We start from the raw sequence: 120,353 nt of genomic DNA on the forward strand, positions 1-120,353 counted from the left end.
TTAAATATTACGATTTTCCATTATAAAGACGAATAACAGTGCTGTTGGAACAATAAACCTTGATTGCGACGATGATCGACTGAGCGAGTATAGGTACGCGTGTGTACACAGGCGCGTGGCAGCCATGACTGATTTGCAACTTGAAGTTGTCGCGCGCTGTAGGTAATTATCTCGGCCGGCATAGGCGAGTGACGGAGGCCTGCTTGAAGTGAATAATAGCAAAAAGTCGCAAAAAAAACGAGACAGTTTAAAAATAATACGATTTCTCACACAGACTATACATTTAAATTATGGGTATGTATAAATTTTAGTTAATGAACATTATCGTTTTTACGACGAGATTATGGTTTACGAACTTCAACTACACGAAAATTCTTGTGTCGCTTAGTTTAAAAAAAAAAGCGAATATTAAGTCTCATTGAAATACCTTTCGTAAATTCAAATACTTTATTAAGTGTGCTGGCAGAGCTGGAAACTATAATAAAGCTATCCAACTTTGCAGACTGTAAGCCCCGTTTTCCACCAAAGCGGAGCGGAGCAGAGAAGTGTGTTGAATAACCAATCAGATTTCATTTTTTCCACTTCTCTTCTGCGCACTGCACCGCCGCTGTCACATTCTACAGAGTGTTGATTTCAATCCTCGCCATATTTAGGGAGTTGATTTTCAACTTATTCTGATCACGAATCAATAAAAAAATTGACAGTAGGCTACCCGACATGTTTTGCGAGCGATCCCCGTAGCTCGATGGTGCCGCAGTACAGTTGATGTCGCACGGAAAATATTCGCTAAAAATTCCACATTTTTTGGTGGATAATGCGTTTATTTAAGTCATAATAGATCACCTAAATAAATATGGCGAGGGTTGAAATCAACATCTTGTAGGTGTAGTAAAATTTGACGGTCCGACACATCGACGCTCCGCTCCGCTTTGGTGAAACTGGGCCTAAGGCTGCGGACACAAGAATGCGTTAACAGTCTGAAGGAGCTTTAAAATTCCAATTTAAATACTAATTAACTTAAACATTAATATTGCAAAGCGGTCAGGCGCGTTGTCATGAAGCCGTAGACGGTAGCTTTACTAAATACTAATAGACTCGCTTTGTAAAATGAATATTTATAGTCAAAACCTTCTGTTTATTGACGGAGTAATCGGTGAACATACATAGAAAAGAAATACACACAACCGAACATATAACCTCCTCCTTTTTTGAAGTCGGTTAAAAATGAAACTGCATTTCACATCATAATATGGACACGCCCTAAGTTTTATGTGATAACACCAGTAAAAATTTACCAGGAGCTTGGATTTATGTCAATGTTTAAATTGCGGGAAATCGCGAAACTGTCTGGATGCAATGCGAACTGCGGTGTGTGGTGTGGCCATGTTTTATTTATTTTATTTTTTTTTATTAGATTATTACCAATTTGTATTGCCCAAATTACTAATAGTCCCATTAGCCCCTCGTGTTAAGCTAAATAAGCTTGTGTTACGAGTGGGCTCACCACAATAGTCGAGCGGCGGTGGGATTCGAACCCGCGTTCCTCGTATCTCGAGTCGGCCACTCCGACCCCTTCACCGTTCGGCTATCGTGGCTATATTGCAAAAAGAATAGGTAGGTATTTTGATTTCGAATAGGTACTTAAATGAAGGTTCACTTTCTGTAACACTAATAATTAAATTTAAACTTAGTTAAGTTTAAAATGTAATTAGTTTCCTTCAAATTGAAACAGGTGCTTAAGTCGATAAATCTTAAAAGGACCTTTAGGCCAGTAGAATTAAACACAAAAATTTATTAAATCGGAAATAATTCCTACAAAAGATTTTTTTGCTTTAATGGCTTCATTGGTTGCCCATTAAGACTCTCCTAAGTTTTCGACTTCGACGGAGTTGTGCTTAAGTGGTGGGGGCCCCCAAAAGCGGCGTTTTTTCGGTTTTCCGGTTATACCGCGTAAAGGACTTACCCTATCGAAAAGTGGTCTTCATGACAGTTAAAGGGCACTTAATCCTGCATTGAATAAGACCAAATACATATGTTTTGGACAAACCGTTCTCGCGCTAAAGTTCGGCAAAGTAGAAAATATACGTATAATTAATGACCCTCTCCACGTCCAATGGCTTGTTACCCACATGCTTCCAAGCCTTGTAAAGGGTCGCCTTAATCAGTGTAACCCTAACAAGGCTCACGAGTTTGATTCGCTTATCCTTGTTCGTCCCAGCCGTTCCTTAACTGCGGTTGCTGCACCTCTTCCTGACACTCTCCTGAACGACTCTGTGTTACCTAATGTGGCTGCCTCTCTTCCTTGTACCCTCCTGTACGATTGCATTGCTTAGCTATATGCCTGGTCCAAGGTTCGACGCCACAAAATCAACTTTGTACGCGTGAAAATAGTTTAAATACTATTTTCCGTGCTTGCAACATTTTTCTTTACTGCTTCGCCTCTATTAGTCGTAGAGTGATTGTATATATCCTATAGCCTTCCTCAATGTATGAGCTATTCAACACAAAAATAATGATTTCAATCAAACTAGTAATTCTTAAGATTAGCGCGTTCAAACAAACAAACAAAAAACTCTTCAGCGTTTTAATATGAACTTGTTGTTGTTGATTTTTGGCGTCGAACCTTAGACCAGGCATACGGCTAGGCAACGTAGTCATGCAGGAGGATACAAGGAAGAGGGGCAGCCACAGTAGGTAACACAGAGTCGTTCAGGTGAGTGCCAGGAAGAGGTGCAGCAACCGCAGTTAAGGAACGGCTGGGACGAACAAGGATAGGCGCATCAAGCTCGTAAGCCTTGATAGGGTTACACTGGTTGAGGTGGCCCTTTTCAAGACTTGGAAGCCTGTTGGTAACAAACCATTGGACGTGGAGAGGGTCATTAATTTTATACGTATATTTTCTACTTTGCCGAACATTAGCGCGAGAACGGTTTGCCCAAAACATATGAATTTGGTCTTATTCAATGCAGGATTAAGTGCCCTTCAACCGTCATGAAGACCACTTTTTGATAGGGTAAGTCCTTTACGCGGTATAACCGGAAAACCGAAAAAATGCCTCTTTCGGGGGCCCCCACCACTTAAGCACAACTCCGTCGAAGTCGAAAACTTAGGAGAGTCTTAATGGGCAACCAATGAAGCCATTAAAACAATAAAATCTTTTGTAGGAATTATTTCCGATTTAAAAGCTAATTCTACTGGACTACTTGAACTAAGGCTACAAGTAGTTGATAATGTTTACCTTTTCGAAAAATTTTGACAAGGGTAACTACTTAATGAGTTTTAATTAAATGCAGACTGGCAATTAAAATCGCAGAAACATGACGATTTGCAATGAATCGTTTTTACATTTATTCAATAGTCGGTAAAATCTTCTGTAATTTTCTCACAAGTGCTGACTCGCGTCGAGGTACAATCGGCAAAAATCGTACTGAATTTTGATATGAAATTCAGATAGCGCTAGATGTGCAAATACTACATTGCGTAGTTTGTGTTATACAAAGGACTATACGCAAAATAACGAAACGTACAGACGCAGTACACGATAGTGGCACTTAGATATTAGCATACAAACGCGACCAATATCACGCGTCGCTGTCGCGTTAGGTAGTATACCGACTCGCTGGTATAGTCGCGGCCAAGAGTGTATTTTTATCATTACATTAAATAATTTTGGTCTTCTTCTTCTTCGACAAGAAATTAATGGGGTTTGGATACTTTTTATAGATTATTACGGCTACCTGTGACGTCATTAAGTCAATTGTAAGCATCCTTAGTTCTTGTTAGACTTCACACGATGAAAGAAATTAGATCCTGAAAGTTTATTATCAATTTTCTTTAAAAAAGCATCCATGACCTCAGATATAATATGATTCTGCTCAAAAAATCCGCAATCCCAACAAACTATCTTCCTGGAATAAAAACTAATCCAGAGGGACATGATTGCTTTTATCCCACGAACCGCAATAATTAAAGTCCTGCAGCAAAAAGTTCGCACGCGTGCGAATATTGAACTGTTAACAGCGATGGTACCGCGGTCAAAGGCTAAAAGCAAATATTTACGTAGCACTTTTGGTGGTGACTGTACAACCCAATAAGGCAATAATCGAAGTCATTCGTGTAAAGTGGGTCCAAGGAATGAATTTTATTAAGTGGGTAAAGGAAGTATTCGAGTGTTTTTGGGTATTTGCTAAAAATATTCATATATTGAGAATCACACTTGCAACTGTTAGGTAAAAATAAGTAAAACTATAGCTAAATAAGAAACTTACTTAGATAATGTTCTCATTTAGTGTACTTAACCCAGTTGTTACGGATATCCCTTTTTTCTTACGATTCCTGTGATATTGCATATATCGGCTATTTAATGCATCAAGGCGACAGGAAAAATACAAAAAAAAATATTAGTCTTACGGAAATGCTGGAAAATGGTGTTTGATATACGGAACGCTAGTAATATGTACGGCCACTTGTATGAACTTAGAGATAATACCTACTCTTTGCGACTTGCGTAAGTTATTAAAGTATTTGCATAAAATATGGAATATTCATTAATAAAAAAATATTCAGAGTTAAATTTATTATTTTTCAAATTTAATTCCAGTAGTGTGAACTGTATATTATGCCCAAAACATTTTTTGGGTAATATTATATTTCTTGCAAAAAACATTGCATTTGTATCAAAGCGTGAGTTTTATAAAAACTGTGTGTTGTGACTGAATTTGAGATATCCTACCTACTTCTCCTCTATTTATGTGGCGGAGAAAATCTCTTGGTTTTGACAGTTGGCGCAATTTTCAATGCATTTGAAGCAACTGTAACCACACTAAATCATCTCATTTACCAACAATAATTTCTTCATATCTTCAAACATGACTGACCCTGTCTAGGGCATAATTGGCTATCTAAGCTAACGGGATGCAGTCTTCTTCATCATCACTAGATGAAGAATTCTCTAGTGATTTCTGCGTAGGCTCTCATTTGTAATCCAAGCAAATCTATTGACACTTTATTTTCATCACCAGAGTTCTCTTTGGTTAAGTCACCATTAAAATTTTCCGGATTTTCCGGCGGGAAAATTGTGATTGAGTTAGGGATACACTCATCTTCATTTTTCTCCAATTCTTCAATGATTTCATTTAAAGGAAAGGGCCTCAAAGGCAGGCGCTAAAACAACAAAATACCGCAGTTCATATTACTAGCGTTCCTTATACGGATCACTAAGTTTAACGTTGAATTAGTAACAGTTACTATAAAAATGTTCATAATTATGTTATCGATTTACAAGAAGTGGGCTTCAAACTTTCATATTTCGGCAAGAAATACTTTAGAATAAATACTTATCATGTTTGTATTCACCTTGAAAAAGTCATCGTAAAATTTACGAAAACAACAAAACGCTTACGATTGAAATGTGACACCCAATGGAGAACAGTACCTCTAGTACGAAAAACTTTCGAGTTCGTTTCGTTGCGTATTCAAAGTGTCATCGAAAAATTTTGTATGAAAAATTAAACAGCGCCCCCTAGGGCGGCTATAATATAGGGGGCGCTGTTTAATTTTTCATACAAAATTTTTCGATGACACTTTGAATACGCAACGAAACGAACTCGAAAGTTTTTCGTACTAGAGGTACAGAACACTTCTGATGGACAAAGAGACCCCACAGGAATCGTTTAACATAAACAATGTTATCAGAAACCACCCTCATTGTTTATAATAATTTAATTTTTGTGTTGATCCGTATATCAAACGCTAGTAACAAGTGGGTTAAACTAACTTAGACTCAGTTGATACTTTAGTTAGTGTCCTAGTTCCTGTCTAAATATATTTAACTAAAAGGTGACTGACTGACTGACATAGTGATCAACGCACATCCCAAAGTATTTGACGGATCAGGCTGAAATTTGGCATGCAGGTAGATGTTATGACGTAGGCATTAGACTTACCTTATTTAGTTCATCCGAAAATATACAACTTTACGTAACACATAATAGAATTAATAAGTACTTCTGATCCTCTCAATTGATTGTGTTCAACGAGCTGTATCTCCATACAATATCGGGTTATTACAATCCAGATGGCAATATCGAAAGTAATTCTGTACGTATCGCGACTAGCCGACCAGTCATGATTTATTGAGGCCCACCGCGTTTCTTCATATTTTTCTTATCAGATATTTATTGTTGCGATTACTTCTTTGGGTTCCTTGAACCAATAAGATCGTTGCGTGGTGTAGACACGAGTATATTTGCCTGAATTCTGGTTATAGAATAAAGTTTGAACTATCATAGTCTTTATTAAGTCATTCCTGGGGGCTATTCCATTTGAAATAGTACATTAAGGTGTGTGAAATAAATAAGTCATTGATTGATCTAATTATTTTTTCATCAAGAAAGCTGATTGATACAATCAGATACAATTCTTAACCTTTACCTATCAGGCTACTGGCATGTCCAGATTCATACCTGCTGAGAGCCTAATTTATTGTTCAAGATTAAAACGCCGCCGCGCCCTAACAGTCCCATACTATTTAATTTCGGTGTAAATGTTCGACCTTGCCGGTCTTTGAGTTTTCTATAAGATTAGGGATTTAAAATGTTTGGTTGCTTTTTTTAAATAATAATAATAAATAATAATAAATACTCTTTATTGCACATCACATAAAAAGAAACAGAAAGAAAAGGAACACATAAGGTACAATTAGGTACAAATTTAAATCACTAAGTAAAATGGAAACTATTTTTATACACATAAAATAAAAATATTGTAAGAAACCACAGGCCTTAACTTTTGCTCGCCCTTACCTATCTTCGGTATTTATAACAACTCTTCGAGATAGCGGCTATCAATTAGTATGATCGGATATCGGTACAGAGGCTTGGGATATTTATTTATTGTAACCCATTAATTTGTACACAATCATTATCTGAGGGATATCAAATAAATAGTCTTAGCAGTTTTTCTTTACCTATTAGAAAAGGGTATTGATGATAATTCTGTTCTTTTCGTACATTTTTTCATTTTTTCTTTTCTAGTTATAAAATTAGGGTATTTTAAGGCAGTGCAATATTTACGAAAGATTTGAGATTTTAATTTGCATAAAATTACCTACAGCTCGTAATGTATGTAAATACGATAGGTTGTTATTAAATGCTTTCAACAATATCTGCAAACGTTTTCCCTTTTCTCTGGCTTTTCCGAATAAACCTCTTCAGATTACGATCTCTTTTGAATAGTGGGCCTTTGTTTACTGATTTTACGATCCCTTGATCTACCGACACTATGATATAGAGAGCCATGTGGACCAGAAGTGATCGTACGAGAAAGGGTGTTTGACCTTTAGCGTAGGCGCAGACCATCGATTTTTCGTCGGCCGATAGTTTAGTCGGGCAGTTGATCAGTATGGGCAATAATGGGCATGTATGGAAGTGCGCACGTACCTACATTTCACCGATTTGATTTGGCCGATTCTTCATACAATATAAAATCGGGCACAACTATCGGCCAACTAAAAATCGTTGGTCTGCGCCTAGTCTTATCCGATCGTTCACTGAGCTGCTCTTCTTTTTTATATTTTGCTACCAATATTCATCTGTGGTTTGATCATAATCACCGTATCATAATGCTCCATTTTCATTGTAGGGTTCACTAGCAACTATGGTTTTATTATAATGTTTCTAAGTTCCTTAAAGTGTTACCTTACTTCCTTATTGCTCAATCAGCGTTGAGAGATTTTTTGGTGTAAAGTTGTTTTATTTCAATAGGTACAGACGACGCTGACGGCACATCAAACTAAATACTGTAGCATCTAATATCTTTGTTATAGGTGCTATTTTCCAACAAAACGTAGAATCTGATGTGCTGGCTGTCGACAATCAACGCTTCAAAATCTTGCACTCGTATTTTCAGAACCCATTCAAAATACACAAATTCCTGCCGTAACATCATTGTTCCTGAAACCTTGAGCACTTTACGACCACGTCAAGTGCCGTCAGGAAATTAATTGCATCGTCGTCATTTCATTGCAGGAACAGAACAAACGAATAAGTGATGGGTTGCCATCCGTCAAATCGCTGGATAAAGGGAACGGAGTATTCTTAAGACACACCTAATTTTGAGACGGATTTCAGTTGGAAAGTTTTTATAAAGCGTTAGTTACTTAGCTGTTTTGATTTTAATTTTTACGCAGATATTTGGTATATTTTGTACCTACATACTCTAGATACAGGAGGGTGACCAAAACAGTGAGGTCTAAAAGAAAAATTTAGATTCCTTACATCAAGGTGTACCTAAATCACCCCCATATTATATGTAGGTACCTAATACGATTGTGCTTAGTTTAGGAGATAGAGTTAATTTTGTGATATTTTAAAATTTTATGACCTAGTAGGCTTTAAATTTTTTTATCTTTTTTTTTGGGTTGACTGTTTTCAGATTTCTTTTTTTGACAGATATTTTGTTATTAATTGCAGATCACAAAGTCTTGTATATTCATACCTACTTATAATAATCGTCTTATTTGTTATTGCATGGTTGCCAAGCGAAGATTTTCTGCAAGCAATTTTCCTACCAAACTTGAAATAAGTAAGCATTAAAAGCAAAAATGTCATACTTCGTTCGTTTCAGCCGAAAGACGTCCACTGCTGGACAAAGGCCTCCCCCAAGGATTTCCACAAAGACCGGTCCTGCGCCGCTTGCATCCAGGTACCTCCCGCGACCTTCACCAGATCGTCGGTCCACCTAGTGGGAGGCCAGCCCACGCTACGTCTTCCAGCTCGTGGTCGCCACTCAAGAACTTTCCTGCCCCAGCGGCCATCAGCTCTTCGAGCTATGTGCCCCGCCCACTGCCACTTGATTTTAGCGATTCTGCGGGCTATGTCAGTCACTCTGGTTCTCCTACGGATCTCCTCATTTCTGATTCGATCACGCAGGGAAACTCCGAGCATAGCACGCTCCATCGCTCTTTGGGTGACCTTGAGCCTTCTTATGAGGCCCATAGTAATACTTATACCTACTTAATTGGGGTTACCTACGCCATATCGAATGACAAATGATCGAAAATCAAAATATCGAATACGTTTCATCGAAAGATCAAAATATCGAATGCTCAAAATATCGAATGTTCAGAATATCGAACGTTCAGAATATCGAACGATCAAAATATCGAACGATCAAAATATCGAACGATCAAAATATCGAAAGTCGATATAGAAGTTTTTATTTTTCATCTACCTTCCTCGGCTCCTTGCTGAAGCGTTGTTATTGCCGTACTGCTACAATTAAATTTATATTTTTGTGTACAATACCAATATAATGTTTCATCAACATTTTTGTTCATTGCCATTACAAAGCCCTCCAAAATGAGGACTGTTTTTCCTTTTTGGGATAGGCTAGGCTTATAATAGGTCCCCACGGACATTATTCTCCAAATTTATAAACTTTTCAGGCACAAAAATATTTAAGGCACACATTAACTGGCAAAACAAAACTGTACGACCAAACACAACCTAGCACCGGAGCCGAGCAAGGTAGATGAATTAAATAAAAACGTCTATATCGACTTTCGATATTTTGATCGTTCGATATTTTGATCGTTCGATATTTTGAACGTTCGATATTCTGAACGTTCGATATTTTGAGCATTCGATATTTTGATCGTTCGATATTTTGATCTTTCGATGAAACGTATTCGATATTTTGATTTTAGATCATTTGTCATTCGATATGGCGTAGGTAACCCACTTAATTGCTGCTAGTTATACCTACTTGTACCTGTTTCAAATCAAGACTACCTATTTCTTTTCTCAAAAAGCATTATTATTTTTTATAAAAATGGGGCATAAACCTGAGATTGTTTTATAAATACACGGGCAGGAGTGACTTAGCATTTCACTCACAAACAATGCGGATGGCGCGAACGTTTCGCAAAGTTATTGTCAACAGTTCAGATTGAGGGCAAAGGACTGGTTTTAAATTGACATGAATTCTTTGGGGAATTTCAAAAAGTTTCTTTTGGTGTGGCTGCGATGAGCGTTTTAGGAAACATCTGAATTATTCATTGCCATATCTGAAAACCTTTGATGTGAACGAAAAATGTTAGAGGCTGGGTGTTATTATTTTCAATGCCTTTAGGAATAATATATTACGTACATTTAGATACGAGTATATGTCAAAGTAGCGTTCAATTTGTGAATTGAAATAAACAAGTGTGGAGGTAATATAGGCGGCCTGAGTTCATATAAATGTTTCTCTATTTATTATGTTGTCAGTAGAACATAATTATATGTTACTTATGATTACCTATTCATAGAGTGATTGCTTATTTATTTGTTTGGTAATGGGGTACATTTTTTGGACTTGTTAGTAACGCCGAAACGTAATCATCTCTTTAAGAAAAACATTATATTTCGTAATAGGTAAGTATGTAATATTTATTTATTTATGTAATCCATTGTTTGTGTAGTAAAATACTGTTTCTAAGCTTTCATTATTTACCGCTGACATCTAAATTTATGCAATAACCTGCCGATTTTATAAGAATTTACATTTTATTGTCTCTACTAAAGCACGCGAAGGCCGTTTAGGCCTGAAAAACTTTTTCTTTGCTTCATTTTCTATCATTGGAAGTGTCGAAGTGAGTAATAACTGTATACTGTCTCACAAAGACCTTTAGGTGAACTATTAGACAAGCTGTCCGGAATAAATATTGTGTCACACAGCGCGACAGTGCGATATTACGAAAGTTGTACTCGTAGTCGAAAAACACAAATATCGTGTTAGTTTGTAGACTACAACTTTTACGGGGCTCGCGGCAAACACTTCTCTCGCAATCTACTAAATGAGTTTGGATATTTATCAACAACATGATGAGCAATTTTAAATAAATAGACAACTTGAAAATATCGAACTGCCTAAGGCGGGAATCGAACCCACGACCTTGCCGGGCGACTGCTCTTCTAACTGAGCTACTTAGGCACTCGTGGGTTCGATTCCCGCCTTAGGCAGTTCGATTTTTTCAAGTTGTTTATTTAACATTTAGTTTGAGAAGCGACTATAATCGCTAAGAAATTTTAATAATGTTGAGCAGTATCTCAGTACTTTTCTAGTAGTATACGAGTACAAGTCTGCTTTCCGACAATATTTGTTCCTCTTTCTCTTATACAACTCAGTGTTGATTTACTGTTTGTTTGACTTATATTTCCTGGTTCTGGTCCAGTAATACCCATAGAACATTAATTGATTAATAATAATAATACAATGATATAATACGATGTCCACAACATCCAGGTCAGGGCCTTTGCACCTACCTTTTTGGTGAAAAGACAATGTTTCAAGCACATATTGTAATTATACCTTCCCACAATTGATTGTCTTGTCTTCTTACACGCTTCTGAATAAATAATGATGAAAGGTTATTTGCCTCATATCAAATTCAATTGAGTTGATTGATTAATGAGGGTAATTGAAGGCTGAATAGGTAGAAATCGATCGGATCATTAGGTAAACGACTTCATTAGAAAATGACAAGCACAAAGATGTAATTATATGAAAATTGGGAAGTATGTAAATAGGTTTTAATAATGTTTAAATAATATCTTCGTATGGTAACTGATATGAAGTAGGTAATGTGTCAAAATTCCCCTAAACCGTGCTAAAATTTGAATTAGAACATCATTACAATTTCATTTAGAAGTAGGAACCTATAACTAAATCCCAGAACTAAATTTAGTATGCTCACTTTATGCGTGTAACGTGATACGACGTGCACATTAACCACGTTTGTCATATACAGGTTGGAAGTGACAGGTGTGTTATGTACAGGTAGTAGGTAGAATGAGAATGAGTTTTTTCTTGGAAAAACGATCATCACAATTTTTTACTGTATTTCAGTGTCATATCTCACAACCTGAGTACTGTAAGACACCCTGCAGCCACAGATTATAACGATTTGCTTACCTGAATAGTCCATTAGTACTGAAGTAGAGTTGCAGAGAACATCATTAATATACCTACCACCCCACTGACGAAATAAGCCACCTTACTTACTCACCATTTAGCACATTGCCTACGACAGGTTTCACATTTAACATCATCATCATCATCATTCCAGCCACGGGACGTCCACTGCTGAACATAGGCCTCCCCCAATAACTTCCACATCTCACGGTTGGTAGCGGCCTGCATCCAGCGCCTCCCTGCTATATTAGTACATAATTACGAGTAAGGTTTGACAGACCATACTGCTTCCGTTTTGGTTGTGGTTACGTGTACATTAATTAAAATTATTACTCAAGATTTCCCTTTAACCCGCTGCTTGCTACGTGCCAAAGTAAATAGTCATTAAACCATGGGGATCAATACATAATAGAGCCTGCAAATTATAGCTAGGATGAATTTGACCTGGTTTCTATGGGACCTCCCTTATATCGATATTCCTTTCAACATGGTAAAAGATTTAAAGTTTAATTACTTTTTCAACAATACCAAAAAAGAAAGCCACTTTTCATCTTCCAAATTAATTAGCAAATTAAAGTTGAAATTATAATATGCATTGCCTTAAGTTAGTTTATTTTTCATAAACTGTATTGAAAGGCTTCACATAAGTATATTTTCAAAAGTATTATGGGACAAATTACTGAAAAAACAAAATGGAATGTCGGTCGGTTTAAACTATATATTTAACGCAAATTATATCGACACACTTCAGGTGATGATAATTTCCCCATCCCTACAATCCACTTAGAGGGCTATTCAGATATTTGGGACAAATTTGCCCCCGACCCCAGACACGCGTGATGGTAATATATGGAACATGCGCTCACGGGGTGAGATGAAAACTTTTTCACAGCCACTTTGCAAGATTTTGCAAATAAGTTCGTGAGATGAGTTGCGTGTTGATGCTGAAACTTAGGCGAGAACTCGATAGGGGTTAATTATTTTACTAAACCTTTTTTGTAACTAGCTTGACATAATGTGGGTAACACAATAATAGCGGTCTTTAAAACAAAGTAACTAGGCTCTGAGCTTGGAAACGAAATAAAAAAATAAAATACTCTAACGCCCGTAGTCACAAACGATGCTTGCTTAGGTGAAGCAGAAAATCGAACTCACAGCGTTGAATAGAGTTTTGTGATTGGTTCGTGTGTCACCCTGTATGTTCACGCGCACTGTGAGACCTAATAAATAATGTTTGTGAATACGAGCATAAGTATAACAAACATTTTGGCCTTGAATCCTTGGCGCTACACAAAATATTTTATAATTATCTGTCTGGCTAGCTGGGCGAACTGAAGACCGTGGCGGAGAGGCACGACTCTCCTATTATCCGACATTTCCTTCGGCTACTTCTTACCGAACGGGTTGGATAATTAGTGGTATGTTATAATAAATAAATTACTAACATAGTTGTATAAGGCACCCATTTACTAACCATGTGGATCATTGTTATCTTTAAATGAATAAATTGAATTGAATTTATGATTACTCTATATTTTTATTAAAAATACTTATTTTGATCTTCCAAATAAAAATGAAATTATTGCTCTCCTAATTTATTTTTCCTCTACAATTTGATTCGTTCACTCCAGGACCCTACTCTACCAACTTTAGTAAATTAGCGACAAAAACTGACAATAATTCATGTCTTCAGTGGTAACGATAGCTCGGTAATTTCATTAAAAGCTCCATAAATCAGCACACTTACCACAAACAACATAGATCTAGTGCAACCTATCTCTAGAGTCGTAAGTCATACGCGTATATCAAAAGCCTGCGAGCTCGCGCACTAGATCACGTTGTTTTGTATCGCGACCAGACACCTATTGCTGAGTGCGGGGACATAATTGGACGTAGTTATGCTACAACGTTCCAACCCACAAGGTGGTCAAAATTGAGTTTTCGAGCCCAAGCTAGGTATTTTGGGTCACCCTATCTAGTGCTGAAGACACTGACTCTCTAACGACAATAATTAATGAAATAATTAAGCGGTCCCAATGATAAAACGATCCAAAATATCTAAATAAAATCTTAAAATGTGACATTCCATTTGGAACGTTATGTTTTAGTTCGTTTTGGACTGAATACAATGAAAATAATGATCCAATCATTTTGGAACGTTTTACAAATAACTAATTTTAAATGTTAAAAAGTGTCATTCCATTTGGATCGTATGGTTTTAATTCGTTTTGGACTGAATAAAATAAAAATAATGTTCCAATGTACTTGGAACGTTTTTAAAAAGGCTTTTTGTTTGAAAGTGGCGTTTAACTTAATTTGCAAAAACGTTCCAATGTGTGAAAATTGTTATATTATTTTGGTAGTTAATATATATACATTTTTTTCTAAAATATAAGTATAACAATACATGTACATCGATGAAAATCTTTCTTTGTCTAATATCGAGTCGACTTAGGGCCAAAAGTCAGAATAACATTAATAAGTTAACTCTTTAAACACTGTAGAATAATACCAGTACACCAAAAAGTATACTATAGCTTGCTAACAGAACAATATCATCGAGAAGAACTACGCGTGCCAATATAGTCCAGTCAATGAATGCCTTAACGACGGTGTAGAGAGAAATCCGTGGAACACAATTTCTGACCTCGGGACTTTATTTAGCCTAGTTAGGTGGTGAACATAGCAAAAGTCCCCGCCCCTAGCCCTTGAGCCGGCGGGGAGAGGGGGGTTTAAAGGTACCACTTTTCGGTTTTTCGCTTAATCCTCGGAAACTATGCGTCCTAGTGACATGACTACTATGAACCAAAAAAAGCTTATTCAATTTGCTGCAGGTGAGACCGTCAAGTTTTTCTATATCTTGTATAGTTTTTGCGGCATCTGCTCTAGAAGGTCTGTAAAATTGGAAATTTTATTGTTGTCTTGCATGTTCCTTTCAGGAGAAAATCGACTAAATCAACATTGAGCAAACACTATAGACATGCGGGAGCATGTTAAGCCTAGTTCCAGGGAGGGGACTGCACCGTGCGTATATTTAGACGAACCAATTAGAGCCACTTTTGACTCCTCATCATTCAAAAACTGCTGTGCATTAACACTTCAAATTTGGCTCATGTATTGAGACTTGCAAGATATACATCAGCTTCAAATTTCATAAATATACCTCAAACGGTTATTTAGGTATTGACGTTCAAAAATCGATATTTAGAGCACTAAAATCTATCTATCACATGTGAAATGTTAAAATTTACTGGTTTTTTATTTGTTCCTATGTATTTACATAACTAACTTTCTGGATGCCAAATTTGAACCTTCGAGGTCATCTGGAAGTGGTTAGAATTTGGTCTATAGGTCAGACATGTAGATTTTTGGACGTCAATATCTAAAGAACCGTTTGAGGCATATTTATGAAATTTGAAACTGATGTATATCTTGCAAGTCTCAACACATGAGCCAAATTTGAAGTGTTAATGCACAGTAGTTTTTGAGTGATGAGGAGTCAAAAGTGGCTCAAAGTGGTTCGTCTAAATATACGCACGGTGCAGTCCCCTCCCTGGAACTAGGCTTAATATGCTCCCGCATGTCTAGAATGATTGCTCAATGTTGATTTAGTCGATTTTCTCCTGATGGAAACATGTAAGACAAAAATAAAATTTCCAATATTACAGACCTTCTAGAGCAGATGCCGCGAAAACTATACAATTTATAGAAAAACTTGTCTATCTCACCTGTAGCAAATTGAATATGCTTTTTTTGGTTCATAGTAGTCATGTCACTAGGACGCATAGTTTCCGAGGATTAAACGAAAAACCGAAAAGTGGCACCTTTAAACCCCCCTCTCCCCGCCGGCTCAAGGGCTAAGGGCGGGGACTTTTGCTATGTTCACCTCCTAACTAGTCTAAATAAAGTCCTGAAGTCAGAAATTGTGTTCTACAGTTTTCCATCTATAATGCTTTATTGACTGGACTAATAAAACATAATAAACTAACCAGAAAAGTAAAAGATAAAAAGGTCTCAACTATATCTGCTAAAAATACCTACGGTGCAAGAACCACTCAGTACATCGTTCCGAGACTGGTTAATCTCCTGCCAACTGAAATAAAAGAAAAAATAAACACTAAAAATGTAAAAATTATACTTAGGAAGTTCTTTTATAATAATAATTTATAATCAACATACCGTCGTGTTGCTAAATACCCATTAATCTACCTAATCTATAAATATTAATTGAACTACAAATAACATAACACAATGATAAAACTTACCCTTAACTACCTTAATATAAATTACTAAAACTATAACAAAACTTTCCTCTGACCAAACTATGCACTTATTACACATCTTACACAGAGTCATACTAGTTTACTAACTAAAATAAAATAAATAAAAAAAATATATTTCTTTGGAACAAGTATAACTTGTATTACATAAACATGAAGACACCCTATAGGTACGTTGCAAAAAAATAACTAGCGGAACGCTTGACCCGAGTCGACGTAGTATCGCGTCGTGCGACTCACCTCCAGCTGGCAAATTTATTGATACCTACCGCCTTCCTATAATATTAATTTTTATACTTATAAGCTATTGCGATGAATGTGCAATGTCACAACAAACATTTTTATGTTTAGTGATATAAGAAATGTTAGATTATAAGCCTAACCTTGTAATTAAATAAAATAAAATAAATAAATAAATAAAGGCTGGGTTTCACCATCTTACTTTAACTTTGACAAACGTCAAAAATCTGTCAAACTCCATACAAAAACCTTGGGTTATCGTTATAGTTTATTTATTTATTTGATCACCAACAAGGTTACATTGAGGCTTGACAAAAGTAACTATAAAAAATGACACGGTCAAAGTTAGGTGGTGCAACTCAGCCTTAGTTATCTGTAGTTAAACATTCACGTTAATTGATGTATCTGTCACGAAATGTCAACAGCATTGTTGTGTTCCGGCAGTTGAAGGTAAGATGACCATTTTCTCTGTGGTTGAGTCTGGGTGAAGCTCGCTTCCACCTGCCGACTTGATCATTACTCTTCATCAGGTGAGATGAAGGTCAGAACTCTCCGTTGTGGGTAAATAAATATGTGAATTACGGAGATTTGATATTTCCGGTAAAGATCGTTTCAAAAATCCACAAAATTAGCATCAAGTCTAAGAAGATTTTGAATCTTGCGTTGACTTTTTATCATGCTAACAAGTATGCTTTTTTATGCAAAACAAGGCAGGTATTTGATCACAATCGCACCTGATGTTAAGTGGGATGCAGTCTAGGATGGTACATATCTGCCCTCTAAGTGCCTATTCACTCTCGCTTTGAAAAGGCCCGTATTATAGTTTTCGGGAAAGACAGCAGCAGGCAACAAATTCCAGTCCCTAGCTGCTACATGTGGATGATTTGCATTCGATTTCCTCAAACCATCTTAAGTATCGATGTCGATAAACTAGCATCCCTGCTATTCATTACTTGAGACTGGATGGTGTGCGGCGTAAACAGTTATTAAGCTCATGTGGGGGTGTTGATTTAGAGTCTTAGGCTGAGTTGCACCACCTAACTTTAACGGTAACCATGACGATAACCGGTGCTTTTTGTATGGAGTTTGACAGATTTTTGAAGTTTGTCAAAGTTAAAGTAAGATGGTGCAAGTCACCCTTAGTCAAGTGCAAGTGTGTGGTTAGGGGAAGAAGTGTTGCGACATTTTATTTTCTTCCTAACTCCTTACATGCACATTCTTTTGTTTTATGACAGTCACGGAGACTTTTTAGAGAAGTAGGTATTAAGATTTCATGTAAAGCTTTTACTTATATTAAATTATGCGTCAGATAAAGGATACCTATGTATTTAAATTTTTACGATCTAAGATCAGTGATCATTAGATTGTAATAAATATAGCAGATCCGTCCAAATGTAGCAGTGTCCAATTTTTTCAGTGTATTTAAGATAAAAGCGTGGCACAGTAAATATATTTTGGTTAGTTCATTTCCCTTCAGTTCCAGTGCCAATGATTGAATACATTTGTGAGTGGATTCATCACTTTGATTTGACTTCGCAGTGAAAGTCATAAAATATTCGCTTTATAAACGGATTGAAATATCGCCAGTATGCACAATAATAGTTTTGGACGGTCAGCATAAATCTGACGAGTGCTGTGGATGGGATTTATTGCAGTCGTAAACCTTTTTTGTTGGCTGTACTTGAACGGTATAAATAACTTGTGTGGTTCAAGTGTCTGGGAAAGAAATATAAGCTAGATAAACACACTATCGAAATCCTATTCGGTAGGTATTCAACACTATTACACCAGAACATTCCATACTTCACTTAAAAGTGTTTGCTTCAGGTGGGCACTGCTTTGTTGAATTAATTTAATTTAATTTTCCTTAAATATGAATAATGGTTGATGTTTAATGGTGTCTTTATCTACCAGAAGTACCTATGTATTTAAGATCTATGGAACCAGAAGTTGTAACTTATCCAGTAACAGGCAGTATCTATCAGGAACGTTATCAGCATGTGGAATAAGGCCTTTAGATCTAAAAAAGTTGACGCTCGCAATTTGTCGTCTATCACCAATCTTGTAACACTTTTCCATAATTTTAAATAAATGCCAAGATCATAACTTGGCCTTATTAAATCAAGAAATACCTCTTTCCATAACTCAAGCTCAAATCTACAGTTTCAGCGACCAACTAATTGAGTTACCAATTAATTTCAACAGTCCGAAGTTGAAAAATTAAAATGTCGTCTCCGTAAATCGCCAGTTTGGGGAAAATGCGAATATCCGACCGAGATGTTTTCGCCGAGACTGGAAATTAATTTGCGGGCACAGCCGGGGTTCTTTTGAGACATTACGTAGAATTAAATTAAATTTTAGATATTTTGAAAGAGTTAGACCTAATGTTTTCGATGTGAAGTTGTAGTAGAGTTTTTAGTCTTGTGTAGAATCTAGACTAGTCTAGAAAACATTGGTAGTTTGCAAAAATATTTACGTAATTTTTAAACAGTCGACAAATAACTAACTGATGATGATAATCCAGTTAGACCCAAGTTTTGAATGCAGATTCTACTAGAAATTGAACCTCTTGCAAAAATGTCTACTATCCGCCGATATTACGACTAAAATGAGACGCGAGTACTAAATCCTTTCATTGCGATTAATGAAAATATTGGTTAATAAAGTTTTGATTAAATAAAACACACATCTATGCCCATTCATTTATTCTAATTTCCTTCGATTTGTTATAAGAATGTCATACACACAATAATTTATTAACACAATCATTAACATTAAACATCGACTAGAGTTTGACTCCGTTCTATTTGGCACCATTAACTCTAACATACACTGTAATATGTTTCTTAAACTACATATTATAATAGTATAATATCATTAGACATATTTAAGACTCTGATACACAGCCGGCGTGAGTGTGGTGTGACGTGTTTGCGCAACTTTAAAAAAAGCCCTTTTTCAGTAAGTGCGTCTGGATGTTTTATAGCGTGACTTAGCGTAGAGCCACAGAATAATAATAAGTACTACGTACAGAAGTTTAACTTCGCGAAGGTATTTAAAAAAATGTATGCTCAATGTCATTAACAATATGGTGTAATTTAGCCTGTCTCAAGAGTCAAGCACCATTTTGTTGACAAACGTCAGTGATCGGCACTGCGCCGAAGCTATAGGGCTGACTTCGGTAAAATGATGTGACGTGAGGTTCCAAACTGCGGAAAATGGCGGAGGAAATACATGATTTAGCATGAATTATTATGAATAATATTAACTACTTATTTACCTCTCAGTATCTTGAGGCAACTTCTGTGTTTTTATTATTATTTAGGCAGTTAAATATTGCACAGTATTTAGTACACCATTTTCTTTATTTCCTTCCATCATACACAAGAATACGCGTGCGTGAGTCAATGTTCGCTCGTATGTGAGGCCTTGTCGAATAGTATCCTGTAGGTGGGCCATCGTGCGTGTTTTGTTTTCGATGTAAACTCGCGGAGATGAACAGGCCTGGTAGAGCGACGACTGTTAAGCCGGATATAAGACACTCAGTTAACTGAGATAATTTATTAACCGACTTCAAAAAGAGGAGTTTTTCTATTCGGTTGGTATTTTTATGAGCTGTCATAACGCTACTGTTTCTTCATAGTTTGTAAGGAAATACCCGCGTTTGACGTCTCGCACAACACGCACCCACGCGAAGATGGGATAATCTCACGGAAGCCCATGCACACCTTCCATAATAAATTACCTCACACTCACGCCCAGCTGTATACCACAGGCATAATGTTATACAAAATAACATAATTATATTATTTACATGTCGCAATTAGACATCTAGGTTTATATCTTAATGTTTACAAAAAAGTAGAATATTTTAGGAAAAGTATTATTATTATAGGGCTCTTGGACTTCTTTTAATCTTTAAAGAGAATGTTAGTTGTGTACTAAAACTAACCTTTATCCACACTCACACAAAATAGAAAGCAGTTCACAGATGAATACGTTATTCTCATTTTAACGTCTAACAGAAACTTAGGCTGAGTTGCACCACCTTATTTTTTAACCGTGACTATAACCAGGCGGTGTTTTTGTATGTAGTTTGACAGACTTTTGACGTTTGCCAAAGTATATTATGTAAAGTAAAATGGTGCAACCCAGCCTTAGAAAGAATAAAATTGATGTTAAGCAGTAAACACTTTATTCACTCGTGACTTCTACTTTATATTAAAGAAGTTGAGCCCTATAATATTTTCTAAGTAATCCCTGTAATTATTTTCTTTAAACAAGTTTCATATTAATTACATTGTTAAGTATAATTATTATAGTTTAAGTTTAGTTATCTGTTTTGCTGAAACTGATAAAAGCATGAAGATATTTGAATAATTAACCATCGTTAAGTAGTTGAACCGTAAAGCGTAATCGCTAGAGAATTAAGCCTAATATTTGAGTTCAGGAGACTTTAATAAACTTCAGCTAGCGGGTTCAGATTTATTTTTTTCAGAAAAGTAAAAAGTGTTTAAGTAGATATTATATTTTATCGGTGCTTTTATCCAAGATTCTAAGAATTCACACCGTGAGATTCACAATGTAGCCTAATAAGTTGGTAATTAATGAATAATAATTAATTATAAAAACGAACTCTGCTCGTAACTTAGCGTGAAAATCGTGTTCCAGACAATCGTCCAGTCACCAAGACCTTCTATTATTAGACGATATCCAATAGAGAGGTCAAACTACACATTTGAATCTAAATACGAGTCAAATTTTACGTACCGCAATTTTAAACCATTTGTTACAAAGCAATGTATCTAAAATTAAATTGGGTCAGCAGTTTTCGGGTCCCTGGGTAACATACGGACCACTGCTCATCAAATTAAATACTCTATCATCTTAAATGTATAAAATAGTTGTGAGATTTTGTAATAAAATGGGACAGTCTGATGTTTTGTCCAATATACATACGTACAGCTACATTTTGGACTATATTGATCTGAAATAAGACTCTGACACCTGTTGTTGTTTCCAATGTCTGATTTGTACAAAATTTCCTCACACGGCACGAAAAGAATAACAAGTTACTGAGTTCTTATTGTGTAGAGATCTGTGTACACATAATACGAAAATGTTTCAACATTTTCCGCTAAAACGAATACACAAGATACGTACGAAGCCAAACAGAATCTTTGTTGGCATATTTTAATTAATTTCTGAGCTTTGAAATGTTTCGTGAAATTGAAATACAAACTGACTCCCACGTATACAGGTTGTAAGGTGTGCAACTAACGATATCAGAAACATACTAAATAATAATATTATTAATTTTATATTTACGATTTTCGAACACAATTGCTATTCAACTTGTAAAACAATTGGTGCTTCAAACATTATCGTCTCAATAAAATGCTTTTCAGATGAAAAGTATGAGTTGTTACAAAACTAGGAAAATTATTGGTATGATAATATTCCTAGTTTTAATCCAGATACCCTGTTTAAATAATATGAAGGTAGCACGTGCCGTTAACGTATTTGAAATAATATTAAGCAAGAATTTAGTTGAAGTACGAGTGACAAGGTGCTTACGTGGTGTACGTAGGAAATATACATTATCGCTATTATACGGCAGACAGTGGTGACTGAGTTTGTTGCGGCGCTTCTTCTCAGCACTTGCCAAATGTTGGTCTCGAAGCGCTGGTAGGGTAAAAAGATTATAAGACATGTAGAGGCTCCTTAAGAGCAAAATGACGATTTGTAAGAACTATTTATTAGTCTAAACAAATAAAGAAATTTTGACTTTTTTGACTTTTTGACTTTTATATATTTTTTTTATCAAAAATCGTAATATGTGTATTGTGTACCTAATGTTAGCTCTACATAGGTTTTCAATTGTTGAATTGCAATTTTAGGAAGAAAGAAAATAACATTTTTTTAAGATGAGGATTTTTTTTATACTTCGTGACTTGAATATTCGTTGAATATCAGACCATAAATTCAAAATGTAAATAAAAAGTCAAGTCAAGCATTGTCTGGAATTCTAGTCTAGATAGTTTTAGTTTTTTCTAGTGTAGTTACTAAATTCGCAAGGACTTCGCACGTCGAGAAAGATAGACTTCGCAATTCGTCAAAGTCGATCTATGAACTTCACTAATATTGCCTTAGTAACTGTATTATCATGTCGTCGAAGTGCGAATTTGTGTCAGAAACCACAACTATCGCTTTGTAACGACGGTAAATTGGTAATTATTTCGGATAGATAGAATAAATAATTGCCTAGATAGTTTGTGTAATTAATACACACGCAATTATAATGAAGTGATAATATATTGACGATAAACCTTGAGCAGAATAGTGAATCGTTCATTAAATTATGCAATGTTGTATTTAACTTTGTGTTCATTCAAGATAAGTAACTGTTTTACTTTTGTATAAAAGAATTTTTAATTAATTGGGCAACAAAAAACTTACTCGCAAAAAATATAGCTTAAACCGGAAGATAAGTACTACATAAAAAAGTACTGGTGGTCAAGGTGTATCAAGTACCTTCTTAGTTTGTATTTTGTTTGACCATCAGTCAAGTACTTGATGAATTGATTGATGAGAGCAAAACTGCCTTTGGGATAGCACACACGGGAAAAGCTATCCTCCGTACACTGTGTGGAAGTAACTTGAGGATAGTTTAGGTGGGAATGGGTATAAAGTGGGTCAATGTATACTAATAATAAAGACTTGGGATTACCACTGCGTAAAAAAGTACCAGTAAAATACCTACGTATGAATATACCTAAGTGTTAATGTACAGTATTAACAGTTTCAGCACAATAAAAAGATGACGATTTTACTGTTTCATAAAATGGTCCATCAGTTACACCGTATATTTGTATCTAGAGCCTGGTCCGTGAGCACGTCCAGGCTTTAACAAATTATATTAATGAAAGCGGTAAGTACAGTCAATATTAGAAACTTACATACAAACTTTTCATATTTTCATATCGGCTTGTAGACGTCCAGTTTTGTTGAAAATCCATTTAGTTTCAGCTGTTATTAAAACTGACTGTACAATGCATTTTTATTGATACGATGTTTTTTTCACTGTCACTTCATGACACTTATATTATGTCAATATTAGACCTAACTCAAGCGACGCTCGCGAAGAATAAAACGTTCTTTTATATGTATAACCTTCTCAATACAGTTCGTTGCTGATCATTTAAAAAATAATTAAAATGCTTTAAAACCTGTGTAATCACTACAAGAACGTGTCGTCTCTCCTGTGCGGATGGCAGTTATTGTTCTGGTGTTCTTCAGGGAGGTGCAGTCGGACCTTTTTTGAGTTGGTACTGTTGCATTGGTGCACGCGCTGCTTCGGGTATTTGAGGCTGTCTTCTTTTACCTGCACGAAAGTGTTTTGTTGACTGTACTTTGATTAATAAACTATGGTATGTAAAGTCTAGAGATTGCTCTACAATTTTAATGTTTTAACTCTGTGATCTCATGAATTGCTATGCTAGATGTCATAAGTAGTAGAATACTAGCTTTGATAAACGAGTGTATTCTTAGCTTCACGGAGAATAGGTAATAAGCAATAAGTCGACTCAAAGTTTTTACCATTTTTATGAAATGTTTATTATAGTAAATTGGCAAGACCACTATTACCCGTTGTCATGAAAGTTTATGTATCAGAATGTTTACTGTTGTTAGACAAAATATACTTAAACTCTCACTTTTAGCCGCTAGAGTACAATCCTTGCTTAGTTTGGTGCTAAAACAATTTAAATTTTTAGAAAAACAAAAATTCATACAATTATTGCCACTTACCCTGACAGTAAGCTCGTGCCTGGTCCTGCGGTGCGATGACGTCAGCAGTTCGGTGTGTGCGCGGGACTCGTTGCCCACGGGACTGTCGCTGGACTTCATCCAGCACCAGAACCACTTGTATGGCGGAACGTTCCTGCAGTCAAAACATAAGTAGGTGAACTTTGTTTGGAAAATATATTGAAGGCAAAGGATGTATCACATCTTTGTCGTATTTATATCGTCGGATGGTGTTAATATAGTAATCCATATTATCACCATCCGACGATATAAATTAAACTATATTAGATGGTCAGGTAGCCTATATGATTAGTTTAATCTATGAACTATGAGAAGTAGTCTGGTATGGCCTGTATGACTAGTGTTATCTTCTTGTCTAGCATTTTTACTAATCACACTTCTTTCTACACAATTAAGTAATCATGAACACAACTATTTACTTTCTTTATACCTACAGACGTTTTCAATAAAGTCGCTCCCGCTGTCTGTGTAATTTTCAGCAAGAGGAAGGTTTATATTGTTTATTGTACACGTGTAAAGCAGGGGAGTTGTTTATCGTTATTAATATTTATTTCATTTAGGTTCTCTTCTTCCTCGTCCCTCACTGATGAGGATCGCGACCACATATAGCGTTCCTCCACAGACTGCGGTCATAAGCTGTGTGGAGCGCACGATTCATTCAAGTTAGGTGTAATTAACATGTCTTGTTAGCGTAAAAGCATAAGAAGCCAACATGTTATTGAGAAGCAACAGCGTGTAGACACTTAAGTGATATGTAACGTTTATGATCCCAAACGAGACTATGAGTATCTCCATACCAACCATACTGTTGCGAGATTCTTAAAGCACTTAGCGTTGAATCATAATGTCTCCCGCAGATGCCGATGTGTACTTACGAAATATGAGACGATACGTCAATAAAAGACTCGATAAATCAACAAAATACACGTGTCGTTGCTTTTTTATTTACGAATAAAATGAGCAGTAATAAGCTTAGAAAATAATTTGTGAGTATTGTTTTCTGTCTGAAATAACGTTTAATTCAAGCTTGCAACCACTTACTAAATGTAAAGATTCACAATCTTTTCATCAACTAACTTCACAAAGTTGGTTCGCTAATTTGACTTTGAAAACGGAACTCGTTAATAAATCTTCAGAATGACATAAATCATTCCGTTTGTATTTCAAATGAAAATAACGCTTTTGAAGTAACGAACAATTAGTATTATTTTAATCGACTAATAATACGAGGAAAGTAAATCTGCTTGGCTTAGGAACTACACATTTCTGCAAATAAACAATCAACTAAAATTGTGTCACTGCTAAACATTGAACTCAATTTAGATCTAGCGCTCGATCGAGTCACTTTGTTTTCGTAAATATAAGAATACCTTTATCAAAATCAATTTTCTTCCATCACCACATCCATTATATTCTCACAAACAAGTTTAAGTTTGTAATGCAGTTTGTGTGTTGTTTTTTCGACTTACCTAAGGCTGACGAAAATCCTATTAGAGAATATGAAGTAAATAACAGGATTCGCAGCGGAGTTGAGCGGCGCTAGACTTTGTATAAGCGAAGCGATCGCGATGTTCGCCTGTGTGTCTGGCACGTAGCCGTATACTTGCAGCAGGTCGAAGATCATGTACGGAGACCAGCAGAGGACGAACACTGGAACAAAAGTATAAGTAAAGTCCTCTCTCTGTACACAATTATCTATTATGCTACGAAGAGTGCATGCTGACTCTAAATATCCTCAGAAACAGACTGCGGACTCATGCTTAAAGCACGCGTAGCTTAGCTGGGTGAACCCTATCTATGGATAAAGATACTAAAAAAAAAAGATGCTAAGTATTTGCCTTGACAATTGTTGTTTATACAATAAACTTCTTCATTACACAAATCAAGCTTCGGAAATATACTTAAGAAATTCATTAGAAGTTAGAAAAGAAATGAGAGATTGTGGCTGATTGCGTTACATAATATTTTTTTCGTACTTAATTATTTCGTTTAATTATAATAATGCTTCATTACTTTTACATTATTTTTTTCATTACAATAAAAGTAATTTTCAGTCCTACTAAATTTAGACCAAGGCTTAGGGAACTGACTAAATCTATTGGAAAAAAGGTATTTGCCTGGATATTGAAGGCCTTAAATAAACAAGACCCCAGTCTATCTAGCTAGGTAATTGCGTAAAACCAAATTTAAAGTAGGTAATTGATCCGTCGATTTACAATATCGTAAAAAAGGGCCTTGATAAAAAATATTTGTATATTTACTTGGCAAGGTCTAGATAACAAATGCGTAAATAAGTAATAATAAATTATGTAAAGGATCAATTTAAAAGTAGAAGAAGGTTGAAAAGTACGTAATCGATTAAAATTACGTATTTTTTGTACCGTAATAGTAAGTAAAATACTTTAGTTTATAATGAGGGTAGCAATTGACTGGGGTCCCAACCCTGGTGATACACAATAACGTCATGGCTGTATCGAAGCGGCTTTGGTTCCACTTTGCAAAGCCCTAACCAAATCAAGAAAAACACAAATTGATTTTTCAATATGTGATTCTGGGTATCGAACCTTAGACGAAGTCGAGAGATTGATGTCCGTATTCACAAACGTTACTATAAAGTCTCACAGTGCGCGTGGACGCACAGGGTGACACACGAACCAATCACAGAGATCTATTTAACGCTGTGCGTTCGGTTTTCTGCTTCACTTAAGCAAGAATACGGGCGTCAAACTCTAACCACTATTGATATCCAATTAGGTAATCAATGAATCACCCTTGTATTTACTTCTAGTAGACTTTAAAGCTCTACAACATTTGTTTAGCTTCCAATTGTCTGTACGTACAGTCGTCACGTAAATCTCCTTAATGGAACCAGAGTCAGTTATAACACCTACAAGTCTAGCTATTTAAGGACATAGAAAAAGTAGACAACACTCCAGACAAACACTTCGCTATTTTCGTGTTACTTAAATACTATTTTTGGATCAAAATATACTGAAGGGTAATGAACAAAAATTTATTCAATTCGTCTGTTAAAAGGAATTTTGTCTTTGTTGCCCAAAATAGAATCAAGTTATTTTCCATTATTTGGGTTCTAGACTATTTTAACAATAGCGTGGTATTTGGAACATCTGTATACTTTGTCTGCAAAATTAAATGTGCGAGTCTAAGATAAATAATATTATAGCATTTTTAAAAATACGCGTTAATTTTTTGTACGGTACGGACGATGGAACTTTTAACTGAACATTGTGGCGTATGTATTACATAGTTGCAATAGGAATTCTTTACATCTTCTTCTATATATATAAAAGAAAGTCGTGTTAGTTACTCCACTTATAACTCAAGAACGGCTGAACCGATTTAGCTGAAAATTGTCAGGGAGGTAGTTTAGAGCCAGGAGAAGGACATAGGATACTTTTTATCCCGTTCGAAATTAAAAAAAAAATCTGCTTATTTATTGCCATTAAGGCGGAACAAAGTTCGCCGGGTCAGCTAGTTTATAATAAATTAGGATAGCTTTGACATTTAAAGGGAATCTTCTAGATATAGACTAAGCTCATTTCCTTCCAGGAAACTTCCTTTGACGAAAGGACCGGCAAGATGGACGCAAATGACGTTACTATGACAAAAACTAATGGCTAAACTATATCTTATGCGGAAGCCATCGCCTTTGTCGGTCTATAAACAAACAAATATCATTGCCATTTCACACACGTAGCGGATTTTGTCAACTTTCAATGAAATGCGTGATCCCATGTGTTATGGCGTGAAAGATTATGGTTAAAATTGTTCTTGTGTTTTTGCGTCTAAATATAGACAAGTTCTCGGTTGTTTGTTTTTATAAAAATACAATTTTTGTTTCAGATCGGCGTTAAAAGACTGATGCATTTGATAAGCTACCCTAGGAGTGTAAAAAATGTCTCTCTTTGAATCAACGTTGTCGAAAACGGAACTCATTTTGTAAATAAAACTTCTAAATCTTTGTTTATCTGTTGGACTGGAACTGAACTGCATATTGCAGTTGATTGTAATTAATGATTAGGTATATTTTTAAACACATAATACCTACTTTTTTTTACAACGAAACCTATTACTTAAACCAACCTTAGCTAAAAAGGCCCTTTGTTTACAATTCCACAAGTAATAAAATTTATGTAAATGCTTAGTTTTGTGTCGGCACGAAAAGCGGGCCATCGCATTAGGCTGTCAAATATGTCGCCGATGACTTGTTTGTTTACAAAATAAGGAACTAACAACACACATTTGGGTTACGGCCTACTATTAAGCACGATGATTAAGTTCCGCTGTTATTGCAGTCATTAAGTAAAACTTAGCCCTTATAAATTATACGTAGGTAGGGCATTATTTTACAAGTTTAATATATTAAAATACCCACTTAACATTTATTTCAAAGGGTAGAGTTTACATTTTAATTCTTTGTTGCATGCCCGTAGTATTCAGTTTGCAAGTATTTTGCCAACATGTATTCGTACATAACTGAGGTTTTATGCAAATGAAAATGTTTTACCATTTAATTATGTTTTGAAATGTAACTAGCAGCAAAATTTTTATTACTTTGCAGTTGTATTTTACTACTTTTTAGTTGGCTCCATGTTTTGTTTTTACAAAAGTCTACAGTATGATATGAGGTAGAGTACCTAGGTATTTATATTTTCACTTTTTCAACGTTTACTAGTCGGTTTGTTTAAACAATGAGTTGTCATTATTTTTTTATATTACCTAATTTATTTGACTGTTTATTCATTTAGTTCTCGCTGAAAATGTTTTACGTATTTTAGTAAGTCGCTTTTCTTCCAACGATCCTAAATACCTTTTATCAAAATGTATATTTTGGTATACCAAAAAGTAAAATAAAAATTACTCAGTATCTTCAATTATAAAGTCTATTTACTCACCAAAGACAATGACGAAAGTCATCTTAACCGTCTTTATTTTAGCCTTAGGTATGATGCCACGGCTGCTCGCGCGGCGTGAGTCCAAATCGTCGCTGTCTGGAACAGAATGGATCATTTTAATCTAGCACATTACGTAGGATAGCGGCCATGTCTAGCTTTATAAGGTATAGGAGAGGTCAGGGAACAAATTATTGCTTGAGGGTAGCGTTACTTTCTTGTAAGACGCCTGGACGGTAGATTGAATGTGAAAATGGTAATAGCTTTTCGAATTGCAGGAACTGGGATATCTACATAATCTAGCTATAAATTGGACTGTAAGTAGGAATCTATGGTTGGTAATTTGCCAATATAAAACATGAAGATTGATTGCTCAAATGGGGTATATTATAATGTGAATCCTAAGCTAATTTTCTGAGGCCTTCTTATTTGTTCTTGTCTTCGTTCATTTTTCATGAAAATGTTGCTAAATATTTTTCGACTTTCATAAATAATGTAGAGAGGAAAATTATTTCCTTACCATTGCAAATAAAGTAGCCGTACTTGCTCGCAAATTTTGAGGTCAGCAATAAGTTAGGACTTCGTAAACGTTTCGTTACATCGAGGTAATTTATTGTGGAAATAACTCAGCTTACGATCGCGTTGGTTTTAAAGTTCTTCAAAGGAAGAATTCGCCTAATTGAAGTAGGTAATAAAAATCGTTGAGTGTTATATTTTTGATAAGGCCGGCAGGTCAGTAAATTGGAAGGCGATTGCAATTATGTTAAATTAAAATACAATTTAACTTCGCAAATGAATTTCCCGATCTTAGACCTTTTAGTATTCCATTTACTCGAAATGGTCGCTCAGTGCCTTCCATTACGAAAAGCCTAATGATATCTTAGAATGAGACAACTTCGTAGCCGTGCTGCCATAATTCATCCCGTCCTTCCTTCGGGAGGCTGGTCACGTGCTCCTTAATTCGCGGCGATTCATCCCTCGCAGTTTTTCAACCCTTCATGTTACTGGAAACTAGCTAAACATTCTCAGTTGATTTTAGCTGCTGAATGCTAATTTGTTTGCTTACAAATTGGGTACTTGGAAGCCTTTGCGTAAATATTTATTGAAAAGCTTACGAGTTGAAAATATTAAGTTAACCAATACAGGCTCACAGTTTTGTTGTTTTGTCGAAAACCGCTGGCGTTATTGCTGGAATTTATTCATATGATAACATGTTTAACTAGAAAATCTCTTGTTAGCATTATTATTTCGATAATGTTTAGAAATTGAAGTTTACTTCGGTACTTTATCTTTTACTAGTTGTTTCTAGGAATGTTTGAATACTGAAATGTTGGGTGCTTATTATTGTAACTCAATTAATTACTGACGCGTTAAATGTATATTATGTTTCAGTGTTTGTATGTGAATTGCTTTCAGCTATTGTATAGTGCCTCCATCAGAAGACTAGGATGATGTTCCTTACTTCGAGATCAGTACAATAAGATGCGATGCCTCCATAAATTACCATTTTAGATCAATTTTGTGGAGCATAATATAATATGGTTCGTAACATAGTGCTCCGTAAGTGCACGTAATTAGTCGGGCTTGCCATCTGTTTCCGCCGAATATGAGATTTCCCAATATCCTTGTATTGTATCCCTCCCTTTAGTGAATGATTGGATGATTTAAAGTGGATCATATCGTTGTGGGACATCCACCCATAAAGTGGACAGATGATCTCAAAGATATAAGGAAAGCGCTGGATGTAGGGTGTTATACATCAGCCAATATGGAAATCAATGGAGGAGGCCTATGTTTAGCTACAATCAGCAGTGGAAATCCTGTGGCTGAAATGAAGAAGATAATGATGATATTATTATTAGAGCTTTGTACTATACTTATTACTTACATTGCCTCGTCGCAGTAGCGCGCCTTCCAAGCACTCTTTGACTCTTCTGCCGTATCGTGACCACTATCACCCCGTAGCAAGCGGCTATAGTCAGAGCTGGTATCACGAAGAGCGACACGAAGACGCTGGTCATCCATATCCTCCACTGGATCTTGCTTAGGCTCGACCAGCATTGGAGGACTCCTGCTGTTTGGGAAGAATTTTTATTATCACCAGCAGGCAATGAGGGCTATCGTTTTTATACTTAACAGTTGGCACCCCTGGCGATTGACAGGACCTTACTCTACAGTGGCGCTATCTTGATGAGTGCAAATGCGACAGTCCTCGTACCACTTTAGCGTTCACCAGTTGGTGCCACTGTCTTCGCTACTAGCAAGTGACAGGACCTTACTCTACGTGACGCTAACTGGTGAGCGCTAAAACGTTAGTCCTCATTGGGCTCCGCGCATTAAAGGCAGTTCTCATTAAAGGAAATAAATAGCTAAAGAAATATGCGATTGCTAGAGGTACATATTGGTGATACTTACCTACATTCTCTTCTTCGAAGAGGAACAGCATCGGCACACAGAAAAGAAAGCTTATGAACCACGCTCCTAGAATGAGCGCACGAGCTCTCCGCCCTGAAAAGGATGTTATAAATTAAAATCATAATAATTTTGACAAAAAAGGCTAAGGACGCGTCACATTAAACGTGATTATACCGACTCAAATTACTAATATAAACAGTACTGGTAAAGTATGTGCAAAAATGTTGATTGTACTACATAATTTTCAAGCTTGAAATGTATGAAACTGACCTGTGACAATTTTATTCATGTGTAGCTTTTCGAATTGAACACTGAACACAGAACTCAAACGTACAAGTATTTTACTAGCCTAATAAGACTGTGGATAGATAATGTAAAAATATTTAGACAAGGATGATGTGGTACCGGAAAACGCGGCGTAGGACGTCCACCCACAAGGTGGACCGACAACCTGATAAAGGTAGCAGGAAGGCGCTGGATACAGGCCGCTACCAACCGTGCGATGTGGAAGTCATTGGGGGAGGCCTATGTTCAGCAGTGGACGTCCTATGGCTGAAATGATGATGATGTGGTAAAAAGTAAAGGTAAGGCTCACAGCTGCCCGTGAAGTTCATGGGATGGGTGATGGCGTCGCACCGGTCCACGCTGAGCGCCACCAACACGTACGTAGAAGAATAAGTTACTACACCCTGCAACAACACATTGCATTTAATTTTAAAGCTCACAAAAATATATACTTACTAGTGGCCGCCCCCGACTTCGTACGCGTGGATCCCGTTTTACCCCCTTAGGGGTGGACTTTCGTAAAATCCTTTCTTAACGGATGCCTACGTCATATAACATCTACCTGCATGCCAAATTTCAGCCCGATCCGTCCAGTGGTTTGGGTTGTGCGTTGATAGATCACTATGTCAGTCAGTCAGATTATACACAAGCATAGAACACAAATAATTGGGACGGAAAAATTCAAGTCATCATTGCCCATGATCATTGCTATGAAGTTTGGACACAAGCCGTAGACAAAACCGTTCAATTTCAATTATTTTGTGATAGCGCTACATTAAAATATAACTACTCATTATATTGATTAGAATAGATATTTATAGATAAGATAAATAGAAAAATATAAATAGGTAGCTTACCTGTAAATATTTCATCAGCTTACACGCTATTGAGCCCGCGAGCCACGCTATAGTTATTCGATGGATCAGATCTGGGAGAACGCTTATTAATCCTACCAATAAATCTGTAAGATAAATAAAACGATTAGAAAACATAATGCTGCAATAAAATTAATTACATTACTAACATGATAAACACTCCACCATAAAGTATTTGTAAAATAGAACTATAAAGACTTATGCCCGTTTTCATCATCAATCCCTAATTTTTAAGTGAAATGAAAACAAAATTCCTATTATGCGTTACTATATGTGTCACTTAAAAAAAAAGGGATTGTTGGTGAAAACGGGCATTAGATTAGCATAATAAAACGACATGACAGCAAATCATCATCAACAAGTCATTAAGTCTCCGCTCCGAGAGCACGATCTACTATTTTACCAAAGGCAAATGGAAGATTTAGCATAAATTCCCAAAGCTGTACTCGTGTATTAGTCCCTTAGTCGCCTTTAAGACATCCATGCACCACAACAGTCGGGGTGATCCTATTAATCTGCCAGAACCACAATATATTATATAACTATTTTTTGTGAGCTTCAATGACCATCTACTTAATAAATACATACTTCAGTTATAAGGAATATCTGCAATAGGGATGTTTCCTGGGTAAAAAAGCAAGAGTTTTAATTAGTCCGTCAGTTAGCTTATGAAAAACTACACGACATTTATTTTTCACTTTATAAAACGAATGAAAATGTAAAGAGATAAAGCGTGCCAAGTTCTTAAGAAAAGGCCCGTGACGTCAGTGAGTGCGTAAAAGTGCAAACACTTTGTGACGTCGCGCGGAACTTCAACGCACTATAACTTTGTAATTATTTGTTTGATTGACAATTAAAAACATACGTCTCCAATATTTTTTTATATTAAAATTGACGGACTAAAATATATTTTTTTAGGAAACTAGCCTATTCACCATCACAGTATAAGCCAGCGTTGCCAGTTTTTTTTTTCGCCTAGTCGGGACTTTGGTACTTTTTGAGTGAAAATAGCGGGATTCTTCCGTCAAAAGCGGGACAAAGTAAAAAAAACGTACATAATCAAAGGTTTTTAAATATTTATCTTTTTATTTGACTTAAAATTACGTTTACGTGACAATAGATAGCAAAAGTAGCCATAGAAAATGTATTTCAACAAAAAAATAATATTTTAAATCAGATTTACTCTATCGTTAAATTCGCCTTTAGAATAAAAAAAGAAAAAAATTAAAAAAGTTTTATTTTTTAGAATAATAATAATATGGCGTTTCAAACAATAGTCTGGTGAAGTGAGTGTCTCTCTCCGAAAAGCGGGACAGAGCCTGTCCCGCGCGGGACATTTAAATTTGATTTAAAAATCGGGACGTCCCGCCAAAATCGGGACGTCTGGCAACGCTGGTATAAGCTAAAGCTTACCAGATATAGCTAGCTGCATGATGAAGAAGTTCATCCTGCTCTTTCTCGTCTTGGTGAGCAGCAGCGCCAGAACCACGGTGGCGTTGCCCGCCACGATCGCCACCAGCAACGCCCAGAGGACCGCCACTTGAGCTGTCTGTACAAGGTTTAATACTTATTTTTATTAAGAACAGATTTTTAGAAAAAAAAAATTCCAACTTTACAATATCTAAAACTTTCGAGAGTCTCGCGAGACGCGGCACTTAGCAATTTAGCCAAAACTTTTGTGGCCTCGCAGTATATTTCCATCTATTGTTTGCTCGCAATAGACAAAATAAGTAATATACTTAAATACTGATTTAATGAGCATTTAAGAGCTTTAGAGTAGGCGCACACCGTTGATTTTTCGTCGGCCGATAGTTTAGTCGGGCAGTTGATCAGTATGGGCATGTATGGGAGTGCGCACACTACGCCGATTCGATTTGGCCGATTCTTCATACAAATTAAAATCGGGCACAACTATCGGCCAACTAAAAATCAACGGTGTGCGCCTACTCTTAAACTGAGATATATTGCTCCTTAAGTTATTGAAAAATTAAATAACAACTTATTTTGTTGAATGGGAATGAGAGAGGCTTGGAAACAGTTTGTAGCCAAAGCCCAACTTACACAGAAAACTCCTATTATTGTATAGTATTGACACCGATTAAACTTTGACACCTTTAATTTATTTGCGTGCGATTTTTCGTGAGCTAGGTACTATATTACTTTTCCTCACATCCACATTTTGAATTTTAATCAGCTTGTATTTTATTCATAAAACAAATGAATACCTAAAATTTACAAACAAAAAAGATTGTTGGTGGCCAGCACGCAGCCAAAGAGTTTCGCGTTCGGTCGGTAAGTATGCGAAAAAAGTTTTCATTCTATTACGAGAAAAGGAATCAAGATTGCATTTAACAAATAATTACGATTGTCAATTAGTACAAACTTCGACAAATAAAACTAAATTCATGGGCCATCAAACCATTAAACGAAATATATGAGTTAAGTAAGTACAACGATCCGGAGTTAATTGTGTGTGAGGATCTGAACTATGCGTCTAGACACGCGGTCTGTATTCTAATCTCACTGTAAGGGATACTAACACCATACTAAAGTACGAGTATAAGTAGTGTTTGAAAGGTTTAGTGCTTGTAAAATCTATTAGTGATATTTACATAAATGTAAGTGACTTGGGTACCAAAAGTAACAAATACAGGACTACATAAAATTATTTTAAGTAAGACTTACTTAAATTAGTAAGTAAAGGTACTTTTTGTTTTACACAACAATATTTTCAAAATAATTAAAATTCTTCAGATTTATTTCAGTGTAGGTACCTGCTTATAACGTCACTGAAAATATTTTATAATAAGCTTATACAAGTTACAATCCAACCCACAGATAAACGGAAGTTTGTTACGACAATTGAACAAAAATGGCACCAATGGGCTAACCTAGATACTGAATCTACATCCCCAGATTAATTGTGGAATCATGCTAAAGAGCTACTCGAAATGGCTGTGGCGGGATCAGGGTCAGTAACATCGGTTCGCAAGCGTCAACACTGGATGACTGACGAAACTCTTGCCCTTGTGAACGAAAGGAGAAGCATGAAAGCTCGGGGAACTGATGTAAGGACATTGAACGCACTATCCGCTCGTATACAAGAGGCATGTAGACGGGATCGTAATTACCACCTACGGAAGCTGTGTGCAGAAGTCGAGGCTCACGCAGATAGACATGAAACAAGCGACCTGCACAAGAAAAAAAGTACATCACCAAAAACTTTACCTCCAAAACATGGTCTATAGAAAACTCACAAGGCGTACTTTTGACCGAGATAGGTGCTATTTCTGAATCCTGGAAAAACTACTGCCAGTCATTATTTGAGGATCCTGAAGCTCATAACTTTCACTCGACAATGCCCAGGAATGAAGAAAAAGAGCCGTTTATACTAAAGGATGAAGTGCGAGCCGCTATCAGACGCCTAAAAAGCGGGAAAGCCACCGGAAGAGATGCCATACCAATTGAAACCATCAAGGCATCGGGGGAGTATGGTGTCGATATTTTTCATACCCTGTGTAATAGAGTTTGGGAGACAGGAACTTGGCCCCAAGAATGGACTCACACTGTCTTTGTTCCTCTACATAAAAAAGGGCTCCACTAAAATATGCAATAATTACCGCTTGATTGCTCTAATTTCACATGCAAGTAAAATTTTACTGCATATTCTGAACGAGAGGCTGAAGTCATACCTGTCGAAGGAAATTGCTCCTGAGCAAGCTGGTTTTGTGTACCCGTGAGCAGATCCTAAACGTGCGCCAGATTATTGAAAAGGCCAGGGAGTTCAACAAGCCAACCTATATCTGCTTTGTTGATTTCTCAAAGGCATTCGACTCAGTAAAGTGGCCAGTACTTTGGAAGACTCTGTTGGCTATGGGAACACCTAAACACCTTGTTCACCTTCTCAGAAAACTTTATGAAGAAGGGACGGCTTCGGTAAGGACGGAAGACATATTGTCGAATAACTTTCATCCAAGTGCTGGAGTCCGTCAGGGCTGCATCTTATCACCACTGCTGTTTAACACCTACACAGAGCTCATTATGAGGATAGCACTCGAAAACTGGTCGGACGGAGTCGTTGTTGGGGGTCATAAAATCTCAAACTTGCGCTATGCAGATGATACCACCCTTATTGCAACTAGCATCGAGAATATGGAATTTCTACTGAGCAAAATGGAACAGGTCAGCCTGGATTTCGGTTTGAAGATTAACCGCAGCAAGACGAAGATAATGATTGTCGACCGAGCTAACAATAACTCGCCCGAGGTCACTAAAGTTGCGAACTGCGACGTCGTCCAATCATACGTCTACCTTGGTGCACTGATATCGAACAGTGGTGGATGCGCGGATGAGATCAAGCGGCGTATGGCTATTACCAGGTCCGCTATGGACCGGCTCAAGAAAATATGGAGAAACAGAAACATCACAAAGGCCACCAAAATGCGACTTGTCAGGGCATTAGTGTTTCCCATATTTCTTTACGGTGCTGAGACGTGGACTCTGAGAGAAAGTGAGAAGAAGAAGATAGACGCTCTAGAGATGTGGTGCTGGAGAAGGATGCTTGGCATAACCTGGACAGAGTTCCGAACCAACGTCTCGATCATCCAAGAGCTTGATTTCAAACAGCGTCTTTCTTCCATCGTCCAAAGTCGTATACTCACTTTCTTTGGCCATATAACACGTGGAGACGTCGCTTCTGTTGATCGACTTGTCGTGCAGGGGAAGGTTGAGGGCACAGGAGCGCGCGGCAGGTCGCCCATGCGATGGACTGACCAGATCAAAACCGCACTCAATGGTCCACTCCACGAGTGCACAAGAAAGGCTGCAGTGCGAGAGGAATGGCGACGGATTGTGAGACTTGCCACCGGACCTGGTGTGACGACCACGACCACTCTGGCAAGAGTGTAGCGACGAAGAAGAAGATATACAAGTTACACAAGCTTGGTTTTACGAGTATCTTTTCTAAAACATTTTGCTGTTCTAAACTTAGCTGTAAATTATAAATTATAAGTCGATACCATATGTATGCCGATGATCTTCAAATTTACCTGTCTTTTGACCCCAGAAAAACCGAAGACGCAGCGGTTAAACTGAATGAAGAACTGCATAGGATCAAAGTATGGGCTCAAAACCATATCCTAACGCTGAATCCAGCTAAATCAAAGTATATGATCTTTGGTACCAAGAAGCAGATCGAGTTTGTTGAGAGTAGAGATCCAAGTATTACAATTAATGACCAGATAGTGGAACGAGTCTGGTCAGCAAGGAATCTGGGTGTGACATTTGATGCCGGCCTCCGTTTCGAGAGTCATGTCGGCGAGTTGGCCAGGTGTTGCCTCTACAGGCTGAAAGTCTTATACAGGTTCAGGGACTACCTCAGTGCGGAGCTCAGAACTAGACTCGTTGAAAGTCTGGTTTTGTCAAAGCTAAATTACTGTTTACCCGTTTTTGGCCCTTGTTTACTTTCACGCTCGTGCCGAGTATTGCAACGAGTTCAAAACGCGTGTATGCGATTTTCTCAGCACATTCCTCCGAGAACTCACGTGTCTCCTTTCATAAATGAAGCGAATATGCTGAACATGAAGTCCCGTCGAGATTTACACTTTGCAAGCTTGCTTTTTGGCGTGATTAACAGTGAGACACCTGAATATCTCTATAAAATATTGCAGTGGTTACACTCATCCTCTGTGTACAACACCCGGGGTAGGTCCTGGAAACTTGTCAATCACAAACACAGGACCGCAGCGTTTAGGGGTAGCTTTAGATACTTGGCAACCAAATGCTGGAACAACCTGCCCCCGCCCATTAGACAAGCTCAATCTAAGTTTACTTTCAAAAGTAAACTTAGAAAACACCTACTCAGCATTCAAAAAATGACACGTTGCTAAGTATCATCAAGTCCTCTAGTTGTTCTTTAAGATTCTTTTTGACATCTACAATTTTATCGTTTTTGACATTTGACATTTCCTTTAATTATACATATTAATGTTATTTAATTATTATTATTTTTTTATTAGTATTAATTTCTTCTACTACTTGACATTAAATTTGACATTTATAAAACTCATATCCTGATACACCGAGCAACTCAGACCACGGCCGCCGTCTGAAAATCAGCGTCATGTGGTATGCACTTGACACATGCTGAGACGGGGGACCTTTTTGCTGCTGCAACGCCGCCTAAGTAACTGTCCCGATTAATTTTAATTTAAATTGTCATTCTTTTGACTGGTTCTGTAATGTTGACCGTTTGTTTTATGTATGTATGTGTATTCATGTGGCAGCAAAATAAACGTTATTCTATTCTATTCTATTTTATTCTAATTATGAATGTTCTTTTTCTAATAAAAATCATAAAACATGCTCTTTTATTCGTAAACAGAATCCATTAACGGTGTTCTGCTACTTAAATTCTATGTATTTCAGCAAAATAGCATTTATGGATCTCATCCAAAAGGATTTGGTGTCACATTTGCGCATACAGAATTGAATTACTGGCACAAATAGAAATATATTGTCGCTCTTACGATTCGGAATGTGAAATGAAGTAAGAAAATGAGACTTAATAGGCGTTTCTTTTTTCAAACAACTACCAAGGAACGGTTATGTTTTGAACTAGTTTCTTACTTTCTTAGGATAAGTATCCTTATTTATTAGGATATTAAAATACACTTAGGTACAGAAATGTTTCGTAATCGCTGCTTGCGTGTTCTGTTCAAGAGGCAAAAAATATTGCGGGGAAAATTGAGAGAGAAAACAATTCAGTGATGAAATTGGACGATGTGACAAAGAAAAATGCTTCGAAATGGCTAGTCATCAACGTTTTAGTACGCTTACTTTGAACACCAATAATTTAGAAGATTACAACGTTCAAAAAGACAAAAAACTTTCACGAATATAATATAGTCTCATTACAATAAATTGGAAAGATTGTTGTTGACTGTTAAGGTTCAGCCAAACCAACGCGATCACACGCGATCAGCCGGCGTGCAGCGATGGCGATCAATGCATTTAAAGGTTCGGACAAACCAACGCGTGCAGCGATGGCGATGGCGATGGCGACCACTGCGCGTGCAAAAGTTGTTTCACACTGCCGCGACCGCGATGGCGATCGCTGCGCGTGCAGGTTGTCACTGTCACCACAACTGTCACGCATATTGTCAATCACGCCTAATCGGCAAAATGGAAACTGAATTAAATTATTTGTTTGGAGCTTTTGATGCAATTGAGACAGTGGAAACACTTTTTTACTCAAGTTTATTCAGGTGGCCACATATATTATAGAATGAGACAGGATTACATGCGGTATAGGTAGTAGGTATTGGTTACTCATAACCACGTCATAACCAAGCTATATTTCTGGCTTCGTTTGTAGTCCCTAGAGCCCTAACAATACCTTTTAATTAGATTTAAAGAAAGGTTTGATAGGAAGGAGGACTGCACTAAGGATTTATTGGCCTCAGTGGGAGAAATGAAACACAACGCGGACGGTTGATATCTGGTTTATTACTGTTATGCTATTGCTATATACAAGATTTACATAATGTACACAATTCAATGTGTCCAGTCCAATGTGCCGTCGGTGTAGAGTGCCTACGGTGCACGTTTGTTCAGGGTTCATGGGCCAGTCGGCTAGCATGTTGTAGGTCGCGGTCGATGCTGACGTGCTCGTACAGTATCCTTGTGGGCAAGTAAGATTATAACCAATTCATCTTTTTCCTTGAGGGAAAAAATTTGCCCCCATTACCTTTTACCATTGTCGTTCTTATCGTTAAATCGCACAAAACTACACAGAACTCAACACAACATCTATCAAAATCAATTTTCATTTTCATTTTTGGTGCAACAGTCATCTTGACATTTACTTTTTTTAAGGCAAAGGAAATTACATTATGCACCCAAACCACAGAGTAGGTAGTACATAATAGTCCAAATATCTTTTTTGTCTTTAATAATAACCCAAAAATACAAAAAGACATCAGTTTTGATCAACTAGGTGTTTCTAGTGGCACTAAATTAATGACTGAGACGTTTGATGACTTTAATTAGGTTTTTATTTATGGCATACTTAGAATTGCTCTAGGGCCTTTGAGAAAGCTGCAGACATGTACATTCTCAATTATTTTGGTCTGCAGATAATATCCCGATTTTATTTATGAAGTTGAAGAAGCAGGTTCTCGAGAAAACTAGAATAATTTGTTTATTACATAAAAATAAATTCTGATATTGATACTTTATTCTAAAACCTTTTTTATTATTCAAGTAGGTCAGACTAGTGGCATGTTACGAATAATTCATTTTTAATTGTGTAAAAACTTTTTAACAGATCCTACTTACTATTTATTACATCGATTTTAAAAAACAGAAACGTCACAGTGACAAATGTCGCGATGATCGCTGATCGCTGCGTGCAGACTCTGCATAGATCGCCGCGACCAATGACAGGACGCGTTGATGTGAACACATCGCTACAAATTCATACACGCTGTCTGGTCGCCATCGCCATCGTCATCGTGCACGCCGGCTGCACGCGTTGGTCTGGTCTAACCTTAAGTCTGGTCGCCATCGCTGCACGCTGGCTGATCGCGTGTAATCGCGTTGGTTTGGCCGAACCTTTAAGGTAACTTAAAAAAAAAAACACTCGAATTGATAACCTCCTCCTTTTTTGAAGTCGGTTATAAAGTGACAATTTACGATAAATCTATCGTTAAGATTAAAATGTCGCAAACAAAAAATGCTTTTTGATCTTTGTATAGAATCAATCAACAACTGTGCATTTTAAAATAGACGAACACACATCCACACACATCGAATATTCCTTTTGTGGGTATTTCAGGGTGGTACTAATGCATCCTTTGATTTAAATGGAGAGCCACTCAGACTGTTACAAATATATTATTTTTCAATACAAAACTTTAACTGATTGCGAAGCTCGCCGCTTATTTTCAAAGCGAAAAAGAGTATTAAATCTTGAAACCTTTTAGTGGAATGCAAATTGTGTATGTACAAAAAACAGAAAGCGCAGCAGACGGACTTTGATAAAAAGGTTGTAAGAATAGTACCATAATGGTTTATATTTTGTAAAATATTAGGGGAAGGCTAAGTACAACTTAGCATAGCTTAGCATATTAACAAACCAACAACGATTAATATTCAACGAGGAGCCTTAATAGTTCAATCAAGATACGCAGCATGGGTGAAATATTGTGTTTGAGAAAGAGAAAGCATGTCAAAATCCAATAAAATTGATACTTATATCGTAAAGCCTGTAAACGTTAGTATCTGACATCGACAGCACACCTATAAGCCTATAAGATGCCTTAAAACAACTTTTAGCTGGATGTATGTTACCATCAACCGCACAAATTGTGTTAGTAAAAAAAATCCTAAGACAAAATTGTATTTTTAAAACCCCTATACTTGTATTTGTGTCTGTCTTCTTGGTTGTCCTGAATAAATATATTTTTTAAATTACTAATAGTCTCGTTAGCCCCTCGTACTAAGCTAAATATGCTTACCACAATAGTCAAGCGGTGGCGGGGACCGAACCCGCGTTCCCCGGATCACAAATCGGCCAGTCCGACCCCTTCACCGTTCGGCTAGTGGCTTTTTAAAAATAAAAATAATCTAATACAAACCTGGTAGAAATAGAACTTATTGATGTGAGAAGCATTGTTGAGGAACTCATAGAGGCTGTCGTTGAACTCAGCGTTGAGGCTGCAGTTGCCGCACTCCTCCATGACACAGCTGATTCACATCTTGCGGGCGATGTTACTGTGAAAGGAAGTCATGGTTTTAACATAGTTCACATAAATGAATTATAAGTATGGGAGGAGAAATCAACATCAACAGCGGCGAGTGCTGTCTACTTATCTCCAAAGTCAAAATGTTGGGCCGACTTGTCTTAACATCAGCCACAGAATAAGTAACATCAGCGTCAAACGACTGCTTTGCAACATTACTAAATAAGTTAATCGTTGTTCAAATTAATATTAGGTAGTTTATAGCCTGACCAGGAACATAAAAACCCTGGCATAGAGGCGCGTCAATTGCATTTGATAGTGCAACACTGAGTACAGTCGTACCTGTGTTAAATTAATAGGCTAACTTTATGTATCAGGATTCAGGATTACGGGCTAATTTGATATTTTCATAAATTAACGAAAAAATATTATTATAGGTAACCTGGTTTAAATAAATTAAATGAAACCATCAATCGAGCTAGTACGATCTATTTTATTATTCATCAATAATCAAATTCAGAACTTGAATATTCAACTGCAATGTCTGCTCATGAACGCTTCAAACTCGGTACTTCTTTCCCAATTCCATAAAATTCAACACTTAGAAAGTTGCAACGGGGCGTCTTAGCTAGCTCAGTCTGACACCCCGCTGTTTAGTACTAAGTCCCAGTTCGCCTTCTGCGATGAGGGATGTGTACCTATCCAGGATGCCTACAGGGATATTGACCAAGGAAACGCACAATCAATAACACAATGACACTTTGTATTTCTAGTTCCACAATGGTTCCTTATTCTAACTTCACTGACTCTAAGTTTATTATTACTACGAGCAAGTACTTTACAATTATAAATTAATGGCAATGAGAGGAATAGCGACGCGCCCGGTCCGCGTCCCGAAACTAGTTAACGTATCCGCGAGAGGGGCGGCGCCCTGTGCGAGGTTTAGCGAGTGTTAGTGGATACTTATAACTAGGGGGGTAGGACGTGATTTCATACGCTAGAACCATGAGACCTAAGTCGTCAGGCGAGCTGAAACCACTAGGGGAAAGGCGTCGGACCTACGTGGCGAGGGGGTATGAAGTTTGGGATGGGTGGCAGCAGGATTGCTACCGCAGGTTCGGGATGAGTATCGCATGCACTACTCGGTAAGGATGAGAATAGGCAGCTATCAACAATAGAACGTTTCAACAGCAACACGAAGCTTTATGGCTCCGCGGAGGTAAACGAGGTATCGAGTCTAGCCAAGTTAGTGGGAACAGTGTGGGTAGCAATTCGCTAGGGACTCTGTGCAATGCAACCGAGGGAACAATAGACGCGCGCGCGAACGTCTGGTTGTTGCAATGGCTCCCGAGCGAATGCTAAGCGCCCGCGGTCGCCGCCGTCTCTTATATTAGCTCGGTCCGTGCGGCGTGCGGCCGCGCAGCCGTAGGGTTGTCAAAATCTCTGCGCTCGGTGCTAGGGCTGTCGATGCGTCGCGGGGCGCGTCACATCCTCCCTTGTTTTGGAGATTTTTACCTGGAAAAATCACAAGTCTGGTACATAAAGGTTCTTCAAGAGCAACTAAAAGTCATGTCAATAATAAGTTATTTTTGGGTAACTTCATAACGAGTAAAAATTAAAATGTAAAACATGACTGAATTTGTATTTAATCGTTAGCCCAATAATAACTCTTTGTTTAAAACGTGACGGGACATTTATTATTTACTTATAACAATATTAGTTAACTTGGTCTTGAAACAATGTTATTAAGGGGTACCTTAATTTTTTTTTTTTTTTTTTTTTGCTTACAATGAACTAATTAAGTGCTAATTTTAGCTAACTTAGTTTTGAAACAATATTATTAAGATACCTTTAACTTTTTTTTTTTGCTTACAATGAACTAATTAACCGCTAATTTTAATTAACTTAGTTTTGAAACAATGTTATTAAAATACCTTTAATTTTTTTGCTTACAATGAACTAATTAAACGCTAATTTTAGCTAACTTAGTTTTGAAACAATGTTATTAAGATACCTTTGACCTTTTGTTTACAATTAACCAATGAACTAATTAAACGAGTTGTTTACTTTGTTATTACGAGTATTCAATTATTACTTGAACTATTTCTTCAATACAGTAATAGTATGTATGGCACTTGTTATTATTATTTCTAGTTTACTAGTTTAATTATTTAAATTAGCATATTCAGAATAGGTATCTGATTAATGTTAATAATTTTTACAATTATTAAAAGTTATACAAGGTAATGGTAGTTAAGTGGTTAAGTTTCAATTACAATAAATAATATTTCTTAATGTAAATGGAATGCAGCCTGGCGCGGCGCGCAAACATTAGGCAGGTAAAATCTAGTTATGATTCATCTAGTAAGCGAGTGCTGTTGATCGCCCGTGGCGTATAGAAAAAATGCGTTTCACTGATAATATGCAAATGAGTTCGCTCGGTGAATCGTTCTTACAATGTTTGTTTACTATTCAAAGTTATCGAGAAACTGGTAGTACTATTGGCGCGTAACAAACCGGTTTGTTATTTATGTGAGTTTAAGTTGCGAGTTACGAGTAAATAACAATGCGATTTGCGTCAATAGTTATTTAACGAGATTAAATAGAACACTTTAACTATTTAAATTATACGTGGTTACTATCTAATGATAATTAGAACTTATAGGTTATTGATATGTAATATTTAACGAGATTAAATTCAAGAACTGAATGATCTAGATTATACAGGGTTACTATGTAATGTTAATTAATACTTTTACATTATTGACTTGTTTTTAATATTGATGAATTTACTTTAACGAGAACTGACTAGACGATTATTATGTATTTTGTATCTATCTATTAGAAACCTAACTTAGGTATAAAGTTAAGCTACGAGTAAATGTTACTGGCCTTGTTCAGCTGGTTCTGGATTTGGCGGTGCTCGCTTCTTCTTTCTCCCCGGCCGCCTCCTGGTCTGGTCCTCAGCTCGGGTCGGCTCCTCCCCAGGGCCGGACTCGCGCCAGTCCAGGTCTTGTGGGTGGTCGACAGTGTCGACATCGAGGATTTCGGTCCAGTCTGTGGACCGGTTCGATGATCTGGATAGTGGTCTATTCGGGTATATAGACACTGCGCTCCAAGGTTTGCGTGCGTTGTTGACTTGACAGGTTTTGCAATTCTTGACATACGTTGACACATCCCTGTACATACCGGGCCAATAATATCTCTGTGATATTTTGTTCAGTGTTTTTGCTGTTCCTAGATGACCTGCGGTTGGTGTATCGTGGTTTTCTTTCAGAATCTGGTTTTTTTCATTGTTGTTTATGCATAATTTCCAGTCTGATGATGTTTCTGTTCTTGGTCCATATGCGTGATTTATTATTTTCCTGTATAATTTGCTGTTTGACATTTTATAGTCCTTGTTTCCGGTTTTTTGTATTTCTTGAATTTTCTTTTGGACCCAGTCTTCTTTTGTTTCTTGTTTTAAGCGTGTTACGTGTTTATTTATTACTTCTTGATTTTTAGGGTTCCGTGAATAGTCTTTTTTCTTGATTGGTTTTTCGTGTGCGAGTTTGATATTGTATTTTTTCTTTCTTGTCGGTGTTTCGGCCATTTCGTATGTAGTTACGATGTTGGCTTCTTTACTTTTTCTTGACGTTGTTTCCACTTGTTCCCCTTGCTTGATACTATCTTTGGGCCATTCTATTTTGGCTCCTATTCTATTCAATATGTCCATGCCGATCAGTATAGTCGTGATTTGTGGATGATATAACACTTGGTGGTTAATTGTTTTTCCTTTTATATTAATTTGCAAGTCTAGTGTTTCTTTAATTCGAGTTGTGTGCCCATCTGTCATGCTAGCTGTTATGCTTACTGTTTTCGGTTTTAGATTTCTTTTTACGAATTTCTTGTATACTTGGTCGTTGATGTATGATCTTGTGGCGCCGGTGTCTACGAGTGCTTGATATTTTTCGCCTAGTATCGATACATCTACGAAGGGACGGTTATCTTTAATTTGCGGGCTTGTGTTCATTGTCATGGCCTGTGTGTACTCACTTGTTTTCTTACAGCACTGTTTACTCATTTTGCCGATCTTGCCACAACCGTTACAAAATAGTACCTTTTTGCTTCTGCAATCTTTAATTGAGTGTCCTTGTTTTCCACAGCTCCAGCAGCAAGTATTTGTGTTGTAATTGTGTATGTATGATGCCGTCTCCTTGTGTGTTTGATTTGTGCTTGTTTCGTGGTAGTTAATTCGTGGTTCTTGTTCTGTGAAGCTAGTTTGACGTTCTGCTGTGACATTTTCATAGTCGTTTGCCAGTTGAATTAATTTGCTTATCGAGTCGACTTCTGATTTCTTGATATAGTACTTGTATTTTGCGTTCATGTTTTCGTAGATTCTATTTATTTTTTCTTCCTTTGACATTTTCGCGTATCTGCGCATGAGTGTTTGTATTTCAATGAGGTAGTCTGTGAATTTTTGGCGGTGATGTTGCCTATAATTCACTATTTTAGCTAACAGGTCACTGTCACGGCTCACAAATGTCAATGTGAAGAGTTCTATGAATTCGTTCCATGTAGTGAACGAGTTTTTATTATTTCTATACCACAGTACGGCCTTTCCTTTCAGGAATCTGGGGAGCACTTTGAGCACTTTATCTGGCTTGACCTCGCCCGATGACATGAGTTCGTCCAGTTGCTCTAAAAACTCCACTGGGTCGTTGCATGTGTCAAAACTTATGTTCCATCTTGCCGTTATGCTTTCAGTCTGATCTATGGTGTACGACATGTTTGGTTCTTGGTGCATCTCTGTGTCGTCGAAATCGGTTTCTGACTCACTGTTAGACTGTTCTTCGGAGGATTTACTGGCGGACTGGACTGGTTGCTGGGACTGCTTGGTTCTGAGTACTTCTGTGAGGTTCTGTCTCAGTTCTTGTACGGTTCTGTTCTCCGTTTTTATGTTTCTTCTTTTGCACTCGTTCTCAAGTTCTGTCTTCTTGAGTTTGTATATCCAAGATGTCGGTTCTGACATGTGTGATTATCAATTTGGTGCGAGTTTTGCGTTCCTTGTGGTCTTTCGCTTCTCTAGCGATCTGGTGATCCCTGTAGGTTCCGTGGGTTATTCAGTTGGGCGCCATTGCAACGGGGCGTCTTAGCTAGCTCAGTCTGACACCCCGCTGTTTAGTACTAAGTCCCAGTTCGCCTTCTGCGATGAGGGATGTGTACCTATCCAGGATGCCTACAGGGATATTGACCAAGGAAACGCACAATCAATAACACAATGACACTTTGTATTTCTAGTTCCACAATGGTTCCTTATTCTAACTTCACTGACTCTAAGTTTATTATTACTACGAGCAAGTACTTTACAATTATAAATTAATGGCAATGAGAGGAATAGCGACGCGCCCGGTCCGCGTCCCGAAACTAGTTAACGTATCCGCGAGAGGGGCGGCGCCCTGTGCGAGGTTTAGCGAGTGTTAGTGGATACTTATAACTAGGGGGGTAGGACGTGATTTCATACGCTAGAACCATGAGACCTAAGTCGTCAGGCGAGCTGAAACCACTAGGGGAAAGGCGTCGGACCTACGTGGCGAGGGGGTATGAAGTTTGGGATGGGTGGCAGCAGGATTGCTACCGCAGGTTCGGGATGAGTATCGCATGCACTACTCGGTAAGGATGAGAATAGGCAGCTATCAACAATAGAACGTTTCAACAGCAACACGAAGCTTTATGGCTCCGCGGAGGTAAACGAGGTATCGAGTCTAGCCAAGTTAGTGGGAACAGTGTGGGTAGCAATTCGCTAGGGACTCTGTGCAATGCAACCGAGGGAACAATAGACGCGCGCGCGAACGTCTGGTTGTTGCAATGGCTCCCGAGCGAATGCTAAGCGCCCGCGGTCGCCGCCGTCTCTTATATTAGCTCGGTCCGTGCGGCGTGCGGCCGCGCAGCCGTAGGGTTGTCAAAATCTCTGCGCTCGGTGCTAGGGCTGTCGATGCGTCGCGGGGCGCGTCACAAAGTGACAAAAAAAATTAAAATAGGTAGTTGAAACAAACCTCAGCTAATTTTCATAGTGGACTGTACTATACGATAAACATGTCAGTCAATTTGACAACCTTTGTCGGAAACATTATTCAATGAAAATATTGTCCGAACCTTAGTATTTCTCTTCGACAAATACTTTAATATATTGTGAACCACTTTTCTTTCACCACTATAAAAAGATTTTAGCAATTTAATTCACAAAATCAATTGCGCACATTTAAAATAAAGTTTGTTTACACTTTGACAGCAATAGACTGACATGCAAGGTGACATGTCAATGAAGTTTTCAGTTACTGTTGCCATTAAAAGAAATTAGTACCATTAGTTTTCCGCAACATGGCGAGGGTGTTCCTGGTCGGGCTATACTAGCGGCCGCCCGCGACTTCGTACGCGTGGACGCCGTTTTACCCCCTTAGGGGTGAAGTTTCGAGTTTTTTAGGGTTTTCCCTAAAATTATTAGAATTTTTCTCGCCGTAAAAACCATCCTTGGACTTTAAGGAAAATTAAAAAAAAAGAATTGGTAAAATTGGTCCAGGCCTTGTTGAGTTATGCGCTTGTCAACACATTTTGCGATACATTTTTATTGTATAAAAGATTTTTTAATGTTGTAGGTCCAGAAAGATTAATTTTAAATAAAATAAGTATAAATTATCTATCTATATATCTAAAAGAAAGTCGTGTTAGTTACACCACTTATAACTCAAGAACGGCTGAACCGATTTAGCTGAAAATTGTCAGGGAGGTAGTTTAGAGCCAGGAGAAGGACATAGGATACTTTTTATCCCGTTCGAAATTAAAAAAAAAGTCTGCTTATTTATTGCCATTAAGGCGAAACAAAGTTCGCCGGGTCAGCTAGTTCCACATAAAGATGAAATTTTACAATGATTCTTTCGCCAATAGAATTACTTCAAACAAACACATTAGAAGGTTTTGAGTTTTCAGAGTTACTCAATTTAGATTAATTAGATCAAAGGGCAAATAGCTAGCCTTAATCAAATATCGGAATTACATCAGGATAAAACAAATTTCCTCTAATTTAGTTAACTTCATTGATTTCAAATTAGGTCAGACTCTAAGTATTTTCCCTCTAAATTCCTTGAATAACATGAAAGGACTTATAAAGTATACTTTATATTTGATTGCTTTGTAAATAAAATGTAATAAAGTGTGTAATACACACTTACACATTAAAATAAGACTACAAATTTCATAAACAGTAGATATAGTCGCATAATAATTTGATCTTGGCTGACATTCAGGTCAAAAAAATAAAAAAGACATACACTTGAATTGAGAACCTCCTTTTTTTGAAGTCGGTTAAAAAGTGGGCAAAAAGTTGACTACACAACCTTATTCCAATTGTAACAAAGACGTGTTGCGGACTTTTGGATACTTTGGGTGTCACGAGCTATTTGACGCTGACTGTACCTATCTTAAAGTCAATACTGATATTTTTCAAGAAATACGGTTTTTTATAATAGATACTTAATTTAATTGTCATGCTTTTGGGGCACGTCTCGGTTTCATTATGAATGTAGGTATAGTGCTGGGAAAAGGTTTTGAGTCAGCCTTAAAGCTAAAGTTTTGGGCATTCCATTTGGATGCTTTGAAAGTAAGTAATATTTATTAAACAAAAACTCATTAATATTCTGAAAGTGTCTCAATTCTCGGGCAGGGTCCATAAAGTGTTGTAGGAAAATTTTGAGAATATTCCCAGTTTGGTTACGATATTGGCCTGTAAAGTTGATCGTTTGATTACAATTTCAATGTTTTTTATCCTTTGAGTTTATTTCACTACTTTTTTGATCTCTTGACGTCTGTAATTACCTAATTTCTTTTGGAATAGAGTCTGCTTTCAAATTGTAATAACATTTTCTGAAAAAATCAACATGTAAGCCTTAAGATATCACAATTTTTATTGTGCTTACCCATTCAATGTAGAGTGTGGGGCGGTAATTGAAATTAAAGCAGGCATTTAGATGAAAGCCGACATAATTTTCACGTCAAATACAATAACTAGTGAATTATTAGTTCATTTGTTATTATTGACGCTAGAGTAATGTAACTGACAGTCGATTATCGTGAAACTGTCGAGTTAAGTATTTTAGTAATAGGTAATTTTCAACTATGAAAGCTGACTTGGCCCGTGGACTTAACTAAAAGTGGGCCAAGTCGCCGGAAGACTCAAATTTTCGAAACGTTTTTCTGGAGGAATTTAAAATTTTGGGGCATACTAAATCATTAACATAAAAGACCGGAAGTCAAACTTCAAAATTGCTAAAAATAAGACTCATTTATTATCACCTACCTAAACTTTTCTGGTATTCTAATACGAGAATGTTATTGACGTTGACTCTTGATGTTTTATAATAACATATTATATGCCACAGTCTATGCCCTTAAAAACAACGATGAAAAATATTTATTAACAGAACCGAATAATTTAATACGACCTATTCGCTTTTTATAAAACAACTATTTAATTGAGCTTGCGTTATTCTAAATGGGGTTCATAACAGCCATAATTACTTTGTTTTAGGCTAAACGCGACCACGTATAGTGTCAATGTTCGCTTAATTGTACTTTTATCATGAATAATTTAAATAAAACAAGTTAATAGAATCCGATAGAGCCATTTTAAGGCTATAACGGCTACACAACACCTCTTATAATTATTATTTAGTAGGTAGGTACTTTCCATACATAATTGAAGAAGGATAATAAAGAAAAGTATATTTGTTGAAATTGTTTCAGGAAAACAGATTAAAATGGGCAATATTTAACAAATATCATGTAGCAAGTAATCTGCCAACATAAATATCTTGAAACGCCATCCAACTCTTTTCAAGTTTCAACCTGTTGGGTGTAAAATTGTGAGTTATTTCCACAGCAACGCTGTTCTAAGTCGTTTTTCACACTAAATGTCCCTTTTGGGTGTATTCGAAGTTGCTTTTAATGACCGCCAGCTGTCCGGCCTGCCCGCAATATATTCTGCATTTTGCGGGGATTAGTTTGTGAGGTGCAATCTGCAAGGGTTTGGGGCAAAAAAACGGGAAAATTTGGGAATAAAGGGGTAATAAGGACCAAATGGGGAAATTTTGAACAAAAAGGGGTACTCGGAAGGGTGGGTCCCTTTTTGTTTAAATTACGGTGATGGATAAGGATGAAAGGATTTAGAAACCAATTTATCAGTCCCTTTTTGAAACGGGAAAGGAAAATACAGGTAATTTTTAAATATTTACCTAGGTAAATTAACTGCTTAATGAAGTCCAGATAATGATGGGAACAATATTTTATTTCTACTTTCTCTAATGTCTTTATTTACACAGAAGTTTAAAAGGAGCGATAGATGGTTGATGGTGTTGGTGAAAACTTTCCCATGTTACTAGGGTAATAGGGTAGTAATGAGATATTTCTAGCCATCACAAAAATCTGAAAAGGATTGGGTAGGTAACTTAATTCTTCACTGAAAACTGGTAAAAAAATCATTTAAGTTCACCATTGCGTTTATGAATTCATTCATTCGAACGACTTTTTGAACACCCCTTGTACATACCTATTACCGACACTAGAACTACATAATCCTAGCTATCAAAGAATTTTCAATTTCAAAAAATGCCGTAAATATTGTCTATGTTTTTTCAACACCTTATTTAATAAGTTTTTGCCTTTTGCTTAGTGATTGTGTTATAGTTTGTAATAAATAATTTGTCACATCGTATATCACATCACACTATCACACCAATATGTATTATACTCGTAAAGTCGAAAGTTGGTGAGTATGTGAATGTGTATGTTTGTTACTTCTTCACGTCTAAACGGCTGGAGCGATTTTAATAAAATTTAGTATGGAGTTAGCTGACACCTTGGATTAACACTTTAGGCTATGTTTTACCGCGGGCAACACCGCGGGGCACAGCTAGTAGATTTATAATCTAGCCCATCAATCTAAGAGAAACAAACGGCAGAAGCGGCATTGTGGCCACATAATACCCATTTTTCACGGCTTTACCCGACTGCGGCGGCGGAGGAATACTAAGCACAGTCTCTGAGACGCGACATTGTGTTGGGGATTGTTAATTGTTTTCTTTTTATTTCAAGTCTGCTCACGACGAGCTTAGCGTGGGCGTAAAGCAAAATCAAATTTTATAGACTAAGAGCTAGTGAACGCCAGACCTACGTCATTTTATAAAAGCTGAAAGTTTGTCAGCGTATGCTCCCAATATAGGATATAATGTTGGTAAATTATGGAGTTTGGGTCGTGGTGGCTTTGGGAGCTACCCTAAAAAAACTGTCTGGCAAGGAGTTGGAACTGTCAAAACTGTCTGGCTTTTGGGGAAAATACTTCTAGTAATTGCCCAAGTATTATACATAAAAATCAGATTTTATAGTGTAACGTAAATCTAACTTTTACGGTGACTTTTTCTGTATATTCAATAGACTGTAATTCTACCAATGTTATACCATTAAATCTGATTTTTATGTATAATATTTGGGCAATAATTAGAAGTATTTTCCCCAACAGCCAGACAGTTTTGACAGTTCCAACTCCTTGCCAGACAGTTTTTTTAGGGTAGCTCCCAAAGCCACCACGACCCAAACTTCATAATTCACCAACATTATATCCTATATTGGGAGCATACGCTGACAAACTTTCAGCTTTTATAAAATGACGTAAGTCTGGCGTTCACTAGCTCTTAGTCTATTATGACAATGTTTAACGCCCGTATTCAGAAACACTACTCGTACTATGAGGTTTCACAGTGCGCGTGGACGCAAATGGTGATACGCGAACCAATCACAGAGCTCTATTCAACGCTGTGCGTTCGATTTGATGCTTCACTTAAACAAGCATCGTTTGTGAATACGAGCGTAAGACTCTATAATATACTTCATTCTTGTCAGATAAATGCATCGTAATAAGTATTCATTGTAGGTATTCATAAATAGGTGTGTAATAAATAATAATACAAATTTCAAATTTATAGAATGGGCTACAATTAAATAATCCATTTGACCTAAAAACGAAGGTACTCATAGATAGCGGCGGATCTACGTATTAATTTATTCTCTCCTCACGTTCTTATCAATGCAAAACTGTCAAGTCTGTAATTTCCAAATGAATGATTCTAATATCGTGTGAATATGCATTGTGCATCCATGAATAGATGAATGCACTAATATAAACCGTACCTTATTTGTTTACAAAGTCTGGCAAATATGCCAAATTATACCAAATAGCAATGTCATCGCCAACAACAAATTAATTTTAGGATCCACTGTGAGACTTCTGATCTCGAATTAATTTTATGCTAAACTAAAACTAATGATAATTTTAGTCTAGAAATTAGACCAACCGTTTTCCGATAAAACGGTCGTAGATAGGAACTGAAAGTATGCCATGAATAATAAACCGCTCTTCAATTCCGACCAATTTTCAGCCAAAGGATAATAGAGTATTCCAATATTACCCACCAGGTGTGTTTATCCGCTCCCATGCAGACAATCAACTTCACACCTTATCCACTTATGTTAAGGACCAAAATCGTTTGCTAATCGTTATTCTAGACGATTAATCACACGAATCCATTTATTGGTGTTCGAGAAAATGATCTAATTTATCAAAATTAATATACAAAATGCCAAAACAGGTGTTTGATTGAGTCTTATTTGGGCGAAACTTAAAGGAATTCATTAAGGGTATTAACACGGCTTTTTGGATTTCGTAATTGTTTATAAATTATCCATTACCCATCAATAACCCTTCGTAAATGTTTTCAGAAGATTTTGGTAAAGAAAGTGTCACAATTTGTTTTGTAAAAATATTCAAACTAATATTTAATTTCGTGATTGGATATGAATTATAACAGGCTTAAAATTATACTTTTATCAGTAGGTTGGTGGCATTTTAGCAAACCAGACAGGCCAACTAAATTGTGGTTAGAGTGATTTTTTGTACTATTTTTCAGAAGATAACTTTATGATAGACTAAGAGCTAGTGAACGCCAGACTTACGTCATTTTATAAAAGCTGAAAGTTTGTCAGCGTATGCTCCCAATATAGGATATAATGTTGGTGAATTATGAAGTTTGGGTCGTGGTGGCTTTGGGAGCTACCCTAAAAAAACTGTCTGGCAAGGAGTTGGAACTGTCAAAACTGTCTGGCTGTTGGGGAAAATACTTCTAATTATTGCCCAAATATTATACATAAAAATCAGATTTAATGGTATAACATTGGTAGAATTACAGTCTATTGAATATACAGAAAAAGTCACCGTAAAAGTTAGATTTACGTTACACTATAAAATCTGATTTTTATGTATAATACTTGGGCAATTACTAGAAGTATTTTCCCCAAAAGCCAGACAGTTTTGACAGTTCCAACTCCTTGCCAGACAGTTTTTTTAGGGTAGCTCCCAAAGCCACCACGACCCAAACTCCATAATTTACCAACATTATATCCTATATTGGGAGCATACGCTGACAAACTTTCAGCTTTTATAAAATGACGTAGGTCTGGCGTTCACTAGCTCTTAGTCTATGAAGAAGGCACCTGTACCACAGAATAATAATAAGTACTACGTACCTACAGAAGTTTTACTTCGCGAAGGTATTTAAAAAAATGTATGCTCAATGTCATTAACAATATGGTATAATACATAATTTAGCCTGTCTCAAGAGTCAAGCACCATTTTGTTGACAAACGTCAGTGATTGGCACTGCGCCGAAGCTATAGGGCTGACTTCGGTAAAATGATGTGACGCGAGGTGCCAAACTGCGGAAAATGGCGGAGGAAATACATGATTTAGCATGAATTATCATGAATAATATTAACTACTTATTTACCTCTCAGTGCCTTGAGGCAACTTAAAAAAGTACATTCTGTGTTTTTATTATTATTTAGGCAGTTAAATACTGCACAATATTTAATACACCATTTTCTTTATTTTCTTCCATCATACACAAGAATACGCGTGCGTGAGTCAATGTTCGCTCGTATGTGAGGCCTTGTCGAATAGTATCCTGTAGGTGGGCCATCGTGCGTGTTTTGTTTTCGATGTAAACTCGCGGAGATGAACAGGCCTGCCTGTACAAACATTACTCAAATGATTCAGTTTACAAAAATACCCCGTATTTCTATACCGTCTACGGTTGATACCCTAAGAAGTGGTTTTCCAAAGGGTGACCTTAATAACTTTACTGTCCAACTGTGAACACAGTGACAATAAATGTGTCACATTCGTCTCCTAGGATCGGGAATTTATATCAAGTATCTTGTTCATCATCATCATTTCAGCCACAGGACGTCCACTGCTGAATATAGGCCTCCCCCAATGACTTCCACATCGCCCGGTTGGTAGCGGATTGCATCAAGTACCTACCTTTCTGCTGTGGCAGCGCAGGACCGTTCATTGTGGAAAACCTTGGAGGAGGCCTTTGTCCAGCAGTGGACGTCATTTGGCTGAACGAACGAATGAACCTTTCTGCTACCTTGATGAGGTTGTCGGTACATATAAATTATCTCGTTACAAAACAATAAATAAGGAACGCAATGTCAAAATGTAAAAGTTATTTGAATTAATCTCTAAAACAAAGTATCATGTCTACTAAATCACAAAAAAAATTACACACGTTTCTAGGTTTGATTAATTAACATGAATTGTAAAGAACTAAACGTGAAGTTACCTTGCACGTAGACTGTTTCGTTTAAAGTTCCTAGCACCTAAAGACATCGTATCGCATCTTAACTTAGTTGGCTTTGCCTTAGCGAAGATGAAAGTGTCCCATCTCTACTGTAAAGTTTACCCCGAGTTATCTTGCAACGTGGGAGTTTGATAGAAGCAATTTAATGAAGAATAATTGCATTTTATGTTTTTGCTTGTTTATGTTAATTGGGTGCTTACTTTTGAAGAAGTAGTTGCCACTAAAATAAAATTAATTAGAAGTCAGCGCCGGAGGTGGGACTGGGAACGGCACGGAAGAGTGATTTTGCGGCGGTCAAACGTCAGCGAGACTTCAGATTTGTATGTCCTGTCACGCCATTATGTCAATGTTATTCTTCCCGTGCTACTTCCATATCTCAGGCACTGACTGAGTTAAGGAATAGACCTATAAAAACACAGCAAAAAACATCATATAAGTACGTTTTTTAATCTTTAAAAAACCAACAACATAAGTCTGATTTAGCGTTTATTTACAGACTACTAAAACCTACAATGCCTTGCAGTTAGACTGTTCGAGTATTTTCTATACTACCTAAAGACATTCCGTCCTTCTTAACTTGGTTTGCTCCGCGCCCTAGATGAAAGTGTCTCATTTCTACAGTGTTGCTTAGAATAGGCTATGAACACACTACAAGATCTCATTATCTTGTCTCAGATTCTTTATTTCTTCCAACTACATTGCATTAAGAGCAATCCTTGTTTCTCCTCGTGGTAGTTTGATGTGTATTTGTTATGGGCAACTACTGGCGAAACAATTCAAATATTATGGGTAGGTATACCTATCTATTTATGACCATAATATGTTAGTAGAAAAGAACATAATAAAGGTAGATAATAAATGAAAAGGTGGACCGACGACATCGTAAAAGTAGCAGGAAGGCGTAGGCCGCTACCAACCGGGAAACATGGAAAACATTGGGGGAGATCTATGTTCAGCAATGGACGTCCTATGGCTAAAAGATAATAATGATGATGAGAAATGAAAAGCTAGTTTCAGCTAGGTAGCTAAAGCATTCCCACTGCCAATGTGGGCGTATGTCTAAAATAAAGAGTGATTGCAAAGTTTCACGTATACCTAAGCTTGTATGATTCCGACTTACTCACATTTGATTTTTAACCTGATTCCCAATAATTACAGAGTTTTCTCTTCTTGTACACAAGGGAGACTATTTCAAACAGTGTAGCACTAGCACAACACAGTCTCATCGTCTTCTAATTCAATCAGGGACTTGCGGGAATCAACATCTTTGAAACTGTAATTTGCGTATGATCTCCGACTTTTTAGCTAGATTTTACTTTTTACTTAGTCTGGATTTGTAATATATTTTGTGCAGACTCTAAAATCACACTGCAGTGTTAAGGACGGATTGAATTTTTATACCACAGACCCTTACTTAGTTTTTATACCACATAATTCAATCTAACATAACAGTAGGAGAAAGGCGCGACGCGCTAGTCTATTTTTATTCTTCTTTTTACGCTGTTTATTTTTATTTCTGTCTGTTGGTGTCTCCTTATTTTACGTTTTAACTTAATTTACTTTTTGTTAGTAGCATTTATTGTTCGAATTGCAGACCAAGAGCTAAGCAAAGTTAGTAATTTAGCTTTGCTCGCGTAACTGACGCAGTTTTCGATAGTTGTGTGGAAACGGCAAAGTATACAAACACTACGGGAAGGGAGCTTAGCTCTTGGTTTACAACCCTCAATTTTTGCTGATCCTGGAAATCAAACGCTTCAGTAATAATTAAAGGTCATTGAAATTCGGTTCATTCAATAGAGATCAATTAACATCCTTTGATCAAGAAATGATAAAAAAAAACCGGCCAAGTGCGAGTCGGACTCGCGCACCGAGGGTTCCGTACAAACCTGCAAGGTTTACAAAGTTCGTTCATTACGACAATCGAGTCATAACTATGGTATTTTTATTGCAAAATGAAATTCATAACATTACAATGGGGAAAGTAACTACTTAAAAGGAGAATGCCCAAAAGTGGTATCGCTCGAAATCTAATTGTACATTGAGGGTACCACACCGTAAATTCCTTTCTTCATTTGTAATGATTTGCGAAAGTAGTAAGAAATTGTAAAACCTCCGGAATAAAATCCGATTTTAATAAAAAGTATTGTAACAATGAGCTGCAATCAGCAACACCTATCACCGAGCAACGACACTACGTAGTTCGCACGGTTGTCAATAGATGGCGCTGTTCGTAGTTAGCTCGCGGTATCATTTGATTTTTTCCTGTCCTTAAGTAGTCAGGGCTAACCACAAATCCCTTTCCCCTTGCAAAATGGTATAAATAACATTGGTATGCACGCAAGATTATTTTGTGTTTATATCCTTATCAAATAACGCTAGCTTTGGCGTAGCTAGGGTTTTTTTTTAGGTAGGGTAACTATCTACAAATATAAAACAAGTATTCTAAGGTAAAACCTGTAGCTATGCCAATGGACACCATTCATTTCACTTAAACCAAAATTACGTCAAAGTCCGGAGTTTTATAAAAAAAAATATGCGGTATGATTATTTTTTATTTATTTATTTTTCCTATATTTGCATTATAGGTAGGTACCTACCTCAGCGTTTTGAATTTTTGCGTTGATTTAGAATTTCTCACAGTTTAGAGGCAATTAGATTTAAGAAGTGTTTGATATGAATTTCAACTTTAATATCTCTACGCGTTCATGTGAAAAAGGGTAGGTAGTAAGTTTATAATTATTAAAAAAATATTTTATGTCATGTAAGCAAAAATGATATTTTAAATTTTATATAACTTCAAATTTATCATTTTCGCAATTTTTCCTTTATCTGTACTATATAACGTTGCTTCGTGCCGAATTTCAAGATTCTGAGTTCACAGGAAGTACCTTGTAGGTTTTGATTCCCTAGCGTGTGACGGAAATTCGTCTAAGGTGTCGGTATAAACTGCTGTATCTTTTGATCGCGTTAACTTAGAAGTTTGATTTTTTTACTTCTTAAAGGGACAATAGATCTAGGTATTTGGTATAAATTTCAATTTGATACCTTTATTCGTTCGTGAGAAATAAGGTAGTAAGTTTCATTTTATTAAAATATTTTTATTATATTATATAACTAAAAAAATGTAATTTTCGCAATTTTTCCTATATTTGCATTATATGACAATGCTTTATGCCAAATTTCAAGATTCTGAGTTTACGGGAAGTATCCTGTAGGTTTTGATTCCTTTGCGAGTGTCGAAAATTTGTTGAAAATATCGACATAATCGGCTGTATCTTTTGATTGGCTTGGCTTAGAAGTTTGATATTTTCACAGCTTAAAGGGACAATAGACCTGAGTATTTCATGTGAATTTCAGCTTGATACGTTCACGCGTTCTTGAGATAAAGGGTCTTGACAGAAGGACGGACGGACAACAAAGTGATCCTATAAGGGTTCCGTTTTTTCCTTTTGAGGTACGGAACCCTAATTAAGCGGAATACCTCTGAATCTTCAATAAGGGCGTGAAAATTGCGGATTCGTCTAAAAGTCCTTAATAAAGGGTTCAATTTATCACCAATGCTAATGAGTCACAAGAAGTCTTGCCGACTCGATTGTTAAGCAATTTTCCTTCTGTCCAATCCAATGCCACGGCGAAATTTATTGAAAGTGAGGAAAAAGCGGATTTCGCTCCTTGAGTTCAAGAGTGATTTCGCAGTAATTTGATTACTAAAAAGGAATAAAAAGTTAACAATTTTTAGAATTGAAATAAAAATTGCTGTAAGTGTGCTTAGCCAAAATTTTTGTACCTTAACATTCATGAAAGAATACAATAAAGCCAAATTCTATAGGACATAGGTGAAGCAAAACAATAAATATATCAGCATTAAATTAAATTAAATTAATGACTTTTAAATGCCAAAATTAACACAAATTCACGCACAGTGAAACAAAACGTTAACTAAAGAATCTGATTGGGCACTTTGTACAATTTAAGTAGGTAAGACTCTTTAAGCAAGAGAACAGAGGTCCTTAGAAAGCATTGTGGGAACCTCATTGTTGTAAATAAGTACACAGTGAAATATACTTAGCAGGAAATACCTAAGAACGTTTTTGAACTTGAGAACCTTGAGCAGTTGAGCTGGCTCGAGAGTGTATTGGAGCTTACCAATTCTTGGAAAATGTTAACATAAAGAAAGGACTAAGGAAGATAAATAAACAAGTATTTATTCAGATTCATACACGAGTAACTCGTAATTACTAAATACAATAAAATAACTACTTAGAAACTGAAAAAAGTCATTAGGTGAATTAGAGATTTTCTCTATCTCGAATGACGACCACGGACCTGAATAACATAAGGAAATAAGGCAGTCAGGCCTCTTACTCGGTGGATCGACTATTTAGTCGGTCCGCCTCGTCAGTGAAGGTTGCGGGAAGAAAGAAAGAAAGAAAGAAAAACATTTATTTGGTTCCAACTTAACTTAAAATATAACACACAGATAACAAAAAGCAAGTACAAGTTAGAACCAAAATTGGCCACCGCTCAGCATGTGTCATGCTCTGGAGTGAAAGCTTACGGGTGAAAGCACCTGGATGCAGCCAACGCAGAACAAGTTAGTTGTGGAAATTCTTGGAGATGGCATTTTGTCCTGCAGTGGACATCTTTTGATTGAAACAACACAACTCTCCTAGTTCGTTTCAGTCAAATGACGTCCACTGCTGGACAAAGGCCTCCCCCAAGGATTTCCATAACGACCGGTCCAGCGCTGCAAGCATCCAGGTACTTCCCGCGACCTTCACCAGATTGTCAGCCACCTAGCAGGGAGCCTGCCCCCCAAGCTCTCTTCAACTCTTACAATTATACAAAAAAAAAAGTCCTAACACATTTCTTTATTCACGGAAATATGTTATGCCTACACGTAGTAACGAAACTTGCAATATCGTTTTATCAACCTTTAACATCGCTATCTGATAATAATAAATTCGCAATAATATCTGATAATAAAAAGGTGAGTTTGATCGCGGCCTTTGCATGCGCATGCACTGGAATTAACTTTATATTTGCATAGCATATGCACGCCCATTGCACTGCATGGATAATCGCCCGTCCGGTTGTTTAGACATTATCATTATTTAGGCCAAGTTATTAATCTGCCATTACAGATAAGTGTACGGTCGCATGAATTTAACATCTACATATTTACATAGTTGCGTACCCATTTCATTAATTATTCATTATTATAAGATTATCGTGATTATCATTATTGAACCAGAAATGAAAATTATCCAGGGAGAATATTTCTGGTGTGGATTTGCTGGGGTGTGGACCAAACCCTCCATTTTCCTCTGGTAAATTGGAGAAGGTTGTATTCCTGCAGTGGATACATGACCTAGTGATGATATAGATCGTTTCATCCATGAGGATGTGCCCCACCAATTTTTCGTCGAGGGTAGCGCGGGGTGCGGGGAGTTTGATCCGAGCAATCCCAGTATCATTATTATAGTGAGCGTGTGCACTCATGGATAATTTAGTGTGTACCGATAACACTCAAACATTAGCGGAAGAATGGTGGGGCGCGTCTTCGTGGATTAAACGATCTATAATGATGATCAAGATTAAAAATGTTAAAAACGTATTTCTTTCCTAGTTAATAATAAATCAATGATCTTCAAACGAATGGACTGCTATTGCTCAAATAAAGCCATGAAAGTACTTGTACGAGTATATTGCCGTAGTTAGTAATCTTTACTGCGTAGGAAACATCCCTTAACCCTTTCAGCACGGATTGTACTAAACTTGCGTTGACACTCAAAAAATTGTAGAGGTCGCGGATCTTGATTTTGCTGCGCCGAAACGGTCTCGATCGTTTGTGCATTACCTATTCTAACCGTTAGAACATACGCGCGGGGGGAAAAACTTGCCAGTGACGCGTCAGGACTTGTGCAAGACAGAAGTCATGTTTGTTGACGGCCGAGGAAGACGTGAGTGTTTTGTTTCTATATTTAATGTGATATGTATGTTATGAATTGTATTTATTTCATTTGTTTATATATCCCTTTACTATAAAACAAAAAATATTACAGTATTTATCAACATTTTCTTATAAAAAGAGCCATTTAGTTGCGAGCGCACGTTCGTGCGTTGTCGTTTTATGTTGTGCTTTTAGGTAACATTGAAATAATACTAAAATGTTATATTTTTCAACAGGTTGTGCTCTAAACGAGAATCTGGTGGAACAACTGATCGGAGATGGGTGCACATCTGACTTGGAGGAGGAATCGAACGAGGAACAACTAAGCGAAGCTTTTCTGTTTCTGGAAAATGATGCGGATAGTCCACACAACGGTGAAAGGAATGAGTCTGATGAAGAAATGGGAGTCCCCTTAGCACAACTGCGGTAATTAAATGTGACAGAGCCTAGAAACCAGCCAGCAGCCTCTACCAGTGGTCTACCAATGCAAGAAAGACGCAGAATTTGGCGCGCAACTAACTTCGAAAACAAATGCCATGATTTTCCACCAAGAGTAACAGCTGGTGAGGTAAAGAAATTAAGGCTAAGGACTTGCTGTGGTTCAGATTGGACCTTGTTGATGTTCTGATTGCTTCGGTTCCTCAGGCTGATCAAGTTTTAGAAGATGAAGCTCCTATTTCTGAACCATCAACTAAAAGATATAGATCAGCTGTTGTTCCATCGTCAGATAAACGATTGGACAAATTTAACCATTTCCTGATCTCACAAGAGGTAGAAAATGCAGGTTTGAGAACTGCACGTCTTCCACTACTATCCGTTGCACAAAATGCAACGTTCATTTGTGCCTTGCTAGGAATAAAATTTGCTTCCTAGCATGTCATACCACCAAATTTTCTAATTGATTAATATTGTTACTAAGAAGACTGATTTGTTTTATTAAAAATTTTAGGAAATATCTTTGTTTGTTTTTGATTAATGTTATTATTCAATAAGGGTGTCATAATTATGTTACTCAAAGTAATTCTGTTTTTAAGTCTAAGAATATCGAATATGATATTAATGAGATATTTTTTTTTTAAATCTTGTCATTAAAATGTAATTAATATGCGAGATTAAATACTTATGTTGATGAGACTGATAAATAGGGCTATAATAAATAAAGTACTTGCAATTAAACAAACTTTGTATGATTTATTATGGAATGCACGATCCTGCGTTAGCTGAGTAGAACCTGGAACGCACGTACGTGCGATGTCTATTGGGGGGAAACTAGAGGGGGGGGATTTTTTTTACTATTTTTGTTGGGGACTTTGATTGCTATGGGTTACATATAAATACAAGTTTTTTCAAGTTTTCACTTTTTGTTCTGTCGTGCTGAAAGGGTTAATTACGTGGTAAGGGCCCGAACTTACGTTAAAGTTTGTCACGGTCTCGCATTAAGTCCGGCGATGACTTAATGGAAAGTGTTTACTGTTCTAAAATTAACTTTGATGAACCTAAGTCAACAGAGCACGTTCCTGTTTTAGATAGGTTATTTTGGCTCAATTACGTTTAGTAAGTACAAGACCTTTCTCGTTGCAACCCGTGACTTTTTTTACCAATCCACTAGGCCTATGCTAGAATATTGGATGTTACTAAGATCGATAAGTATTGTTTAAAAATGAGGATGAGAAAACAAACTATGTGCCTTTAAGTAAGAAAGTAGGTATAACTCGTATTTTAAGCTTTAATTTTTCTTTCTTTATATTGTAAAATTGGTTGATTGAACCACTGAAACGGCAATCACACTAGTTGAACGGAACTTATAAATTGATCCCACTTGTCGTTGTCGGTTGCTGGTAACTATTGCAATAAACGTCTCTACTTTCATGAAAAATACTGTCTATAAAATACTTTTTTGCCCTACTGCAGTCTACGCATGAGACATAGAAAGTCCCATTAGTTGTCGACATGATTATCTACACTAATATTATAAATGCGAAAGTAACTCTGTCTGTCTGCCTCACTTTCACAATTAAACCACTGAACCGATTTTGATGAAATTTGGTATAGAGATAGTTTGAGTCCCGGGAAAGGACATAGGATAGTTTTTATCCCGGTTTTTGTAATAGGGACGCGCCCGATAAAGTTTTTCTGTGACAGACAAAATTCCACGCGGGTGAAGAGCTAGTTTTGAAATAAAGCCGCCGGCTGTCAGCGACCTTAGTGTGTAGTCTTTTACTTTATACTCTTACTCATTCATCATCATCATCATTATCATTATCATTATAATACATGCCATAAATCACCGTGGAGATAATTATGTAAATTCTAAAGCAGACGAAAAGAAACTCCTTTTTCGTGAAAGAGATTTACTTAATGAAAATCAAAGATAAGGCGGACTTTGGGCGCGGATTCAATCCATCAATGACAGGCTTGGTTAATTGTCTTCCGTAGTAAAAGAAACTTGGATAAGGTAATATTGTTTTAGGATCAAGATAGGTAAGTATTTCAACTTGAGAGTTTTCAAAACAATTGAGCGATATATTATTTGGAACGAATATTTTCTTTACACGTGCGGAGTTTTCTAAGTTTTGTTTTTAGATGCTACTTTCTTGCGTTTAAATGAGTTAAATTACGTTAAAGTTGGTGTGTTAGTTAAATTATCACATTTTTCGTACAAATATTGGATTCACATACGACGGCACAGTCAGTTTGTTTCAGCCCAACGATTACAGTCATCATTATTTCAGCCATCGGACGTCCACTGCTGAACATAAATGCCTCCTCCAATGCTTTCCATGTTGATCGAGTGGTAGCGGTCTGCGTCCAGCGCTTCCCTGCTACCTTTATGATGTTGTCGGTCCACCTCGTGGGTGGACGTCACACGCTGCGTTTTCCGGTACGTGGCCTACATTCCAGAACCTTGCTGCCCCATCGGCCGTCGACTGACGGCCACATAGTGGCCACATAGTACGCAGAACTCTGCGTACTATGTGGCCTGCCCATTGCCACGTCTTCAGCTTGCTAATCCGTCGGGCTATGTCAGCGGCTTTAGTTCGTTTACGGATCTCCTCATTTCTGATTCGATCTTGAATGATTACATTATCAAAGTTTAATTAAGAACACTTAAATTACGGACTATGTATTAAAGTACGTTTCAAAGCCCCGTAAATTCTGGGTACTAAGTTGGTTTATGATACCACAGCAACTGGGAACTTAGTTCTTCGCGTGACAAGTGAAATTGGGCAAATTATACGCGTGCCACTCCGGAGCGCTGCCTCGAGTTAATCCCGAACTAAGTCTCGCACTTGCGGTTACATGGGATTACTTTGACTTGCTTAGTACTGTAACAGTTCCGGATAATTTTGGAGAGTAATTTCATAACGTTCACTTCAAGCTTACAGTGGTATTAATAATATTGTATTATGTAAGGTGCTGCCAAACATAAGTATACTATAGTCTGGTCTGTGAGCACGTAGAATTTTGTCCAATGACTTCAAGCTACCCATCCTTATCGCTCACGAGTTATAATATATAATTATGTTGCTGTCGTGCTCGCACACTCACTGCGGGCGCCCGTCGCACAGCAATATAATTACGCGCGAGCGATAACGATCGCCAAACGGCTAGAGTACCTTCTGTACTCGCCACTCTGCCCGGTGAAGCTGGAAAAGCTCCTCAAGCTACCAGCGCGCGTCCCTTCAAAAAAAAAAAAAAAAAAAAAAAGGATGGGTAGCTTGGGGTCATTGGACAAAATTCTACGTGCTCACAGCCCGGGCTTTAGAGACTTGGTACGGTTGTAAAGGTTACCAGGGTACAGTGTTTGTATCCTCACCTACCCAGCAACAGTCGAGTTGTTACAACCGTACCCAGTCTCCCCTAGTACGAGTATATGCAATATTCATTTTTATAATCAGCGGCGTAATAAATTGATTGAAAATTAGCCGATCTAAGTTCTATTCCAAATCAGTAGGTAAGTTGGGTATTGCGCGTATCAATCAATCATTTCAGGCTTACGAGTATTGCCAAACTTTAGTGATCCAGATTACAGGTATGTAATTCAATTAGTTTTAGGTAAGTACTGTTTCTGTAAGTAGTAAGTGAATATTTTATATTTATTTATTTACACACACATTTACTATTTACACAGGCTAACCCATTATAATAGTAATTGTTTATTTGGCTCTAGCTTTTACAAATTTATATGTGTTATCTTAATGTTAATAGATTTTTTTTAACCCTTAATTAGTCGCATGGGGTCAAAGCATTTTCGGATTCAAAAATGAAGCACTTGGCGCGGCCCGATTTCCTCCGCGCCCCCAGTAGCTTCATAAAACACGTCTTAGTTTGTATTTTGATAGCGACTAATTCACGGGAGTGGAAGGATGCGTCGCTGCGCTCTTGAGTGGTGACCCCATTTACGTAACTTTTTTGGAAGAGGTAAGTTTTTTGTTTTATGTATTTATTTTGTGTATTATGAATAATATTTGTGTTATTGTATATTCAGTGAATAAATGTTTGTTATAATGTGTTTTTACAGCTCTAAACAATAAAAATATTGATAAATTCAGTTTTACTACTACTTTGTCTTTTTTTTTTCAGAGTTAGTAGAGATAGAAAAAAATAGCAAATTGTGCAATGGTTGGAAGATGTTTCTGATGAAGAAGAAGTTGGAGGGTCGAGTTCTGAGCCAGAGTTAGATGAAATAACAAAAAGTGATCTTATTAGCGCTAATGAGATCGAGCAATCCTCCGCACAATCAAGTGAATCGAAAATGTAAGAAATGTACAAGATTTGTGTGCAATGATCACTCTGAAATATACTGTCAACAGTGTAACAAGAATGATTCGGAGAGTTCCTAAAAAATACTAGTATTACCTATGATCTCAGTATACCTAAGTACAAATTGTTAATTATTGACAATTATTTTAATTTAGCTTGTTTTTGTATAATTAGTGAGAAATTCATGTTATTACCTATAGATATTAAAGAATAAATAAAGCATTTTTATAATAATATAGTTTCATTTACTTATAAATTTCAGTATGTATTAAAAACTACTCATACAATTTGGGGTCATCTGTGACCCCATGCGAGCAGTTATGTAAGATTCTTTATGCGAGTAATTAAGGGTTAAATCTTGCATGTGAGTAAGTTATCTATGCATCAGAAGCGACACAGCTCAAAATAAGTAGCTTTGAAGAAAGAGGGTCTTTGCTTTTAGCTTTTAACTTTTACTCTTAAGGTTAAACCGCAAAGTAGCTTATATTGTTCTCTAAGCGCTCGTGTCAATCTCACCTCCTCAAAATGTATGTCAAACTGCATACTTCTAGTTCGCAAGCTAATGTAACTTGGCTCGCGAACTTCCGTGCAAGTTTCTGAGTGATTTCACCTCCCCGGTAAGCCATTAACTTCAAAAGTAAACTTCTGGAGCGCTTTTGCCGCTTCACTCAATTTACCTGGGGCGTGTTTATTAATATTAATTAATTTAACTTCAGTTAGGAAGTGGTTATTTGAGAATAACGTTAGTATTGGTAAAAGTTGGCTAACTTGTGATAACTTTCCGTAATGAAAACGATCGATCAACGATACGAGCACGTTTTGTGAGACACTTGTCGCACCCTTAATAATGAATGGGCACAACTCCAAAATTCAGTTTTTTGGGAAAAGCCAAAAAAAAAAACCAATCGGCGCATCGCGGTTTTTTACATAATTGGCTCTAAAATCTTTATTTTATCAGCTACAACTTTCAAATTAAGCATACTTCATTTCTGTTATCTGTTATATAATTTGACATAAGACATTTTTGAAAATATTGATTATGAGTATTTAAAAAAATTGTTTAAAAAAATATTTCAAAGTTAGGCCTTTATTTTACTATTTCTGTTGTTGTGATTTTGGGTATTACTTGTACTTGTGCCCATCTAATCCTTAGGCTGAATTGTTTTATATGGCATATTCCCTAATATTGCTCTCTAATATTTAAAAATAAGTGTATTATTCGATTTTTATATTGATTTACGCCCAATAACACTGGGGACAGTTATTGTGCGGTATAGTAGCTTATAGCCAATTCAGTATAAGAGTAGGGTGCTGAATACTAGAAAATTATTAGATATGTCGAATTAGATTAAAATAAAGACTATTAGCTATTTCTCTGAGAAAACCGACATGAAAATACTAATTTTATGCATTTAAAATATTTTTACTTAGATAGATAGGGGCTCTTACCCTATAAAAATATGCTTTTCATCAAATAAAGAAAAAACCTACAAAAACTTTTTCTGTAAGGTTTTCTGTTATGGATTTGTTCAGGATAATCACTTATTAAAGTCCAACAGCCAGTACCTTGGTATCTTTTTTCCACTATCCTGCTGTCCTGGTGGAAGGAACCGTTCTCCTTGTCCCTTACTATAATCACCCACATTATGCGGGAATCAGTTCAAATGGCTATTGTAAAAAATACAATTTAATACTCAAATTGGCGTGTGTAATTTTTGAAGGATTTTAGCAACCAATTTTGAACACAAGAATATCCATTCTGGTGTTCTAACATTCCCCAAAAAATATTTTACTACTAAAGCACCTTAGCCATGCTTCAAATTCAATTTGTGTTATATGGTTTACAAATACAGTCTTTTATAAGAGCACGGATTTGCAGTCCATCGAAGATAGCTGCTTTTAATTTTTCCGTACTCATCATCATTTTGCTTTTGATCATTTTAGTGATTAGAAAGCTCAATACATATCTTTGGCCCTCCAAATAGAAGCCCTTTACGTCCTGCTTGACTTCAGTATTGCAAAGAGTCTAGGTACACAAGGTTTACGACAATATTGGACACCCAATATTTATTATTTTGTACAATTTTTATCCCAAAGTATGCTTGGTTTGTTATCACAAACTCCGTGATCTTTTTTCTTTGCTTTTTTGTACAATATTTGCCACATATTAATAAAAACTGTTAGTGGTGTTAACACAAGATTTCATTACGAACTCATATTTTTTAAGACAAAAAGCACTTTAGAACTTAAATTTAGACAAACTGAAAATTTCAAGGTCTAATAGCTGATCAGTAAAATTGTAGTAACTTAATACGTGAAAAGATAATTTTAAAATAAATTCGATGTATCCTCAGTCCTCAGAATCTGAGTGATTAATTAGCATCAATTTATGTGACCGTAATAAATTAATGAATAATATAATTAAAAATTATAACACTATCATATTAAAGTAATTCACTTTTTGGCTGACTAGTGCGTTTATTCATAAAATAAACAAAGAAAAAAGCCAACCCGAGCCCCGAGCGAACGTTAATAGCCTTAACACGTAGGTATGTCTCTTATTTTATTAATCATTACTTTATTTGTCGGGAAGTATTTCATAACCACCGCTTTATTTCTTAGCATCGCGATAAAACATTCTATAGGCTCCTAATCAACCAATAGGTATGAAAATTAATACCAAGAAGCAAATTACTTGTATAGGAGAGTTGTAAATTCAACTACAAACACCCATCCATGGTCCGCCTAACTAAATTTAAAGTTATATTTTATAATTTTCTATGATTAACGGGACTTTATCAATGTAATAAAAATGAAAATGTAACATATTATTAGAAATATATGGAATTAATTAGACTTAGCTCACTAACACTTACTTAAAAGTTTGTCACACAAAGGCACAACTCCAAATTGGACCACAGTCGCGGGGGCCGGATTCGACAAATATCGGCATGTCTCTGATTCAGCCCTTCTAACGGGAAGATAGACGAAAGTATGGAAGGGGCACAAAATGTAGAACTCTTTTATCTGATCATTGTTTTCGATTTCTGTGAAAGCCATCTTTTAGAACTGACGAAAATGTGCCTCTCTAGTACAAAAAGTAAAAAAACAAAAATTTTGAGTTGTGCCCCTATATTATTAAGGGTGCGTTGTGTTAATCTACACTAATATTATAAAGAGGAAAACTTTGTTTTTGTTTGTTTGGTTGTAATGAATAGGCTCAAAAACTACTGGACCGTTTTTAAAAATTCTTTCACCATTCGAAAGCTACATTATCCACGAGTAACATAGGCTAAATTTTATTTTGGAAAAAATAGGGTTCCGTAAAATATGTAGATAATGTAGGTAGTCCACGCGCGCAAAGCCGCGGGCGGAAAGCTAGTTGATAAATAAACTTCTGTTTTGTTTTTGTTTGAAGAAAGTCTTAATGTCAGTCCGGTTCCAACTTAAAAGATGTTTCAAATATTGCTCGACCAAAAATTGACAGCTATTTTGAAGGAGTAGGTAATAAAAATTAATTGATAACCAAACTTTTTAAAAACACCTCCTTTTAAATAGGTAAGATACACAATAGCAATAGGCATACTTAGATTCTAATCCGTCTTCAGGCTCTTATGACACACTTATTTATTGCAGTAAAGTTTCGGCCAAACCAACGCGTGCAGCCGGCGTGCGCGATGGCGATTGCGATCAGATGTCGTGTATGAATTTGTAGCCATGAGTTCACATCAACGCGTCCCGTCATTGGTCGGGGCCATCTATTGCGCAGTGATCGCCATCGCCACGACGCGAGCTGCACGCGTTGGTTTGGCCAAACCTTAAGTAGCTTATTTTTTTTATTGTTTTGTGGTTTTATCATGCGATCAGTCATTAAAAACTATAAGCACGAGGTGGATTCTTTTCGTCCTTTAGAGCACTGCTCCCAGCGGAGACAGGCTTTTCTTTTTCGTAATTACGGGTTTGTTTTCAGAGTATTGTCGAAGATATCCTGCCGCTTCTTAAGCCGCTGTATGGTTTCTTGGATAGTGAGCTACTCCGCTAACTGGTTCGGGTGTTTTAAGTAAAGATCTGAATATCATAAGACAGAAAAAAGCGATGAAATGAAATGAAAGCTAGAGCTAAACCCAAAATTTCACCTAATAATATCCGAAATGTCTCGTAAATATGATATTTCTCGGGTAAACAAGAGGATTCCCCTCATTTTCGGGGGACCTATGCAAATATCAGGACGGACCAAATGAATTTGGGGAAATATTTATGTAAGTGAGATATCCTCCAATGAATTTACAAGGGCTGAGTCACAATAGATTTTGTTATCAATATAAGCACAGCATCAAAGGTATGAAGGACGCTTCCGTTTTTAAATAGAGTTAGTCATTATTATTTATAATTTTTGAGACTAAAGCTCTTTAAAAGGTTTTATTTTTTGTGTGATTTGAAAGACGAGGGTAGTACAGTAACATTGTCAAAAATGCAAGCAATAGTAGTTTATTTTATGGTTACAATCTATACTATAAATACTTCTAAACTAATATTATAAACGCGTAAGGAACTCTGTCTGTCTGTCTGGACGCTTTTCACGCTCTTCACGCCTAAACCACTGAACCGATTTTAGTGACAGACAAAATTCAACGCGGGCGAAGCCGCGGGCGGAAAGCTTGTTTTAAATAAGATAAGCATCATATTTTTAGCAAATTCAAAAACACTTCGTGTATACGTTTTTCCAATTTATTTACATAAATAAAGTAGTAAAACAATGAAGCTGTGTCTTGTGTTAAACTACCGTAGCAATTCCCGAGAAATGAACTGAAAATTTTACATAAATCGCTGCAGTATCGGAGCGGAGAACTTGACACATTTTACGATACGCCGGTGCCGTGCGACAATCGAATAACACGAAACTGGAGATAGAAATAAGAAAGAAAGTAAAAATGGAAGACACGTGTACAAGGTGCGAATTTTTTAGATGACGCAACGCACTTTGTTGTTACACCTTGTAGATGGATGAAAACCTTTTAGGAGTATCTATTTTCTATTTTATTTTATGGAGTAAGGCTGGGTTGTAGGCCATATTACTTAAACTTTAACAAACGTCAAAAATCTGTCAAACTCCATACAAAAAGCACCGGTTTTTCGGCTCCGTACAAAAAATATCGTTGAAGTTACCGTTAAAGTTAGGTGGTGTAACTCAGCCTTGAGCCAGTTACCTAAGTAATTTACGTTTAATTTTTAAGTATTAGATCCAATGTTAAAATGAAATTGTAAATGAGTGGTTTGAACTGTAATTAGAATTTCATTAGAGAAAAAACAAACATACTAGTTATTCAAATACCTAATAAATACTGTAACCTACTTTATTAACATTTTCAAAGTAAACCAAATGTTAATATGAATGATCAAAAAGCAATTAAGCCCATAATGTGAAAATAATTGAAACACCAAATACTAAAAATACAAAGCAAACATCCGGTAGAGTATATTTTAATTTAACCTTTTATGATTGGTATTTGAGAACTCATGTTTACGTCAAAATGGAGATGGGTTACACTGCGTTGTGTTCGTCTGTGTTGAGTCAGATCACTGGTCCAGGAGAATCCGAAAAGAAGGAATAACAAGAAGAATCAGGGAAGGTGTGTTTATAAGTAAATGCAGTTAAATTTTCTTAGTACAATTTTGAGTTGACTAACGCCCGTATTCACAAACATTACTATGTAGTATCACAGTGCACGGGGACGCACAGAGTGACACATGAACCAATCACAGTTCGTTCGATTTGCTGTTTCACTTAAAAAAGCATCGTTTGTGTTTACGGGTGTTAATCAGCGATACAAGGATCTGCGCCAGAGTTGCAAGTTGCAAGGGTAAATATCCATCTCTACGTCAAACCACACGTTTTGTGTATCCGTTAAATGTTTTCATCCGAATCCAAAACCGCCTTTGTGGTCTAGTGGTAAGACCAGCCTGCTTTAGACGCAGAGGTCCCGGGTTCGAATCCCAGTGGGAGCAGATTTTTCTGTTCCGTTTGGTTGGTGGTAGGGCTTGTTCTAAGTCCGCCTGGACTAAGCTACCACCACCATCTTACCTAAGTTTTTCACCATAACAACATTGTTGTGTTCCGGCAGTTACAGCCGCACTCAGAGTCGTTTAATGGTTACTTAAGTCGTTCCTTAGTATAGATTTAAAAAAGTTCACTCTCAGAGTCAGTTAACGGAGCATTAGCATCCTTTAATGATCATTAAATTTAAGTAGAGCCAAACCTTTACTTAACTTAGTTAATGGTTGATTTTGACATTTACGTTTTGAGGTTATTTTGATAATTTGACCCATTTTGACCAGATAATTATTGAGAATCAGTCGCATCGTGTTTAATTAAGCAAAAATGTCTGATCTGAGTGACTTTGTTGAGTTTGTGGAATACGCTAGAAGGTTTAGAGAAGTGGGACCGAGGCGATATTTACGCGATTATTCTGATCCCTTTACAAAATATTCAGTTCAAGAATTCCATGCACGATATAGATTTACACCTGAATCTGTAAAAAGTGTTTTATTACCTATGTTGGATGGCCTAAGGAAACCAACAAAAAGAGGACTACCATTTGCCCCGGAAATTATGTTACTGCTGACATTACGCTACTTCGCTACAGGCAGTTTTCAGGTTAGTGTTGAAAAGATTGAATTGTATATTTTAAATATGAATTGCATTATTTTTAGAGTTTGTGAGCATTGTAGGTACCTACTATTATTTCAATGTTTGTAGTAAGGTGTTATTTTTTAAATGGATGTCTCTTTTTTTTTCAGAAATTAGATGGAGATGTTATGAATATTTGTCAACAGTCGGTTTCACGTATCATTGCTCAAGTATCTACATTGATAGCTAGCAAAATGAAAGATTTTGTTAAATGTCCCTCAACTGCTGAAGAAATGAACTCTGTGAAGTAAGACTATTTTATAATGACAAAAATAAAAATATTTTACTGGGTACTACCTATTTACTGAGTTTCATGACTTATAATAATTGTTTTTGTTGCAGGAAATCTTTCTATGAAATAGCTCATTTTCCTGGAGTCATTGCTTGTATAGACTGTACCCATATTAAAATAAGAAGCCCTGGAGGCATGACTTCAGAAGTGTACAGAAATAGAAAAGGGTATTTCTCTATTAATGTTCAGGCTGTCACTGGGCCAAACTTAGAATTTTACGATTTAGTAGCCCGTTGGCCTGGCAGTAGTCATGACAGTTTCATTTATAATAGCAGTGCTATTAAGCAAAAACTTGTTACTGGGCAATTGCAAGGGATAATTTTAGGGGACAGTGGGTATGCAGTTAGTAATGTGCTGCTAACACCATTTTTATCACCCAATTCTATTCCCCAAGAGAATTATAACAGAAGCCAAATTAAAACGAGAAACACTGTGGAGAGATGCTTTGGCGTTTGGAAAAGAAGATTTCCTTGTCTCCAGGTCGGAATGGGCATTAAATTGGATACAGTTGTGGCTGTCATATGTGCATGTGCAACACTGCACAATATAGCATTATTGGTAAATGACTTGGTGCCATCGAACTGGGATGACATTGATATTTATAATGACATTGTGGATGTACCAGTTACCGAAAACCCAAACAGCAATGGCTTTACATTAAGACAATCTTTGGTTGAAAGGTTTTTTTCTTAATATATTATGTATAGATATATATTAATCTTTTTATGTCATCCCAGATCGAATCTTTATGCCGAAGCATCTCTCCAGTGTTTCTCATTATAATTATCTTGGGGAATAGAATTGCAGCATTACTACGTGCATACTACCTACATAATTTTCATCTACACAAATGCATTAATGTTTTTATAAATAAAAATCCGATAGTCAAACAAATATTTTTATTTTTAACTACCATTTTACTTCTTTGTTTTTAACCACCATTTGACTTCTTAATTTCTTCTAACTCAATTTTCGCTTTCTCTAATAATGTCTTCTGTCTTTGTTGTTCTAATAACGCTGTTGCTTTTTTAATTTCCTCTACTTCTAACTGTAAAGAGAAACATAATAATATACATTGTGTTGTACTTTATTTTAATTACTTGATAAAAAATCACTAGATTCATGATTTCATGATTGAAACATAATGTACCTGGGTTTTCAATATTTGCATTTCCATTCTTTTTTTATTTTCTAAATGTTTAATTCGTATCACAGCCTCTCGACGAATGTAGTCTGTGGGTTTCCGAACTTGATCAGCAGTCTTGGTCTTTGCTGCTAAATAAGGTTTACCATCTGAAAGAGTTTAAGCAAGCATAAAGTTATTAGATATCATTTTAATTTTTTAAATAATTTGTATTATTGGATAAATAGAAGGTAAGTATACTTAATACCTGTAACTTGCAAATCTTCGACTTCAAAGTGGTTATTGTCAAAGATTTTGCCGTCTTCCTGCTCTTCAAAACTCAATATATTTACTTCGGAATCTTTTAAGTTCTCTGTTTCCAATATATCTAAAAACAAACTTACATTAACAATCTTATCAGCATAACATAAAAATAAGGATGAACAAAACATTGTCATCATCCATAAAATAGTACAAGAGCAAAAGTACCTCTGGTGTCAATCGATACAGAAATGTTAGGTTTGTCTAACAAGTCCTGTTGTTGACTATTGCTGATTGTATCCAGTATGGTTCCGTCACTATCAAACGGGTTATTCAACTCACAAATTATAATAGGTGCAGCCTGAAAAATAAAAACAGTTGAGGTAGGGAGTACTTGATAGTTTTTGAAACATTTATTTAGAGAAAATACATAATGATACACACCTCTTCAACCATGGTTATTATGGCTTCATTGTGTGGCGGTGGAGGTGCTGATGGTCCGCCTCCAGTTCTTAATAAGTTTCCTCGTTCAGTTGCGCGAGCTTTACGTGTGTAGGCTTTCATGTTATCCCATGCTCTCTTCAAAGTAATAGTCTCACGCTGAAATAGTATAACAATATTATTTTATAAATATTTTGGAATGAGTAAATTTAATAAATAAAACAGAATAAATTTCATTTAAAAAAATTAAAAAGTAGGTAAGCTATACCACCTTGTGTACATTGGCGTTGCTATTAAACTCTCGTGTTATTAAATCCCACGCTGCTTGTTTTTTGGAGACAGACTTTCCATCCGTTAATTTGGACTCCACGATTGGCGTCTTTTTAATTAATTGTGCCAATAGAGCCTTTTCATCGGCAGTGAAATTGCACATTCTTTTGCGTGGTGTTTTTGATTGATTATTATCCTAAATTAAAACAGTAGTTTTATATGAATGCAAGTTTAACATACAACAAATTGAATGCCACACACTTTAAAGTATTATATAAATGCCTACTTACCATGATATTTTTAGGTTTAGGATATATTTACGTTGAAAATATAATAATCTCTTCCGGAGAAACAACAAAACAGAAATCACAAACAAACCTTGTTTAATATTATGACATTGACAGCAGTGTGTTCCCATAGAAAAAAAAAGCCCAAGTTGCTCTATTTAATTTTAATTTAAATAGCTATTTCGCTTTGTAAATCAATAAAAACTAACAGTAAAAGAACTGACTATCAATCATATTACTATAAATAATGATTTTACATATTTAAAATCCACTTTTTCACTAGTAAATACCAATATTTTTTAAGCGTGGCTACACCAATGCTTTATCGAAACGCAGTCGATAGGGATGGTCCGCCCTACGGTTACTTAAATCTGTCATTAGCAAATGAACCCTTAAGTTTTGTTTCTGGGATGAACCGTCAATTAAGAAATTTAATGATAATTAGTTAAGTACTCATTAGGACTAATTTAATGAACCTTTCTGAGTCCGGCTGTTAGAGGTAAGATAGCCAGTTCCTCCGTGCTTGGGGATTCCGGGTGAAGCTCGCTTCCATCTTCGGCCTGATCGTCACTTACCATCAGGTGAGATACTACAGGCCAAGCGCTTCCTCGTTGTGGATAAAAAAAAATCCAGCATATTAGGGAACAGGTAATTCCTGGATTGACATATTGCATTATTGTAGTAGAAGGAATTCTAATTTAATATTAAGTAGAGTTTTAAACGTAGGTGTACGGATCAGTGAATTGATTAGATTGGAAATTTTGGGCAATTTAGATATGGTAAATCAGAGCTTAGACTTTTTTAATTTAATATCACACATCGACTGAACAATTCTTTTGAGCGATTCTTTTTAAATATTGTATGTTGTTTCTATTAAAAAAAAAACGTTTTAAGGGAGAGAATTTGGCCTATACTCCTTACTTTGGCCAGACGGGTTTGCGCATCATTACAATTTATTACAATATCATTATGATAAACAACGCACATTTAATAAACATTTTTGTGGAGAGCTAAATGAAATGAAATATTTATTAAAATATCGCAAGCCTGAAAAACTCTAATGTAAAATGAAATTACAAGCAAATAATCGCAACATACTCGTTTTGGGAAAAATATTAAAAGTATTTCAATTAGAAGGCAAAGTATGAATATTAAGAGTGTAAGAGTCAGCTGCGCTTATCTTTACTTATCTGATCCGAACAAAGATGCCTTCATCGAACGACAAATTGGAAATTTTCAGGGTAAATACCTCCATATTTGGAGGACGCCGCCGTCTGAAGTGCCTGAAAACATGCTTATTACGCGAGGAAAAAGGTTTCATTATGTTTCAGCTTAAAGGTTCGTTCGACGAATTGATTAGGATTCTTTGACAGAGGATGTTAGGTAATAAGATTTTCTATGTTCATTTTACTTGCTGCTCTAAGTAAGGATAAAGCATAAGGTACTAATGAATAAGATGTTGTTCCGAATTACTTTAGTAAAATTAGTATGTATGTATTCGTTTGTAAGACTCAGCTTTTATGCTAAAGCTTTTAGAGAAGTTTGAGAGTGATGGGCCCATAATTAACAGTACTGGTGAGAAAGTAAAATCTAATAATACCTTTTAGTTAAAAATTAATAACTTCTTTCATCATTAATGTTGAGATTATCTACGGTAATACTTTTAAATGCCTTGAAATCTATAGTGTTATTAAAGTGGCAGAAACGAAGGAAAGAAAGAAAATAAAGATACATTTATTACAAAGAAAGAAAAGAAATTTTCTCCTGCTGAGACGATGAAGAATTTACAGAACTTTTCCCACCTCGGGAAGAGTTGGGAACGGGTCCCAACTCCTGGATCTACAGTTTCACATGCCATAAAACTCAACCGATGAAAGCTAAGTTAGTCCCGGGGGTAGAATTAAATGTTAGTGACGCTTAGACATTACGTGATATACGCCCGTATTCACAAAGCAAATCGAATGCACAGCATTGAATAGAGGTTTGTGATTGGTTCATGTGTCACCCAGTGCGTCCACGCGCACTGTGAGACCTCATAGTAATGTTTGTGAATACGGGCGATAAAGTTACACGCTGGGAATCAAACATGATACAATTAGTTTATTGAACCGTTTTAAATTAGATTGTAGATTTCCCCCTCATTCTTATTCCTCACGAATTTGGGACTGATAGTCCCACATCGAAAGAACTTTATTTGATTAGGAAAATAATTACATTCCGGTAACGTTTTGCTTAACCTCTTTGTTTTGGGTCCAGGGCAACAGTAATGAGATTGGTGACTTTACACGTGACAAGTAATCAGTGTAATTGATTTTTAATATAAATCTTTATCAAAGTGGGTTTCGTAGAAACACGTCTCAGTATTTTTTTATAATGGTGTAAATCTGATTCTGGGAATAAAAATTTAATAAATTCGTCGAGTGGTTGACAAATATAATTGTGAAGATGTCACAAGCTCCATTATCAATCCACCCCTTTAAACCCTTTAAAGTTTAAATAGAGTAAAAAGTTAACTCTCTTCCACTTTCTAATTAGTCTAATTTTATAAATACTTGTATGTTACCAAGGAACTAGAAGGATAAATTCAAAGTTCAAAATATAAATTCAAAAAGAGCTTGTAAAGAATGGCTGAATGAATTGATGAATGGAATGGCCATGAAGGTCATAATATTTAAGGCTGGTTTTAGAGTCACACTGACGCATGCTGATCGTCAGCGCTGACAGCCGAAATGTATGAAGTGTCGGCGCCGAGCGATCAGCGTCACTCAGGAACGTTTCCTTCAATTACATGACATATTGATCTGTCAGCGCCGACGATCAACGAGCGGTCAGCGCGATTCTAAAACCCGCCTTAGTCTACTCCAGCAGTCAACAGTTTGAGAAACTCTGACTCTGACCTAGAGCAAAGCGACTCGTGTTTATTTGCCTTAGTTTATCTTCAGCCGTAAGTTAAGGCGTATCAGGGGAGACGTTGAGTGAAATATGCACTGGATTTAGACGCCTCACAGTGAACTCTATAAAGACGGCATGTTTTATTTAAGAAAGTATAAAGCGAGAGAATATTTTTGCATACGTACTACCGCTGTGAGGGAAGAGCATAAAAGAGTCATAAATAGGTTATTCTGGTGTTAAAATTTAGTTAAAGCGTACGGTTGCCGTAAGTTTCTGTAAATGAAAATATTGATGTAGGTACGAGTACCTAGTAGAACTTAAGGCGCGATAAAAACCTCTATGGTAAATTAAAAATTGAATATTAAGCCTTTTGGCAGACAGACGATCGTAAGTAAGATCCTTGAGATACGGAACCATAGAAATACAGCAGTACAACCACTAAAGACGGTAACTAGTATTAGGCTGAGTTGCACCACCTATCTTTAACGGTAACTATTACGATAACCGGTGTATTTTGTATGAAGTTTGACAGATTTTTGACGTCTGTCACAGTTAAAGTAAGATGGTGCAACCCACTCTTAGACTACCGTTTGGAGAGATCATTCTACTGGTACAATGTCCTACGTATAAACAGATCTAATTTTAATTCAGAGCCCTTTTGGTTTTAAGTGCTGGTTATTCAGGAAACGGAACTTTTGAAACAAACGTTTTATTGGAACAATACGAAATAATTAGTAGCCCCCATTAATCCATAGAGAACAGACCTTTAACCCCGCCCTTTGCTGCTAAGCGTTGACAGTAAAATATTAATCCGACCGCAATAATTACCCTATAAAACCACAAACCACGAAAATATAAATATTTTTATGACGACTATGAGAATGGTAGTACTAAACAATAAAAATAGTCACAGTTCTTTATGATAATTTCGGTCGTTAATCTGAACTGTACAGTAACGGTACAGTTTTATTGTATTTGTTTTATTTTTTCTTGTTTGGTAGGTACAACTAAGTAGAGTACCTATTGGGTAGTAGCGCAAATATAATTTGTGTTCCAAAGCACGTTTATTTGAAGAAAACACTTAATTTCAGGCTTAAATTAATTATTAAAACTATGAAAAGTATTATTAAATAGGTAGGTACTTTGTAATAAAATAGTCAAGAGATTTGCCGAAATTGTATTTTTTTTAATTGTTATTCTTGCTAATGATGAAAAATGCAGAAAGTATTAACACGAATTCGCTGTTTTTGCCATAGATAAAGGTAACACATCAGTATCTGTGATTGGTATCACAGAATACACTGGTGTGTATTCTATTTTTTCTTACATCCCGTAAAGCTATCGCGACACTCATTTCATAGATGCCCGATCAAACGACGCTGTATTTTTTACCCGACTACAAGGCGAAGGACGCTATGATTGCCTGTCATCTCGACCATGACGCCAATTGATCATAGGATATTGTATTTTCAGGAAGTCTATGGAACCTTTGATCATGTACGATTCTGGTATTGAACTACGATTGCACTGTCTTCATAATATGGATCACCGTTGAGTAAGTATTAAGTAAAAGTCGTTATTTTTACTGACGACTTACTCCGACTTTTCAGATGGGAGTTTTTCCGACCTACAGCTAATTTTTATAGTCCTAGATAATATAATCCCATCAAAAACAATACTTGTCAAAAAAACCAAGTCTCGCAACTCAGTTGTTCTACGGTAAAAAGTTGTGAGATCCATGTAATACCAAGTCCAGGCCAGGAAATCTTTAACGTTTTACATAAATTATTGACTTGGCCATCGCACTAAATAATTTAATTTACACGTGTTTTCATGCGATGGCCAAGTCAATATATTTATGTAAAACGTTAAAGATTTCCTGGCCTGGACTTGGTATTACATGGATCTCACAACTTTTTACCGTAGAACAACTGAGTTGCGAGACTTGGTTTTTTTGACAAGTATTGTTTTTGATGGGATCTCATTTCTTTTTGTATTTTGTAGACAGCAGTTATGTTTGTATCTAGAAAACTGGACCGAAATTGAAAAATTTTACTCGACTTGGCGGTTGCACTACCGTGCCCCCAAATCTCATTTCTTTTTGTATTTTGTAGACAGCAGTTATGTATCTAGAAAACTGGACCGAAATTGAAAAATTTTACTCGACTTGGCGGTTGCACTATTTTCTATACCCCAAATATTTTAGTTTTTCCTTGATTCATACACCAAACACTAATTAGGTATATTCCAAATTTGAAGCTTCTAGGTCTGCTAGAAGTGCCTTAGAATTTTGATGATCGGTGAGTCAGTCAGTGAGTCAGTGAGTGACAAAATTAAGTAACTTTGACCCGTTATAATTCCTAAACTACTGGTTCAAATTGAATGAAATTTTAAATATACCGTGTCTTTACAATGCCTGCATAGCTAATGAAAATTCAGCCTTCTAGTTTTATCCACAACGAAGGTCGAAAATGGCCTGAATTGCTTCGAGAAAAGGATGGTACGGCCGTGCCGCTTTTTTGCTCGACTTGGTGGGGGCACTGCCGTGCCCCCAGATAATAGATATCTGAACCAGAAACTATTGTAATTATTTAGAGAAGTTTTTGAAATTAGTCCAAACAAACAAACTATGCTCGGTGGGGTATAAAACATGAATGAAGTGAGTAGTTATTAGATTAGATTATTTGATACCAAAAAACAATCATGACGTGAGAGCTGATCTTTTTAAACGAAAATCTTGTTTGGCAAATATTGGTAAACTTTTTCGACAACTTCACTGATTTCAAAGTAACGTAAAATTTCATTAAATACTAAAAACTAATTGATAAATGGTGTAAACCTTTTATTAGTAACCTATATGAAGCGAAACACGTACCTAGGCATTGTGTAACTTCGGCATTATTATAAACACGAGCACGCCAATACCTACTTTCGGCAGGTTTTCTTTCCAGGTTCTTTATGGTATACACGTTCGTGCAGGATATTACGTGTATTACTGGTAGCGAAAAAAGGCGAAATGTATTTTTCGGCAAAATTGTAAATGACCCGGGAAAAATCGACGTAGTCGCACTAAATCACTGATCGTTACTCTTATTTTTGCTGCCGACATAGCTGTGGGAAAATTGTGTTGCGTGTAGGAAAGTAGTTTGTTAGGCGCTAAGCTGTGTTGTGTCAACACAACTAAAATGTGGTAATTTACTTACATATTTCTAAAATAATTATATTACTAGCTGGAAATTACGAGCATTAATTCCGTCTAATAAAGATTAATATAGTTGTCGAGTTACAAACATTGTGTAGGTAGAGACGTTAATTTTAACAGGTAATTACTGTAAAACACATTGTGACTAAGCAGGCCTCCCTCTAGGTGGACCGACGATCTAGTGAAGGTCGCAGGAGGTGCCTGGATGCGAGCGGCGCAGGACCGGTCTTTGTGGAAATCGTTGGGAGAGGCCTTTGTCCAGCAGTGGACGTCTTTCGGCTGAAACGAACGAACGAACGACATTGTGATTAAAAAACTTTACGCGGATCTTCGGTATCCTTTAGTATTTTAGAAATCAATGATTTTATATTTTTACACTGTATCATATCACTATTTTTTCTTTTTCTGTTTTAAAGCCTTACATTGTACCTACCTTCTAAATAATGCTGTAGTAATAATGTTAAGCAATCTTTGTTTTAACAGATTTTTTTACAGATAACATTGTTTTAATAGTGATGGCCAATGTTCTATGTAATACAACCTCGGTTTCCGAGCTAACCGATAAAACGCAACGACTTGTCTCATCTTTTAACTGCTGGTTGCACAGTTGATCGAGTTAATACGCAGTTACTGTTATATTTTATTATTTACTAGCTACATGCCCTATTATGTCCCGGCTTCGCTCGGGTAAAATATTGATTTATGCCTATGTAAAGTGAATTACATTTTCGATGGTGAAAGATTTCATCAAAATGCCCATCCTGAGTAATTATGTACCCAAACGGGTGTGCGTAACACTTAAGTTACCTAAACTAGTTTTAAGTTTCTTATTATACGTACATACAGTGTATTCATTGCAATAAATAAATAATGTCTGATAGTTTAAACAATACGTAATTATTTTGTACTAATTTATTTTTTCCGGTACGCGGCCTCCACTCCAGAAGCTTGCTGCCCCATCGGCCGTCAGTTCTGCGTACTATGTGCCCTGCCCATTGCCACTTCAGCTTGCTAATCCGTCAGGCTATGTCAGCGACTTTAGTTCGGATTTTACGGATACAGCGTGGGACGTCCACCCACAACTCACAAGGTGTATCGACGACATCATAAAGGTAGCAGGAAGGCGCTGGCCGCTACCAACCGGGCAACATGGAAAGCATTGGGGGAGGCCTATGTTCAGCAGTGGACGGCCTATGGCTGGTGATGATGATGAATTCATTTTTTATGTTTAACAGAGACTATAGAGTACTTACACGAATTCACAACATTAAAAGGGAAAAAACACAAAACCATCATCAATTTCTTGTCGTTTGTGTAGCGTGTAGAACGTCCTTTCAGAACATTGCGAACGTGACCCGCACGTAAAAATATGTATTCTGTGATGTGAGGCTTTTTCTATTACTTTTTGACTGACACTGAAAGCTTTCCGTTATTTGTTGGGGTACGAAGTTTATGGCTGAGTTGCATCATCTTATTTAACTTTGACAAACGTCAAAAATCTGTCAAACTCCATACAAAAATCACCGGTTATCGTTATAATAATTATCGTTAAAGTTAGGTGATGCAACTCATCCTAATAGTTTTAATCTAAATATGCACTTGTTACCTACATGGCAAAAGAACCGTATTACCTATTCATCAGACTCGTGTTGCTTACTTAATCATAATAATAATTTCTAATTAAAGACATAATAACATTATTAAGTAAATATGAAGTATAGATACAGTATCTTTCAATGAGGTACTTGATTAGGTAAATGACAATTATTATTTACTAGTTTTCCGCATTCATAGACTTTTCCCGAAGGTCTTAATCATAAAGTTGGGCAATTTATTACTCTCTTACATAATGTATGTATGAACTATTAATATTTAATGCAACTCTTGTATTGCATCGTTTTATGGGGTGATAAAGTATATTGTTTTTTCCCCTAGAGCTTCTTAAACGGACACAAAGTCAATGTGGTCCAACATTTTTTCAAGTCTTTTTTTTCTTTTGGACGTGGACTTCAAATATTTGGAGTTCAAAGCCGTCTTTTAAATTACTATTTAAAAAAAACAGTCATTAAAATGTTGTTTGTTTGTTAGTCACTTATTTTTACCCTGATTAGATTTAAAACACTTTTAAAAACTATACATAAAAACGATATCCGTGAAATATCTTACCGATTAATATTTTAGTACATAATAGTGCACTATCGTGATTCCAGTCAGTTTGACACTGTGACCCAGTTATTTTATGTGTCATATCTACACCATACAAAGATGCATAAAGTTTATACACGCCATAAAATGGTTCGGTTTTGATGAACGTTATAATAAGCTTGAATGCTGCATTTATCTTACGAAAAATATAAAAATATATTTCTGATTGATACTTATGAACGTGTAGGTACCATCTACTATTTACTGGATACCTACATAATATAATGAAACAAATAATTTAATATCATGAACGCAAACACATTCAGTAAGAACACTGTGACATCTTAGTAGTTGCAAAATAGGAGAAAAACAAAAAAAATATGTTCTGATGAGCAGTCAATTGTAATCAATCAGTATAAAATCAATTTATTATTTTTCAAACTGAGTTTACAAAAAATATTGTAAAGAAATCTAACGAAAAGGAACTAATGAAGAGCAAGAAAAGAAAAAAGTGTTTTTTTCAGTACAAAGAAAAAAAATGTTTTTTCTTAGAACAAAGAAAGATTTTTTTTCTCAGACCGGCTCTAAATTTTCTTATAACCTAATTTTCCCACTTATTTATAATCTAACAAACCACTTGAGTGATTCCTTCCCAATTTAGATCCCGAATCCGTTCCCATCTGTTAAAAGTCAAGTGAAAAATTCAGCAAATCCGTTTTTCCCGGAGTTTGTAATGAGTTTTATGGGTCGTTTACTTACAGTGTGGGACGACAACTTTTTTAATCTTCCTTGATAGAAGCTTCCATTTATCATTTAATTCTCACTCCATTTAATATCCGTGACGTTTAACCAAAAATCTTCTGACAATCAATTTTTATTGGACACACACCAAAAGTTTAATCAAGTCACTGCACTAACTTTATTTTAATCTACCAACTCCAGTCCTAACTTATTTAGGTATAATTATCTTAATTTTGATATATTTAATACTAAAGTAGTTTATAATTATTTAATAAATTATTAGAACTTCACAAAACTTCCGCGGTAATTCTGCCTGAAGCCGGCAGAGTGCGCGTCGTCGCAGGACCGCTCGCGACCGCGCTGTTTCAGGACTGAAGGCTTGCCATACTTCAGGGATGTCTTCGTGTTTGACTTGATGCCTGAATTAATCAGAAGGTGTAGGTGTGAATTGCAAAGAAACGACGAAGTATGAATAGTGTGGGAGTAGACTGCAAGCTCATTAAAATGTCGACTAGTTTAGTTTAGCATCTAACCTTTATGAACTTGTAATTTATTTTTGGGTTAAAGATAGTCCAGACCAAAAGAGCAATTATATCTGATAGTTTGTGATAAGTATTTTCGTAGCTATTGAAAAGCTTTCAACAGATTGCATTTCCACGCAATCTTAATAGACTTTTAATTTTGTGTGTACATGATTGTTATTCTTACTCGAGGTTTTATAGGATTAGGTACTCCTGAAAACTTACGTTTGCTGAATGAATAATTAGTTATTTAAATGAAATGACATTTTTATGTATAAAATTGAGTAAATGTGAAAAAAAAATCTCCTACTCACCAAAAATTTTACAAGTTACAGACTCACAGCCTAATAAAGTGACGCCATAATATTATAAATGAGTCGTTTGTCGGACGGAGCAGATTTAAAATGCGTCATAATATTATGTCACCGCGCCATTAGAAGAAGCGTCACGAGCCGCGTATCTCTCGCCATTATTCATTGTCGAACAGGTGGCCATTTTCCCATCCCTAAGATTTCACTTTATTTCCTCGTTTGTCGCAAATATAAATAATATTTGTACATAATGTCGATTCTTCATTTCATTCTATATGTGCATTTCTGCATTCAAAATTTGTCACAAAAAATCTGACTAAACAGATAATTGATTTTGTACTCAAAAAATATTTTAACATCAATTTTAATATAAGTTCAACGTTATTTGCATTGGAATCATTTAATTTAGCATTCGTTTCGATAAAATAACATTAACTTTTTATGTATTTTTACTAGGTCTTATAAACCGAAGAGATATAGTAAAAAAAACTTAAAGCTGAATATCTTACTCACTTTAATATGTGTACTGTTTTTTCTCACTACAATTTTCTCAATGTCCTTTATTGCCTAAAACATTGCTTGTTAATTAAGTAAATTAGTTAAGCTATATTCTTAAGGTCTTTCTTACTTAACATTCTTGTAAATATATTGAACGAGGAAAAGGTCCAATCTACAGAGCAATTTGGGATGAGAAAAGTTGTAAAAGGTAAGTAAAGTTTCAATCTCGCACAACTTTAATGGACTCCTGATTTACCTGCCCTTAAATGATACGTGAAAACGTAAAAGGTTTTGTTGCGGGGAAACTTTTTGGACGTCGAAAATTATTTCTGGCCAGAAATACGGTTTTCAAATGTTTTTCTTTCAATTTATTTAAAAAAAAATGACAGGTTTTTTTTCTTTTTGTTAAAATTGTTTTGTTCCACTTTTTAAATTTTGGAATTATCAAATTATCAGTAGGAACAACTTTTCGACCGACGACATTATAAAGGTAGCAGGAAAGCACTGGACGCTACGAACCGGGCAACATGGGAAGCATTGGGGGAGGCCTATGTTCGTTCAGCAGTGGACGTCCTATGGCTGAGATGATGATGATGATGATGATTTTAACTTTCAATAAAACAACACTTTTTATAACGTTACATATTATAAAATGTGTAATTACGTAACGGTATAGTCTGAAACGAGAAGAATCAATGCATAGATAGTAGGTAGGCTCTACGCACTCCATCGGTACAATCCATTATAGGTACTCTGTTAAACATAAAACGTTGAAACTTACCTTGAAAATTGTAGACTCTAATACTTTACCTGAAATTATTTTCATATTATTACCATTTAAAAGCAAATATTCCACTAACTAGTCTCTCGACACCTGAATGTAAATATACCTTTACTTGTTAGAATGCAGTAAAACTAGAGCTTACATTGAGCACTATTAAGTCATTCACAATGTGTTCATGATGCTTTATTAAACGGTTTAGTGTTTGGCGCCCTACAGCAGCTATAAAGCTGCATTAACTTCTACTGCACTGTGAGGGGAGCGACTACGTAAAGGGATCGAGACTGCATAAGGAATTTTCTAATTTTAACCTCTGGCAAACCACGGCAGCTTTCACGAAATCACGACGAGGGCTCATGGGGGTTCGCTGGGCTATATGTGGGTATCTTGATCTAATCGAGTAGATAGTAAAAATATAGATGGCCATAAAATGTACCTGTATGTGACCATTATATTGCTAAATATCGAAAAGTAGCTAACTTATGTCACCTCAGCTCGTTGATTAAAACTAGACACTCGTAAGTTCGTGGGTTTGAGTCTCCTGAAATTGAAAATTTTCAGCAAAGCCTTTAAAGGTATGTTAGGCATTAGTAATGTCACAAATAATTCTGTTTCATATTGAATCGACCAAAAAGTCTGCCTGCTCATAAACGATGGCTATAAAAGTATGTAATACAAGATACGGTTCTTATTACTAAAGGATTCGACTAATAAACCCCCAGCACCTCGGAGGGTGTCATAAAACATCATCGCCTTTACAATAGAGTTTATTGAGGACTTCATCTTTACAAGGGTGTTGAACTTCGGCGATTATTGTTGCGGTAAAGGTCGTTATGTCCCTAACAGGCTGTAAAGTATTTTTTATTTGTGGAAGGCTTTTAGTAAAGATATTGATTCTTTGCTGGGACTTCTGTTTAGAAAGAAAGAAAAATAATCTATTTGGTTCAAACAGTTTAAAACACAATAATCAGATATTTGTCAGAATTTATTGAACCACAATGGCACCCACTCAGCGCGTGTCATGCTCTAAAGAACATGAAGCTGGTATTCTGTAGGAACCATCTTGAAAAAAATTTACCTACTTACTAGCCGTCAATACTATACGTGATATTTTTTTAGTTTAATTTAAAAGCAAGTCGTTTGTTTTAGTTTGTGGATAGACTCTGTTTACTGATTCATATGATTTCTCCAAGAAACAATGTTATAAGTTAATAGTATCAACTACAAGTACCTATAAGAACATTCATATTTTCATTTCATTCATTCATTCATGAACTTGTCCTCCCAACAATAAATAAGACCTACGCTACCCGGGTAGAACAAACAATATTTTTTTCAAATCAGATCAAACTTATCCCAGTAAATCACCATAACCGGAGACGGAGAGGGATGGCGGCAAACAAATACGTGTGCGTAAATATATCAAGCGATGTCAAAATACCCTTCCAGGAGTTGAGCGCATTGTCCACATCGAAAGTAAAGCAGTTATTTTAGATATTATATTTCTCATCTCTAGCTAGAGCTAGACTAGAGTCTGTGGATTTGCTCGCATCAAGCTTTTTTGATGCAGAAAGGCTAAAACATTTTTTTAAATTGCTAATTTAGATACGGATTTCATTTCTAAAACTAGGCAAGTGTGCTGTAATTAGGTACTCTCGCAGCGAATTGTGTTCCTAAATAAATATATGCAATAAATTCTAATTATTATTATATATCCCCTATTCTTATACCTCTAAGAGAAAAAGTGAAAATTTGATTATTCACCTCCATCTTGCTTGTCCCTTAACACAACCATTTTCTTATGTCCACAAAAACCTTAAAAAATACAAAGCAATTGCACCGAACTCGCATCAATGGACAACGGGAGCGAACCGACAATAAGTTTTTATCTGCGTCATAACGCGGGTCCGAATGCCCCAGCCTCCTTGACCGGCCTTGACTGTGACTCCTACGAATGCGACACAGTGAAAAATACTTGTAAATAATAAAACATCTTCATGAATACTTTGTTATTTGCGTATAATAAACGTAATGTGTAAATGGCGGACTTATATTGTTTTAAAATTTCATGGTCACCATCATCATGGCGCTTGCAACAGTGCCGAAATATCGGAAACTCAAAATTAAGGTACATGGTAGCAATCCCGTCAGTAATAATACCCACGCGGACTTCTTGAAATAACTTATAGTGGCGTTTCATTTTGTGGGTCTACATTTATGTATGTTCACGAACACAATAAGTTTAAAATTATACTTGCATTTAGTTTCGGCTACGTACTTACAAATATTTTGAATAAAAATAAACTGGTAAAATAAATAATGACGATTTACTTTCCCGCCAAAAAGGTCTGTCCTAGGCAAGAAAGGACGTAGGTACTCGTAATTTGTAAATATTGTCTTAAATTATAATACTCCTGAAGCTCATTTTCCTTTGATATCTTAATTTTTGATGAATAATAGGTATGAATTTATTTGAGGAACAAATTCTAAAAGTCTGTTTTACTATTCAATTTTACTATGACCTCAATAGTAGACGATTTGTATCGATGGGAGATAAGGGAATAAGGGTTGAATTTCTGCAACTGTATCACGGTTGAAAGTGAATCGGATCCTTTGGAAATATACAAAACAGAAAATAGCATCAATCGTTCAAGTGTAGAGTCGAAAATAGCTGCAGAACAATATTGACTCGAGCAATGGTTTATTTTAAGGTGTGTCAATTTCAGATCGTGATTTTGAGAAAAAACATTTTGTCAATCCAATTTTAAACGTCTTAAAGGTAAATCTGAATCAATCAGTCGTCAGTTAAACATAAAATTTCATAAGCAATATTGGCTATATTGGTTTTAATCAAGTCCCGCTTGACTTATGTAAAATTTAAAATGTTTTGACATAAAATAAGCTCTGAAGAATCTTCGAAGACTGTACAGCATTATGTCTACACACCGATTCGTGCATAAATAACCAAAGTTGGACAGCTGTCAAGTCAAATGGACAAATAAACAAACAAACAAAAGCAAATACAATTAGCACAGTCCACATTGGTGACGTCACGCGCCTAAAGGGCCACCAGACAAAAATCAGGTTAACGACGGACGAATTGTATTGATTATTAGTTTTAAATGCACTTGTAAATCAGAAACAATGACAAATTACTTTTAATTTAGTTAATACAATTTATAAAAGTTTACAAAAAATAACACAATCCTTCAAGGTTGAAGATGTTAAATAGTTTTTTTTTCAGGTTTGGGGGACGTGCAGCAATAAATGTCCTATGGCTGAAATAGAATAGAATAGAAAAGTATTTATGCCAAAAAAGTTATAAAAAAAAGGATAATAAGTTATATTCTTCAGGCAAAAAAATAACTCACAAAACATCTTTCGTTATACACAACCAAGCGTCACCCTATACTCGAATTAGGGTGGTGGACGTAAACCAGCTACACGACCCTACCTATATCCCCTTGTCCACAATTTTTTCGTCGAAACTATGTTTACGCAAACTGTGTGATCGGCATTGTGCATGCATGGGGCACACTAGTGCTCATAAAATGGCACTTACCCTGTAATGTCCGGTTTGTACTGACTCATCGAGAACCGAATATACTTAGGTGAAGTAGGATCACTTATTTTGACAAAAACAGAAGAATGCTACCAACCATGCGATGTGGAAGTCATTGGGGGAGGCCTATGTTCAGCAGTGGCCGTCCTGTGTTGAAATGATGACGATGATGATGATGACTCTACTGACAGACTCGATACTCTCACGAAATGCGTGTTTTAAGTACATCACGATAGATTTTTTGTCCCTTTCACTTCCTTTAAATGTTTTAAAAAGCTTAATTAGAATGAATATTCTTTCTATCGAATTGAGACCTAATAGCGAATCTGAAACATCTCAATGAAACTGACGGTATTGCTTGCTGTTCTTGATCTTGCACTGTATCCATTAAATCATTTAATTTTAGACTTTCAGTCTTGTACAGTCTTTCTGTAATGTCTTGTTAGCATTTTTGAAACAAGATAATTGCATGATAATATTTACATAGTTATTTTATACCATGTACGGAGCCCACTGAAATGTATGCTTCAATTGGGATGCGAATTCAGGGTCGTTGACCTTTTCTGCCATGGTTCCGGAGAGTTCCATTGCCAAGGGTGAAAGTTTATGGTGTTCATAAAAACGTGAAAAGTTTCGTGCCCATAAAAGTAAAGAGCGTAATATGAACTGAAATTATTGTCGTTTAATATTACGTTCCAAATAACGGACGTAAAGAAACTAACGATGAGTACTTTGTTTACAGGAATTAATTAATTTATTTTAGATTGCACACTTTAAAAACCTTGAAAATACATAATGTATTATAATATGTACGTACAACAAAACTTCAAGCTTAAACCAGGCCTGGCTCACTCCGCGCGGTACATCCGATAATTACCTACAGCGAAGCGCCCCGCCGGCGGGTATTATATCAGTCGAGTGTCACGCGCGCGCTCGTCAGGACGCTGGCGTGCGTTGTAGTATGATTATAATTCTATGATCGAAGTATTATTTAAAAATGGACATAAAGAGAAAGAAATATTGGTGCGGCGTTGGGGTGTTTAAATTCGAAAAGTAATCTACCGGATTTATCTTTTTTTTTCGCTTCCCAAAGATGCTGAAAGGTATGTTGGCCATGTAGGTAATCAATAATTCTTAGGATAGTATAGGAACCTAACCTACTATGACTACTGCTCAGAATGCGTTCGTTCGTTTCAGCCAAATGACGTCCACTGCTGGACAAAGGCCGCTCCCAAGGTTTTCCATAATGAATGCATACTTACCTACATACGTACCTCATTACAAATAAGTAGATTAATTATTTTTTCACTAGACAGCAACCCTAACAGCGTAAAAAGAGTTCAGAGGCACGCGATAGAAAGAGACAAAACTTGTAGGTGAATAAAATTGTAGGTACGTAGTGCTGTGCGAGCTGAATTCCACTGTATCGCGTCGTAGCAAGACTCGCATTTATTTAGATCGTCTTGCGGAGTAATCCTTCTGTACCTGTACTATTACTTATTCTGTGCTTAAACACTGCGGCATCAATATACAGGGTGTCCCAAAATTTGCACGTTAAATGAGCTTAAGACGCATCTAACAACTATATTAAGTCCATTTTTAAAAATAACTATTATTAGTCATATTTCAAAACTCATCAAACTTTTCTATTGATATGAATAAATAAAATTGGTCATATCTTAAAACTTATGAAACTTTTCTATGGACATAATTAAGCTTGTTCGATGCGACGTGCTAATTTTGGGACACCATTATTAAAATTATGTAAAAATTCTGGCAATCGTTCCCCCCGTTACTAACTAACAACAAAAATAACTATCATCTAATTTCACGGCAGCTTACCTTTACCCAGGCACAGTACTAATAAAGCTGTAGCCACACCTAGGTTCATTACGACCAAACACCTAGGCATAAGTTTCGTGTTACGTGTGTGATACAAAGTAGTGCTGGGCAGGATTCAATGTGAACACAAGTTATAACAACAGATGAATTTACAACCACTCGCTCATGAATAAGTTTCAGGTAACGTATCTAATGTGTTGGGTACGGTACAGTAGGTAGTGTTACCACAGTCACGATAGTTCTGCTATTCGATTCGATATTATAGGTATTAGACAAGTAAATCTCAATCATAATGTTGGGATATTTTTGAGGAGTGGGTAATTACGACGTATGGCAGTCTGAAATAATTTTATTTCACATTGTCATTAGACTACATTTTTGTTGCAAAACACCCTGTATTACATTGAAATAAGACGCCATTGTTTTTAGCTTGTTGTACTTGCACAATTTCCTCTTCAACCCAATATTAATCTATATATGTATTTAACAGCATCTGCACATAAACTGCATAGGGTAAACCGACAGTCATTGGACGCTCCCAGTCATTGGACAAAACAACCCTAGAATTTCTTAAAATGAATATTCCTCCAAATACAATGAATATTCCTTAAAAAAAACGCCCTTTTATCTCCATCAGTCGGAATCTCTCAGTTGTTGAAATAGAAATGCTATTTTTAATTCAGTAAATAACTGTCCAATAACTTTCTTAAGTGTCCAATGACTGGCAGTTTACCCTAGTTACCTAGCGGTGTTTTGCATGATAATAATAAAATATGCTGTCGGTTGAAGGTAGAATAACATTGTCAAAACTTCTGTTTTAAAAAATACGATATCGACAAACAAGTTCACAACACTGTCCTCTTGTATTCCTCTAAATTAAAGTCATCTGCGCCGTCATTACCACGCCGTATCCGCGACACGTGGTGGACAAAGGTTGCGTCGTTTGCATAATCATCTGTAGGTATTGTACACCCGTGGAAATAACGTCGATTTTACTGTGTACCCAGAAAGTTATTGCGTAAATAAGATTGACAGTTAAAAAACAAAAGACGATTGTAGGATTCTATTTCATTTCTCATCAGATTTATTCTTGTGATGTAAGTCCAGGGCCGTCTTTAACCTACTAGGGGCCCTGGGCACTTAAGGATCAATGGGGGCCCATATCATCTGGAGAAAGGTCTTTTGAGTAGACAGGGGGGGCCCCTTGGTCGCGGGGCCCTGGGCACGTGCCAAAAGTGCCCAGTGGGAAAGAGGGGCCTGTGTAAGTCATTACCTGTGAGGCTCGGAAACGTGGCCTCTCACTATAGGCTTATACAAAAGCCCAAAGTTGCACAGCGTGCTATGGAGAGGGCTATGCTCGGTGTTTTTTTGCGAGATAGAATCAGAAATGAGGAGATCCGTAAACAAACTAAAGTCGCTGACATAGCCCGACGGATTAGTAAGCTGAAGTGCACGTGGCAGGGCACATAGTACGCAGAACTGACGGCCGATGGGGCAGCAAGGTTCTGGAATGGAGGCCGCGTACCGGAAAACGCAGCGTGGGACGTCCACCCACAAGGTGGACCGACGCCCTGATAAAGGTAGCAGGAAGGCGCTGGATGCAGGCCGCTACCAACCGTGCGATGTGGAAGTCATTGGGGGAGGCCTTTGTTCAGCAGTGGACGTCCTATGGCTGAAATAATAATGATGATGATGATTTATTCTTTTAACATAGGGATTGCGTGCGGGACTATTCCCACCTCTAGTTCCTAACATTTCTGTATGGCTAGGGTATATCTAAGCTAGATACTAGATGCTTAACTTTACTCGTAGCTCATGGAAAAAGTAACTGGAACCACACCAAGAACATAGCTAGTACTAAAGTCACCTCTTCAAATGTTATTAAATTGTGTGTCCAAGTTATTTGCCTCTTTTCAAATTGCTATATGACTTTTCTTAATAAAGTGCGTCACAAAACCCACCAAAGGTGCAAAACAACCTTTGTATAAAACAACATTTACTAATGAACACCTCGTTCCTTCTTAGTAAATTGATATCATCAAGAAGACCATTATAATCTGGGCCCTGCATTTCCCCTCAAGCATTATTTAAACCCATCTAAAACGTACCAAGTGGCAGAGGTCTTATTATGATGGTGTATTTATGAAGTTATTCCTGGCTTTATTCCAGCGAAACAGTGATTTTCGCAACATTAATTTATTATGAGACACGTGATATTTTGCTTTAGGTAGGTACTAACTTCTTTATGCACTAATATAATTTAGTAAACTGTGCAAAAATTATATCAACTAAAGTTTCACGTAGGTACCTTTTAGAATTCATCAAGATTCTTGAAAGAGGTTTATTTTCCCAATTAATTTTAATTGAAATCGTTGTGAAAGTGCTACACTTATAATGGACTTTACTGCAGTGTTTGAAATAAATTAGAAGTTAACTTATCTGTTTCAAGCAGACGGGCACCAATTTATTGCATTTGAGTGCTTTGGAGCGAATAATCTAGATGAAAACCTTTTGAAAGGCTAAAGCACTAACGTCTTATTCAATCTGTCTTCAAAGAGGTGTAATGGACGCCATCGATCAGCAACGATATTAAAACGAGACTGGTGCATTAGTGAAATATGTGAAAAGTCCGAGAAAACTTTCCGAAATCTAAAGTTAATATCATAAATGCGCATGATGTCTGTGTTTACGTTTATTGAAGCTATTTTAGACCTCTTACTAACAACGATAAATTTCAGTGGGATCAAACTTTGTATAGGGATTTCATCATAATATTTTCTTGAATTTATTAATATACAGTGAGTTACGTGATGTACTCTGAAGGATTTCCGGGACAGGCTCAAACCCACGCAGTTGAAGCCGCGGGCAGAAATAAGAAAATTATATTAACGTAACTACAGACTAAAGAGTTAAATTCAGGTTTTCCTTAGGCCAAGTTTTTTGATTCGTAGTTAAAATAAGCAATAGTTAAAAGACAATGCCGGAAATTGGCGTCTTTTTTTTTTCGCGCGGCCATCGACCAAACCATGTTTTTTAGATACAAAATAGTGTAATAAACCAAACTTACTATGACATGTATACCTCTAAACTCAGTCTGAACTGAGTTACGAGCATTAGAAGTTTGATGATTTACATACTAGATTTGCTTTTTGCGCGCAAGTTTTGTAAGAAATTGTAACAAAATAGTGACATTGTATGTGTAAACAAACAATACCATCCATTAAAGGCTCCAGACATCAGTGTGGAGTAGAATCAGCGCAATAAAAAAATAGCGCAATATTTTGTTGCAATTTCTTACAAAACTTGCGCGCAAAAAGCAAATCTAGTATGTAAAATCATCAAACTTCTAACGCTTGTAACTCAGTTCAGACTGAGTTTAGAGGTATACATGTCATAGTAAGTTTTGTTTATTACACTATTTTGTAATCAAAAAACAAAGTTTGGTCGATGGCCGCGCGAAAAAAAAAAGACGCCACCTTCCATACAAAATCTGGCATTGCCATTTAACAGATATATGTCAAATGGCAAGTGATTAAATATCAGAAAAAAATGTTTTTCGAACAATGGTTAGCTTGACTTTTAGTACATTTTTAACTACTAATTTACATTTTATTAATATTTAACCATTAGTAGCAAAATTTAACAATTAGTTATTTTAACTATGAATAAAAAAACTGGGTCTTTCATCATTTGTAATCATAACCACGTGAATGTTGCGTTACTTACTTACCCGTCATTAAGGAAAATAATAACTAAAGCTTTTCTAAAGTAACATTGCTTAATATAATTTTGATTTGCCTCTACATCTTAACCAATACTTTACAAGTGAACCTTTATTTTTGGACATTTATGACTTGTTTTCTATTCGAAAATTTCCTAACAGTCACAGTTTGTAGGTACATGCAGCTCTGAAACATTAAACGGGAACATTAACTATTTTGATTTGGACCACTCGAGACAGTTGCATTACGCGCTGTGATGATTGATGGATTAACAACTCCGCTACAGTCAAATTAAAACAGTAGAACATCTTGATTTGAACCTTTGAATATTTTACTACTTTGAATATCATCTCTATAGGTACCTACACTTACCTACTTGGTAAGAGTTTACAGAGTTACTTCGCTCGCTTTGGTAACAGCATTTTCATGAGAAGAAAGAAGAAAGAAAGGTATGTGGAGTCGATACTAGGCAGTCGCGGTTTTTGGATACCTATAACAATTGCTGTTATTTAATTACAAGCGAACAATCACGTAATAGATTTAGATGAAGCGCAAAAGCTATTTTGTGTTTTTGAGCCTTTTTAACTTCGCATTAGTCACTTATCCGATTTTACTATGTTAGTAAAATCGGTTGTTAGTTACTAGTCCGATTTTACTATGTCTCAGAAATTGGAACGTAACCACGAAACAAACTGCTTTGTAGTTGGGTAACTTTTGCAATACGTTATTTGGATCTAGGTTAAACGTTAAACATTAAGTACCTAAGACAATCTGTTGCATCGTTAGGTTCTCCTATTTATCACTTCACTTGCTCTAGAAATGTAAGTCTGCAAGAAGAAATAACAGTCATTTACTTTTCTCGTCTCAGTCAAATGACTTCCACTGCTGGAAATAAGCCTCCCCCAAGGATTTCCATAACGACTGATCCTGCGCTGTCTGCATCCAGGTGCTTCCCGCGACCTTCACCAGATCGTCGGTCCACCTAGTGGAGGGCCTGCCCACACTACGCCTTCTATCCAGCTACTTTACTTAGCAGCATTTTATTTATATCAAAACGAGCTTTCCGCCCGCGGCTTCGCCCGGGTGGAATTTTGTATGTCACAGATGTTTTTTTACGCGTGTCTCGGTTTCAAAAATGGGGATAAAAACTATCCTGTGTCCTTGCCCGGGACTTAAACTATCTCTATGCCAAATTTCATCAAAATCGGTTCTGTGGTTTAAGCATAAAAGCAAGACAGACAGACAGAGTTACTTTCGCATTTATAATATTAGTATAAATAGTACAGATATACACTAGTACTAGTATAGAAGTATAGATTATACCTTCGCTATAATGTTGACAGAAAATATAACGTATTTAACCCTATATTTGCTCTAACAACCTTCATGATGTCTTCCAGATAACTGCTGAACTTTGCGTACGAATTTTCACCAACTTGGTCCATGTTATTGACATAATATTAATAAAAAACCGAGCGAACAGCAGTTGCGTATATCGACACAATGCATTTATTGTCAGAAGTTCCATACCCATCAATCATAATCTATTTATTTACACCCGAAATATCGATTCTATTATAAATCTTCCGTCATTTTTCACTCGATTGTGTCAGCACTCAGATCATAGAAAGGAATAGATGTGAAACGGGGGCGTGGCGCGTGTCTCCGCGATATGCCCAGAAACGAACATCGGCCGCGTAGCTAGTTTAGTCGCGATTCAGTCGTACTAAGGAAATGTTCTCCGATATTTTGGATAATGCGTCGTTACGTGCAATAAAACAAGTGAAACGAAGAACTACAGGAACAATGGAGTCATTTACTACATTTAAGTATTGCAAATCCATTGGTATTTTGCTTATAAATAAAAAAAAACTAAACATTTTTACGAACGAATTCAGTGCCGTAACAGTTACGGCACAGTATATATATGAGCTAAAGCAGTACGGAAGCTTAGCCCTTTCGGCGAGTTAAATACCTACACTTCAACTGAGTGTTAGGGTTGGCACTCTTAATCTTTATAAAATTAATAAGGTTCTACTTACTTATTTATTAAAACGTTTATTTAGGTTTTTTATTATCAAATAACTAATGGAATAAATTAATTGACTAAGTACTTAACAAAAAAATAAAACGTTAATTAGGTTCTAATAATGATCGAATACATAATCGAATAAATTGATTAAGTACTATTAGAGGCCGGTAGAAGATCTATTCTCATAAATAAAATACCGGATACTTACTTTCACATACCTATTGCCTCATTTTAAATACAGTTCATCACTTAGTACAAAAGCGTGCGGAGCAAATTACTTTATCAAATAGAACACATTGTTAAAAAGCGTAATTACGTAATTTAAAAAGAACTATTACAAAATCATAAATGTAAGCACTTAAAAAATAATATTTAATCATTTTTACAATTCAGAATTATTACGAAGTTGAAAGTTCTGGTTTTGAAGATGCCGAGTTCAAGCAGCCGTATACTACGTAATACACATAGGTACACTCGTAGCATGTTTTTAAAAATACAGCGGACAGTGCATGCAATAAAATTAATGATTAAACGAACTTAAAAAGTGAAGTTCTATCATAATTATGCGAGGGCTTTGTCCGAAGAGATTAGAAATAAGAACTATGTAGTATCACGTACGGTGATGCCAGTTTACGCACTGTTAGTTGAGGATATATATATTTTTTTTTTTTTTTTTTTTTTTTTTTTTTTGTGGGTATCTCACTTTACATCTTATTTGACATTGGTATCCGTCGTCAGTTAGTTTGGAGTAGTAATTTGTATTTTTTATCATTTCACTAATATGGGGGTTTGTGTTTTTAATAATATACATATATGATTGTTAAAGACGGGTGGGAGGGTTTCTAATCTCTTCGGACAAAGCCCTCGCATAATTATGATAGAACTTCACTTTTTAAGTTCGTTTAATCATTAATTATGCTCGTGCTTTGTCCTCGAGATTAGAAATAAGAACTATGTAGATTTTGAGAGAACTGATGTGAAATGATAATAAAAACAAAGCTGTTTATTACTTTGCAAAAATAATAAATTTTTAGTAAGAATACAATGCTTGTTTTATAATTACTATTAAGTGTGACATAACTGTCGTAGTTACCCGAGTGAATACTTTCGTATAATTGATAATTATTATTAAGGGTAAGTAATTAAAGGCAAGTATAATTAGCTGTTATATTAGCCATAATGTAAGTGGGAAAGTTAATTATTGTTTCCCAAATCAATGGTCAGTATTAGGTTCTTCTGGCAATTAAATGTTGATTGTTATTTCTGGACGCAATAGGCATTCTATTAAAGAATTTGCCCAAAGTAGCTATTTGAAATAACGCTCCAACCGGGGTTAATTCTGATAATCAAGATTAATTCCTAATGTATGTGCTCTAGACGAGGCAGCATGCCTCGTGCTGTGAGTGGTGAATATCAAGGTGTCAATATCACAAGCCTGCAATGTTAATTGAACTAAACTTGTGACTAAACTAAGTGCTCGGTGTTAGAGCGGTAAACAATTTCGTAAGCAACACTTTGCACAAAATGCTTGTACATGACATAAATTGTCAAAACAATACCAAGATTGATTGTTGTGAACTTGGGCGCGATGACGTGATTAAATTGAATATTTGTATGCATAATATTTGAATGCTTATAAGGAAGGTTTGAACAATGTGTGTAATAATTACACTAACAAATGACAGTAAAATGGCTAATTTCTCAATATTTTAAATTTTTTGGAAACCATAATATCTGATTATGTTTCCAATATGACAGCCAAATTAAAAGACAAGCTTATTACAGCTATCGAAATTCACAATTTTTTATTAAAATAGTGGAATCTAATACCTCAATGAATGATAGTTATGGTAAAAGTAAAACAATTTCCTTGAACAATTATTGTACTGCTTGATCATCAGACAATGATGAAGATATAATATCCATAGATAGATGAAGATGTAATCTTCGTTTTATATGAGACATTTAGACACATGTAGCGTTTTTATTTTTATCCAATTAAAGAAACAAAGCTAGACTACATTATAAGGGTACTGCTAGTATACCCGTCGCTTGATCACATGTGATTTTTGCAATGTATGTGTAATACAAAAAAGGAAGGAAACCGCAGAAATAAGCTTGACCTTGTTGTCTTAAAATTTTAATTGCGTATGCATCAGGGTACCTATCTAATTTAGGGTATATAACGATAACGAATTTAGCAAAATTAACGATGCCACGTTCTCCAAATGTAAAAATAATAAAATGGTGAATTTGGTAATGTCGAGTCCATACTAATATTGAATGGACTCTTCAAGATTCGGTATCTACCATGCTATTATCTAGATAAGATAGATCATTAGATAGGACACATCATTGTGTATTGATGATTATAATGATTTTTCTAGTTTCGCATCATTGCCACAATTATTTTTATTTGTGTTAAGTGGGGGAAACTGCACGCCACCTATGCGGTGTACAAAACTGAATTTCATTCTGAGAAACTGAAAATTTTGAAGATCCTTAGTAAATACTTTTAGGCCAAGAAAGGTCAATGTTTGGAATCTTTGCAGATTAATTCTTATATTATGTTTTTAATATTAGATAATATTAATAAAATAAAATAGATGTTGGACCATGGGTCCCCAGAAGTTTCCCCGTAACACGCCGCCCCCCATCCCGTAGTTGAGACATCGGAGTACTATATTTCATGACACTTAATATAAGTTTATGAATAGCCTGATATAATTGCAATTTTTCTATGTCCGAATATAATCATGTATTATGTGATTTATACTGACATTTATTATTGGTTGTGAGATTGAAATCACATAACTCTATCCTAGTACAACAGAGTCACTTATTACTAGTGACCACTGATGGTAAAAATTTAAAAGCCAACCGACATATTTTACGAGATTCAACTGTTGCGGTTCTGAGCTGGATGCGGCTGGTGCGCTCACGAGCATGACACGTGATGATTGTTTTGAAAGTCAGGAGGTCAAGTCCTCTGTTTTCATCGGTTGTCTGCCTTTCGGGGAAGTCCCTTCAAGGTTAAATTCGTATAAGAAAGGACTTTTTGGTGGCTGCTGATTTGATTTTGGGATTCAATTCCAGATCAGCCCCAAACTGTGAAGTTCGCTAGGCAGTTTTTCGTGTTTTGGAAAGTTTTTATCAAAAGACATGGCGTCAATCTTCGGTGTTTGTAATAAATAAATAAATAGATGAGTCTTTTAACAATTTCACACAGCGCCAGCTGGCCCCAAAGTAGGTAATAATTGATAATATCTTTAATGGGTCTAAGTAGAATTACGTTTTTTCTGATAAGGAATTCTTAGTAGACAGTCGAAAAAATGCGATTGGCATCGATAAGAAATTCATATTAAGGTAATTGTGTTGAGGCTTGTCCTACACAGGATCATCACCAATATTACAATCTCATCATGAAGGGGCGCAGCTGTTTCAGACCAACAGCGTTGCAGGTGTCGAATCTAATTGATTTCTAGTTTCAGCAGCAGCGGAAGCGGCGCAGATGTCAACGAGAGCAGCAGCGTCGGCGGCGGCAGGGTTCGAGGCTAAGGGTTCTGAGTTCAATGTTTCGATAGCCACTAATGGTTTTTCACCTGCTAACGATTTGGCGTGTATCATATCACCACCCGGTAGTGTGGATATAAACCCATCAAATTATGTCTTATTAAGACAACTCCCAATTTTTAAACAAGTAGGTATGCATTATTGCATTTTTTTTAATGTGATATGTACTTTTACCAGTATGGAACAGCCCTTTTGACTGCCTGCTAAAATATGTAGCGGGTAGGTAACAACTTAACACGAATTATCTGCATGCCTAGTAATATTAACGTTCATATCAATTTAAAATTAAATATCGCCAAATTGTTATCACCGAAAAACTTAGACTTGAACTTACTTGACTTGAAGAATTAAGTAGGTAAGACAGTAAAATTACAACCCGTTGTAGTTGCCCGCAATACCGTAAGTATCGTAATATTTTTAGGATTCTGCGTCTGATTTAGAGGGTAGGTATTGTTGATAATACCGCAAACCATCATATTATAAAAATCACACAGCTCCGCAGTATGGTAGTATGGGTAATTATTATTTAAAAAAATAATTAACTTCGAACATCTGATTTAGAAGTAGGTTATTAATGCAAAGTTTTTAGTGCCGCAAACCCTTAGATATAGATAAATCATTACATTACGAACGTCTGATTTGGAGGCAAGTATATATTAATATCGCAAACTGTCAGACAAAAATAACCACACAAATTAAATAACGTGACAACCCGTGTACGGTTGCCCGCAATATGGTAGTATGTGTAATGATAATATTGTATTAAGTAAATATAATTTACTGTATTCGTCTGAATTAGAGGTAGGTAATAACTCAAACGTTAAAACGCAAATCGTCAGACAAAAACCACAACTAGCATAACGTGACAACCTGATATGGTTGCCCGCAATATGGTAGTATGTGTAATGATAATATTGTATTAAGTAAATAGAATTTACTGTATTCGTCTGAATTAGAGGTAGGTAATAACTCAAACGTTAAAACGCAAATCGTCAGACAAAAAACCACAACTAGCATAACGTGACAACCTGGTATGGTTGCCCGCAATATGGTAGTATGTGTAATGATAATATTATAATAAAAATAATTTACTGTATTCGTCTGAATTAGAGGTAGGAGTAGAACTCGAACGTTAAACCGCAAACCCTCAGACAAAAAAACACAACTAGCATAAGAAGACAACCCGGTATGGTTGCCCGCACCATGGTAGTATGTGTAATAATGGATAGAACTTACTGCATCTGTCTTCTTCTTCGTTTGGTTGAAGGCGATGAACTTGCGTTTTTTCTAATTGTCTGAATTAGAGGTAGGAGTAGAACTGAAACGTTAAACCGCAACCCCTCAGACAAAAAACACAACTGGCATAAGGAGACAACCCGGGATGGTTGCCCGCACTATGGTAGTATGTGTAATGATGATGTTCTTCTTCTTCTTCTTTTGGTTGAAGGCGATGAACTTGCGATTTTTCCAATTGTCTGAATTAGGGGTAGGAGTAGAACTCAAACGTTAAACCGCAAACCCTCAGACAAAAAACACAACTGGCATAAAGAGACAACCCGGGATGGTTGTTCGCATTATGGTAATGTGTAATGATGATGTTCTTCTTCTTCTTCTTTTGGTTGAAGGCGATGAACTTGCGATTTTTCCAATTGTCTGAATTAGGGGTAGGAGTAGAACTCAAACGTTAAACCGCAAACCCTCAGACAAAAAACACAACTGGCATAAAGAGACAACCCGGGATGGTTGTTCGCATTATGGTAATGTGTAACGATGATCTTCTGTTGAACCGCTTGAACGACGTTCAGCACCCCATATCTTCTGCTCCAATTTATTTATTTTCTTCAGCAAATGTTCCTTATCCTCATTTGACGTTTTTCGTTCGGCATTTTGACGACACAAAAACACTATTTTTAACACTGGGTAGTTACGTATTTAAGTAGAAGAAGTGCGAACTGGCAGAGCACTGAATCGTGACTGACGACGGATACCAATGTCAAATAAGATGTAAAGTGAGATACCCACAAAAAAAAAAAAAAAAAAAAAAAAAAAAAAATATATCCTCAACTAACAGTGCGTAAACTGGCATCACCGTACGTGATACTACATAGTTCTTATTTCTAATCTCGAGGACAAAGCACGAGCATAATTATTATTAAAAACACAACGCGCGCGACACTCGCGACGGATGGACTGCGAGGTTCGCTTAGAGCTCGTGTAAAGCGTGCGTCTGTGTGCGTGAGTCTGATTTCGAGCGTTTGTATGAAGCTTCCGTACTGTTTGATTTATCTACTGTGGTTACGGCGATATCGAAATCAGTGGTGATAAAAATTCTAACACACTTGTACATTGACGATTTAGTTAGCAACCACTTTATGTCATGCTCAACTACTGCGCAATGTATTTAATTTCTTCCGATATCCACTGTCGTGTGAAAATACACAGTACGGCCGCATGTGCCGGTCGTAACATAGTGCCGTGCTCGTGTTCTAATGCGGTTTCCTATTATCGATAAATAGAAGTAAATTATAATTTTCTATTTTGTAATTTTAAATAAAAAAATGATGTGTTACTTGCGATTATAAGATTGTACAAAAAAAATAATAACAGTAGAAGTAATTAGTAACTGTCAACTATGTAATTACTATAAGAGCTAATTGAAAGCCTAATATAGGCATTATTTTTGATAAACATATGCGGTACGCAGATCGCCATAATTAAAAAGTAAATGCGTGATAGTAGTTAATAATAACGTATAATAATAAAAAGGTTTTCATACATAAGCATTTTGTGAAACCAGTTTCGAGCCTTGCTCCTAGCGATTTAAAGTATCGATATCTTATCGACTCCATTTTATCTTTCTTCTCTCTAATTGCTTTTTTCAAAGTGTGCGTCACGTCACGCGGCCATTGATTGGCCATAAGGCACGCCTTCTGGCCAATCACAGCACTTTTAAGCCGGTTGCACATGTTGTCGTAGACTCTCAGTCGCTTTGTTTTTACACAGTTGAATGTGTGTGTGGGAGCTGTGGTGGGGGAAATGTTGGGACACTGGTTCTCGTTGTAGTTACGCGCGACTTCATATCTATTCTCTTTCTATGATCTGAGTGTCAGCATAATGTAAATTCTTGAAGTACGACGTCATGTAAACAGCGCATTTTTGTTATTTCCTCAAGATGTAACTGTTTGTTGTCCCAAATAAAGAGAAAAAAAAGGATGTTCCTAACTCAAAGTATGCCCAACTCGTCTAGCTGGCGTACTACTACCTACGCCTTAAGTAGTTACTAGAGATTATCGTTCCTGCTCCATTCCGTACCTGCTATGGAGGATATAATTATGACTGATGATGTATGTTCTGTGATGTATATGATGATGTGTATTCTATGTGGAATCACATTTTTTTTATCCACAACGAGGAAGCTCTTGGCCTGTATCTCACCTGATGGTATGTGATGATCAGGCCGAAGGTGGAAGCGAGCTTCACCCGGAATCCTCAACCACGGAGGAACTGGCTATCTTACCTCTAACTGCCGGAACTCAACAATGCTATTATTAACATTGTTGTTATGGAGACAGACTTAGATAAGATGGTGGTAGCTAGCCAGGCGGATTTAGAACAAACCCTACCACCAACCAAACCGTATAGAAAAATCTGCCCCCACTGGGAATTGAACCCGGGACCTCTGCGTCTGAAGCAGGTAGTCTTACCACTAGACCACAGAGGCGGTTAAATGGCATGATGAAGCCTACCATATCCACCTCAATTGTGATATCGATCAAGCCTTATCTTCTTTCCGGCAGAGGAGTCGGCAGATCTCGTAAAATGTTATTATTATTTCGAATCACGCGTCATACTTATCACGCGTTGGTGAAAATTGATGTTTTTGCAGAAAAAATGGGAGCTTTACCCATCTAGTTTTCGCTACATAACATTACGGATTCTGACGGTTTGTATTTGTTATTAGGACCCGTTGAATGGATTTGGAGAAAATTGAGGACATTATGGAACATGCTCAGAATTAGTATTACCTTTAGAGCCTACGTTTGCCGTTTGATACCTCAGAAAATTGTGTTTCATATTTTTATTGACAGGCAGTTTTGATTGAGTTTTTTGCTTTTTCTCGGAATGTTTCTTTTATTTGAAGCATTGACAGCAGGAGAAAAGCGATGATACCTGTAAAGCTTGTAAAATGTCCAAAATATACTTGAATTAATAAATAATTGTTGGTGCAGCAACCTCAGTACTTAAGGTACGCATTGTGGCGCCTAAATTATTGTAACAGGTTCGAATTTAGCACAAAAATATTGTAGACCGTATAATCTTAGTTTTATCATCACTTAAGTAGAAAAATGTTTAATTTAATTTGAGTTTATGGCAGCATGTACTTTATGGCCTCCCAAAATACGGCGTCGTCCAATTTTCATTAGTTTTACGGCGCCACAAATTCAGGCGTTCATTGCCAGCAAACGTTACTTACTTCTTTCGTAATGGAAAACCAATTTTACACCAATCAAAGAGCGAAATGTTATTAGGACTTAATGCCTTGCAAATAAATTTATTTTCCAATAAAACGCACCTGTTTTATTAGATCGAGAAATTATTTGATACCTACTTAAAGATAGAAATGGTGGTTCGTTTCAGCCGAAAGACGTCGACTGCTGTACAAAGGCCTCCCCCAAGGTTTTCCACAAAGACCGGTCCTGTGCCACCCGCATTCAGGCACCTTTCGCGACCTTCACCAGATCGTCGGTCTACCTAGTGGCGTGGTGGTGGAGTAAAAAGGTGGTGTATTTTTGTGGAATAAGTTTGAAAAATCTGAGTTAAGTCTGACTTTCGGCATGTGCCCTGTTTTGTAACAATCAAAATGATAAAGTACTCTATACATAATTATATTTTGAAATATCCGTACAAAACGGCAAATATTCATAGCTCTATAATGTTTACCTACTAACTTTCGTAGGTACATACATGATCGGTGCCTGACAATAACGAACAAACACGACATTGTTTCCAACTGGAAACGATCTCGTTTCATCGAGCACACCCTTTGAAAAACCATCGATTTCCCATTGGCGTTGTCCCCGCCTTGTAACGGTTGGCCCTAACCTTGCCCGCCCTTGGCAATCAATCCGGGCGCATCAGGTTTACGGGTGATTTTATTACCGGGTCCTTTCAGAGATCCGGCCAACAAGTTTTTCAATAAATAAGACGCGAACTGAGATTAGAGGTTCAGTTTTATAGTCGGTATTAGTGGACGAGTCGTTGGACGCATCGTTCGGGATCCGATAACGATCCCAGTCTGTGCAGGGTGTTAATTTTAACGTTTGTAGTTTATAGAGGGTGGAGCTTAAAAAGAGCTCTTATACTTGTACCACATGCCTATAACAATCAATCTACCATTTATCATCGCATGTGCTTGTAACAAGTGCTATTTTGTTATTTAGTATGAGTAGTGCAATACGTAGTTTGATACTTCTGGTATACCTTTCAGATCCCTTGACGTGAACTTATTTACAAGCACTGACTTAACTCACCCGTCCCACGTACCGCACCCAAAGAAAATTTTAATTTAATAATTATGATTCCTCTACCATTTTTTTTTACATTCGAGTTAAAGTTACCATTAAAATTTGATAAGAATGGAGTTCCTTTGTTTTAGTAATAAAACCACTTTAACCATCTCGTGTTCACGGACGCAAACAAAATCTTACAAAAATATACGAGCACAGAAGTACATCTCTATTTACCTAAAGAAAAGGTAGCAATTTCAATGAATACAAAATGAACAAGTTATTAATTTAGCTTCTAACATCTAAACAAACTCAGCTTTGTGCTTAGTTTAAGCACTGTTGACTCAACTGAGTAGCTATAAGCTGAGTAGGAAACTTTTAAAGTTAGAGATAGTTCACACTATGGTTGTAGCGACTGGTTATAGTGACGTCATTACTCTTTTGAGTAAAGTAAACCTTTCTTGAGTTTTTTTTAATATAAGAAAAACAGTTTTATCCTGAAGCAGATACAGTTCAATTCAATGGAAATCTTCCAAAAATTACTAAATTTATACGGAAGTTTTCCGGCCCCGGTTAAAAGGATTTTTAAGTCAGTCTATCTTTTCAGTAAAAAGGTATCTAATATCAATGCCAGTAGTGGATAAAGTTATCTGTAATAATACTCCTAGATAATATGTATTCGATGAAAAACTGACCAACATAATTACCTACATCTCTCTGCTTATGCAAATAAACTCAATTTAAAACCAACTTATTACTTGTTCAAATAAAATATACTCGTAGATATTCCAAAATTATTGCATTAATATATTGTACCAAAAGCATTGGGTTAGCCTTAGGGTAAACTAAGGTATGGGTCCGGAACACCCTTTTTGGTGAATGATTTTCAATAGAAATTCACATTAAGGAAGATAAGACTATTGCTTACCAAGCATAGTTTATCTGGCGTTCTGCTACGATTAACATTGGGACTTGGGATTGGGTTGGGATACATTGTTAAAATTCTACATTGGGATAAGATACACGGGTAGTGACGTGTCATTATTAAAGAAAAATGAAATAATCGACTGTTCTAATAATTTTGTTGTCGGTCCAAAACGGAACTTTCGGCCTGATATAGTGTGCATCAGCTCTTAGCGAGACTTCGTATCAACATATTATAGCGCAGTTCTCTCGTTCAATTTTATAGTGCTGGGGGTGCAGTGATGTATTTGGGTCGAAAGTTTTGTTTCTTCGTTTTCAAGCTTGTGACTCTAAATCATGAAATTTAAAACAACTCTTAAGAAGGAGGGACGCCTAAGCGTTGGACCGAACAGGTTAAAATCGCACTCAGTGGTCCATTTCGTGAGTATTTCTTGTATACTCATACAAGAAATGCTGCAAGAGGATACGGGAGGAATGGCGACGGATTGTGAAGATTGTCACCAAACCAGGTGCGACGACCACGACCACTCTGCCAAGAGTGTAGCGCTAGCGACGAAAAAGAAGAAAAAAAAATCGGCTAAGTACAAACCACTTTGTGAAGAGTGTAGCGACTCAAAAGAAAGAAGAAAATTTGGCTGAATAGACTTATTATTTCGGCCACTTAATAAAGACTTTCGTGGCCGAACCAAGTCCCACCACTGCTTACAATAACCGCATTCATCGCGGACACGGAGCAAATTCATAAACCGCAGATTACGGGGCGATGACCCCGCGGGTTATTACGGGACTAGGATTAGTTTTAGGCTGCATGCACATTATGGTAGGGATAAGGAAATAACCCTGTGAGTCATCCCTTAATTATCACCCTTAGCACTCGCTTCAACTGGTATCTTCATTGCTTCTTTGCAGGATTTATTTTAAATAAAACAGTTTTATTTAAAAATCTTATAGTTTTGCTATGGATTATTATGAACTGGTCTTCAAATGTAACAATAATGGATTTTGTCTTGAAAATAAATCATCGTCCAAAGAGTATACTTTTTTACGAGGGCTGCACTAAAAGTATCGGGAATGGAATATTTCCACTGTTCCTATCATATTAAAATCTTTTTAATTGCAAACTCCTGGGTTTTAAATATTGAATACCATTTATTTATTTAAAAAAAGATTCTCGGTCTTATCACAAGGTCTTGTGAAACTTGTTTAGTCGTTGAGAAAATGGAATTGACTCGAGAAAATTCAAGAGCGATGATTTATTATGACATTCGGAGTGGTTTAACACAAAAACAGTGGGTTGACCGGATGATTTCTGCATTTGGTAATGAAGCCCCATCCAAAACCACAATTTATCGCTGGTTTGCTGAATTTCAACGTGGACATGTCAAGCTCAGTGATGATCCCCGTCAAGGTCGTCCAAAAACTGCAGTCACCCAAGAAAACGTTGATGCTGTGCGTAAGCTGATTGAAGAAGATCGACATGTGACATACCGCGAAATTCAGGCAACTTTAGACATTGGCATGAGTCAAATACAAATAATCTTGCATGAACAATTAGGTGTAAAAAAGTTGTTTTCCCGATGGATACCGCATTCGCTCTGTGAAGAGCAAAAAGCGGCAAAAAGCGGCTCGCGTTACTTGGTGCGTCAGAACTCTCGGAAGATTACATGCAGGATCCTCAAATGCTGTATACAACATCGTATCATGTGACGAATCCTGGATATACGCGTACGAACCCGAAACAAAAAACCTGTCACGAGTTTGGGTGTTCGAAAATGAGTTAAAGCCAACAAAAATTGTTCGTTCACGGAGTGTTGCAAAAAAAATGGTGGCCACGTTTGTCTCCAAAACCGGCCATGTTGCGACTATTCCTCTTGAGGGACAACGAACGGTTAATGCAGAATGGTATGCTAGCATTTGTTTGCAACAGGTCGTTTCTGAACTCCGTAAAGAGAACTGCAACCGCCGCATCATCCTCCATTACGACAATGCGAGTTCTCACACCGCGCACAGGACAAAGGAGTTTTTAGAGCAAGAAAACATAGAAATATTAGACCATCCGCCGTACAGCCCCGACCTAAGCCCTAATGAATTCTATACTTTCCCTAAAATAAAGAATAAATTGCGTGGTCAGAGATTTTCATCACCTGAAAAAGCTGTGGACGCCTACAAAACGGCCATTTTGGAGACCCAAACTTCCGAATGGAATGGTTGCTTTAATGATTGGTTTTGTGTATGGCAAAATGTGTCAAAATTCGCGGAGAATATTTTAAAAAGCAATAAATACATTTTTAAATAGTAATGTTGTTTCACTTCCTTGATTCCCGAAATTTTCAGTGCCGCCCTCGTAAGCTCTCGCTACATATTTTGTCTTTTGAAGCCATTAACTTGTAAAATCTTTATAGAAAAAAATATGTATGTGCAGTTCAAGAGAATAATGAAATATTATGTGTGCAAGCACAAATCAAAAGGAATAAAATTCTAAAAAAAACACGAAGGAACAAAAAATACATCTAAAAGTAATAATATTACGATGCTAAATTTATTATAACTAACTTAGTAGACTCTCAGCCTAACAATGCATCTAGCAATATAGGTAGTAGATTTAATTAATTTCGGGATCACTATTTACTGCCACCACAACATTTAGTTGTCAGGTCTTAAACAGACGCAATATCGGAGCTTTCAAATTTATGTTATTTTAACGTTATTACCACCTCAAAATTTATGATGTTGGATGTGATTTATTATATTTCTTTATTATTACATTGATCATTGTATAGAGGCTTATAATACATGTATGTTAACTTAGGGTGAGATTTTTACTATTTAATAAATTGCTAAACCCAAACTTGGCGGCGCACTGTAGCAGACGAGGCGAAGAAAATCGGCAAGACCTGGAGCGAGATCAAGCGCGAAGCTCAAGACCGAACGCGATGGAAGACTGTTGTGGACGACCTTAAGTCAAGTAAGTCAAATTGCTAAACCAAAAAACACGATTTTAATAAAATGTAACCTCAATTGGAATTAAATATCCTTAATTATTTACTGTGTAAATCTATAAACGCCGCGCAGGGAGGACATTATGTATACGACAAAACGATAACGATACATTTTATGTGACCTAATATCATTTTACGACATAGATTTTTTTTGTATCAACTGAAATGGTATGGCATTTAAGTTCATACAATCGTTAGCCCCATTTCACAACACAATAAACAAAACACTTTGTCTATCCAAAAGTGTTTTTAAGTCATTCAACTCCCATTCTCTCCCAGCGTCCATAATAACGCAAACTATTAATCATACACAGTCATTCCCACCCACATCCCACACGACCCTCTTGGACCAGCCCCAAAAACACCTAATAGTTTCATTGGTATCAATTTTCCAAGTTTAGTAATAAAAATACGACAATTGACAGGCCCATGCGTAAACTAATGTAAGCGCCTAATTTGATTTTTCTGTTGTAGAGAACGCGCAGCTAAGTTTGGAATTAGGCTATTCTTTGTTACTTGTAGGTATTGTCCCAAAATCTATCTATCTATCTATAAAGAACTATCCCTTGAAATGTAGGTACTTAATTACGCGAATTCGCTATTCACAAGTGACAATTACCTACAAAAATTTCGCAACATTGCATTAAAAATTAATAAATGATAATGTACGACAAATCATTTTCAGTGTTCTACTATGTTATTTTTAATTTGTTTTTGACTAATTCAGTGATGTTTTGGCTTACAGCAGTTTACATATCGGACTCATTGGAATGTACGGCTTGCGTGTTATCGGTGCTTAAGCAAGGTTACCGACTTTTCATGTTGTTTTACCCCTCCAAATGGGAACATCGACTATAGAAGTTAGTGTAATAATAATATATTTTTATTTTAATCGTCGAATTCAGACAAATAAATTCTAAGATAGGTTAGTATTTGCCGTTATCGTGCTAAATTTATTTATTTAAAGGTCATAATGGTTATATCTCTACATACATAAGTAAGGATGAAAAGGCGCCTAAAGCAAAATAAATCCATTGTCTAATAAGTGAATAAATTGTCCATAATTATTATTTCAGTTTAAAACAAAGTATGCAACTAATTTATTAATGTAATCACTGGACACACTGACGTCCGTATTCTACATTCTCGTCTCACAGTGCGCGTGGACGCACAGGGTGACACACGAACTAATCACAGAGATCTATCCAACGCTGTGCGTTCGACTTGCTGCTTCACTTATGCAAGCGTCGTTTGTGAATACGAGCGTGAGTGTCTAAATGGTTTCCGAGATTCGTAATTCTATCGCTGCTAGTGAAGTCTTTCGTATTCATAAAGGTGGCACACAATCTTCATGCTAACATAAAGCCCTAACACAAGCACCAAAACGATATCCGGATTATAGCCACTATATTTTTCTTACCAGGCCTATTTATGCAGATGGCGCTTTCAAAAAGCGTTGTTCGGGATAAACCGGGAATGTCTGGAACCGGCTCGTTAGCATAATTTTCCATGAAACATTGTGGCCGTATAATTTTAAGGACAGACCTGACCCGTTTCGTAGGACATGTGTTTTAAGTTTTATCTGGAAATTAAATCGCAATAAGATTCTATATCATATTTTATGAGTTCATGACGTTTTTATTTGTGACTTTGCAAGTACGAGGGATTGACTTTTTCATGTTCCAGGCGAGCTAAAAAGACTAAAATTAGGAGTAGATTCACCTCAATAGTTCTTGGTCCGATCGTTGGGGACCTTTCAAATTACCATCAGTCTGATGTATTTCACTTCCATACTAACTAACAATCCTGTTTTGTGAAGTAAGGAAACTTGTTATAAAATCACGCATTTCTAGCGAACTAGTTAAACGGAAATTTTAAAATTGCAGTTTAAGGGTGGGTTGCACCACCTAATTTTGACGGTAACTATGACGATAACCGATGATTTTTGTATGGAGTTTAACAGATTTTTGACGTCTGTCACAGTTAAAGTAAGATGGTGCAACCCAGGCTAAGAAACTAGTAAGTAACCAAGGCAAAAACTTTATACTCATCTACGTCGGAGCCTTATTAAAACTCGCAAGCAGCGTAGATACCGCACCGGCATCAGATAGCAGCAATCCCGACAAATGACAGTGTTACGCACCGCGACGCACGCGGCTATCGGCCTCGCTGGGTGTAAGGGATATCACAGAATATATGAACTTGGGACTAGTAGAACTTTTCAGTAACATTAAGGGCCGCTATATTTCACCGGGACACCATGGCGGCGCAACCAGTCGCCGGCTACCAACAAAATGTATACAGCTCTATAGAGAGTCACTCACCTGGTGTCCGTTTGGTTGCGCAAAGCTGTATACATTTTGTTGGTAGCGGCGACTGGTTGCGCTGCCATGGTGTCCCAGTGAAATATAGCCCTAATAAACAGCCGCCTAGCACACGAAGAAGCTGCAAATTCTTACGCAGCACTCGTAGCCCAGAGTGCTGCGTAAGAATTTGCAGCTTCGATTTCCGGTCAATTTACCGATTACTATGAATAATTATTATTACGAGTATGTACTTACCTAAGTCTTCATCATAATTTCAGCCACAAAACATCCACTGCTGAACATAGGTCTCTCCCAATGATATCTACATCGCCCGGTTGGTAGTGGTTAAGCGCTTACAAAAAATCTGTGTTTCATCATAATCGTTGTTTGATTTTACAAGCTTTGCTATTTTACATTTCGTATCCTTATATTTAAGTGGGATAGAAAAATACATAATTTAATACAAGTATTGGTAGTTATTTAATTATTAGCGTTAAGAGTTGTATCTCACCCACTTGTTACTAGCGTTCTTTTAAAAGAACGCTAGTTTTTACATAAATATTTTTACTAATGTGGGTAGGGTAAACAATTTTTATGTGCAACATTTGAAAGATGAGGTGTGTCGCAGTACTGTCCAAGTCTTATAAGTACACTGTCGTAAATAACTATGAAGTTTTGGAGCGATTGTTTTGAGATAAATTTATCATGACTGATTTAAGGTAAGTGATAGAAAAAGTGAATTCCGTAACAAGTGGGTTAAAACTAATTTGAAAATTATGAGTAACTTGAAAAAATCGAACTGCCGCTTGCCGGGCGACTGCTCTTCGATTCTCTTGGTTCGATTCCCGCCTTAGGCAGTTCGATTTTATAATTTTCAAAGTATTGGTAGCTCTATACGAGTAGTTTTAAAACCATCTTAAGCTAATGTCCTAGCTCTACACATTAAGCGGCCGCATTACTTCAGCATAGCCCCAGGGCGGGCAGAATGAGGGCGGGCATCTGCCCACCGCGCTTTAAAAGTGTTCCTTTGTCCAGCCGACGTGCCGATGTACAAGACTCGGAAAATTTTCCAAGAAAAAGCTTTGCGTACTTGGAGAGCACATCACACACGTAATGAGTCGTTCAGGTTGGAAATGTGAATGGCTCGAACAAGTATCATGAAACTGGTCATATGACGAAATATTTCTTGAAAGGATTCTTTTAGATTTTCTGTAGATGAACTAAGTGGGATATTATTCACACGTGTCGGTAGGAATATGACTTGGAAAAGGAAATCATAGACCATGCTGTCTAACTGCCAAATACTAAGTTAATAATTTTATTTGTAACTACATAAATATGGTGATGATATTTTACTGCATTAATTCTCAGCTTCTTCTTCTTATTCGTTACGCTCTTGGCAGAGCGGTCGTGGTCACGTTGAGGCGTTGTTCACATCGGTTGTAGAGGCGGATACAACTCTCCGCACTACGTAATCGTAAACTTAATCCTTAATCTACTCTAATAATTTCTAATTCTCAGCAGCGAACATGAATTTAGCATCACATTTTCGAAGGTAACGTTTCAGTACCTAGTGATATAAACAAACAAAAACACGGATACCTGTTAATCCCATGGTTTTTCCATAGCTTAGAGCCATGAAACGTCAGTCCCGTCCGGCAGGCACAAAGGTGTTCTACCCACGTCAAGCGCCTTTGCAACGTGAATTCACGCGGCCCATTGTGCAGGTCAAGGATTTTTCATAAGCGAATAATGCACGAGGGGATCGGATGTATCTCCATTTATCTTAACTGCTGACTTAAGTCTGAAAAAAAGCTAGATGGTTTGATGGGGTATCATAAAAAATGTTAAGCATGGTCGGATATTTGTGTGAATAATATAAATATTGCAATTAAATATGACGATTTTGTCTTGGGAAATATAGAGGGGAAATTGTGTGCCAATTTCAGAGATACTGATAAATAGATTTTTCTTAGATTATGTATTTATTTAACCACATCGTTAACTTCTATCTATAGCTTCTGAAAAAACTGATCGCAATATTTTCTACCACGTAAAGTAAAAAAGAATCCAGTCTTTAATTATCGTTTGAACCCGTGATAGCATTCATAATTTTGTAATTAAGATAAGATTTAAACGTGAGTGCTTTTAAAAGATAGTCTCCAAGATTTATAACGTAGGTAAGGTAAATAGAGATCACAATCTAAGTAGAACAAGAATTTATGAAGAACTTACCTACTCATGGTACAGTTCTGAATGTTTGTTCTTAGTTTAATTCTCGATTACCGTAGCAAATAAAACGATTCTCCCCACCAAAACAACAATTTCGATGATATCTCGCACCCTGGCCACGAGCACTTCAGGAGATCCTCCCGAGATAGAGTCATTGTGAACGCTGGAAATTGGAAAACTGGAAATCGCACAAATACCAAGACCGCAAGAAAATATCAGTTCAATCTGAACGTTTTAAAATTGCTAATACGAGATATCGGAATATTTTAAATATTTTAGTCAGGGAGAGGGAGTTCTGCGACTCAGCATTCGATCTGGAATATATTATTCTGCTTCACCAACTTCACTGTTTTTGAATGATAAGGATGTATTAAAAGGTAAAACTTAGAGCATAATATAATTCAATCCTATGAGTTGTAATCAAAGAATAGTATTATGTTATCAAGATGTCTGACTTGTGTACAGGTTCTTGACAGTAAACACAAGCGACAAAAACATGTCAACATTCAACAAAATTGCCTACTAAAACTGTTGAATGTTGACATGTTTTCGTTGATTGTGTAGTGTAAAACATTTATCTATCTAGAATTATACAGTGAAAAGAGATTCTTAACTTAGATTTAACGCACCAATTCGACGATAGATAAACCGACGTAGGTTACGTAGTTCTTAAAAGTTTTAAATGCGGTCGTTTTTAACAGTTTAAATTATTGCTAAAGTTATATTGTTTCCAGGCAATAAATCAGCAGAGAAAACAATAATTTAAAGAAAGAGTCTGCCAAGAACTACCTAAAGTTTTAAGGAAGGTTGTTTGTGGTATCTACTTTGAAATGGCTGTTGTTTGTCCAATTGTTGATAGTGGTCCAAATCTTGATTCTTTGTCATTCATTCCAAAGCGTTCTAATTATTTCATACTCAGCGTATAATAATTCCAAAATATAACAGACAAGGATCAAGATCTTTGCAAATTCATTGCAAAATTCACGAGCGCAAATCCCAAGAATGTGAAATTCTCCGCTACATTTGACGTTTTTAATTTAATCCGGGGAAAGGACAAAGGCCATAAAATGATGCTGGACGGAGCAATATTGAGGAGTACCGCCTTGAGCTATCCTATCTTAGTGCTGAGCATTTCCTTGGCTCAAATTGTAGTTAGGGTTGTGCCATTTTACAAAAACATAACACAGTAAGTAGGTGGAAATTATTGGGGAGAATGATGAGGATGAGAAGAATCTTGACTTTTTTAATCTTAGAGGTCCGAAAATCCAGTTACGGGATCCGCGCAAGCTGTGGGTCTAGACAAGTGCACATTATAATCGCAAACCAGTCGAAAAATGGTCGCGAGCCCTTTTTGTATGGAATTTTGACGGATTCGATTTTAGATTCGATCAAAAAGTGCAACTTGTCTAGAGGGGCTGACCTACCTACTGAAAGATGCGAGTAACCTTCATGTGTAGATTGACGCTCATTTTGAGGCGTTCTTAATTGGTTATTTTGCCGTGAAGCTAGAGTGCGTGAAGTGTGGCTGGTTGTGGTTAAAATCGATAGTCGCTGGTATAAAGTATAGGATAATGTGACGCTAGCTAAGTTTTCGTCAAATTTTAGTCATAAGTCCTCACCGAAAAGTATGATAAAGGAAAATCTTCATCAAGCCTGAAGCCAAGCTTAACGTGAGCACAAACGAACACTGCAAAATCTTTAGTGTAATAGCCAAATATTGTCTATCTGTGTTTTCGCAGACAGCCGTTCTCCGACCTTATCTGGTAGGGTCGTAAAAGTGACACTTATTCGGTGCCGTTTGCAGCCCTAGTGGAAACACTTCAAGGTCAAGATCTAGGGCCTGAAGGTCAGTGGTACAAGGGGACCGTTCATCGAACTTTTTATGACCCTCGTGATTTCATGCCTACATGCTCGGGTCACCAATTATATGAATGAAAAAATGGATTAGATTTTATGAATTTCCGTTCTTTGTTTTTGTAGAATTTAATCATTTATTACTTAGAACGGTCAGAATTATTTTCAGGTTTATATTAATTTAGTATTATGTAGATAGGTATTAACAATAGAGGACATTAAGTTTCACGAATCTAACACTATGCATTACTGATACACATTATTAACTGGCCATAAAGAAAAAAGAAACACTTTTGCCATCTTAAAAATGGCCGCTTCGCGCGGTTTTCGAAATTCGTACCTCAAATATTATGTTGAGGTCCGAAAGTTTCCACTCGAGCGCTCTCGATTTTATAACAAAGTGTACGAGTAGACACAAAGGGTTTCACTACCGGTCAAGTGATCGTAAAATCAGTTCCAGGAAACTGGCGCCTGAGGTTTTCTGTATGTTTTTTTTAAAACAACACTAAAAATAAAAACCTATTACTATTACGTACAAGTTATTAAAACAAGACAAATCTAAAAAGCAAGTTTTATCCTAAACGTAGCAAGAATTCTCAATACAAAATTTTTTTTTTCTGTTTACCTATCCTTCTTATGGATTGGCAAAATTAATTTTCATGTTGTAATTCGTAAACTTCGAAATAATCAAATATCGTAAGCTAAATTACGTTTTCGCGGGAATTTCAGTGTTTTCAAGCTAAGAGGGATACAGTATTGTCGTGTAGAGCTGAGTGCTCACAGCACGACCTAAAACTTAATGACGTGTGCACACTGTCCTACATTTTAGCATACTTTGCAGCGCAGGGAACAGCACGCTTGCATTCACACCAGTTGGGTGGAAGGAATTAGAAGTATTATTATGCCTGACTGCAGTACGAGTATTTCCATATAATTAAAACAATAATAGATCTTCTATATTTATGAAGTTTTAAAAAGTTAAGAACTTAAAGTCTAGCTATAAATTTCAAAATTTGGCATTAAATCTGGTAATTCAGATTTTTGCATGATTGTATGATGTTGGCCCAAACAATACTCCAAGTTAATGACTAAGCGTCGAACGCATCCATGAAAGTTTCAGATTTGACGATGATACTAAAGGACTATTTTTTCACATGTTTTAAAGTAGATTAACGAACGTAACGAAATATGATATTAGAAATGTTTCTGAATCTGAATATAGCCAGCGTCACTCTCATGATTAAGACGAATCTAACGACACCTCTCACGCTAAAATCGGTCAAGCCGTTTAGGCTGTAGGCCACTCTGTAGGTACACTCGAAAAACATAACCCTCCTTCTGGCGCAGTCGGGTAAAAAAAGCTGTACCTCGACTTTTTTGTAAATCTAAGGCTGAGTTTGCATCACCTAACTTAAACCGTAACTAGAACAATAACTGGTGCTTTTTGTATGGAATTCGACAGATTTTTGACGTTTGTTAAAGTTAAAGTAGGTACGTTGGTGCAGCCCAGCATAAGTGATTTGAAATACAATATTGAACTGGCCATTTCCACTGGACCATTGTTTCCCTATTTTACAGGCCCGTAACCAGCCAGGTATACAGGGGCTTACGAATATAAAAGCAGACGGTAAGCCCCATCAACTGGAGAAGGGTTCGGCCAAATGACTGCGGAAATAAATCAATATAAGGGCCGATTTCGGAAACCGAGTGACTCGTTTGATTTAATAGAAGGCAGAGTCGAATGTAAGTGACTCGATAGAATAACTATGGATTGATGAATGAAGTAGGTAGGTATATTACTTAAATACAGTCTTCACCTAAAGCAGACAGGCTATTACATTTTGTTACAAAATCGCACTTATAAAAGCTTGACGTACCGTCGTTTGTAATTTAGTTGACAAACTACCCAATGTTTTTGGCTTCTTGGACATAAAAAAAGACGTGCCGGGTTACACACAAATACAGGATGTTAGGTAAATGGGTATATGAGCCGACACTAGCCCATGTTAACATAGGCATATTTATGGTATGGTGAAGTCAGAAATTTGATATCATCATTTACATTTTTTTAATTTTCATACAAAATAAATTTTATAAAATCCGATTTGTATGAAAAATTAAATAATTAAAATGAAGATATTTTCTGACTTCACCATACCATTTATATGACCATGTTAACATGGGCTAGTGTCGGCTCATATACCCATTTACCAAACACCCTGTATAATAAGTACTTTAATATGTTTAGAGTTCAAAATAAAAGAGATGGTAGTAATTGATTCTGTTGCATTACGATGTGGCGTGATGTATTTGAACAAATTTTATGGAGTGACCTATATTAAGCAATAAAAATTTCTGATTTGATAATAA

At 36.4% G+C, this 120,353-nt stretch overlaps 2 protein-coding genes across 2 annotated transcripts; both read right to left on the minus strand.

Annotated features, from left to right (window-relative positions):
- Positions 1–22,944: 22,944 nt before the first annotated feature.
- On the minus strand, positions 22,945–85,665 carry LOC135088534 (cardioacceleratory peptide receptor-like). Its single transcript, XM_063983375.1, has 11 exons — positions 85,338–85,665; positions 42,429–42,564; positions 34,204–34,339; positions 32,773–32,876; positions 32,226–32,319; positions 31,631–31,723; positions 31,104–31,289; positions 29,219–29,314; positions 25,772–25,952; positions 24,285–24,417; positions 22,945–23,859 (listed from the first exon to the last, which is right to left on the minus strand). The coding sequence occupies exons 2-11, from the start codon at positions 42,528–42,530 to the stop codon at positions 23,716–23,718; spliced, it is 1,269 nt and encodes a 422-aa protein (XP_063839445.1). The 5' UTR covers positions 42,531–42,564; positions 85,338–85,665; the 3' UTR covers positions 22,945–23,715.
- LOC135071436 (uncharacterized) lies at positions 74,843–76,434 on the minus strand. The gene is made up of 7 exons (XM_063965229.1): positions 76,343–76,434; positions 76,054–76,248; positions 75,786–75,941; positions 75,570–75,702; positions 75,349–75,468; positions 75,108–75,250; positions 74,843–75,005 (listed from the first exon to the last, which is right to left on the minus strand). Exons 1-7 carry the CDS (start codon positions 76,343–76,345, stop codon positions 74,889–74,891), a joined length of 867 nt encoding a protein of 288 aa, XP_063821299.1. The 5' UTR covers positions 76,346–76,434; the 3' UTR covers positions 74,843–74,888.
- Positions 85,666–120,353: the final 34,688 nt, after the last annotated feature.

This window comes from Ostrinia nubilalis, chromosome 4, assembly GCF_963855985.1.
Source record: "Ostrinia nubilalis chromosome 4, ilOstNubi1.1, whole genome shotgun sequence".
NCBI classification, from domain to species: Eukaryota; Metazoa; Arthropoda; class Insecta; order Lepidoptera; family Crambidae; genus Ostrinia; species Ostrinia nubilalis.

Coding starts and splice junctions, on each gene's coding strand:
- LOC135088534 (XM_063983375.1), bottom strand. CDS start 42,530: ATGGAGGAGTGCGGCAACTGCAGCCTCAACGCTGAGTTCAACGACAGC. Junction 34,340..42,428: donor ATAAGTTCTATTTCTACCAG/GTTTGTATTAGA, acceptor AACCTTGTACAG/ACAGCTCAAGTGGCGGTCCT. Junction 24,418..25,771: donor AGGATTTTCGTCAGCCTTAG/GTAAGTCGAAAA, acceptor TTTTGACTGCAG/GAACGTTCCGCCATACAAGT.
- LOC135071436 (XM_063965229.1), bottom strand. Junction 75,703..75,785: donor TAATAACCATGGTTGAAGAG/GTGTGTATCATT, acceptor TTTATTTTTCAG/GCTGCACCTATTATAATTTG. Junction 75,469..75,569: donor TGTATCGATTGACACCAGAG/GTACTTTTGCTC, acceptor GTTTGTTTTTAG/ATATATTGGAAACAGAGAAC.